Raw genomic sequence first — 144,179 nt, 5'->3', positions numbered from 1 at the left:
GAGTAGATTAAGTAGTTTTTTTTGAAAATTTGAAGAGTATTTATTTCAATCACACTCTTTCCAAAGACCAAGAAGAAAATTATTAGGTTGCAAATGTCCTTTAAAACATTATGCAGATAGAACCATGCTGCCTAGGAAATACAAGGAGGAGATCCGCACAAACAGGGAGCTTCTTCTCCTAGGATTGACTTTGGAACTGCAAGTGTAAGTGTCTGATTCTATTGTCACTTGGACAGTGTCCTATGAAGAGCCTTCAAGTGATCAAAAAATGGCTTGGCTTGTAGACAATGGTTTGAAATCAACTGACATCTTGGGGATTCCAAGATATCTGCAAAGTAGATAGAAGCTGTATCTGCTTCCTCCTGACCCCAAATTGGATTTACAGCTGAATTGCAGACCAATCAACCTGAAGAACCAGCTGAAACCTATTGAGAGGAAATATTATAAAAAAGGAGTTCAGAAGATGCTACATAGAGACTGGGGAGAAGGGTTGAGACATGGAGGGGGAAAGCCCCTGCGTGAAGGTGTGGCAGCAGCTGAGAAACCAGACAGAAAATGTGGCTGTGGAACTCCCTCCCCCTATGAGCAAGGGGTCTTAATCCCACACAATGATCCCCAATCCACAGCGACAGAGACAGGAAGAGAAGTGTGTGCAGCACCTGGTGGTGGGAATCGGTGGGGATTCACCCTGCCTGAGAGACTAAGAGTGCAGCCTCCTGGGGTAGAGCACTCCTATTGTTACACCACCAGCCTGGAGAGTTCAGGGTATGGGCTCTGACTGCTGGAAAGGTCCCACTGCCATACTCAGGTCCTGCAGAGAGATCTGCTGGCTATACCCAACAGTGACTTTATGGGGCCTCCTATTTTCTGGAAAGGCTTCAGGTGAAAATGTGGACAGCAGCTTAACTGAGTGGCTTGAGAAAGAGGGCCAGTCTCCTTCATCTGAAGTGCACAGTCGGTCCCCCTCTCCCCCACTTGTTGAGCCACTCATGCTGCTGAGTTTGAAGGTGGTACTTTTGGCTCCAACCTGCTAGGTTAGGAGCCCCTGCAGAGCAGGGGCTTTCAGCCCTGCCCTGTGAGACCAGCCACATGAAGAGATTGGAGGCAGGGCAGAGCTAGGATTTTTGGCCCTGTCCTGCTTGGTTTGGTGACAAGTTGGGGAGCCTCATAGAGCAGAGATTTTCAGACTGTGTCTCCTGGGGAGGCTTTCAGATTGTACCTGGGGAGGTTTCTGCCTGGGAACTGAACTGATGAGTGCTGGGCTGCTTGGCTACATAGCAGGGAGGCAAATCCTGTCTCCCCTGTGAGTTCAGCCTGCAATAACCCGAGAAAGGGAAGAAGTGTCTGCCCCCCTCCTACAGGTTTGTGGGCACCACCCCCAAACATGAAACTGTTAAGGTCAGCCCTGGCAAGCCCTGGATACCACCACCGGGTGCGTTTCCACAAGGGGAAAGAAGAGCAGCTCAGAACAGGGACTTACAAAGTGTGAGACCCTTGGAGGCTGTTGTCTGAGAAAAAGCCAGAGAGCTTAGCCTCATCCTGTGGGCTGGGCCAGCATCATCCCCAAAGGGAGACTCTTTTCTTCTGTCCCCTTGAATCAGAGCAGTTGAGCTTGCTCCTGCAAAGGGAACAGCTGGGTGTACCGACCTGAATCTGCAGTCAGCCCCCCCCTAGGGGGCTCTGGCTGAGACTGAGGGGTTTGGCTTTGACGCAGGGGCTACTTTCCCTTCACTGAGCAACTGACTCACTATGTGACCTCCAAGTAGGGGATCCACAGCCCTGTTTCAGCTAGCTTGGGCTCATCCTTCAGTCTTTCATTGAAAAGCTCTGGAGGAAGACCAGGTAACCTCAGGGAGGGGCAGAGTAGCTGAAAGGTAGAGGCAGACTTCTGGGAGGCTCAGGCCCTTTGCAGATCTGCCTGCAGATCTGCCTGCAGCTCTAAGAATGAAGGAGCTGACTCTTTTACCCAAATTGGCCCCTCACATGCACTTGCAGGTCCAGTGGACACAGACATAAACAGTGAATAGTGTGGCAGCTACAGCAGATAGCCCAAAGCCAACTACTCACATTTGACAATGACCTGTATCTGAACCCCACCCAAGAGGATCCAGAACCAACAAAACCAGTGGTGGGCTTCAGACCACACCAGAGCTCAACCCAACAAGTTGCACAACTAGTACACACAAAGTGGGATTCCTGCAGGCACCAAACCCTGCTGGGAGCAATGCTGCCTCAAGGGGCAGGCCCTGCACAGTGTCTCACACACAGTGGTTGAGGTTTACCCTTACAGTCTCCCAGCCTTAAGGGTTAACTACCTATGAAAGGGCCAATCGTATTCAAGACTCAACTACACTAGTGGGTGCATATAACCCACAGGAAACAGTCCTGGAGCACGGAGCTCAGATGATCTGGAAGATTGTGTTACTGAGCTGAAAAGACAGCTTCATCATAAAACCATCAAAACAAGCTTGGGAGACATAGCACATCTACCTAACACACAGAGACCAAATGGGGAGACAAAGAAAAATGTCACAAACAAAAGAACAAGAGAAATCATCAGAAAAAGAATTAAAAGAAATAGATGAAATGGAAGAAACCCAAATACCAGATGCAAAGTTTAAAATAATGGTTATAAGGAAGCTCAAGGACCTTAGGGGAAGAATGAATAATATCAGTGAGGACTTAAACAAAGAGATAATAAGCATTAAAAAGGACATAGAAACCATAATAAAAAAAAAAAGAACCAGTCAGAGGTTAAGAATACAATATCTGAAATGAATACACTAGAAGGAATCAATGGCATGTTAGATGAAGCAGATGATCAAATAAGCAAATTAGAGGACAAGATAACAGTATCCACCCAAAGAGAAAATGAAAAAGAAAAAAGACTTAAGAGAAACAAGGAAAGTCTAAGAGACTTCTGGAACATCAAGTATAACAACACCGTATCATAAGAGTACCAGAAGAAGAGAGTGAGCAAGGGAGAGAGAACCTGTTTGAAGAAATAATGGCAGAAAACTTCCCTAACCTGGTGAAGGGAAAAGTCACACAAGTTCAGGAAGCAAAGAGAGTTCCAAACAAGATGAACTCAAAGAGGCCCACACCAAGACACATCATAATTAAAATGGCAAAGTGTAAAGACAAAGGGAGAATCTTTTTTTTTCTTTTTTTAAATTTATTTACTTTTTAAATACATTTGTCTCTGCCTCCCCCCACCTCTTTCCCTTGCCCCCTCTCTCCTTCCCTCCCTCAGCTCTTCCCCTTTGGTTTTGTCCATGAGTCCTTGCTATATGTTCCTTGACTTTCCTCTTCCCTTCCCTTTCCCTGCCCCCACCCTTCCCTCTTGTCTCTGTTGATTTCTTTTCCTTTCAGTGTTGCTGGTCTTATTTTCCTTGCATCTTTGCATTGCTGGTTAGGTTCCACTTATAGGTGAGATCATATGGTATTTCTCTTTCGCCCCCTGGCTTATTTTGCTTAGCATGATGCTCTCCAGTTCCATCCATGCGGTCGCGAAGTTTAGTAGTTCTTTTTCTCTTTCTGCTGCGTAGTATTCCATTGTGTATATGTACCATAATTTTTTGATCCAATCATCTACTGATGGGCATTTAGGTTGCTTCCAACACTTGGCTATTGTAAATTGTGCTGCTATGAACATTGGGGTGCATAGGTTCTTTTGTATTGGCGTTTTGGTGTTCTCAGGGTATAGTCCCAGCAGGGGAATCACTGGATCAAAAGGCAGTTCCATTTTCAGCTTTCTAAGGAAATTCCACACTGCTTTCCATAGTACCTGCACGTCTGCATTCCCACCAACAGTGTACTAGGGTTCCCTTTTCTCCACAGCCTCGCCAGCACCTGTTGTTTGTGGATCTGTTTATGATGGCCATTCTGACAGGTGTGAGGTGGTACCTCATGGTGGTTTTGGTCTGCATTTCTCTGATGGCTAGTGATGCTGAGCATCCTTTCAAATGCCTCTGGGCCCTCTGTATCTCCTCCTTAGAAAAGCATCTGCCCAGGTCCTTTGCCCATTTTTTGATTGGATCATTTGTCTTCTTGGAGTGGAGTCATGTGAGTTCTTTATATATTTTGGAGATCAAACCTTTATCTGATGTATCATTAGCAAATATATTTTCCCATAGGGTTGGCTCCCTTTTCATTTTGCTGATGTTTTCTTTAGCCGTGCAGAAGCTTCTTATTTTGATGAGGTCCCACTTGTTTATTCTTTCTTTTATGTCCCTTGCTTTAGGAGACATATCAGTGAAAAAATTGCTGTGTGGGATATCTGAGAGTTTCCTGCCAATGTGCTCCTCTAGGACTTTGATGGTGTTGCAACTTATATTTAAGTCTTTTATCCATCTTGAGTTTATTTTTGTGTATGGTGTCAGCTGATGATCCAATTTCAATGTTTTGCATGTAGCCGTCCAGCTCTCCCAACACCATTTGTTGAAGAGGCTGTTATTGCTCCATTTTATGCTTCTGCCCCCTTTGTCAAATATTAGATGTCCATAGAGACCTGGGCTTATTTCTGGGCTTTCTATTCTGTTCCACTGGTCTATGGGTCTGTTCTTGTGCCAGTACCAGATTGTTTTGAGTATGGTGGCTTTGTAGTATAGTTTGATGTCCGGTATTGTGATCCCTCCTACTTTGTGTTTCTTTCTCAAAATTGCTGCTGCTATTCGGGGTCGTTTATGGTTCCATATAAATTTTTGAAATGTCTGTTCTATTTCTGTGAAATATGTCATTGGTATCTTAATAGGGATTGCGTTGAATCTATAAATTGCTTTGGGTAGTATGGACATTTTGAGGATATTAATTCTTCCAATCCATGAGCACGGTATATGCTTCCATTTATTTGTGTCTTCGTTAATTTCTTTTTTCAATGTTGTATAGTTTTCTGCATACAGGTCTTTTGTGTCTTTGGTTATATTTATGCTTAGGTACTTTATCTTTTTTTCTTGCTATATCGAATGGTATTTTTTTTTTCTGATTTCTTCTTCTTCTATTGCATTGCTGGTGTACAAAAACGCCTTTGATTTCTGAATGTTGACTTTGTATCCTGCTGTTTTGCCAAATTCACTTATTAGGTTGAGGAGTTTTTTGGTAGAGTCTACAGGGTTCTCTATGTACACTATCATGTCATCTGCAAACAATGATAGTTTTACTTACTCAAAGGGAGAATCTTAAAGGAGGCAAAAGAGAGAAAATTAGTTACCTATAAGAGAGTCCCTATAAGGCTGTCAGCTGATTTCTCAACAGAAACACTTTAAGCCAGAAGGAACTGACATGAAGTAAAGTGATGAAAAATAAGGACATGTAACCAAGACTACTCTAACCAGCAAGGCTATCATTTAAAATGGAAGATGAAATAAAAAACTTCCTAGAAAAAGGAAGCTAAAAGAGTTTTTTGCCACCAAATCAGCATTGCAAGAAATGTTACAGGGATTGCTTTAAGGGGAAGAAATAGAGGAACACAGGTAAAAGAAAAATGGCAATCAATAAGTACCTATCTATAATAACCTTAAACATAAATGGATTAAATGCTCCAATCAAAAGACATAGGGTAGCTGAGTGGATGAGAAAAATGACACTTATATATATTGTCTACAAGAGGGCCACCTCAAAACAAAACCGAAAACAAGCTGAAAATAAAGGGACGGAGGCAAATATTACATGCAAATGAAAATAAAAATAAAAGATGGGGTAGCAATATTTACATCTGACAAAACAGACATCAAAACAAAGGCCACAACAAGAGACAAAGAAGGTCACTACATAATACTAAAGAGATCCAACAAGAGGACATAACCCTAGTAAACATATATGCACCCAATATAAGAGCAGCTAAACATATAAAGAATCTTGGTGAATTTTAAGGAAGAGGTTGACAGCAATACAGTCATAGTAGGGGATTTTAACAGCCATCAATGGAAAAGTCTTCCAGACAAAAAATCAACAAGGAAACAGCAACCTTAAATGACACACTAGATCAAATGTATTTAATTGATATTTACGTAACATTTCATCCCAAAGCAGCAGAATATACAGTCTTTTCAAGTGCACTAGGAACATTCTCAAAGAGAGAGCACATCTTAGGACACAGAATAAATCTTAACAAATTCAAGAAGATGAAATCTTATCTAGCTCTTTTCTCAGGTCACAATGGCATGAAACTAGAAATCAACTAAAAAAATGCTCAAAAACATTTAAATACATGGATGCTAAATAGCATGTTATTAAATAATGAATGGGTTATCAATGAGATCAAGGAAGAAATAAAATATTACTTGGAAACAAATGAAAACGAACACACAACCACCCCAAATCCACGGGGCATAGCAGAAGTTCTGAAAGTTCATAGCATTATGGGCCTACATCAAGAAGCAAGAAAAAACCTCAAACAATCTAACCGTATACTGAAAATTACTAGAAAACAACAACAAACAATGCCCAGAGTAAGTAAAAGGAAGGAAATAATCAAGATCAGATGGAAATAAATGACATAGAGACAAAAAAAATCAATGAAACCAAGAGCTAGTTCTTTGAAAAGATAAACAAGACTGATGAACCTTTAACCAGACTCATCAAGAAAAAAAGAGAGAGGACCCAAATAAATAAAATCAGAAATGAAAGAGAAGAAGTAACATCTGATATTGCAGAATTATAAAGGATTGTAAGAAAATACTATGAACAACTAAATACCGAGTTCTGGACAGCCTGGGCAAAACAGATAAATTTCTTGAAACATACAATCTTCCAAAATTGAATCATGAAGAATTAGAAAACCTGAATGCACTCATAACAACTAATGAAATTGAAGCAGTAATCAAAAAACTCCCAATAAACAAGTCTTGCACTGGATGGCTTCACAGGTGAATTTTACCAAACATTCAAAGCAGAACTAATACCTATCCTCAAACTATTCTGAAAATTAAAGAGGAGGGAGACTTCCAAGATCTTTTTTTATGAGGCCAACATTACCTTAATTCCAAAACCACATAAAGACACTACAAAAAAAAAAAAAAAGAAAGAAAGAAAGAAAAAATATAGGCCAATATCCCTGATAAACATAGATGCTAAAATCTTAAAACAAAATATTAGTGAACTAGATCCAGCAATACATTAAAAAGATCATATACCGTGACCAAGTGGGATTTGTTACAGAGATGCAAGGTTGGTACAATATTCGCAAACCAATAAATGTGATACCTCACATAAACAAAATGAAAGATAAAAATCACACAATCACATCAATAGATGCAGAAAAAGCATTTGTGATAAAATCCAGCACTCATTTATGATAAAAACTTTCAGCAAAGAGGGATTAAAGGGATCATAACTCAACATAATAAAGACCATATATGAAAAAACTACAGCCAATATCATACTCAATGGTCAAAAACTAAAAGTGTTCATTCCCCTTAAGATCGGGAACAAGACAGGGATGTCTGCTTTCACCACTCTTATTCAACAAAGTACTGGAAGTCCTACCCACAGCAATCAGACAAGAAGAAGAAATAAAAGGTAGAATTAAAACTGTCATTATTTGCTGATGACATGATGCTCTATAGAGAGAACCCCATTGACTCCACCAAAAGACTACTAGACCTAATAAAAGAATATGGCAAAGTAGCAGGATAAAAAATTAATATTCAGAATTGGATGGCATTTTTATATATCAATAATGAACTATCAGAGAAATTAAGAAAACAATCCCATTTACTATTGTAACAACAACAACAACAGCAACAACAACAACAAAGGTACTGAGGAATAACTTTAACTGAGGAAGTAAAAGACCTATACTTGGAAAACTCTAGGACACGAAAGAAAGAAATTGAGGAAGATACAAATAAGTGGAAGCATATACTGGGTTCATGGATTGGAAGAATTAGCATCATCAAAATGTCCATACTACCCAAAGCACTCTACAGATTCAATGCAATTCTTATTAAAATACCAATGGCATATTTCACAGATCTAAAACAAATATTCCAAAACTGTATATGGAACCAAGAGACCCCGAATAGCTTCAGCAATCTTGAGAAAGAAGAGCAAAGTTGGAGGTATCACAATACCTAATATCAAACAGTACTATGAGGCCTCTTAATCAAAACAGCCTGATACTGGCGTAAGAACTGGCATATAGATCAATGGAACAGAACAGAGAGACCAAAAAATAAACCCACGTGTTTTTGGCAAATTAATATTGACAAAGAAGGTAAGTAAAGACTGTCTCTTCAATAAATGGTGCTGGGAAAATTGAACAGGCACATGCAAAAAACAAAGAAAAGAAAAAAACAACAACACTAGACCACCAGCTTATACCATAAACAAGAATAAACTCAAAATGGATAAAAGACTTAAATGTAGGCTGGGAAACCATAAAAATCCTAGAAGAATACATGTTGCAAGATAAAAATATTTTTGCCCATATATCTCTTAGGCCAGGGAAACAATGGAAACAATAAACAAATGGGACTACATCAAATTAAAAAGCTTCTGACAGCTAAAGAAACCATTGTCAAAATAAAAAGGGAACCCACTGTATGGGAGAACATGTTTGCCAATGAGAAATCTGATAAGGGTTTAATTTCCAAAATACATAAAGAACTTATACAGCTCAACACAAGGAAGACATGCAAGCAAATTTAAAAAATGGGGAAAGAAATTGAATAGCCACTTCTCCAAGGAGGACATACAGATGGCCCATAGACATATGAAAAGATGCTCATCATCGCTAATCATCAGTGGGATGCAAATTAAAACCACAATGAGATATCACCTAACACCTGCCAGAATGGCTACCATCAATAAATCAACAAACAACAAGTGCTGGTGAGGATGTAGTACATTGTTGATGGAAATGCAGAATACTGCAGCCCCTGTGGAAAACAGTATGAAGTTTTCCCCCAAAATTAAAAATGGAGCTGCCTTTTGATCCAGCAACCCCACTCCTGGAAATATGTCATAAGAATCTCAAAATACCAATTCAAAAGAATGTGAGGGGGGTCTCCCCAAACCAGAATTTATTCTTAAAAAATTATGTATTTATTCTTACATGCTTAAACTTCAGTTACCTTCAAAGTACTCTCCATTTGACACAATAAACCTATTGAAACATTTTTTCCACTGCTCAAAACAGTTTTTCAACTTGTCCATTTTGATGCCTTTTAGTGCCTCTGCCATTTTTTGTTTCACCTCTTCCACATCTGCAAAACATTTCCCTTTCAGGACTTTTTCATCCAGGGAAACAAAAAGAAAAGTTGCTTGTGGTGAGATAGGGTGAATAGGGAGGGTGGGCATGGGGGTCATGTCGTTTTTTGGTCAAAAACCGATGAACACTAAGTGCAGTGTGGGCAGTTGTGCTTGTAAATCACCCATAATGAAAGGGGCAAACATGTTGAATCTTCAAAAAAATTCTCTGAAGCTGAACTTAGCCTCTCACAATGATGCCAGCTGGTACACTGATACAGATAGGTTCCTAGAACACTCATCTAGCCTAGTCTGTATTACCAGGAGCCAGCCCTCCACAAGATAATTTTGGTTTTTTGGGGGGTCCCCATTCATATGCACCCCTATGTTCATAGCAACATCATTTAAAATGGCCAAGATCTGGAAGCAGCCCAAGCGCCTACCAGTAGGTAAATGGATAAAAAACCTGTGGTAACATTTACACAATGAAATATTACACAGCAGTGAAAAAAGAAGGAACCTTTTGCTACATGATAGATGGACCTGGAGAGTATTATGCTAAGCAAAATAAGCCAGTCAGTGAAAAATACCATGTGATCTCACTTACATGTGGAATCTAATGAATGAAATAAACTAATGAACAAAATAGAAACAGAGGCATAGATAAATAGAACAGATTGACAGATGCTGGAGAAGATGGGAGAGGAAGGACTGGAAGAGAGAGGGTGAAAGGATTAGCCAAAGAATGTATGAATAGATACATTCATAGACAACACAACATAATGTACTTACGCAATCTTTCTAATTTTTCTCAGTGTGCTTCTTGAGGACAAGGTGTGCATGTTTAAATTTTCTTTTTTTTCTGCATTGAATGTCTTGTTGATTCGTCATTATGAAATAAATAATAAGTGCAGAGAACTTACATATATATTCTAGAGAATAATGACGTGAACATGCACATGCTCACCATGCAGCTTGACAAAAGCATTACTGTGTCCTGTGCATTCCTTTGCCGGGCTCCCAACAAAAGCGCTAATCACTATCCTGAATTTTGCAACAATTCCTTGCTTTCTTTAGTTTTACTTCAAACATTTTATCATTTTAAACACTGTATTTAGCTTTGCAGGTCTTTAAGCTTTCTATAAAAATTACATTGTGTACCCTTTCTCACAACTGGTTTTAATTTTTGCTCAATAAACTGTTTTTGAGACATATCCAGGTTGATACATGTAGTTGTAGTGCTTTCTGTCCCTTGCTATATGGTATGCTACTGTATGAGTAAATCACAATTTATTCATTCATTTTGCTGTTGATGAATGTTACTTATAATATTTTTTGCTCTCCCAAATAATGCCTTTGTACACAATTATTTTCATGCGCATGTGCTAGAGCTTCTGTGAGGTCTTTCTCAGAGTGCAATTGCTGGCTAAAGGGCATATACCTCTTTGGTAAAAATATATAATTTTTTAAAATTTACATTTTCAGTTAGTTGAATTATCAATCTTTCCCTTCATGTTACCATTTTCTGTATCTTGTTTAGGAAATCTATCCTTACCCCCAAGGCCTTAAAGTTACTTTTCTTTATTGTCTTCTAAGTTTTATACTTTTTTAAATAAAAGTTTTATAGTTTTATGTTTAAGTCAATCCATCTGAAACTGTTTAATGGTGTAGAGGGCCAGTGTTCTTTCTTCTCACTTGGAAAACTGGGCGTCCCATGACCACTTACCTTTTACTGCAGACATGCACCGCTAGCTGCCATAAATCAAATATCCAGGTAAGGGTGTTTCTGGGCTGCTGTCTCATTCTTAGTTTGCTTATTCCCTGGGCCTATACAATGTCATCCAGGGCAGCACCAGTATCTGCTCAAATGCCTTCTCTATTTTCAAATCACTGTTTTTGGCCTCGGGGAATTTCCCTTATTCTTATGAGTTCAGTTATGCCTTTACAATGATGTTAGAGTTTATCCAGCATTTCTCTATCTGCAGTGAAAGATGTTTCAGACTGTCTAGTTACCCATGTGCCAGTGATGGAAAGAGAAATTGTTTAACTGATTCCTAAAACAATCTCACCTTGAGGACATGGGTGAGAAAAAAAACACCAGCACAAAGTGTTTGTATGTGGGGGATATCACAGGAGCAGAAGTGAAAATGAAACTTTAAATAGTAATAATGTTTCAGTAGGTTTTGGTTAAAACTTCACATTAAAAATTGCTTTGGGTAGATGATTGCAACCTGGCCAGAGTATTTAGGTTTCCAAAAGAAAACAAAGCAATCAATCATTAGACCCTCATACCTGTCTGTAGGGTAAGTGGAGGCAGTCTGGCTTCCTTGCCCAGGTGCCTGGGTAACTAGGGGGAGCAGCTTCTCACAATCTTGAAGGAGTCTGATAAAGCGGTGTTCTCGTAGCCTTGAGTCTGGGTGTGATAAACTGCTCCTTAGCATTGAATAGGCTCGCATGCGCAGCTCATGCTAGGTTACCTCACCATTTGGCTTGTATAGCTGGCTTTGTTCCTTCTAGAATTTAAGGAGGTAGGGGCTTCTTAGGGTGCGCCGCCATAGACACAGGTTTGTGGCCTGTGTGACTCCCCTGAATAAAGGCATGTCAAGCATCCCCATGGCTCCATGCATTTTCTTCTGTCTACCTGAGCCTTGAGTGGACCTGCCCAGCCTAGGGAGGTTGCAACACACTCTCACAGGAGAAATAAAGCCACTGAGCCATGAAAGCTCTTGACTCCCATGAAATAGCCTTGGGCAGGAAGAGATCTGGGAGAAATGTGTCCATTTTGATAGACACCATTTTGATAGTGACAAAGCACTATAAGCATAAACATCATGGACATAAACTAGAAAATGTGTCCAATGAGAGTAAAGAGAATTAAATGAGTTAATTTTTGTAAAGAACTCACAACAAGCTGTGGTGCATTGACACAATGGAATACTACCTGGCCATGAAACAAGAAAATATTACCCTTTGTGGCAGCATGGGTGGACCTTGGGAGTATCATGCTAAGTGAAACAAGCCAGTCAGAAATAGACAAATGACATATGATTTCACTTATATGTGGAACCTAATGAACAAAATAAACAACAAAAGAAAAACAGATTCACAGATGCAGAAAACAGACTGACAGCTATCACAGGGAAGAGGAGTTGGGGGGCTGGGCAAAAAAAGTGAAGGGATTAAGCAAAAACCAACACAGCTTCTGGCCAAGATGGAGGTGTAGGTAGACACGCTTTGCCTCTTCACACAGCCAAAAGAAGGACAACAAAAAATTAAAAAACAAAAAACAACTGCCAGAAAATCAAGCTGTATGCAAGTCCAGCAACCAAGGAGTTAAAGAAGGAACACTCATCCAGACTGCACCACAACACAGCGATGTGAGTTGCCCAACCCTGGCGAATACCTACAGCTCTGCCCCTTACAACATAATACAAGGTGGACAAGACATAGAAATATGGCCCAAATGAAAGAACCGATCAAAATTCCAGAAAAAGACCTAAGTGACAAGGAGATAGCCAATCTATCAGATGCAAAGTTCAAAACACTGGTAACCAAAAAGGTCACAGAAATGGTTAAGTATGGTTGCAAAATAGAGGAAAAAGGGAAGGTTATGCAAAGTGAAATAAAGAAAAATTTACAGGGAACCAACAGCGAAGGGAAGGGAACTGGGGACTCAAATCAATGATTTGGAGCAGAAAGAAGGGATAAGCACTCAACCAGAACAGAATGAAGAAACAAGAATTCAAAAAAAAAAAAAAAAAATGAAGAGAGACTTAGAAACCTCCAGGAAAGCTTTAAACGATCCAACATCTGAATCATAGGGGTGCCAGAAAGAGGAAGAGCAAGAAATTGAAAACTTATTTGAAAAAATAATGGAGAACTTCGCCAATCTGGCAAAGGAAATAGACTTCCAGCAAGTTCAGGAAGCTGAGAGTCCCAAAGAAGTTAGACCCAAGGAAGCACACACCAAGGAACATCATAATTATATTACCTAAGATTAAAGATAAGGAGAGACTCTTAAATGCAGCAAGAGAAAAAGACAGTCACCTACAAAGGAGTTCCCATGAGACTATCAGCTGTTCTCTCAAAAGAAACCTTGCAGGCAAGGACGCGCTGAAAAGTATTCAAAGTCATGAAAGGCAAGAACCTACATCCAATAATACTCTATGCAACAAAGGCATCATTTAGAATGGAAGGGCAGATGAAGTGCTTCCCAGATAAGGTAAAGTTAAAGGAGTTCATCATCACCAAGCCCTTGTTGCATGAAATGTTAAAGGGATTTACCTAAGAAAAAGAAAATCAGAATTATCAACAGTAAAATGACAACAAACTCAGAACTATCAACTCAACCTAAAAAAACAAAAACTAAGCAAACAACTAGAACAGGAACAGGATCACAGAAATGGAAATCACATGGAGGGTTATCAGCAGGGAGAGGGAGGGAAGAGAATAGGGGAAAATGTCCCAGGAACAAGAGGCATAAATCATAGGTATAAAATAGGCAGGGGGAGGTTAAAAATAGTATAAGAAATGGAGAAACTAAAGAACTTGTATGTATGACTCATGGACATGAACTAAGAACGGGGGATGGGGAGAATGTTGGTGAGGGGGCTGCAGGGCAGAGGGGACTAGAGAGGGGTAAAAATGGGACAACTGTAATAGCTTAATCAATAAAATATAATTTAAATAAACAAAACCCCCCCAACACTCACAGATATAATATGGGGATTACTAGAGGAAGAGTAGATACTGGCAGACTGAAGAGAGGGTAAAAGAGGGATAAATGATGATGGAAAGAGGCTTGACTTTGGATGGTGAATACACAGATGACATATTATAGCACTGTACACTTGAAACCTATATAATTTTATTAACCAATGTCACCTCAGTAAATTCCATAAAAATTAAAAACAACTCAAAACAGTGTTTGGCAGCTATGTGAGTACTAGTAAAAATAAGGAGTGGAATTATAACCATATCATTTAGATGATGTGTTCCTATTCCTTGTAGATAAGAAACATGGGATCCACACAGCTGAGCTATGGTGCAGAAAAGAGTTATTAACATTATATCTATTTATAGCTAAATCCAGCCAGAGGTGTATAATATCCTGTCTTCAAATCAGAGGTGGAAACTGAGGTATCACCCACTTCTTTTGTTTACTAATACACAAAATAGTTCTCATTTCTTTTTTACAAGATCTGGCATGTGTGCTACACTTACTAGAGAAGGTTTTAATAAGGATTTTTATTTATTTTCAGACAGGAAGGGAAGAAGAGAGGGTGAGAAACATTGATTGGCTGTCTCTTGCACCTGGCGACCTTTCACTTTGCAGGATGACACACAACCAATTGAGCCACAGCAGTCAGGCCTTACTAGAGATTTCAATAAGTTACTCCAGAAACCAATAGAAACATGTCCACATTAAATTCATTGACTGTAAGGGACACATACTTTTCATTTTTCATATAACATGTAAGAATGGGCTCAACTATTTGGTAGTATGACCTCTTTTAAGCCAAATCCATATCTTGTTCATTTCTGGTACCTGGAAAAAAAATGTTCAATCAGGGATGAAAAGTAGGGGAATGACATCTTTAGAAGGTTTCACAGGGTTATACTATGTTGCATAACAACAAATTCCTTGGGGGCGTGGGTGGAGGTGGGAAAAGGTACAAGGGGGATAAATGGTAACAGGAAAAAATACAACAAAAAATTCCTATTTTCCTGGAAGTCCCCCAGTTTTATTAACCAGGGTGTGAATACAGTTTCAGGGGCTCTGCATGTAGTATTTATTCATTGTCTATGTAGTGTCTTCCCATCACTATAATTTTCAACAAGGGACAAAGAGACCAGGAAATTGACTTCTATACCAAATGAGAGATTAGACTACAGGCACTCCTTGATTTATGATGGGGTTTTGTCCTGATAAATACAATGTAAATTGAAAACATTAAGTCAAAATGCTTTTAATACACTTACCCTACTTAACATCATAGCTTAGCCTAGCTTACCTTAAACACGCTTAGAACATTGAAAATAGCCTACAGTTGGGCAAAATCATCTAACACCATGAATGCAATGGAGTATTAGTTGTTTACCCTTGCGACTGCATGACTGATTTGGAGCTGTGCTTGCTGCCACCACCCAGCATTACAAGGGAGTATTATACTGCTTATCACTAGCATGCGAGAAATCTTAAGTATGGTTTCTACTGAATGCATTTTGTTATCACACCATCAGAAAGTCAAATAGCATGTTGAACCATCGTAAGTTAAGTTGGGGACCATCTCTAGATGATTTGTCTCCCCCTTCCTCTCAATATCTGGTATTTGCAAATATCTGCAAGTTAACCCAGCTCAAGTGTGTATTGAAGTCTTAAGAAAAGGCAAGCTGTGGAAACAATGATGAAAAAGATAGGGATCCCAGCCCTGCTTCCTGAAGAACAAGTTTAGTAGGGAAGACACACACAGAGTTTCACAGCACTAAATCCCACTTGTAATTTTAATTATTTCAGTTTAATATCTGCCTTTTCACACAACACAGTAATGAGGACAATAACTGAGTCTACTTTAATTATATATATTATATATATATGTATATATGTGTGTGTGTATGTGTGTATATTACATATAACAGTGTCTGTCACTGCACTCAACATTGGTCCAAAAAGGTAGATCAAAGAGATAATTTCAATATAGTATGAGTACCAAGAGGTACATGGAAGATGCTAAACCATGTACCCAGAATATCAAGGATTTACAATGGGTTCACTGCAGTACGGTATCATAATGTGAACATCCTGCCCTTCTTGTGTGTTGTATGAATGTCATATTGAGACATATCTTCAGTGGGAGTGGATCTGACTGTCAAAAGTTGTGGGTTTCTTTTTTTTCCTCTCAAGTGCTAAAATTTTGTTTAGTAAGCCTTCTGCTTGGGAAGCGCCCTTGCTTCTGGATAGCTAAGCAGGACCAGGATGTGACAGGAAACAAGTATTTGGTTTTCATTCTAAGTTTTAAAGAGGAGGGGTATAGAGAGCCATGGAATTCCATGGTTCCAAGGAAATTAGCAGAGTGGAATACATATTGCACATTCCGTCCTGGAAAACGCCCTACAGTCTTCATGTCAGAGTAAGTGATGTACAGCACCAGGAGGCCACAGGAATTTGGTTCCCGACAAAAACCAGTGAGGTGGCCTTGTAAGGTCTTTGTATCTCTTAACATTCTGATTCTGCTCTTTCCTTTGCCCTGGCTTCAGAGCACTACAACCACCAATGGTTTGGATCCTATTATAGCTGCTTCTTTTCCAAACTGATTTTACCATCTCCTTTGAACTTTTCCTTCCTTTGCAAAATTCAACCTCTCTCCCCCATTTTCAAAATTAATATTAAAAAAAGAGAGATAAAGCTCTGAAATAATGACTTTTTATACTTATTAATAGCTCTTGCTTTCAAAAATATAACTTCATTACAGGCATTAAGCACATTATTTTCATGGGTCATTTAGATAAAACTTCCTCTGTAGGAAGGGATCATTTTTATGTTCCTTTTCTTACTTTAAATACCCTAGCACAATATAATAAGCACTCATATATTTGAGGGAACATGTTATATGAATAAATGTAACACTCTGGACAAGTTACAGAGTATCATCTCAGGCTTATGTGGAATTATGACGCTTTCAACAATTACTAAAATCTTTTCAAAGACAATCTTTGCACTAATGTATGTCTGTCTGTGTAACAGACTAAAGAGAGCCACAAATCTGGTATTCTCAAAACAGCACATAACTACTAATGTAATGCCATAAATCAACTTATTTCCTTTAAAACTTCACTAAATAATTCCAAGAAGTACAACAAAACATTAAAAGCTCCCAGCCTTCACACTAAGAATTAGGAAGTCTTCTTTGATTTTTTCTTCTCTGTTTCTTCCTTTTCCTTTTCTATTGCAGTGACTTGTAATTCAATTTCTTTGGCACTGAACATCTGAAAAAAAACCAAATTGGCAATTATACCAATAAATTTCTAAATTTTTACAATATGAAATTAACCTATTATACCTTATAAAACCTGTTTTCTATTTATAGCTTCAAATATATAATGAAATGTCCCAAAAGGTTCAACAGCAACATATTTGTAACAGAACTCTTAGACATTTCCACCATCATTGTGCTAAAAAAGAAATCAGGGTAAAATGTGATATTAAATTATATATCCTGTATAAAATATAACTCTAAAGCTATTTTAATGTAAGACTTACTCTATTCATGAGCAAATAACTCATTACTAAACTCCCTCTAGCCTCACCCTGTGCGATTCCCTGATAGGGTTTTACTATTTTATCAGCTCACAGAATAGCCATGAAAGATAGGGAAAAGATGATTTATACTGCTTTATTTACAACTCCTTCACTAAACACAAAATAAAGTTTTTATTTAAATCATTTTTATTGAGTTGGCCATTAAGACCATTATGTTTTTTCCATACAGTGGCTCCAGTAGTGCTTAGTTGTCTTTAACCTCATTTGAAACAATTTTGTTAAGATTGTATTTTGACAGCTGTCATAACAGCATGCATTTTTAAAAAACCATCAAAACTGGTGAATTTTTGTGCAGCCATTTTAATGCATATCATGCTTTATTATTTCAAGAAAGGCAAAACTACAACCGAAATGCAACAAAAGATTTGTGGAGTGTGTGGAGAAGGTGCTATGACTGACTTAATGTGTCAAAAGTGGATTGTGAAGTTTCTTGGTACTATTGACATTTTGGCCTAATGATTCTTTGCTGCGGGACTGTCTTACGCATTGGAAGATGTTTAGCAGCACCCCTGGCCTCTACCCACTAGAAGCCAATAGCAGGAGATAGCCAACATACTCAAGATAACGAAATCAATCAAGTTATTGGTGAAAATGAAAAATGTGTCTTCTTATTTTACGGAAAAAAACATAATAGATTTTTGGCCAACCCAATATTTTACCTAAAATAAAAAACGGGAGCAAACTGCTCAAGGTCATATGGTTAAATAAACTGATCTGCTAGAACTAAAATCCAGATCTATCCAAATCCAAAGCATGCACTCTATTTGCCACACAGCCTCTTCTGAAATAACGTGTGGAAGGATAGCATAACTTCACTGTCAGGATGCACACCATCCTACCACTAATAAGCAGAAAAAACATGTACATCACTGGGTGTGTGTGCGTATGTCTGTCTGGGTGTGTATATATGTGATGGGACTGGAGAGGTCACTCTGGTCTCAGTGGTTCTTTGTTCCTGCGGTGTTGGCACATGTATGCCCGGGCCCTTGGCAACAGGCATGATAACCTCACATAGTTCCAATCTCCACATTCTGTGTTCAGCACCCTGATTATTTTTGAGGAGCTGTGTATTGGAAGATCCCATCACTCTGTCCATATTTCTCTAATTCACCGAAACTTTGCTGCTGTCCTATCCTCGCATTCCTATCCATCAGTTAACTAATAAAATATGGGAATATGGTGTCATAACAACAAGTTCCTCCTCCATAACAAAAACCAAAATCCCACTGCTCCACGCAGCACTGATTTATTTCAATACTACGTCCTTTTGAAATATTTCCCCAAAACAAAAGGCGTATGTAAAATAACTTTTTAGCGCACTTTTCATATAGTTTCCCATGCTTTGAGTGCTTTTGTACACTCAACTACAGAGAGTTAGTTGGGAAACGACACTGTAAAGTTCTACCTAATGAACTATAGTGAACCATGTTTCAAGTGTTCTTTAGCCAATGAGTCTTCTATCATAAAATTCAAAACAATTTATCACATTGTTCTAAACAATTTATTTTGTGGTCCAGCAGTTTTAACCCATAATGGCTATAAAAGGTAACAAATTATAGTATTAGACTTGCCGCAAGGAAATGTGGGAGGGTTATGATACTAGCTGTTAAAATTTAAGTCTTAACAGTGGATCAAGGCACTTTTAAGTGAAAAGTGGAGAAAACAGACAAAAAACAAGAATGGGTGGAGGTTTTTTGACATAATGAAAGATAATACTATGATAGAAGCCTGGAGGGCCAGCAGTCATATAAACGGCAATTGAATGACACTAGCTGGAAGTATATTTTGACTTCAGAAGATCTAAAAATACAGGAAGAGTAACTGCTCTCTATATGGTGCAAGGAATGAATCTCCATGGGGAATATGCTATACTGATCCCAGGAAGGAGAGACTCAGCAGGGGTTCCTACTTATAAGAATATATACTAAATTGGGTAGGCCTATATATCGACCTCAGCACCTCTAGGTGTTCACAATGGGCTAGGGATGGGTAACTGCTTGCAATAAACACATACAAATTAGTATTGGTCTACAAAAACAAAAGAGAAGTTGTCATAGTGTCAATGAATGTTAAGGGATGTTTAAGGCTTATAATGAAGGTTCACAGGTTTCAATATTTTAACTTTTTTCAAAATACACTACAGATAGTCCTTCCTATTTGGTTAATGACTTACTTTCAAAGGTTGGTTTCTTCTTATTATAGCAAGTTCAATGTTTTTGCCACCAGACTGGACAACCTAATGTAGAACAAGTGCAATATTAGAATTCAGGAAATTCTGTGTTTTAATAAACAATTGAATGAGGGGAAAACCCATGCTTTTCTGAATATGTTTTATTGGCTCACTTACTTCTAATAAAGCTCTTATTGCTAATTTGATAGCTTCACTGTCGTTTGCTATAGCATCTTCTGTGTAATTCTTTTCTAGAAATTCTCGGACAGTTTTAGCACTTCGGCCTATTGCATTTGCCTTGAAAAACAGAAGATAACTGTTAACATCACTGTAATATAAAGGAAATTATGGTCACTAAGTTTAAAGGTTTACAGTTTACTCCAGCATTTCTTAGTGTAATTGTCAAATAAAGCTGTAGGTTTGAAAACTTAGCCAACGTGTCAGCAGCTCGTTCGGTTCCATATGAATAATTTGTAGTGATGGCACGAGTAATTTTTCAATGACACCAATGCTTTATACTGGCCAGTGTTTTCTATTGCTTTAATGGCTCCCAAGTTCTTGATAGTCAGAAGAGATGGAAGGAGTTGAAGCTCCAACAGATGTGGGGAGGAAAGAAGGTATGACTTTGCAATATGGTGCAAAAAGATGACATACAAGAGGAAAAAAAAAATCAACGTGAAGAAGAAAGCTGTTTATGTGAATAGGACTGTACAACATTTTCTTCGAACTTAAAGTATACTAATTATTAATTCATTATCTTCTTTGACTCTGTAAGTAAGAAGGCTTCTTCTGTTCCATTCTGCATTTTTCTATATTCTTCAGAGTTTTTCATCAAATGAAGGAAAACGCAAACAAACTTCCCTGGCTGCATGGCTACAGGCAGTAGTCTAAATTCTGGACTAGTACTAGTGATGATAACGGTGATGATAACAGTGATTTACATTAACAGAGCACTTATGTGCCAGGTAGTGTATTATGTATTTTACATGAATTATCTCACCTAACCTAACCATCCCCAACACAGTTAAATAGGTAATATTACAAACCCCAATTCATGGGTGAAGAAATGAAGGGCTGGAAAGGTTAAAATGACTTTTCTTAACCTCAACACTATTGACCTTTGGGCCCGAAAATTCTTCTCTGGGGCCAGGTGGGGTAGTGGTGTTCCTGTGCATTGTGGGATGTTTAGCACTCTCTATCCACTAGATGTCAGTAAAACCACCTACCCTAGATGTGACAACCAGACATGTTTTATTATTGCCACATGTCCCTTAGGGGGACAAAATCACCACTATTTGTGAACCATTGGACTAAGTAATCATGCCCAAGATCATATAGGGGGTAAACAGAAGAGCTGAGCTTTGAAACCAAACAGACTGAGTAGACAAGCCAAGCTTTGAACTCTGTATGCTGTGTCGCCACATATTCCTTTGCTATGATGAATCTAGAATGGAGAGAATCAGCAGAAATGGCCTGCCTCTCACTGAAGGATCCTGGCATTAAATGGGAATGTCTCAGTCCCAGGTGGTCAGTACAATGATCATCAGGAAGATTCTCAAAGAAGATGTTTAGGAAGTGAGCACATCTTCTGTACTACATGACAGCATTACTGTTCTGCCACTTCAAAGAATTTTTCCTCCTCCTTTATATTTCAGGGGGTTAAAATAAATAGCTGTAAAATTTTAAATGAATTTTGTGGCCTTGAAATTTCACTAAGATCAAAGGTAAAACCTTCAGAATGGTATGACTTTGGAGTTTATTAACTAATAGTTTTTTGGGGATAAGAGGGTATCTAATGGGTTGCTCCCCAAAGAGGAAATATGTAAGGTGTGGTTTACCCCAAGAAATCTCACTGGGCCCTTAGAGGGCACCTTGTAAATTCCTGGTGACCTTCCTGTCCGCTTCTTCCAATTGCAGATGTCAAAATTCTTGAACTCTTACCTGCCTGACTGGCTTCTTAAAATCTGGCTGCCTCTTGCCCCACTGAAATCCCCACTCTCCCTCCAACTCCATCACTCGCCCCAGCCCACTTCAAAAGACTGATGGTTTTTGAATGTTTTTTCTTCCCACCTATCTAGATTAATGACGATTTTCTTTGGCAAAGAATATTAATTGCCACCCCCAACAGCCTTATTCCTTTGTGACAGGACTCTAGATGATGTTATTTCCTAGCCCCTATTATCAAAAGGAATATGCAAGCAGAAGCAACTGGGTGAAACTTCTTGGAATCTTTACTGCCTGGAATGCAGACATGTTGACTGGAGGTCTGGTAGCCACAAAGAGCATGGGAAAAGAGTAAGATGATAACAGAGACAAACACCAGCAAGTGCCTACCTTCAATCTCTCATTGTGTGAGAAAAATAAATCCCTACGTGTTAAGAATCATCACCTTTCTGCTGGTACGAATCAAAAACATCATACATCTCTGGATGGATCTTGTGACACACTGTCCCACTCCCCTTCAGAAATGAACACCTTATTCCTTTAGCTGCTGAAAGCACCAATGGCAGAGCCCTCTCAGATCTTAACTTTCTTGGAGAGGTGCCTTGGTTAACAAGAACTGCCTCACTTAAGGACATGCAATGTCTTCCAGAGGTGGCCTATATCCAATGACTGACTGATTAAGTGCTATTAATGTCCAGCCCTCTCATTTCAACTTGGAACAACTTTGAACAGTCACCCCATATCCAGAGCTTCCCGAGGGGTTGATTGATGAGGCCTTTATTGAGTCTCACTTTTCCACCTGACTAATCCTGTTCCCCTCCCTTCAACAAATGTTGATCCCAAAAGCACTTCCTTATATGAAGGGGACTCCCTCAAAAAAAACCCCCAAAATCAGAATTTTCTTCCAGATGGTGGGTTCCTTGTTGTACAGACTTTCCCTGCTAGATGAGTGTTCTAGAAACCCATCTATATTAGTGTATCAGCTAGCGTTGTTGAGAGAGGCTATATTTTGGCTTCAGTGAATTTTTTTGAAGACTCTAACACATTTGCCCATTTCATGATGGGTGACTATTTATAAGTACCTCTATCCACGCAACGCTGAGTGTTCAGCAGATTTTGACCAAAAAATGGTGTGACCCCATTCTCCACCCTCCCTAGTCACCCAGCCTCACTCCAAACAACTTTTTTCCCCACCCCTCCCAGGTGAAAAAGACCTCAAAGGGGAATGTTTTCCTGTTTTGGAAGAGGTGAAACAAAAAAAAGGCAGAAGCACTAAAAGCCATCAAAATTGAAAAGGTCAAAAATTGTTTTGAGCAGTGGAAAAAACGTCTTGACAGATGTCTTGTATCAAATGGAGAGTACTTTGAAGGTGACTGAAGTTTAAACACGTAAGAATAAATACACAATTTTTGTAAATAAATTCCGGGTTTCTTTTTGTCCTCATACACTTCGTAAACATGGTGGTTAAACATCCTTTAAAACTCTTTATAGTCCTGAGGTTCTATGTCTTTTTTTTAAATTATTTTTTTATTGTTCAAATACTTTAGTCTCCATTTTCCTGCCACCACTTTCCCCTGCCCCACCCAACGCTATTCCCCACACTCAATCCTTCCCCACTTTGGCTTTGTCCATGGGTCCTTTATGCATGTTCCTTGATTTGACACTTCTTTTCCCTGTTACCCTCCTCCCACCTTCCCTCTTGTTACTGTCGGTTTGTTTTTTCTTTCAATGTTGCTGGTTATATTTTCCTTGCTTGTTTTTTTTTTGTTGATTAGGTTCCACTTTTAGGTGAGATCATTATGGTATTTGTCTTTCACCCCCTCGCTTATTTCACTTAGCATAATGCTCTCTAGTTCCATCCATGCCGTTGCGAAGGGCAACAGCTCTTTTTTTCTTTCTGATGCGTAGTATTCCACTGTGTGAATGTACCATAGTTTTTTGATTCATTCATTTACTGATGGGCACTTAGGTTGCTTCCAGCACTTGGCTATTCTAAATTGTGCTGCTATGAACATTGGGGTGCACAGGTTCTTTTGAATTGGTGTTTTGGGACTGAGGTTCTATGTCTTTATGGCAGTTATTTTCCAAAGAACACCAGAATGGAGAAAGGGTTCTAAATTGAAATAATCTTGGGGGTTACTACTTTAATTGCTTCTAGAAGATGTACAATACTTTTTAGAAGATCGAGAACTTAACAAAACTTATTAAATTTCTTTAAACAAACATCTTCCAAAATTAGCTTATTTACTTTACACCTATTAACATCAAAAGAAATACACTCTGGAAAACACTGCCTGAAGTATACAATATGTTATTAATTTTGTTCCTGTTTTGAAGCATTACTGAGAAGAACAAAACATGCCTCCAAAAGCGTTAACACTGTTAGTTTTGTAATATCAAGCTTTGGTCATCTGAAAAATACTGTTTCACTGCTATTCCAAATACTGACTCATTTGATTTCTAAAACAGCAAATAATTATGCTCATTAATTTCATGTCCAATCTCATCAGAGAAGTCTTTATTGAGGAACTGTCAAGCTCACTGTGGCAAATGTGTTTTCCAAAATTTTAATTTTTGTTTTAAAGCTTGAATTTTATCATTGGCAACAGATACTGTCAGTTGTTTCCTTAAAGTAAAACACTTGGATAATTCATTCTTTTTTTTTTAAAAAATTATTTATTTATTTAATTTTAGAAAGAGAAGAGGAGACATTGATTTTTGTTGTTCTACCCACTAATGCATTCATTGGTTGCCTCTTGTACATGCCCTGAGTGAGGATCAAACCAGCAACCTTAGTTTATTGGGACAATGCTCTCATCTACTTAACTACCCAGCGAGGGTGCATCACTCTCTCTTGAGAAGATGCCCTGCCACATTTCCAAGTTTGAATAACCACAGTTATTCTACCTATTGTTCTATCAAGGAAAATGAAGTTCCATAAAAAGTGGGATAGTTCAGCTTGCAATTGAAACAACTGCATAACTGTTCTTCTTCGAAACAGTCACTATACTTGCAGCAGATGTGCTTTAATAAGCATATTTCCAGTACATAATATGGAATGTTAAAAGGTGCATACTTAAGAATGAAATTTTTAAATAATATTTAAAAGAATTGAGATATAACTAACACATAACATATTAGTTAGGGGTATACAACGTGGCTCGATATTTGTATATATTGTGAAATGATCACCATGATTAAGTCTAGTTAACATTCATCATCACATAGAGTTAAATTTTCTTCTTGTGATGAGAAAATGATTGAGATTTAATAAAATTAATAATTTATACTGTTTCATCAAAAACAACTTATGTGAAAGTTGAATTTACTTACTACAAATGCATTATGGTAAAGAATACAATGAATATTAATATAGTTGGGTGGTAGGGTACCAGGAATTTTAACCACTATTGCTCTTACATCGTCTGTATAAATGTCCACACAGAGAAAAAGGAAAGTATTAGTTTTATTATGACAATAGTTTTTACCTCATGGACCAGGGATCTGAAGACTACATTTTGAGATCTGCTGCTTTATATTATATTTTTTATTTGGCTACACCCTGTAAGCTTTTTAGGTCAAGAAACTCCTATACAATATAGATTCCACATAAACTTACCTGAAAGTTTCTAACATTGTATCTTTTTCAATTAAAATGGTAGGTTCCAAATATGGCAAATCAACAAAGTCATCTGGGAAAAATCCCTGTTCCAATATAGTCTGGGATTATGACTGGTTCTCTACTTTTCATTGTTTCAGCTTAAACGTCACTTCCTTAGAGATATGTTCCCTCTGTACACAATCTAAATCAGCTCCCTCTTGTGCTCCAGGGAGTGGTCCAGCAGTTTGGTTTCATCATTACACTTACCTCTACTTAATGTCAAACTAAACAAAGAAAATTGTAAGTTGTACAATATACTATAATACTAATTATATAATTATATACCAATATATAATATAACACTAATGATATAAAATTTTAAAATATGCAAAACAGTCCCTATTATTTATGGATACTTTCATGTGCAATGAAAGTATAAAGTTATGCATAGAAAATATAAACATCAAGTCAATATTTAGAAATCAAAGGCATTTTTGTACAGCAGCAATGAAATAGAAGAAGTAATCAGAAAAAAAATACCATTTGATATAGCAACAAGAAAAATAAAGTACCTAGGCATAAATTTAACTAAGGAGGTGAAAGACCTGTACGCAGAAAACTATACAACATGGAAGAAGGAAATTAAGGAAGACATAAATATATGGAAGCATATACCATGTACATGGATTGGAAGAATTAGTATCATCACATTGTCCATACTACCCAAAGCAATTTATAGATTCCATGCAATCCCTATTAAAATACCAATGACGTACTTCACAGAAATAGAACAGCATTTCAAAAATTTATATGGAACCATAAATGACCCCGAAGAGCTGCAGAAATTTTGAGAAAGAAAAACAATGTAGGAGGGATCACAATAACGGACATCAAACTATACTACAAAGCCACTATACTCAAAACAATCTGGTACTGGCACAAGAACAGACCCATAGACCAGTGGAACAGAACAGAAAGCTCAGAAGTAAGCCCATGTCTATATGGGCAACTAACATTTGACAAAGGGGGCAGAGGCATAAAGTGGAGTAAAAATAGCCTCTTCAACAAATGCTATTGGGTGAGCTGGACGGCTACATGAAAAAATTGAAATTGGATCATCAGCTGACACCATACACAAAAATAAACTCAAGATGGATAAAAGACTTAAATATAAGTCACAACACCATAAAAGTCCTAGAGGAGAACATTGGCAGGAAACTCTCAGGTATCCCACACAGCAATATTTTCACTGATATGTCTCCTAAAGCAAGGGACATAAAAGAAAGAATAAACAAGTGGGACCTCATCAAAATAAGAAGCTTCTGCACGGCGAAAGAAAACGTCAGCAAAATGAAAAGGGAGCCAACCCTATGGGAAAATATATTTGCTAATGATACATCAGATAAAGGTTTGATCTCCAAAATATATAAAGAACTCCCATGACTCCACTCCAAGAAGACAAACGATCCAATCAAAAAATGGGCAAATGACCTGGGCAGACACTTTTCCAAGGAAGAGATACAGAGGGCCCAGAGGCATTTGAAAGGATGCTCAGCATCACTAGCCATCAGAGAAATGCAGATCAAAACCACAATGAGATACCACCTCACACTGGTCAGAAATGGCCATCATAAACAGATCAACAAACAACAGGTGCTGGAGAGGCTGTGGAGAAAAGGGAACCCTAGTCCACTGTTGGTGGGAATGCAGACTGGTGCAGCCATTGTAGAAAAGTGTGGAATTTCCTCAAAAAGCTAAAAATGGAACTGCCTTATGATCCAGTGATTCCCCTGCTGGGACTATACCCTAAGAATCCCAAAATGCCAATTCAAAAGAACCTATGCACCCCAATGTTCATAGCAGCACAATTTACAATAGCCAAGTGCTGGAAGCAACCTAAGTGCCCATCAGTAGATGACTGGATCAAAAATACAATGGTACATTTACACAATGGAATGCTACACAGCAGAAAGAAAAAAAGAACTACTACACTTCACAACAGCACGGATGGAACTAGAGAGCATTATGCTAAGCGAAATAAGCCAGGGGGCGAAAGACAAATACAGTATGATCTCACCTATAAGTGGAACCTAACCAACAAAACAAAGATGCAAGGAAAATAAGACCAGCAACACTGAAAGAAAATAGAAACCAACAAAGACAAGAGAGAAGGAAGGAGGGGTGGTCAGGGAAAAGGAAGGGAAGGGTCAAGTCAAGGAACATATATCAAGGACTCATGGACAAAGCCAAAGTGGGGAAGGATTGAGGGAGGGAGAGGGGGAAGGGGGGCAAGGGAGTAGGGGGGTAGGTGGAGACAAATATATTTGAAAAAAAATAAATGAAAATAAAAAGAAAATATAAACATCAAATTTAGGAAAGTGGTTTCCTGGAGCAGGTAGGAGATGTAGTAGGAGGGGAATGAGATTAGAAGGATACACAGTAAGCTTCAATAACATCCAAGCTCGCTGGTGGTTACATGAGTGTTTTAAACATTATTTTCATTAGTCTGTAATATTTCACTTGAAAAAGGATTTGAAGCAAATAAGGTAAAGTATTAATACCTATTTAAACTTGGTGAATACGTGCATGCATTTTTTAATTTTGTATTCTTAGGTATATGTTTGAAATGTTCTATTAAGAACAATGATTTCTCTGAAAGCTAAAACTTGAAACTGTCCATGCTTCTCCCTAACTACTTTCACATTGAGTTCCATGCACTTGTACCTATTTAAGGTCTTTGCTCTTATAAAACGTTTCCACTTTCCTCTACATTATCAAAATTTCACTCTTTACTATATCATTTTCATAAATCTATACATGTTCCACAACATTTCAGTCATTCTTACTCCTCTCTTTCACTCCTTAGATCCACTAAGAAAGCCTCACACCATTCCTAATTTTGTTAAATGAAACCAAAATATAACCACTTCTCACCATTTCTGGCATTACCACCTGGCTCAAATCACCTGGACTTTTATAATATTACCTGCATCCATCCTTGCCCTCTCTCCATGCATTTTTTCCCATGGTAGACCGAAGGGTCCTTTAAAAAAAGTTACTTAATGTTTCTGTTTTGCTAACACTGACTTCCGTTCCTGCTCAGGTAAAATTCACAATCTTACAAAAAAGTCTGGCATTTGCAGCAGGTAAATTCATAGCTTCTGATTATCAATTAGATTGTCTAGGTATCTTAAAAGATATGCAGCTAACACAGGTATTCAGAGCTTTGTGGTAAGCATATAATACACTATTTTTACTGGCTTGGTTAATTGGTTTATAAAACTGAATGAGTATCGTCAGCTCAAATCAAATACTTCGGTTAATACAGGCTTAAAAATGAAGGCAATATTTCCCAATTAATTTATCTGGGTGTTAATAATAATAAAATAAACTCTTCATAAAATTATTTTAAGGTCTAAGTATTTAAACTTTTACTAGAGTCAAAATCATTTATATTAGATTCTGTATTGTAGTCTTATTCTTATATATGAGAATATTAAAAAAAATTTACTTCTGAAAACTGCTGCTAGTTTCGCTAGGTCCTAGATTTTTGTGTACCATTAAACAAAGTTAGTAGTTGGGTACTGAAACAAGAATATCAACTTAACCAAGAAACAAACTGTATCTCAGGAATTACGTGGAGATAATTGCAATGTATTGACACATAAGAATAAATTCATAGTTTGGAGTTCTTTGATTCTCCCAGAGTAGAGGATGCATTGAAGATTTCAGTATGGAGCCCTGGCTGGTGTGGTTCAGGGGATTGAGTGCCAGCCTGTGAACCAAAGGGTCATTGGTATGATTCCCAGTCAGGGCACATGCCTGGGTTGCAGGGCAGGTCCCCAGTTGGGGGCACATGAGAGGCAACCACACATTGATGTTTATTTCCTTCTCTTTCTCCCTACCTTCCTCTCTCTCTAAACATAAAGAAATAAAATCTTTAAAAAAAGAAAATAAAAAGATTTCAGGATGAAGTTTGTAAGCTCACTTAATTCTTTGTTAAAAGCCAAAAGATTAAATACTTCTACTCAAAGCAAGCACCCATATGATATAGTCATAATTTTGAAGGATGAACGATGAACAAGGAACTGGATATTTCTCTTATTTGGCCTGTCGTATACACTTAGGTTTGTCACGTCTTTTCAAACATAAGGAGAAGGCCCTGTGATTAATAAGCCAAAATAGTAAATATTTCTCTATCCATCAAAAACCATCATGACGGCTGACAAGCTAAATGGTTACATAAAGTTTCTACCATTAATATTTTAATTTAACCATTTTTTGTCAAGTCCTTAAAAGCAGTAAAGCATTTATGGTGAATACATTTATTCAACTTTTAAAAACACATTAAAAAATTAATGATTCACCTTCCAAGCATGATAAGTACCAGAGGGGTCAGTCTGATATAATCTTGGGATACCATCATCATCAAAACCTACAATTAAGGCAGAAATACCAAAAGGTCTTCGTCCATTGCTCTGAGTGTATTTCTGAAAAATAAAATGTTTTCATCATTACTTTCTGTATAGGCCATACAAAGGCCACTTTATTACTTGTCAAGTAACAAATTCTAAGAGTAAAGTATTCTTGCTAAAATGATCTTCTTTACTTATTTTTATTCTGAGTATCATTAAGATTCTCTTCCCTGACTTTCTAAACTAACCTCAAATCCATGATGAAATTACAAAAATTAAGGTACACAGTCTATAAAATAAAATCCTAAATTTAATTATATATGCTCTTAAAGTTCTTGTTACTTTATGTGGATCTTGGCAACATAAACAGATTGCAATCTGTTTAATACAGAACTATATTAATAGAGAACTATATGTCACACCATTTTGGTTCCCAGTAAAGCTGATTTTAGCTAGCTGTGCTTTGAAACCACTCCTTGGTTTACTCTGGGAGATACTACAGTTATTATTATCAAGTATTCTTATCTAATACTATTATTAGCAAGTATATTTTGTCCACCATATACTAAGTTATCTCTACATAAAACCCAACTAAGACATTTCTTTCAGTTTCAAAACAGGGAAATCTCTGTTTCTCTCGAAGAAAAAGCATGTTTTTCCCTCACAGACAACAGGGCACTTGAAACCAATTGTATTTTTCACTTCAGTGCCAGGAACTTCCTGGATTTGTGCTTCAGGGAGTGGAATTCACACTGATTCTGAGACTGCTGCTCCTAGAAGTTGTGCAGAGGCAATCCTGGCAGAAAGCTCAAGACCACATTTATAGCCAGCTTTAGAGATTATATACATATAACTTTGTGGCTCAGAATAGCTTTACACTAAGTTTCCTTCCTGGACTTGTCCATGTATTATATCCTTTTTATTTTTACATTATATATATATTTTAATAAGCTACTTCAAATTATAGATGCAAATAACTGGGTTACACAAACATAAATACACTTAAAAATTAAGAGTTTATGTTTTAATTTCTCTAAATGTCCTAATGTTCCTAAATCACACTGAAATATGAAGTTACTTTGTAAATATACTTCAGAGGACAGACCCTTTTACTTTATTTGCTTAATCAACCATTTTTAAAAATAAAAAGTAATATATGCACTTGGCTAAAGTAATTTAAAAGTACCAAAAGTGTATCTAAATCATGTTACTCTTTTGCCCAGAACGCAGGACCCTTCCCAGTGGTAACTTCACTGTTACCGATTTAAAATGTCTATTTGTATAAATGTTCTATGCATAAACTTTATATTGTTAGAGGAAAACCTAAAAATTACTAAAAAGTACAATCACCATGTTCTACACCTTATTTTTTGGTGGATAGCTTTATAACCTCTGGGAAAATCAAAGCAAATTTAAAAAAGCAGAAAAATATAAAAAATGTTGGACTTTCCTGCAACATAAATTAAAGAATAGACCAATTTTAAATAAGTATGTAATTTAAAACTTTAATATATAGAATATATGGTCTATAAAAAAATCTCTACATGGACAAATGGTAAAATCCATGCCAGAAAGTGTCCTAAATGTTTAAAATGTATTAAATCATTTAATCCAACTCAACAGAGTAGGTATTACTGTAACGTTCATTTTAAAATAAGAAAATAGGCAAAATAGGCTGAATAGTTTGCCCAAAGAAGTAACTAGGGAGCAGCAAAGCCAGGGTTCAAATCCCAAAATTCTAGCTCCTGAGGACACATTCTTAATCACTGGAGTGCTTGTCTAAAGGAAAAATAATTTACGTGAAGAGAAATGAAAATAAGGAACCAACATGTGAAAAAAAATTTCACTACTAATTATAAAATATAATTTAAAACAACTATACAGCTCTATGTTATGATTATTTGCAAAATAAAATAAAAATAAAAAAAAAAACAATGCTGATGATCCTCAGGGATATGTTTATGCATTGTTGGTTGCACAATAAAAACTGGTTCATTCTTTTTAGAAAGTAATTTAGCTATATAAAACAAGAGTCTTAAAACCAATTACTCTAATCTAGTAATCCCACACTGAAAAGTAATTTAACAATATAATTCAAAAAAGAAAAATAAAGGCTGTTTGAAAGATAGAATAATGTTATCAAAGTAGCAATTTGAGAGCCTGTGAGTGAGAGAGGGAATAAGAAAACGAAAGAAATTGGAAACAACCTAAAGAATTACTGATAGCAACTAAAAACAATATTATAGTCATACCTTTGAGATATTGCAGGTTGGGTTCCAGACCACCACGATAAAGAGAATATATCATAATAAAGCAAGTCATAACCTTTTTGCTGGTGGAGGGTCTTACTTTTAATTTATAATAAATGCCACATCCATGAAGTGCAATAAAGTGAAGCACAATAAAAGGAATTCTACCTGTGTAGTTATATAAGGACTATGTTGGCATATATAAAAAACACTTAACATAATAAGTGAAAAAAATACTTGCATACATCACAATTATACTAAATGTTAACATACTTACTCATGAATTCAGAAGTCATACCTGAACCTGATTAGTTGCGTTTAGGTTTGTTGGTGAAAGAATCATGGGTACTGTTTTGGTCAAGTCTAAAAGTGGTTCTCAGTACTCTTATCTCCAGAAGTGAAGAGATACCATTAAAAGATTAGATTTCTTGATCTTTTAAATTTTAATATGATTCTCAGAAGTGCTATGATTGGGATTCCTAGTGATCAAGTCAATTCATTCCATTGGAGTATGAATGTGAGAAAGAATAAGGAATTTAGTAGATTTAATAGACTAAATGACTGAAGTATTTCTATGATTAGACCCACAATGATAGAGGAGAAAACTTAAAGCAATTTTTTGCTATACTGGCTTACCTGTTTTAAGGTTGCTATGAAGCGAGTTATATATTCTACAGTGACTGGGTCCTCAACTGTAAGCTTATGGCTCTGGCACTCCACACGGGCTCTGTTTATTACTACTCTAGCATCAGCAGTCAGTCCTATAGAAGTAGTTGATACATTACAAAAAAGAATGACTTCTTTCATTGTCAAAAGGGTTTTAGCAACCATAAAATCTTTCTTATAATGTCCTTTTTTAAAATCTATGTCCATTATAAAGACTTTGTAAAATTCTTTGTGAATCACTCATTTGACATTCTGGTTTATTTTATTTAGGACTTAATTTGATGCATTGTTATTTATTTTTTTAAAGAAAATGGTTTTAAAGAACAATGGTTAAACACTAATGTTAAGTAAACTATTTCCCAAAGATTAAAATGGTTTCATTCACAGTAGTTAGGCTGGTTATCAGGGATTATTAAGTATTTAAAAAAAAATCTCTAGTCATATTTTTAAAAACTTTTTTTGGGGAAGATATCAATGGAAGACTGTTCAAAGATTGATGGTCTATCCTGATTCCAAAACTAATGTATTTATTACCTAAACCATGGAGTAAGCTGGATTTCTTATTATGAAAACAATGCATACTATACTTCATTATCAAACACATATCAATTGCATTCAAACTTCATTCAATATAGCTGTGAAATATCTCAGCTTTTTGTCTAAGATTTTGATTTTGAAAATCAAAAATGTTAAAACAGAAAAAAGAAAACACATTGTCTTACTTTTGTCATACCAAAAACATCATGTAATTATTCCTAACACTCCTGTAAGGAAATAAAATGCTTTCGTTAAAACAAATAGCAAACTGACCAAAAAGTTAAATAGATGCAGTGGTTGTAAACACTTCTATTATATTAAAGACTTCTTTGCTATTTGACCTTTCCATTGCCATTTTGTTTCTTTTTCCTCCCTATTAAAACCACATTGCCCCCCAAATTCATTTACAGTCTTAGAAACATTCATTTCTCATATAACCATCAGTATTTTGCAGTTACAAACTCTTTTTCCCCTTCCACATCATTTCAAATCATGTTTCTAGAAACCTGAAAGAACTGCTAGTCCCTGAAGATGGTTAACAACATTCAACAATGAAGAAGCTGTCAGAATATGCCACTGTTAAGAATGACAGTCAGGTAGTGAAGGGAAGAGAAACTGATTCTTTTCTTTTTGCACATGTTATCTGAGATAAGAAACGGAATGAGATTGATTTAGCTTATCCTATGAATTAAAAGCTTCAGTCATTTAGAAAATATGATCAGAAAGGAGATTTCTAAGTATTTTCCATTTATAATGTAAATGTGATCCAAAAGTATAGAAGCATAAATGTACCATACTTAGAAAGTAATATTGTAATTGATTCAAAGAAAAAATTAGCGATAAATTTGCCAAACCATACAAACAACATAGTTGTGTGTGCGCGCATCTGTTTTAACATAAGTAGCAATTATACTTATCAATACTAAATGGCTAGGAAAAAGAGAACAAATTCTATTTAAAGATAGCATTGAATATTGTAATTTAACTGTTTATAAATATGCAATTACAGAAGAAATGAGTCCTCAAGTCTAGTACCTTTAAATTTATCACAGCTTTACCTGATATTATCATAATGTAAAATTTCTGTTAAATGGAATTCCACATGCTACATAAAATAATTTTTCAAATTCTTTGATTTTTTCCCTCTAAAGGCTGTTTTCTGAACACTAAAAGCACAATGTAACAATACTGGCAAAAGAATAATATTTTTTTCAAAATGGAACTCTATTTTCCTTCTGATATGTGTTCATTGTAAATTATTCCAACAGAATAAGAGGTACCATAAATTTCACAATGTATAAATAGAACTGTATCACACTTATTTTTGTAACCTACTATTTTAAATATATATTATGCATACTTTCTCATGCCAGTACATACAAATCCTACCACCTCCTTACCTCCTTTTTAAACTGCCACTAAACAATAACAATAATAACAATGATGTAGAAGTAGTACTAATAGTAGTGGTAGTAGTAATATTTGCCAAACATTCACATATGCCAGACATTATTCTAAATGCTTCTTATGTATTAATCCTTGTAACCAATCAACAAGGTAGATACTATCAGATGACTAAACTGGGACAAGGAACAGTTATATACCTTGTCCACTGTCACAGGTATAGTGGACAATGGAGTCTGGTGTAGAACTCAGTTGGTATGATTCTAAAACCTGTACTTTTAAGCAATTACTTAGATATACCATGATTTGTTACACTGATTCTCCAATAATAAATATTTAGGTATTTTCCAATTTCAAAAATCAATTGACAGACATGTAAGGAGAATATTAGTAAATTCTTATTTTACTCTGCCAAAAAGTTATATACGTGTTAAAATTATTTTTATATTAAAGTCAGAACAGTATGTGTACCAGAGTTTTATCATCCCATCATTTATAGTAAGACAGTTCCTTTAAAAATATTTTTCTTTTATTGTAGTAAATATATATAAAATTTACATTTTAACCATTTTTAAGGGTACAGGTTGACGGAATTAAGTATTTTTACACTGCTGAGCAATGATCACCATCCATCTCTAGGACTTAATCTTCCCAAACTGAAACTCTGCATTCTATTTTCTGTATCTATGAATCTGGCTCTAGGTATCTCTACGTATATAATTGGATTCATATAGCAATTGTCCCATTATGAGTGTTTATTTCACTTAGTATAATGTCTTAAAAGTGGGCATCCTTGACTTATTCCTGATCTTAGAGTAAAAGCTTTTAGTGTTTCATCATGGAGCATGATGTTCACTGTGGGTTTTTCCTAAGTGGCCTTTATTATGTTGAGGTAATTTTCTTCTACTCCTAGTTTATTAAGTGTTTCTATTATGAAAGGTGTTGAATTTTGTCAAATATGTTTCTCTCCATCAATTGAGATGATCATGTAGTTTTTTCTTTCATTCTGTTAATGTAGTATATTATGTTGATTGATTTTCATATGTTGAGTAACTCTTGCACTCCAGGAATAAATGCTTCTTAGTGATAGTGTATTAATCCTTTTAACAGTTGCTAAATTTGGTCTGCTAGTGTTTTGTTGAGGATATTTATATCAAAGTTTGCAAAGATATTTGGCTATAGCTTTCTTTTCTTACAGTGTCTTTCACTGGTTTTGGTATCAGGATAATGCTGGCCTCGCACAATGAGATTCAAAGTGTTCCTTCCTTTTTGATTTTTCAGGAGAGTTTTTGAAGGATTAATATTAATTATTTAAATATTTGGTAGAATTCACCAGTGAAAAACATCTAATTCTGGACTTTTCTTATTGAGAGGTTTTTGATTACTGATTTACTCTTTACTTATTAAACATCTGTTGAGATTTTCTATTTCTTCTTGATCAACTTGAAGTAATTTGTATGTTTCAAGGAATTTGCCCATTTCTTCTAGGTTATCTTATTTGTTGGCATATGATTGTTCATAGTACTCTTATAATCTTTTTTTATTTCTGTGAAATTATTAGTAGCATCTCCTTTTTCATTTCTGATTTTAGTTGAGTCTTTTATTTTTAGTCCATCTGACTAAAGGTTTGTCAATTTTGTTAATCTTTTCAAAGAACCACCTCTTGGGTTTGCTGTTTTTTCCTACTGTTTTTCTATTCTCTATTTTATGGATCTCTGCTCCAATCTTTATTATCTCTGTCCTTCTTTTGGGTTGTTTGCTCTTTTTCTATTTCTTAAGATGTACACAATGGAATACTATGCAACAAAAAGAAAGAAGGAACTCCTTCCTTTCACGACAGCAGAGATGGAACTGAAGAGTATGATGCTAAGTGAAATAAGCCAGATGGGGAAAGACAATTACTATATAATCTCACCTATAACAGGCACCTAATGAACAAAACAAAAAGATGAGCAAAATAGAACCAGAGGCATGGAAACAAGGAACAAACTGACAGGGACCAGAGGGTGGTGGGAGGAGGAAAAGGGAGGAAAAAAGGGGAAGGGTCTAGTTAAAGAACAAGACCCATGGACATGGACAACAGGGTGGAGATTGACTGTGGGGTCAGGGGCTGGGCAGGGCAGGGAGAGCAATGGGGAAATACTGGGACAGCTGTAACAGAACAATAAAAAAAAGATGTAAAGTTAGGTTGTTGAAGTCTTTCTTTTTAATGTAAGCATTTATAGCTATAAAATTGCCTCTTAACAATGCTTTTGCTGTATCCCATATGTTGTGTTATCACTTTTATTTATCTCAAGATATTTGACTCATGGGTTTTTAAGGAGTATTGTTTAATTTCCATGTATTTGTAGATTTTTCAGTTTTCCTTCTGCTGTTCATTTCTAGTTTTACTCCCTTTTGACAGAAATGATACTTTGTATAATTTTAGTCACTTTTTCATCTTCCCACAATGCCAGGTTTATTAAGGGGAGATCTCTCCAATAAGCCAATAGTGTCAAATGCAGGTCACACACAGAGATCTGAGAGCTTACGGGATAGAAGCAAGGAGAGCAAGCATCCAGGTGAAGTCTGGATCACTGATGATGTCTGAAGATGAAGAGGTGAGCGTGGGTCTCAAAGTCAGGAGCCTACAGTGGCATTACAGTTCTGGTGGAATGGAAGTCCCACAGGGCTCCTAGTGTGAACCTTGGTACAGTCAAGTTTGAGCAATGGGTGGTGGGAGCTCTGAGTTTATTAACACTTATTTTAAACTTTATTAAGACTTGTTTTAGCCCTGGCTAGGATGGTTGAGTAGATTAAGTGCTGGCCTGTGAACTAAAGGGTCACTGATTTCAATTCTCAGTCAGGGCACATGCCTGGGTTGCAGGCCAGGTCCCCAATAGGGGGCATGTGAGAGGCAACCATACATTGCTGTTTCTCTCTCTCTCTTTCTCCCCCCTACAAAATAAAATAAATAAAATCTTTAAAAAAAAACCTGTTTTGTGGCAAGATAATTTCTTTTTTAAAACAGTAAAATAAAGATTTTTTATTCAATAATGTCTTTAAACTTCAACATAAAATTGTGACTTGAAAAAAATAATTAAAAATGAGAAAAAAAAAAAGCACCCTCTTCCCTGAGAGCATGCCTGGGCCTTTCCCTTTCCCCTTTTCTTCCGTCTCAGGCACCCATCTCCTAAACCCTAAGGGACCTGGAGACTAGCAACCAGGGGAACAATGGGCAGTGGTAGCTTATCTGGGCAAAGCCCCTGAACCTGTCTCCAAGGTCCCCTTTTCTTTGACTTCTCAGTGAGCCAAGGCAGCCCTGCCTAAGCTCATTTCTTCCCTATCACATTTCTAGGCAGCCAAAGTAGCCCTGCCTAGGCTCTGCTATGGCTACGTCTATCCTAAGTCCTTCTTTGTTTCACTGTCCCCAGCTTTAATAAATATACTCTCAAAAAAAAAAAAAAAAAGGAAAAAGAAAAACCCCAACATGAAACATGTCCTATTTTCTATACAGATGCAAATAAGCATGTGAAAATATGTTCAACATCATTAGCCATGAGGCAAATGCAAATTAAACCCACAATGAGATATCACTACACACCTATATAAATGTCTAAAATAAAAAATAGTAACAACACCAAATGCTGCTGAGGATGCAAAGAAAAATGAATCACTCATACACAGCTTGGGGGAATGTAAAATAGTACAGCCACTCTGGAAAACAATATGGCAGTTTTTCAGATAACAAAGTATGTATTATCATATGACCCAGCAATTTTACTCTTGAGCATTTTTCCCAGAATAATGAAAACCTGTGTTCAGGCTTTTTCTTTACACAAAAGCCTACACCAACTTTATCTGTAGTAGGCAAAAGCCCGAAACCTGTCATTTATCTCATTATAAACGTGTGGTACGTCCATACCATGGCATACTATTCAGCAATAAACAGCAATATGCTATTGCTATATGTAACAAGTTGGATGAATTGCAATGGAATTACACTAATGATAAAGGCCAATATTAAAAGGTTATATACTATGTGATTCTATTCATATAGCAAAATTATAGAAACGAAGAGATTACTGGTTGCCAGACGTTAGAAATATAGAGGAGGAATAGCATGGGTAGCCTTGTGGCAATGTAAGTTGTGTATCTTGACTGGGGTGATGGCTCCATGAATCTAATAAAGCTATATACACATGCAAATGAGTGCATGTAGAACTGGTGAAATCTCAAAAAAAATTTGTGGTATAACAATGTCAATTTACTGGTGGTTGAAGAAGTTACCACTGGAATAAACTGAGTAAAAGATAAAGAGTACTACTTTGCATATGTTTTTTAAAATAATTTCCTGATCTAAAATTATTTCAAAATTAAAAAGGAAACAGCTACCTAAAATTACAATTAAGATAATATAATATATACCTCCTGCCATTTATGTCTATCAGAAGTCCTGGTTTATAGAGTTGTGATTTTCCAGAAAAGATGGGGTATACTGTTTGTGTTTATTAAGAAATAGAGTATAACTTCATATGTTGTACTAATATAGCACCACAAAAACTATAGTGGGGCCCGATGTGTTACCCTATTACACCAAGATACTCTGAATCATTATTGTATTTTTAGGTCTGATCGTACCTGCAAAAGCCATGCAGACATGGTCATCAAGGGCACAAATTTTCCTCACAGTTCTTTCGTCTTGAAGCTTGGCAACAGATTTTTTTTCCACCCCGAGTACAACTATATTGGTACCACGAATTCCAACCTGTCAAGTCATTTTAAAAAATGAGTAATGCGTGGTCAGCTTTAACATTAAGTCAATTTGTTCTAAAACATGACTTATAGGAAAATGCTTTTCCTTAAACATTCAGTGAAAGTGAAAAAGTAGACTTCTAAGAAAACTCAAGGAAGACAAAGGTAGAAACTGGAAGGATATACCACAAATTCTGAAACTATGAGTGACTTATTCTCATACAACATACTTGAAGATTTGTTATCTAAACACAGAACAATTTTAACTGAAATGAAAGATGCTGGAAACCCATGTGGAGTCCATATAAAAAAGGGCAGTACCGGTACTGGTGGTAGTAGAAACAGTATAGGTTAAGTAGGTTCATTCTGAAACCTCTCCCATGTACCTCATAATTTAAAGGGATAGGGATTAGAGGTCATAAGCAGTCAAGAAAAAGACCAAATGCCCTCACCCTAGACCACTGATAAACCAAGCATCAATTCAAACAAGAATATAACAAAAAGAATCACTACTGCTCCTCCCTCCACCCCTTCTCTTGGGAAGGAAGTGGAAAAAAGTCTAAAGAATAATGTACAATAGTAGTAGTTCTTGAACAGGGACTTCTGGGGAAACATGGTCTGATTCACAGGGGTTCAAGAGTAATCTATAAGAATTTTAATTCGGATTATAATGGTAATTAAATATTTTGATGGTGGCATTTGTGTTTGTGATTGCTCTGTGGTCAAATGTGGCCATATTATACTGCTTTATACAACATAACTAGGCAAAGAGGTATATTCTGAATTAGTACTCTTGAAGTAAAAATACAGAACAGATCAAACATAGAACTAGACATGAGATTACATCTTTCAATTAAATAAAACTGAGGCAATTTTCCCTGGCTGGTGTGGCTCAGTGGATTGAGTGCCAGCCTGTGAACTGAACAGTCGCCGGTTCGATTCCCAGTCGGGACACATGCCGGGGTTGCAGGCCAAGTCTCCAGTAGGGGGCGTGCAAGAGGCAACCACACACTGATGTTTCTCTCCCTCTCTTTCTCCCTCTCTTCCCCTTTCACTAAAAATAAATGAATAAATTTTATTTTAAAAAAACAGGCAATTTATCAAAGCTTTTGCTCCCTCACTGCATTCTGTCAGTTTATCCAAGAGGCCTTCCCTAACCATCCTATCCAATAGACATGTTGAATTTCATGTCCTACAGGGAACATGCCTTCTTATCAAGTCACGGGACATTATAACAATTTCACACATATTAGGACTCAAAGAAAATCTCAATATATTCCCCAAACTGAAATAAATTAATTTAAATTCATTAATCGCAAGACAATACAATAATTTTTATAACTCTCACCTAAACAATTTTCAACCTGATAAAATTACAACTGCCAACAGGTTGGGTCACAAGGTTGGGTACCTCTTCAAGCCGGTACCGCCACTGCATGTACAGGGCTGACTTTTGGAGGGCTGAGTTAGCGGCAGTCCATCTCATCCCAGAGATGGCAGGAAAGGGAGGGAGGAGAGAAGAGGGGAAGGAAAAAGCAGGAAGAGAGGTATAGATTTACTTGACTGACTAGCCTCAGAGAGATGCACAGAAAGGCAAATTAAACATGCATGCAGTGAAAGGCCTTGGGGCCTGACTACTCCCACCTCAACCCCTGCCCCATCACCTGCTGTCCCATGGGCTACCCTCTTCCTCTTCATCTGCCCCACCCCATTATCTACACAGCTAACCCAAATCCAAAGCATTTTATATACGGGGTTCGGCAAAAATAAAACCTCTCTTTTTATTACAAAATCATACGCATGTAATTCTGTAACATAACAATATCACACTCAAGCACACGATATGACATTTTAGGTGAAATGTTCAAATTAAAACTATAAACTATTACACCCCTATAATTACTCTACCAACCACACTCAAGCAGGCATTACTTCTGCCGGACCTTGTATGCAATTTTTTTCTTTTTAAAGAACGAAAGAAAACAAAGCTGCTAACACATACTATATAGAAAGTTATAGCCCTAAGTTAATAAATTTGAAAATCTGACTGAAATAACAGACCAGAAAAATTTAAAACTGCCCATATTCACTCAAGAAAAAAAAGAAAAACTCAGTCTCACTAACAAACATAGAATAATTTCAGAAAAGAACTATCCCACAAAAACAAGTGTCAGGCCTCGAAGGTTCATGAATGAATTCTTTCCAATCTTCTGTTACGGGTAATTCCCATGCTACTTAAATAATTCTATGGTACAGATGAAAATGCAAATGTTTCTAACTCTTTTTAGAAAAGCTACGTAACAATGTTAAAAGCTGGCAAACATTATATTCTCTAACAAAGAAAAATACCAATGATTTTCACTTAGGGAAGCTGATGCTAAGAATTCAAAACAAAATATTTACAGGCAGAATCCAGAATTACAGAAAAATAATATACCACAAACAAGTATGGCTCATTCCAGGAATTTTAGGAACATTAATAAAAGTAAGTACTTTAATATAAATGTCACAGGGGATAATGGAAAGCTGTTATTTTTGACCTGATTACACCACTTTAATTTTTTTTTTGAGAATTACTGAGTCTTTAGGTGGTGCTGTAATGTATAACCCAGTCTAGACAAAATGTAAATCCTTAAAGTTTTACTGGACGTGTCTGGAAGATAGGATAATTCTCTTTGCTGTAACAGAGCTGAGATCCTGGAGCCTAGGGCTATTTAGGGAATCAACAGGTAAGGAGGTCTTGAGAGTGAAACAGGGAGAGAAAGCAAGATGTGGAGACGGATAGGGGGAAAAAAGGAGAAAGAGACATGCAGAGCGACATACCAGCTCTGTTGACATCATTTAAGACCCAACTAGCTATACAACTGAATCTAAAAACAAGGTTTACTCCAGCTCCCTTTGGCGCTTTATTCAATAGATTCACTTTTTTGCTTAAATTATAGTGAGTTGGATTTTTGAGGCTTGCAACATAAATGTCCCTAACTAAAACAATTCTATAGTAAAAATTAAAAGTAAATGATAAAAGCTACAAAGGCATTTGATAAAATTCGAAATCCACATATAAATTTAAAACACTGGAAGAGTAAGAAGACAACTATTTTACAACTTGTTAAAAGTATTATACACTTGCAGTTAAAATCATGTCAGAAAATGAATCACCATCCACTCTGTTTAAGCCAAAAACCCAGTTGTTATCCTTTATAGCTCCCTTTCCCATACCATCCACTGTCAATCAATTACCAAATTTCTGTACATTTTACATGCGAAAGCTATCTACATCTTGCTATCAGCACTCTAGTACAAGCAACCATCATTTTCTTACCTGTGCAACCTAGTAAAGATTTCCAGTTTCTAATCCCGCCCGCCACCTTTCCACCTCCCAACCTCTGACTCCCCGTACTGCACTGTCATCTGGTCTCCACAAAGCAGTCATGGTGAGCACTTAAAAATATCAATAGGTTCAGATTACTCTCCAGTTTAATATCCTTCCATGGTATTCTACCTTACTTAGAAAAATGTTTTCAGGCTTCTTAGCCTTACTTATAAAGCTGGGCATAATCTGGTCCCTGCCTACTCTTCAATAGTATGTCATTGTTAAGCAAGCACCAGCCATGCTACCTACCTTCTTTCAAGGCTTTCTCACAATTCTGTTTCCCTCCTCTGAGCATTCACACGTGATTTGTTCTCTGCCAGGAACAGTTCTCTTATTTCAGGTCTCAATTTAAATCTCACTTCAAGGAGTCCTTCTCTATTATTCTATAAGCAACCTGTTAGTTATGTTCTTGCAATCAGTACATTTATTATTACCTATTTATTCATTGTGGTTATCTCACTATATAGTACATTCTATGAGGGCAAGGAAATAATTGGACAAATCTAGGAAGTGGGACACTCTACCCTATTAACCCTGTTTCTTCAAGACATTAAAAGCAGGAAAAAAAAAGAGGGGATGCTATTCAAGAACACAATAAGGATACCAAACAGCTAAGTGCAAGGCATGGACTTCAGATTCAGACTTAAATAAATTAACTATAAAAATATATTGTGTGAGCAATAAGGAAAAATAGAAACATAGACTCTTACAAAGTATTAAGGAATTCTGTTAATTTCATTAGGAATGATAATAGTTTTAAAAATTATTCTTATTTTTAGAGATGTATAATGAAATATTTACAGATAAAATATGTTATCTGGATATAAAAATAAATGAAATATCACATTATCTGGATGTAAAATAAATGGGAGTAAAGTATTCCACTGAAAAATGAATTTTGACATAAACCTTACCAAAATTAACTCAAATTGGATCATGGACTTAAGTGTTAAACTATAAACTTTTAGGGAAAAAAAACAGGAGAGAAATATTAGGATCTAGGCAAAGAGTTCTTAGACTTGGCATCAAAAGCATGAACTCTAAGAGGAAGAACTGTTAAATTGGACCTCATCAATACTACAAACTTTTGATCTGTGAAAGTCCATGTGTATAGGATAAAATGACAAGCTATAGATTGGGAGAAAATGTGTGCAAACCACGTATCTGACAAAGGGCTAGAACCTAGACTACATAAAGAACTGTCAAAACTTAACAGTAAAAAAACCAATTCAATTAGAAAATAGACAAAACACATGAAAGACACTGCACAGAAGTAGATAAACAACAGCACATAGCACATGAAAATACGATCAACATCATGAACTACTAATGGTTAGTTTTATTAAAACCATGAGGTACCACTTCACAATGATCAAAATGACTGAAATGAAAAACAGTACCACCAAATGCTAGAAAGAATGTGTAGAAAATGGGTAATTCATACACTGCTGGTGAAAATGTATAATGGTACAGCCACTCTGAGCAACAGTTTGGCAATTTCTTATAAAACTAAACATGCAATTACCATATGACCCAGTAATTGCACACTTGAAGATTTATACCAGAGAAATAAAAACTTATGTTCACATAAACACCTGCTATAAATGTTGAGAGTGTCTCTATTCATAATAGCTCCAAACTGGAAACAATCCAAATTCTCTTCAACAAGTGTACAGTTAAACATGATGATATATCCATACCATGGAATACTGCGCAGCAATAAAACATTGATACATGCAACTACCACGATGAATCTCAAGGGGAAAAAAGCAAATCCAAGAAGGGTTTATTCAGTATGATACCATTTATATAACATTTTGAAATTACAAAATATTAGAAATGGAGGACAGATGAATGCTGTCAGAGATTAGAGCTATGGACACTGAGTGTGTATGGGGGGGGAGTAAACAATTGCATGTGTGGTTATATAAGAGCAACATGAGGGATTCTTTTGGAGTTGGAAACTGTTCAGTATCTTGACTGTGGATAGAGGAATATATACAGGCAATAAAATATGACAGAATTTAATATGCACACAAACACACCCTGGCTGGTGTTACTCAGTGGATTGAGTGCTGGCCTGTGAACCAAAGGGTGGCCAGTTCTATTCCCAGTCAGGGCACGTGCCTGGGTTACCAGCCAAGTCCCCAGGAGCTGGCACATGAGAGACAACCACACATTGATGTTTCTCTCTCTCTTTCTCCCTCCTTTCCCTTCTTTAAAAATGAAATAAAATAAATAAACTCTTTTAAAAAACTTTAAAAATATATATACAAACAAGTAAAATGGAGAAATTTGAATAAATTAGGTGGTTTTTATCAATATCAATATCCTGATTGTTAAATTAATGTCAGGATATTATATCACTATCCTGCTTGAAACATAGTTTTGCAAAATGTTACTATTGGCAGATAACGGGCAAAGCATACAAATTTCTTATAACTGCATGTAAACCTACAATTATCTCAATAAAAATTTCAATTAAAAGCATTACATAGGAAAAGGGTAAAAGTTGGAAAAGATGAAAAAAATACTAGTAAAATGCTATTAACTGCTGGAAGTGGGTAACTGGTATAGGGAGGTTCATTTTACCATTCCCTTTATATACATTTTTTTGTTTAAAATATTCTATAATAAGACTTCTGGCCAAGATGGAGGCATAGATAGATACACTTTGCCTCCTCGCACACCAAAAGAAGTACAATAACAAATTTAAAAACAAAAAATAACCAGAACTGCCAGATAATCAAACTGTATGGAAGTCCAACAACCAAGGAGCTAAAGAAGAAACATTTATCTGGACCAGTAGGAGGGGTGGAGACAGGCAGCAGAGGTGGAGAGGCTGCGCAGCAAGGCGTCACCTGGAGGACAGGGTGGAACAGCGGGGGAGCAAGACAGACCATGCAATCCAGGATTCTGGTGAGGGAAAATAAAGCCTCAAAATCTCTGGCCGTAAAAATCTGTGGGGGTTGCAGTGGTGGGAGAAACCCCCAGCCTCACAGGAGAGTCCGTTGGAGAGACCCACAGGGTTCTGGAATGTACACAAACCCACCTGTCTGGGGAATCAGCACTAAGGGCCCAGTTTGCTTGTGGGTAGCAGGGGAAGTGAATGAAAACTGGTGGGGAGCAAAGCAAACGGACTTGTTCCCTCTGGGACCCCTTACCCACATACAGCGTCACAACACAGTGACCTGGTTACCTTGCTATGGTGAATACCTAAGGCTTTGCCCCTTCCAATGTAACAGGTATGCTGAAACAAAGAAATATGGCCCAGATGAAAGAACAGATTGAAGCTCCAAAAATAGAACCAAGCACTGAACAGATAGCCAACCTATAAGAGGCACAGTTCAAAATGCTGATAATCAGGATGCTCACAGAACTGGTTGAGTATGGTCGCAAAATAGAGGGAAAAGCGAAGGCTATGCAAAGTGAAATAAAGAAAAGTTTACTGGGAACAAACAGTGAAGGGAAGGGAACTGGGACTCAAATCAATGATTTGGAGCAGAAAGAAGAGATAAACACTCAATAAGAAAGAATGAAGAAACAAGAATGCAAAAAAAAAAAGTAAGAAGAGGCTTAGGAACCCCTGGGCAACTTTAAATGACCCAACATCTGAATCATAGGTGTGCCAGAAGGAGAAGAGGAAGAGTAAAAAATTGAAAAATTATTTGAAAAAATAACAAAGGAGAAAATTCCCCAATCTGGCCAAGGAAATAGACTTCTAGGAGATCCAGGAAGCTCAGAGAGTGCCAAAGAGGATGGACCCAAGGAAGCACACACCAAGACACTTCATAATTACATTACCCAAGGTTAAGATAAGGAGAGACTCTTAAAAGCAGCAAGAGAAAAGGAGACAGTTATCTCCAAAGGAGTTCCCATAAGACTCTCAGATGTTCTCCCAAAAGAAACCTTGCAGGTAAGAAGAGGCTGGAAAGACATATTCAAAGTCATGAAAGACAAGGACCTACACCCGAGATTACTCTATCCAGCACAGCTAGCATTTAGAATGGAAGGGCAGATAAAGTGCTTCCCAGATAAGGTAAAGTTAAAGGACTTTATTATCACCAAGTCCTTATTATATGAAATGTTAAAGGGACTTCTCTAAGATGAAGATCAGAAATTAAGAACAATAAAATGACAGAAAACTCACAACTATCAACAACTAAACCTAAAAACAAAAACAAACTAAGCAAACAACTAGACCAGGAACAGAATCACAGAAATGTAGATCAGAGAGGAGGAGGTGGTGGGAGAATGGGGGAAAAGGTACAGGGAACAAGAAGCATAAATAGTAGGTACAAAATAGACAAGGGAAGGTTAATAGTATAGGAAATGGAGAAGCCAAAGAACTTATGTGTACTACCCATGGACATGGACTAAGCGGAGGGCGGGGGGTGCTGATGGTACAGATGGTGCTGGGCAAAGGGGAATAAAGGGGAGAAAAAAATGGGACAACTGAAATAGTACAATCAATAAAATATATATTAAAATATTCTATAATAAAAAGTTAAAAATAAATCAAATCAACCTAAAAACAAATAAACCTCAACTTTATCTACTGGCTTTTTCTCACCAACATTGAAACGTATGCTAAAGTCTCTCTTAGCTTAAAATCTTAAAGGCCACTTCACTTCAATCCTACCTCTTTCAGTCCTTTAAAAGCCAAATATTATCATCATCCCTCAGCTCACAGCAACATGTTTTTTACCCCTACTCCTCCCAGAGTTTAGCCAAAGTAGACTACACATTAGTCACTAAGGTCCCTCAAGGTTAGGCTATTCTCTACATAGTCTATATAGTCTATGGCCTATATTTTGTCTTCTTGAGTGAAGAAGAGTAACCAAGAATACCCATTTACTTGATTGTCAATATAGGTTTTAAGAAGAGGGGAGAAAGGACACACTTCAAAATTACTGTCTCCAGCCCAGATCAATCTCCTAAATTCTCAGCATGCATATTCCATTGCCTCAGTCTCTGTGGGTCAGGAATCTGTATATATAAACCAAGCCCTATGGATCAGAGTCTCTCACAAGGCTGCAATCAAGTTGTTCCCTTTGGCTGCATTCAAATTAAGGCTCATGGGGGAGGATGCGTTTCCAAACTACCATGGTTGTTAGCAAGATTCAATTTCTTGTGGACTGTTGGACTACAAACAGTTTCATTATAAGTTTTGAACAGAAGCTTACCGCAGTTCCTTGCCACATAGGCCCTTCCACGGGGCAACTCGCAACATGGCAGCTGGGTTCCACCAGCGTGAGCAAGTAAGAGCCAGGATAGGCAAGATATAAGTCACCATCTCTGTGTAACCTAACCTCTGAAGCGACATCCCATCACTTCTGCCTGTCTTATCCCTTAGAAGTAAGTCAATAGTTTTTGCCCACACCCAAGGGGAGAGAATTACACAAAGGCATGTACAGCAGAAGGTGGAGGTCACTGGAGGTCATTTTAGAGGCTGCCTACTACAGCTCCCATAAGCATCACAATCTCAGCAAGTCCAAACTTCAGCTAGCTCCACCTCAAAGTTAGTGTTTCATATTCCTTAAGAAAATAGTGTCATTTAGAAAGAGGTGAAATCCAGAAACAGATGCACTACCTTTGATTCCTCCCTCTTCAATGACCTCTTTCTCTCCTTCCCCTGCCCCTAATATCATCCAAATAATCATTAAATTGTACCAACTCTATTGCTAAAAGTTGCTCTGTAATCTGCCTTATTTCCATTTCTGTTCAACCCTAGTAAAAATGACTAGCATTTTTCATCTGGACGACTTCCCTAGACTCATATGTAGTCTCCCTGCTTCCCATCTCGATTTCATCCAATCCACTCACTGACCATATGGTTGTCTGAGAAATCTTTGAAAAAGTAAAAATGTGAAAAAGAGAAAATCTGAATGCGGCATTCCTCTACTTAAAACTTGTATTAGTAAGGACCACTTTTCACTAGGAAAATTAAGGAAGCATAAAGCTGGCTTGGAAACAAAAGGATCTAGGGATTATAATTTTACCCTTAATGCAGAGGGGCTTTCGCTACACAGAAGAAAAGATGGCCACTGGCAGCCTGGACTCATATCCTAACAGTCTCCCAGGGAAAAAAGCTACCATTATCTCTAGTTAGAAAAGTCCTAAGAATGGATTTATATTGGCTAGATTTGAGTCACATGCTCATTACTGCGGCCAGGAGGATGGAAACTGATTCTATCTGGATCATGGGAGTACTTCTGTGGTTTGACAAACGCAGTCTGTTACTAGAAGGACAGAATAGCAATAATCTGGAGAATGACAATAACCATGTCAAAGCTCTTCAAGGCCTATTATTCCCTTAAAGGCATTCCATGACACAGCTCGTTGCTAGATTCATCTTGTCCCATTTTTACATTGCTTCGGCAATCTAGAATGCCTTCCAGTTCATAGAACATAGTTATCTTTTGCTGCTTGGTCTTCCCACATACCATTTCCTTTGTCTAAAATACATTTCCCTCTTTTCCCTTCCACTTCTTTCACGTGGTTATCTTTCATCTCTCAGATGCCTACTTAAACAGTACTTCTTCAGGGGGACCTCCCTAAACACCTAGAGTTCCCATAATGCTCCATACTTTCCTCACTGTAATACTAATTTGGGCTTTGTTAGGCCTATTTATTTGATCATTTAATATTCCTGCTAGATAATAAGAGCTCCAAGGACATGAATGGAGTCTCTCTTGCTTATTGTGTAAGCGTTCAGCAAAAATTTCTTGAAATAAAAAGTGAATATGCTGGGAGAACTATAGACAGAATTGAAGGAAAAAGAGAAAAAGTGATAGTAAGTAATAATAGCTACCATTTATTGTAATAATAGCTATCACTTATTAAATACTTGCTGTGAACCAGTCACTGTGCAAGATACTTAACACACATTATTACTTCATTCAAATGCCACATGAACCCCATGAAGCAGGTGCTATTTTGATGCCTATTTTACTGTTAAAGAAGCTGAAGCTGCCCTGACCAGTGTGAATCAGTGGGTTGGGTATAGTCCTGCAAACCAATAGGTCGCTGGTTCAATTCCTGGTCAGGACACATGCTTGGGTTGCAGGCCAGGTCCCCGGTTGGGGGTGTACCAAAGGCAACCAATTAATGTTTCTTTCACACAACAATGTTTCTCTTTCTCCCTCTCTTGCCCTCTCTCTAAAAATAAATAAATAAAATCTTTAAAAAAACAAGCTTAAAGAAGTTAATGGCCTTATATGATACATATCTGGGTTTCACATTCATGATAATGATAAATATACAAATATTTATTGAACAAACTTCGTGACACTGCAAAGAGCAGAAGCTTTGGAACTAAAAAATTTAAGTGTGAATATAGTCTCCATCACTTTTTAGCTGGGTACATCTAGTAAACTTTGAAAGCTCTGAATTACAGATTCCACATATCAAAAAAGGGGATTAAACACTGTACTTAACATTACATAATGTACATAAAATACTTGAATAAAATAAATATTACTTAAATATTTGTTTACCTCCTTTCTAGCTCCTCCACTGCATACCATGCAGTGAAAATACAAAAGGAATTATACCACCTAGATTCTCTAAGATCTTACTATCCAGTTGGTGTGAAGACTATTGAAGAGAATATGAGGCCAAATTGTAAATACTGTATAATGCTCTGTGTTACAGATTATAAATTCAGAGGAAAAAAATTATCCTTGATGATTGGAGTGGATCAGAGATGGCTTTATGGAGGAGGAATGTATGATCTTGGAGGAAAAGTAAAGATAGAGAGTAGCAGAAAGAAAGGTAATTTCTCTTCTCCCTTCTTACAAGGGCATAGGCATATATTAAAGAAACTATGAAGCTGCCCCCTTAATTAAAGAGGGTGGATAAGAATTATGAAAGACTTTGATGGCCAGACCGTGGAGTTGAGATTTGATAAAGCAGGAAATATGGAGCTAATAACAATTTAGGGTCAAGGAAAGGACAGAATGAGGAATGATAATAAATCTTATCTTTTTCATGAGGATATCACGGAGGATTCATATTTTTCCCAAGAAGAAAGGTATTACCTCTCCAAAATGTTACCCGAAGATATTTTTCATTTACAGAAAAGAAAACTAACAAAAAGAAAACAGGCCTCTTTTCTCACTTTATGCTGTAAAATAATCAAGAGGGAGGTAAAACCCAAAGCCTCTAACTGTGGCCCACATAACTTTTTGAATTACTAAATAGAACCATATTCTCATATTGGTCAAAACTGGTCAACCTTGGCTTATTTAAAACTCATCATATCAAATATCATTTATAGACTGATTATTTTGTGACATATTTTAATATGCAGTGCCACTATAAACGTTACTCCATGAAAAGGTCATACATAGCACACTCATGGAAACACAATCAATAACTCCATACAAAGATGCAAATTATAATTTCACAATCCTGAGACAAAACTGTTTTATCCTTCTAATGTATCTTTAAAAATGCCCACTATAGATATTTTTATATCCTTACCCTTTTACAGCTCATTACAAAGGAACTATCAATCAATTCTATAGCGTTCTAAAACATTTTAAATGAGCCAATGCGGTTTCTTATTATACCCCAGTCTTCTCCCATTACTCCCTTTATTTTAGGCTCTAAAACTAGGGCATTATTTTCTAACCATATGCTTCATGACAAGCTGGGATTATATACCTTTTTGTTTTTATCAAAATGGCACCCTTTTGGTTTAAGCTACCTCAGGCTTTTCTTAAATTTACAATTCTAAAAAAATTACTTGCAAAACAGAAGCAAAACTGGTGGGTCCCATTAAATAGAACAATACTTTAAAAATGGTAAGATTCTTTCCAGTGTTTTTTTGTTTTTTACTCCTTTACATTTGGCAGATTTATAATAAAAGTGAACTACTATTTCCTTCCATAGGTAAGTTACTATTGAAAGTGAGAGAAAATACAGTCAGTGCTCCACTTAGAAATGAACTGTGTATCTCACAACTGGTGTCTAAAATTTCACAACAAACTGGTTCATGAAATTTGAGAGGTTAAAAAATTATATGAATATGTATCAAAGGCTATTATTTGGTCATTTTTAATTTTTATGAACCATAAAATTATTCAACATAACTAAAACTTGGCAGTAGTAACATGGCTACCCTGAGTATTTAAAAGTTTTTCAGAAATGTGGCTAGGTGAACTGAAAGTAGGATATACTCCCTCAAAGAATTTCAGTATTATTTAAAAATCAAATTAAAAAAAAAAATGGCCAAAGAGAGGAAGTGCTTGGGGCTTAGAGCTCCTAAAATGTTGCCAACTATTCGGGTGCAAATAATAGTACAATAATTTTTAACAAGTGAAAGAATTTGATAAGTGGTTTAGCTGTTTTAACTGTATCCTCACCAATAAGGATTTAATTTTACATTGACCTAGTCTGTATTTCATGGACAAACATGACCAATTTTTAATTTTTATAATTATGATTAAACAACATCCCCCCACGTGAAGAAATTGTTTCTTTTCCATGCATATGTGAACTCCTGATTAAGTGGACCATGTGCATTCAGGTGTGCAGTTAGAGGCTGAAAGCAATCTTTTTCCCCCTTTACTATCAAAAACAGCATTAATATCTACTGTCACGGCCCCTGCGCGCGCAAGCACGCACACACATTCTGCGCCTGGGGCTTTCGTTAAACAATGGCAGTTGGAGAACAGATGCCTATGAAATCTACCAAATTTTACTCCATTACTTCCAGCCAAAATTTTAGTTATCTCCCTCAATAAGAGGAACTCGAAGCAATGTTCACGAGTGGGAGACTCCCCTTTCGTGTCCACCTACTCAGACTGGTGGGCTGGGACAGCGGGGTACGGAAGGCCTGACATGGGGCAGGGGGCGGTGGTCAAGAAGTTGCTGGCTCACCGCGGTGGAGCCTTTCTTCACCGCTTCTTGAGCATATTCCACTTGGAAGAGGTGTCCATCTGGGGAGAACACAGTGATTGCCCGGTCATACCGCGACGCCATCTACAGCGATTTTCACTGTGTGTCGAATTCTATAAGGGGAGGCCTAGCGAGGATCCACTCCTGCGGCTTCGCGCTACCCGGAAGTGGCTGGTCAGGCGCCCCGAGATGCCGCCCCGAGATGCCGCCCGCCGGAAGTGCCCGTCACGCTCTTCCCCAAGGCGTGCCGACGTCGTCGTCGAGCGGGCGGCTCCAGCTGAGACTGAGTCCTCGAGCCCGTTTACCGGTACGAGGCTCTTCTTGCAGGTTGGCAGAATTTCTCTGCTACCCTTAGTTCCTGATGGCGACTGTTCCAGCTTTCCCACCAGCGTTGCCCCAGGGGTGGTGTCAGATCACTCTGGTTATAAAAATGATATCTAAGATTAGGGCTTAACGATGAGAGTTTCAAAGAGCAGATATTTTTGCTTTCACAAACCTGTGGTAAGCTAAATTCCTTTGGCTTTAAATTCTTCATTTTCTTCTCTCTCTTGTTAGGCTATGTTGTTTCAACTCAATGGAAAGACATTTTCAAATAGTGATCTTCAGTTTTGTGTCTTGTGATAAAAATACAGCAAATGAAAATTGTTTTTTAATAACAGGAATTAAGATAACACTATGTTAAGCAAAGAAATGTTTTAAAAGCCCAAAATAAACTATTTCAAAGATATCTGCAAATTTAACTATAGTGGAAAGCTAACCTGGTGCAATTATTATTACATATGAAACAACTCTTGTCTCTTTGTCCTCATCAGTAAAGTAGGAATATTTAAAAATTAGTATCGAAGTGTTGCTCTGATTCTTAAATGTTTTTATAGGTGTGAATAATTCAAAATGGTGACAAATGGATAGTAATAGACAGTTAAGTTGAACTACTATTATTTACATGCATTGTTTAATATATATTATTTTCCACTGCAGAGGATCTTACTGTTGGTGAAACCAATCTTAACTAGAAAAGAAAAAAGAATAATTTCCTCCAAAAGGGGAAAAATCCATTCCCTATATTACAAAATACTTAATTTAGGATTTTAGTTGACTATTGAAAGCAATTTGTATATATATATATATATACATCACATCTTTTTTTTTAGTATTAGAAACTTTTTAAAAGTTTGGCTCTACTGAGTAAAACAATTCCTAATCAAAATAATTCACTTAGAGGTTATTGTACAATATTATAATAAACCAACATTTGTAAGAAGCTGTTGTTATTTAAGAAGTGTTTCAGTGTTCTCGTTAAGTGATTATAATTTCTTCTTTATTTTGAAATAATTACAGGTCACAGGAAGTTCCAAATATAGCACAGAAAAGTTCCCTGTACCCTTCACCCAGTTTCTGCCAATGGTAATTTCTTATATAACTGTAGTACAGTAACAAAACCACAAAATGACATTGGTAAAATCCACAAAGCTTATTCAGATTTTACTAGTTTTACATGTACTCATTTGTGTGTGTATATATACTTCTTGGGCAACTTACTACGTATAAATTGGCAAAACTACACTGCCACAATCAAGACCACAAAGATCCCTTGTACTGCCCACTTATAGTCATACCAGTCTCTCCCTACCACACATTCCCTGGAAACCACTAACCTGCTCTCCATATCTATAATTTCATTAAAAAATTTTTATATATCTTAAAATTTCTATCAGGAAAAAAATTTGTTACTATGTATGGTGATGGCTGTAGACTAGACTTACTGTGGTGATCATTTCCCAATATATAAGTATCCAATCATAATGTTGTATACCTGAAACTAATATGTTATTTGTCAATTATATCTCAATACAAAAGTTTAGTAAATGGAACTTCTTGTTACTTTTTATTTTAAAATAATTATATAAACACAGGATGTTACAATGATAGTACAGAGTGGTCCCTTGTACCCTTGTTAGTTTACCCAATTTGTTACATCTTATATAACTATAGTATAGTTTCAATACCAGGAAGTTGACATCAATATAAAATTGAGTATAGATTTGATTGAAAGGCATTTTGAAAGTGTTATGATACTTTGTAACCTATTTCAGATATATGATAGCATTAAAATGAATATTGACAAGAATTAATACACTCAGGATTCATATTGACAATACAACCTAAGAGTGTGGCTTTTGGTAGGTATATTTCACTTCATTAAAACTTTGTTTCCTGACATGTGAAAAGAGGGTAAGGATACCTACTTCACAGGATGTTGTGAAGAATAAATGAAATAATGTATTAGTGTATCTAGGGCAGTGCCTGGCACTTGAAAAATGAGCACTTGAAAAATGTTAGCTGTTATTATCAATAATTTAGCTAACTAAAAAGTTAAGATGATTCTATAAAAGAAATTAGGAAGTAAAAATATCATGAATCCATTGATATATTTTGAAAATGTATATATGTAGAAATATGTATTTCTAAATCTATAGAGAAAAGAGTAAAAGGATATACACCAACTTGACAAAAGTGGTTTTCTTTGTAGGAGGACAGGGAAAGTGAATGGTGAGACATGGTAAGGAGAGAGAAGTTATAGTTTTAAATTTTATATGTATATCAGTATTATTTTAAAAATTTTACAAGCATAGTTTGTCTTTATAAATAGTAAAAACAACATCAAGAAATAATGTAATGTCTTGAGGCTTCCAGAAATGGCAGTCTTGATGGTTTGAGCCAAATCTCCTATTGAGAACAACTAGAAATACTGGACAAAAAAATTTTTAAATATATATGGTGAGTTGAAAAAGGAAAAAGGATTTGTGGTATCAAGATTCAGTAGAGAAGAAAAACCCATAGGGGTAAGCCTAGTATTTTCCTGTTGAGGTATTTAAAGCCTATTTCCAATGCCTAGATGAAGCAGCTTTTTGATAGACAAAGATTGGAACTCAAAGCCTGTATAGGAGTCACAAGAGACACCTACGCTTTTGTTTGGGATCCACAGGACCATAGTCCTAAAGTAAAAGTGAATCAGAAATAGGGACTAAGGTCAAGTTTTGAATCATCTCAATCCATGATTGGGGAAAAGCAGTGTTTCTCAAATTGTGGCCAACAGATCTTTGGAGGTATCCAAAAACCTCTCAAAGGATATACAATGTCACAACTATAGTGATAATATTAAAACAGTATTGTCATTTCACTGTGTGAGTATTTACATTGACAGTGCAAAAGAAATGGGTAAAACTGCTGGAATCTCACCATAAATCAAGGTGGCAGTAGTACCAAACTGCACTAGTACACTTTACATTATTTACCACACTAAGTAAGCACTGATGAAAAAAATGCCAATTTCATTTTAAAATGTCATTGAATATGCAGTAAATTATCAATTTTATTAAATCTTAACTCTTGAGTATCTATCTTTATGATATTCAGAATAACAAAATAGGAAGTACACATAAGGCACATCTGCTGCCTTCCAAGTAAAATGGTTAGCGTAGAAAGAGCACGTTAGTAAATTTTTCAGTTGCTGGATAAACCAGCCCCTTTTTCTCATGGAACACCATTTATACTTGAAAGAATGACTGATGCAGTGGTGATATTCGGGCAGATATTTCTTGAAAATGAACACAATTAACTTGCTGCTTTATTCAAGAAAAGCAACAGGCATTATGTGTTTCAAAAGATAAAATTAAAGCTTTTAAACAAAAATTAGAATTTTGGAAGGCTTGTATCCATCACCATGAACTTGACACTTCTCCATAATTAGACTTTACTGATAAGATTGGTGTTGATATTCAAGTGTGATTTTTTTAATATAGTGCTACATTTGGAAGATATGCACACTCAGTGACCAGTATTTTCCAATGACCAAGCATGATATACAATCATGCATAAATAAAAGAGACATTAAAATTGCTACATAGACCAATGGAATTTAATGTAGCACAGAACTAAAGTTCATTCATATGATTTTAGATTACAACTTTTAACTTTAAGAAAGTACCACCTTTTGAGTACTGGTTTAGTATCAAAGAAGATGTGATGATTGAAATTACTGAATGATTGATCTGAAGTTATCTCAAAAAGGCTGTAAAAATACTCTTCTATATTCCAATACATACCTTTGTAAGTTTTTTCCCTATACTTCAACCAAAATAACATACTACAACAATTGAATGTATGAGAATCCAGCTGTATTCTCTATTAAGGCAGACATTGAAAAGTTTTACAATCTCATTCTTCTAATTATTTTAAAACTTGGAAAGTGTAGTTTTTAAAATAGAAATATATGAAATGTGTCAATATGTAATGAGTTAAATATTTCTAATATGCATTAATTACTAAAACATTTTACTTTTAATTTCTAATATGGTAAATATTGATAGCTATAAGTCACATAAACAAAAGCTTTTTGAGGTCTTCAATAGTTTTTAAGAGGTTAAAGTGTTTCTAAGGCCAAAAAGTTGGGAAGTACTGGGATAAAGTATTGCTAGTGCCCCTAGTTAATTAGCTGCTTGGTTGAAGCAAAAGCAAATCCTCTGTAGAGGAAGATAAATATCATGCAGATCCTCAAATAATTTTTCATGTGCAATAATATCTTGTGATCAATCAAAAATTAAATATTTATACACAAAAAAATGGTGTGAGCAAAGAAGAAGAGAAACAACAGGCATTAGAAACAAGCTAAGACCTAGATAATGGAGTTATCAGGTGTGGATTTTCAAAGCAGATAATTATATTCAAGGGATTAAAGACAAGCTCAAGATTTTCCAGCAGGGACGTTATCAATAAAGCACCTATTGAAAATCATAGAAATGAAAACCACAGTAGCTGAGATTGGGAGCTCAGTAAATGGATAAATTCATTGTTATCAGCACTACCCTCTGATCAAATGCATTAACTGGCCACTCTAAAACCCCTTATTATCAGACTAAACTTAGTTGAAGAAAAAAGTGGGGAACTAGAAGGTAGTATTAAAGATTTATGTAAATATATCCCTGGCTGATGTGGCTCGGTAGACTAAGTGCTGGGCCTGTGAACGAAAAGTTCACTGGTTTGATTCCCAGTCTAGGGTGCATGCCTGGGGTGAGAGCTAGGTCCCCAGTAGGGGGCGCACGAGAGGCAACCACACATTGATGTTTCCCTTTCTCCCTCTCTAAGAACAAGTAAATAAAATCTTTAAAAAAAAACTTTATATATATATATATATATATACACATACACATTGTGTATATAAATGTATATACACACACATTCTGTGTTGTCATTCTTTAAGCCATTTCAGTGAGTATGAAGTGGTTATTCAATGTAGCTTTAATTTACATTTCTGTGATGATTAATGACAAAGCAACCGTTTATGTATTTATTGGCTACTGGTATATCATTTTGAAGTGTCTAAATCTTTTGTCCATTTTTGTTAATAGGGTTGTTTATCTCATTGGATTGTAAGACTTTGTTTTTAAACAAAGGTCATGTTTTCTCCTAGACTATGTCTGACATTTCTTTTTCTTATGATGTCTTTGAAGAGCAGTTTTTCATTTTAATGAAATCCAATTTGTCAATTTTTCTTTTATGCTGCTTGCATTTTGTGTCATAGCTAAGAAACCTTTGCTTAACTCAAGGTCGTGAAGATTTCTATTTGCTTTTTTGCAGAAATTTTAAAGTTTTTTTAAAAAAGATTTTGTTTATTTATTTTTAGAGAGAGGGGAAGGGAGAGAGGGAGAGAAACATCAGTGTGGTTGCCTCTTGAGCGCCCCCAACTGGGGACCTGGCCTGCAACCCAGGCATGTGCCCTGAGTGGAAATCGAATGGCAACCCTTCAGTTTGTAGGCTGGCACTCAAGCCACTGAGCTGTGCCAGCCAGGGGTAAAGTTTTACTTTTTAAACTGAGGTCTACAATCTATTTCAACTGAACTTTTGTGTATATTTGAGAAAAAGGTCAAGGTTCATTTTTAAAAACATGGATATCTAGTTGTTTCAAAACAATCCTTTCTTCATTGAATTATATTGGCCTCTGTATTAGTATCCTATGGCTGCTGTAATAAATTACTACAAATGTGGTAGTTTAAAATAACAGCCATTTATTTTCTCACATTTCTGAAGGCAACAAAGCTGAAATCATGGTTTCTATAGGACTGCAATATAATGGTAAGTTATTTTTCTTTTAAAGAAATTTATAATAAATATGATTGTTAGGTTAGTTTAATATATTAGGGCAATAGTTCGTAACATATTGTTTATAACTTAATATTTTAGTGCATATTGCCTAATTGCATTAATATTAATTGCACTTAATTAAGTAATATAATTAATATTAATAATAATTATTAATATAATAATCGCACTAATTGAACCATAAATATTAGATAGGAAAAAACCCATTGTGTTAGTTTCCTATTGCTGCTTTGAGAAATTATCACAAACTTAATGGCTTAAAATAACACAAATTTATTATCTTATATTTTGGAGGTCAGATGTCTGAAGTGGGCCTCACTGGCTACAATTAAGTTTTCAGCAGGATGGTATTCCTTTCAGAGGCTCTGGGGGGAAACTCTATCTCCTTGACTTTTCCAGCTTCTAGAGGCTACCCACATTCTGTGGCTCATGATCTCTTCCATTTTCAAAGCCAGTCAAATATTTTTCAAGATGCCATCTCTCTGATTATGACTTCAACAACTGTTCCTCATTTAAGGATATTTGTGATTGTTTTGGGCTCATTCAGATAATCCATGTTAATCTTCATATGTTAAGGTCAACTGATTTACCTCAATTCTATCTGGAATCTTAATTCCACTATGCATGTAACCTATCATATTCACAGGTTATTGAAGTGGGAGTTGGTTATCTTTGTGAGGAAGAAATTATTCTGCCTACTATACCCATTACATAGGAAAATTGGCTAATTCATAACAATTCTAAGGGAAATTAATGTTTTATAACCCTTTCTATAAATTGTGAAGCAGTTCAAGGACAGTTACTATATTCTTTTACTAAAGGTATAGTAAGAGCACATCATACACAAAGGTCAGAGAACTTTATAAACTGGAAAAATATCACTTTATCTATAAATTATAGCCAGAAAATTTCCCAAGGGTAGATTGCATTATCAAGTACTTAGAACCTTTGCTAACCTTCAAGTATATATATATATTTTCCTAATTATATTATTAAGAACAGACCTTATCTTTGTTTAGTAATTTACAGTATCCCATGTGTTTATGTACTTTAACTGTTAACATGTGGGAGAATCTTAAAGAATCTAATGTAAGATAATCACTTGGTACATTGGCTGTACATAATAAATACTAAATAAATAAACACCTTATTTCTAATAGCCCTTTAGATAGGGTAGCTATTTTTCAGTAAGGCAAATGAAATGCAGAAATGACCTGTCCAGTATCATGCCATACATGGACAAACCGGCAACTTCAAACCTTTGCATCTGTCACAATTAGTTAAGTAAGGTTGCCTAGGACCTAACTTATGCAATGTTATGCTTTTTTAAAGCAATACTTTCCTATAATATCCCCCAAATATAATTGCTTCAGCTCTTCCTTAGTTTTTTCAGTGTTTGATACTGTGAGAAGAGGTGGAAATGCCCTAAATAAGCTTTGTTATTGTTTACTTTGAATGAAGCCTTCTGGAGTATTGAAAATATTTTATGGAGAATTAGGAAGGGTGATTTGGTCTTGTCTAGAATATGATTATAAATATAGATGTATGCTGTTCTCCTTATAGTCTTGGAAGCTGTGGAAGCCACAACTCAAAATGACTCATCAAATGCCCTGGAGACAGTTAGCAGAAATATTTTGAAAGATATTACCTGAGGGGTTTCGCTATGAGCCCAATTATGAGCCGACAGGCTTGGTCTATGCCTTCCCAATGTGTTCTAAGGATTTATGGCAGCAAAGGGACTTAAAATATCAGCAAATTTGATAGTTGTATAGTACATTATTATTAAACAGTAAGTATTAAATGCTTGTATCAATATCTGCATGATATGGTCTTTTGTGGATTAAGATTTTAATGCCATCATATAGTTTCACTAAATACTGAGCATCATTCTGGAGCACTTCATCTGTTCGGTGAAATGCACTTAAAGAATACAAACAAATTCAAATTTGAAAATATAACATAGGTAAATTTCCTAATACCTTTTTTGGGGTTAAATGTGTCAACATTCATTGGTGTAAATAATCAAGAATTAATTGTTAATGCAGATGTTTTACTTAGTCTGAGCCATTGTATATATTCTTCCATTAGGATTATTCTAAAAAACCTTTCACCTCTTCCTGATGTGACTTTAATTCCTTCTTTAGATGTCTCCATCCAGAGCAGTCTAAATAATGGGACTGATTTTTCTGGTTGGGGGAGATGGTTGCCTGGGTAGCTCATTTTAAAGTTCCAAGAGTAATTTCTCAGACTTGGCCAACTTCCCATCTTTATTCTCCATTTTCTCCTTTATTAAATGCTGGGGTTTCTTTATTCTTCTTTTCCTTCCAGCTAGCTGTACTGCCACTCAGTCTGTACCTTGGGATTCCTTTTTCTTCAAAACCAATGGTGAAGTGAGGCAGGGTAATGGTGCCTCTAACTAATGGGTTGGCCAAAAAGTTCATTTGGTTTTTTCCTTAAGTCTCTAGTAGCAGTTTTCTTTAACTTCATTCAAAACAATTTTGTTAGATTGTATTGTGGCAGCTGTCATGTCAGCATGCATTAAAAAAAAAACTTATCAAAACTGGTTAATTTTTGTGTAGCTATTTTAATATTAAAAATGGAAGAAAATAAGTGACATTTTTGGCATATTATACTTTATTATTTAAAGAAAGGTAAAAATGCAACTGAAACACACAAAAAAGATTTGTGTATGGAGTAGGTGCTGTGACTGATTGAATGTGTCAAAAGCGGTTTGCGAAGTTTGATGCCGGAGATTGCTCCACTGTTGGGGTAGACCAGATGAAGTCGGTAACAATCAAGTCCAGACATTAATTGAGAACAATCAACATTATACCATAGCTAACATACTCAAAATATCCAAATCACTAAAGTTATTGGTGAAAATGAAAAAATATGTCTTTTATGGAAAAAACCATATGGACTTTTTGGCCAACCCAGTATTTTCCTTAACTCAGGGCTCTGACAGTAACGATGGCTCCAAAATGCTAAGAAAGTTCCTTTAGGCTGCAATCTTCCCTCTCACTCTTTGAATTTTCTACTTTTTCAAGTTAAGCATGAGAGGAAGATAGGGTCCTTTTATATTGTCTTTTCTCAGGGGGATGATTTGTATTTCTGGCTGGACCTTACTCCAGTACTTCCCAACAATTCATGTGATAGCCACATAGAAAATAATGGCATTTTTATGGCACATGTGATATCACAGAAAAGACTGTGGTTATCCATGCTACGCTGAAGGAATAGACACCATGGGCTGACCTGGTACCTGTTTTCAGTTGATTTTCTTACCTGTTGTTGTGGAGCAGTACTTTAAACAGAGAAGGCACTTCCTTGGAATGTAAGTCCCCCCCCACCCTTTTTTTTAAGCTGGGATATAGAAATTCAGACTATTCCTACTAGTACATGTTGCTGTTTAAGATTTCGTTGCTATCTGCCAAGCAGAACCAGAGCAGTAAGACTATTTTTCATTTTTCTGACTGAAATATTATTCTTAACTACTCAGATACTTTTCTGTACCTAGATGATAAATAAGAGAATCATAAAAGCCAGGTGTTGGACATACAGTGTTAGTGGTGGACAAGACTTAGTTTCTGTTCTGAGTTCAGCAGAAGTTTTTCCAATTTGATGTCATTACATTAAATCCAGATATACTAGTGTTTTTTTCAAAGCTTAGGATAGTGAAAGACAACTAAATTCATAATAACTACTATTAGTAGGAGCATAAATCGTCTTCCCTTTATTCTTAGGATGGCTTGAGCTTTTTCATCCTTTAGGCCCCAGTTTAAATATAACAAAGACTTCCCATCCTAATCTATGTAAGGGCCCCTGTCATTTTCAGACCCTTGTTTGTTAGCCTTTCTGAGAATTTTACATATATACGTATGTTTCTGATCTGTCAGCCCGAGCAGAATGTAAGTTCCTTGAGAGTTGTTGAGCTGTATCGTAGGTTACCTAGCATAAAGCCCAGCACATAGAATACACTCAAATTTGCTCAATGAAACTCATGACTTTTTATTTTGTTGCAAAAATTATTTAAAACAAAACTATAAAATATTTTTCCAGCTTATTTTATATATAAACTGATAAACTGATGTTAAGCCTCATTATATAAACTTTCCCTTTGAGTTATATATAAATTACATTTACAGGAAAAAAACCCCCACACTAACACATTACCCACATTTTCCCATGCTGCTTAAGTTGAAAACTTTGTTTTTTTTTCCTCACCCTGACTCGAAGCCTGACAGCTTAGGCCGAACTTACAAGGCACCACATGTGTAATTGAAAAAGAAGAGAGAGCCTTGTTTCAAAACTTAATTCCAAGGAGCCAAGTCAGACGCCATCGACCCCACGTTTCTCCTAAGGGTTTGTTCCAAAAGGCGAACTCCTCTCCTCTGGCTCTCCCGCCAAGCTGGCCGACTGCCAATGAGTACAGGGCACAGTCTTCCTTCCCCGATTTTGGGTCAAGCTTACTTCCCAATTGCTAGGCACGACCGTCTGCGTGCGAGACCGCGGACTTTGAAGGGCGCTTTTGGGGCGTAGCCGAGCGGTTTAAACCAGCGAATCCGCGTTTACCTAGTCCTTCCACCTCTTCCTCATCGCGGCAGATGCTCCACGGGTTGGCACCAATTCCCCGGTCCTGACCTTCTTCCTCCTTTCTCCCGCGTCCTGGGACAAGTTTGGGCAGCCACTTCTTCCCAGGAGGGGTGAGCATCAAGTTGGAAAACTGAACTAGATCCAGAGCAGAGCGCTGAAACACAGTTCGAGGGACACATCGGCGCGCAGGGGAGGGAAACATGTTGCACCCGCGTGAAAGGGGCGGGCCGGCTCTGGCCGCGCGCATTTCCTGTGACAGGGGCAGCCCTAGCCTCTCCCTCTCCCGGGGCGGCGGGACCATTTCCTGAATCGCTGAAGCGGAGGGAGGACTGGGGAGCGGCCCTACCATTAGTTCAAAAGGGCGGGGGAGGCGGAAAAGTAAAGCTTAAGGGTCTACAGGTCCACCAAACACAGGAAAGTTCCTTGGGGACTCTAGTTTTCAAGGCAGATGCCGAAAGAAGACGTCTATCGGCTAGAATTGCTCCGTTAGGCTAGGGAGGCAGCCTGTTTGTTTGGCGCTGGAGCATCCCCCCTCCCCGCTTTCCTGAGGTGGTTCAGTCCGAGAGGCCGGCGTCTTTCCCCCAGTTTGCTGTTCACCCGGAGCGCTCGGGACTTGCTGATAGTAGTGACGGCGGCAACATGTCTGTGGCGTTCGCAGCCCCGAGACAGCGAGGCAAGGGGGAGATCACTCCCGCAGCGATTCAGAAGGTGAAACCTCACGGGGACGGGGATGCCAGGCCTATCCCGCCTTTGGGAGATCCCGGGGGCTGGGCTGGGAGGCAGTCTGGGAGTCAGTCGGGCCGGGGGCGGAGATGGGCCTGCTGGGAGGCGGTGGTGTGGGACTCCGGAGCCGCGGGCAGTGCCTGAGTGGGTGGTGGAAGAAGGCGAACTGGTCCTCTCGCAGAGACCTTCACGCATCAAAGCTCTTTACTCCAGGCACAAAAGCCCAAGTAACCGCCGCCGGATTTCTCTAGGGATGGGGTGGTGTTCGGGCGGCGTGGCGCGTGCGCCCGATGGTGGGGCCGCGCAGTAAAGGGCTGTTTATACGAGCCGGCGCCCCCAGCCGCTCCGCGTTGCTCCCGAGTTACTTTGGCGTTGCCCCGCCCATCGCGCCGTAGCTGCTTCGTGTAGAACAGACCTGAGGTCGCGGGAGGCCGAGGGGAAGTCGCTGCCCTCCGCCGCGCTGCAAACTCTGGCAGAGTTAGGGAGCTCTCAGGAGAACTTGGGGGACGCTGCAGGGAGCCTTAGTAGAGTCAGAGGGGCGGGCGAAGGAGAGCCCGTTGGACTTCGCAGTTACCTCCGAGTCTCCTCCATTCCGGATTCACCCCATATCCTTTTACATCATTGAGCGCCAAGTCTAGACTCTTGAGGCTTCGTTGGTGAGCCACGGTCCTTACCTTCAGGGAGCTTACAGTCAGGTGGTGAAGACCATCTGGTAATTGTGACCAATTGCAGAAGGCGTCACACACAGGAAGCTGCGTTCCTTTTAGAGAGTGGTGTGCTGCCTCTTGTTGCTGTGTTACTGCCAGTGACGGACACAAAGGTTCTTTATTGTCTTTACCTCTTGTTGCCAATGAGCAAGGCAGCATTATGAATTTTATTCAGCCAGACTTTGAAAAGTTACTTGCTCAGTTTCAATTTTTGTTTTATGCACTGAAGCAGGGATGAAAATCGAAGAAAAGTCAACTTTAGTAATAAGGGCGCCATACTATGCCCAATAGATTTTTAGAATTTTTAAATTTAATTCATTGGGGTGACATTGGTTAATAGTTATATAGCTTTCAAGTGTACAATTCTATAATACATCATCTGTATATTGTATTGTTTTCACCACCCAAAGTCAAGTCTCCTTCCATCATTATTTATCTCCCCTTTACCCTCTTCTACCCGCCCCCCCTTCCTCTGGTAATCACCATACTGGTGTCTGTGTCTATGAGTGAGTTTGTTTTGCTTAGTCCCTCCAGCTTTTTATCCAGCCCCTCACCCCCACTCTCACCTTCTCTCCTCTGACAGCTGTCAGTCTGTTCTCAGCTCTGTTTCCTGTAAGATTCTTTGTAGTGTGGCATTTGACATTTGCCTGTTGCTTTATTTTATAAACTGACTGGCTTGGCAATGCCTGGATATGCAGTGTGTTCATATAGTGCATTGGGCTAAGTCTGCAGCCTGGCTAAAAGCTCAAAGTACATACGGAAACATATTTCCCGTGGGGGTGGGCGGCAGTTAACTTTTTATTTTTGGACTGTTGGAAAGTCCTTAGACTTTCTGTTTTTTTCTCCAGTTATTCTTACACCTTAAGGTGTTTCTCATGGGTGATTAATTCAGGAGATGCCTGCTGATCAATTAGTTTAATCCTCAGATGAGAAGGGAAAATGGATTTCAAATTAAGTGCCTCATTCTACAGTGTGAGGGATTGATTTTAGATATGAGACAGATAATCCTAACGATGAAGTTTGTTAGTTTGAGGACTCTACTGAGAAGATATGTGTGAAATCGTTAGACTGGACTAATGCATTTTAAGGACAAATTTTTTGGCATTCAGTGGTTCTAATTTAAGAAATAACTGCACTTTCTAGAGGGGCATGTTAATATATTTTTTTCTGGCACATGAAGATGATGATTCATGTGCAGGAAAAAAATCATAGTTAATGTTAAATGCATCTTTTTTAATTAAAAGACTTGCATTAACTAAATTATTGAGGTGGAGTGATTATGGTATTCTACCTCATGCTTTCATGGAAGGAAGGGTAGGGCAGGTACATGAGAAACAGTTACTTCTGTCCTTTTATCTAACAGATAAATCTGAGACCATGAAATCTTAAGTGGTTTGCACAGGACAGCAAGGTTGGCACTAAAATTGACTGGCCTTTTACTACATTTCTATTCTTTTTTTTTTCCTCAATACCACTTTGCTTAGATCAATTATTTAACCCTTAAAGCCAGTATTGCCTTAAATTGTTAAAAGATGATAGAATGATATGTTAATATGTTTTTTGGTTTTAATCTTTTGGGACAACTTAATTATAAGGTAAGCTCATAAAATCCTCAATAAATATTATACATACCTAGAAAATACTGTATTCGATTCCATATTTGGAGAATCACAAAACCATACTGTGTAAACTTGGAAAGTAGCCAGCTATCCCCTGAAGCCTCCTGAGCTGAAGTTTTCATGTATTTTCTTCATTCTGGATAAGGAAAACTTTTCTTTACAACTAAAAAGTATTAGAATGATACAAAGCCAACTTGGACACAAATTTTAGTCTTAACTGGCTAAAGCTTCTGTTACATATAGCAGAGGTAATTAAGTGTTTGAATGGAAAAGAAACTCCATACTTTCCCTTCTGGGTTTCAGGTAATAACTCAGAGGGAAAATAATTGGAATAGAGTTATTAAAAAATTGTTGATTATACATGCCATTATTCTCAATGTATAAAATAAGAGTTAAAAGACCTGGGTGGATTCAGTTTCTCTATAGTTAAAACACTTAAAAAACTGAGGAATTAAAAAAAAACTTTTTACTTGATTTATTAGATTTATAATAAACTTTTTCTAATTTTATTTCAGATGTTGGATGAAAATAACCATCTCATTCAGTGTATAATGGACTATCAGAATAAAGGAAAGACTTCAGAGTGTTCTCAGTAAGCTTGACATGAAATTTTTAAAAAATGTTCATTTTTCTCTGTCATGTAACTTTTCACTTTTCTTTTTAATAACAGCTTTGTTGAGCTATAATTCACATTACCATACAATTCACACACTTTGAAGTGTATAATTCAAGGTTTTTAGAATGTTCATACAGTTGTACTACTATCACTTTAATTAATTTTGGAACATTTTCATTATCCCCAAAAGAACCCCTATACATATTAGCAGTCACTCCCCTTTTTCAAGGCCTAATTCCTCACCCCCGACAACCACTAATTTTTCTGTCTGTGTAGATTTGTCTGTTGTAGACACTTCATATAAATGGAGTCATACAATATGTGGTCTTTTTTGATTGAGTTCTTTCGCTTATCATATTTTCTAGATTCATCCATGTTGAATGAATTAGTACTTCCTTTTTACTGCTGAATAATTTCATTGTCTAGCTATGCCACATTTTATTTATCCATGAGTGATAGATATTCGGATTGTTTTCACTTCTTGGCTATTATTAGTAATGCTACTATGAACAAGAGTGTACAAATTTTTGTGTGACTTCTCCTGATTTTTACATTGTTCTCTGGGATAGAATGGATATTAATTTTTTTCTTATATACTTCTTATCCTGCGTTATAAAATAATGTCTTCAAATTTGTGTATGGTCCAATTTGTGGAAAAGTTAAATCTTAATCTTCACATGTATAAAATATTTAGCTATATCCATGTATGTGATTGCGAAAGCAAGGGTCACATCTAATAGAGTTGGTCATTATTCCTAAGAATGCATTTTGTTAATTTGAAGTGTTATGTCTGAAGTAAACAGTATCCCTCAATAAAATTTGATGGAGAAGAACAAATTGGATATTTTATCAAGGCTCTAGAACAACACCATCCAGTAGAAATATATTGTGAGCCACATATGTAGTTTTACATTTGCTGGTAGACACACTAAACAAGTGAAAAGAAACGGGAGAAATTAATTTTAATAATAGATTTTATTTAATTTATTTCCAATATAATATCACTTTAATATATAATCAATATAAATGTATTGAGATAGTTTACATTCTTTTGTTACATTATTTTGTGCATCTTACTCTAGTAATACCATTCTTTTGGACTAGTCACATTTCATTGTGTTTAGTGGCTACTGTTTAAACAACACAGCTCTAGAATATTTTATTCTCACCATCATATTGGGGTACATCTGTCTTTTCTAGGGACCTCACTGATCTGCTCTCAAGTAGACCATATACTGCATTTAGTTTTCATGTGTCTTGAATATCCTTTTATCTGGAACTGATCTTCAGCCTTTCTGTTATCTTTCATAATACTGCTGATATTGTTGAAGATTACAAGCACTTATTTTGTGGAATGTCTCTTATTTGGATTTGAGAGGTATTCCCCCTTGAGTAGATTCACATTATGCACTTTCGGCAGGAGTATCACAGATGTCATTACATCTTCAGTCCTCAGTTCATCCTCAGGTAGCCCTATACGTTTCTCCCAGTATTTGTCCCAATATTTGTGATAACTTCAGTCACTAAGTTAAGGTGATACCTGACAGTTTCTCCACTGTGAAGTTACTGTTTTTGCTTTATAATTCTTATTTACCTTGTAGGGGAGATAACCTTGAGACACACAGATGCTGTTTCTTACCGTACTTTCTTACACATCAATGTTAGCATCCACGAATGATTCTTAACTGAAACAGTTATTTCTATGGTGGTTGCCAAATCGTGATGAAATCCACCACTCTTTCCACATTTATTTGGAATTCTACTGTTAAGGAAGAAATTTTCCATCCTTGTCCGCGTTCATTCATTCATTCATATCTGAATGGACTTAGGGATTCTTATTGTATTCCCTGAGTTATAGTCTCTTAGTCTATTATTTATTTTCTTTCTCAGATTGTTTCTGATGTTGGCCACTGGTAGCCCCTCAAGCTGGTTTTTTGATATGTCTCTGTTATTTTTTGACACTTTTCTTATTTTCTTACATTTTAAAAGTTTATCTTGTATTTTTTTCCTGCCCCAGTTTGGAATCATTCATTTCTTAAAGCCCTGGTTCTTTTTCTTTTGGAGAATTATGTTTAGAAACTTAGGGGTGAGTGCCAGGATATGTTACTTTCTAATCACAGCACATTTTGCATTTTATATTACCATTTTCATTTCTTTTATGCATATTGGTTCTTTGATAAATCTTGTCTGCTTATGTTTGAAAATATTCTTTAACATATATTTGAAAATTAGCTAGCTTATCTACTTTTTTAGTTTAACTATTGATAATCATCAGTGGTAGGGAGATTACTAACTCCGTGGTGTCAGCCATTAGATCATAAAAGTTGAGAGGTTCTCATTAGAATTATTTTCACCTATAGTTTTTAAAACCCTAGATAAGAGCCAAGGGGCTTTGTGGCACAGGACTGGTTCATAAGGGACCCAGCAGTATATGGCATGAATAGGAAATACTCATATCTAGAACCATCTTTTCCAACTTGGATGAACCAAAATTTTTACTATTTTATTCTTTATATTCTCAACCTTTTTTTTTTTTTTTTTTTTTTTAGTATATATGATCATTTCCCCCATTCTCTGCATATTGGAATAGACTTCATTTTTGCACATACTTGTACAGAAGGGGATTAAATTGATTTAGGTAGAATCTTAAATTATGCTTTCTGATGGATTTCACTTTATTTGTAGAGTTCTTTAGTTATTCTTAAGTTGTCAGGATTGGTTTGTGAATGAAGAGGAAAAAAATCCTCTCAATCTCAGTAAGTGTTTCATTATAGTAGGAGAAGTAAAAGGAAAGTAAAGAGGAATATCAGTAAATGACAGCCATCTGGGAATTTATAATTCAAAAAAAGTTTTTTTATTCTTACCCAAGGGGACATGCTTATTGTGGTTTTTTGTTGTTGATGTTTTTTCTTTTTCTTTTTTTTTTTAAGGTGGGGGGAGGGAGGGGGAGAGAGAGGGAGAGAAACAGCAGTGCGAAAGAGAAACATTGATCATGTGCCTCTCCCATGCACCCTGACCAGGGACCAAACCCACAAACTAAGCATGTGCCTGGATGAGGGATTGAACCTGCGACCTTTTGGTTTATAGACAATGCTCCAACCAACTGAGCCACACTGGCCAGGGTGAAAAATGTTGGTTTTTTTAATTGAAAATAGGTTATTTTTATGAAAGCAGTATATGTATTGTTGAAAATTAGAAGACACAGACACAAAAATGAGATAATGAACACTATATTCTTGCCACCCATACATTTTTTACTAGTGACATCTTTGTATATATTGCTGTATATATCCTTATCTACATACGCACATGCATACACTCACTGTTACACTCATGTGAGTCAGTGAATCATTTGTGGAGCTCATATGTACAGGTTGTCTTCCCTTTAAGTTCTGATAACATCGGAAAAATGAAGATTGCTTTTCCATGTTTGGTTTGAGCATTTTCTAAGTCAATCTATTTCTTTGCTTAAATATATAAATTTAATTTTTTCTGTTTTCAAGTATACTGTCAATTATCAAGCAAGAAATTTCTCTTTATCATAATGTTAAGGAATGCTTTTAAATCCCTACTCAGAAAAATGACTTTTATTTTATCAATTGTGTTTCTGTTGTCTTTAAAACATAATCATGTTTTATAGACATAACCCTGGCTTGTGTGACTCAGTGGATTGAGTGCCGGCCTGTGCCTGCGAACCAAGGGGTGGTGGGTTTGTTTCCCAGTCAGGGCACATGCCACTGGCCAAGGTCCCCAGTAAGAGGTGTGTGAGAGGCAACCACACATTGATGTTTCCCTCTCTTCTTCCCTTCCTCTCTCCCTAAAAATAAATAAATATCTTTATTTCCTTTCCTCTCTCTCTAAAAATAAATATCTTTAAAAAAATCATTATAGCTTCTAGGTAAAGCTTTTTCTTAATGAGATCTGATTTCATTAACATCAATAAATTTAATAGTGGTTATTTTACCTTATTCAAAGTAATTGATGTAGTTGCTCTGAGTTGACTCTTTGGGAAGTTTGGAAATCATAAAACATAAAATGTTGAATATGTTTTGTATTTGATCTTAGCTTATATATTCAACTTTATATTATTAATGTAGACTATTTTAGAAATAATATTCATTAAAAAAGTAAACAGTTTCAATGACAAATGTAATACTACTTATAGAATAAACAAAAAGTTTCTCAGGAAAATGTTTCTTTAATATTTGTAGGAGAATCTACTTATTATTATCGCTTCAGTAGTCTTGGCCAAAGCCAGATTTTTCTAGAATATTTGCAAATCTTTTTAGGTGACACGTAAACTTACAAAAGTATATGAGTATACAGTATTTTTATTAATGTTGTCTTTGAGCCTTTAATAGGCTTATTTGAATGCTGTTAAAATAACAGACTTACACAAAATAAAGCCCACTGAAGTTAAAAGTGATCATTTTTACCTACTGCCTTACTTTAGGTAAAAAGATTTGGTGCTTTTGCTTTTGGGACAATTGGAGAAATCTGAATGGGTTCTGTGGATTAGATCGTAAGGCTGTGTCAGTAGTGATTTCCTCTTTATAGTGGTTGTACAGTGGTTATATAGGGTATGTCCTTGTTTTTGAGATATTGACACTGAAGTATTAGTAGTAATGAGGTATTATGTCTGTAACTGACTTTCAAATGATTTTGGAAAAAAGCATGTGTGTGCTTGCATGCATGTGTATATTGGTGTATATGTTTAGGATGGAATAAGACATGTGGCAAAATACTAATGATTGTACAGTGCAGGAGAAAGATATTTGGGCTTATTTATATTTTTAAAACTGTAAGCTTAAATTTCAAACTTAAAAGTTAAAAAAGATGGTTGGGAAATGGCTCACAATTAAAGTACTCAATAAAAAATGCTGTATTTGTAAATGTTTAGAACCACAAGAGGCTTTGAGATCTACTTGAACCATTATTTTGCAAATGAGGCCTTAAGAGCATGGCAGATTAGATTTAACAGTATTTTAACTCTAGCTTACTAAGTACTAATCAGCATGACTAAATTTTTTTCTTAAAGGCTCATGAGTAAACCATAATCTCTTACTAGGTTTGGATTTTTAGTTTTGATAGAGTGGTCAACAAATCTCATATGTGAGTATAATGCAACCATACCAGTGTTTAGAGAAGAAACAGAAAACTTGAAGGAGTAGGTGTTTAAATGGGTTTTATGGCTTATTAAAAATGGCTGGCTGGTTCTTAAAAAATAGCTGGCTGGTTTCTAAAAAATGGCAACACTGTGGAACCCTGTATCTTAAAATTTATTTGCACCCTCTATAGAATAGTGAAATAGTTTCAGCAAGTGGTGCCTATTAGTGCTATTTGAAGAATTTTGACAGCATAATTAACTATTATGAGTAATTCAGTATAATGTAATAATTCTTGGTCTTTATATAAGGATCATCATAACAAACAATATGTTAGTTCTGATTGAGCAACAATATAGTGTATATGTGAGGAGGACCATTAAAAGAGTATAAACTTGTTTTTAAGTAATAAAAAACAAAAACCAAGGGAAACATGGAAACTTTGGGAAGTGTTGGATGTCTTTTATTGATATTTTGATTGTGGTGATGGCATCACAGGTATTTGCCTTCGGCCAAACTCATCAAATTGTATCCATTATGTGTGGTTCTTTGTATATCAGTTATACTGGAATCAATCGGGAAAAAATAAACAAAAAATTTTTAGTGAGGAGACTTTAAGATCAGTGAGATATTATTTTTTTCCCTCCAATAAGAAAGGTAGTGAAATCAGTTATTTCTAATTGGAAAAAAATGATGCAGCAAAGAATTTACTTGTGCTCTGGCTGGTTTGGCTTAGTGGATTGAGTGCCATCCTGCGAACTAAAAGGTTGCCAGTTTGATTCCCGGTCAGTGCACATGCCTGGGTTGTGGGCCAGGTCCCCAGTAGGGTGTGTAAGAGGCAACCAATTGATGAATCTCTCACACAGCGATGTTTCTTCTCCCCCTTTTCTTCCTCCCTTCTCCTCTCTCTAAAAAAATAAAATAAAATCTTTTAAGAAAAAATTTACTCATATTCTTTTTATGGTGTGTGCTTTAGAAAATTACTTCATCTGAGATCTATATGAGAATACTTTATTTAGCTGAATAATGTTCTTTTGGCTTTTATTACTTTAATTTGTATATAATATTTCTTAGTAAACAGAATTCTAAAACAGCCAAACAGTTTGATTTAGGATGTAAGTTTGTGTTTTGAGGGTTTACAAACTAGTAATTGGATCACTAATATTTTTAATGTAGTTTGGTCTTAGTTTTTAAAATTATGAAGAGGCCCTGGCCAGATAGCTCAGTTGTTTGGAGCATCATCTCTATGTGCTGAGGTTGCAGGTTCAATCTCTGACCAGGGCACATACAAGAATCACCAATGAATGCATCAGTAACTGGAATAACAAAGCAGTGTGTTTCTCTCTTTCTCTCTCTCTCTCTCTCACTCACTAATAAATTAAAAAACTAAAATAAAATTATGAAGAGAAGTTTAGCAAAGCTAATTCATAAGCAAGATCACTAAAGTGTATTTAACCATTTCTCTCCAGTAATGAGAATCTGCTTTATTTTTAAAAATTAATCCATAATGGTGTTGGTGTACTATTATTTCCTCCATCTCTGTGTTTTAGCATATTTTATATATGTATATGTAATTGGAAACACCCATTCATTGTCTTAGTAAATGGGTAGGAGAGATACAGCAGGCATAAATTTTTCGTCACTGCTGCAAGAGTGGGAAGATGAAAAAAAAGGATTCTCACCTCTTTTCTCCATTTTAGCAGAACATGTTGACTGCTCTTGGGATTGAGGTTTTTGTCAACATGAAAATGGCAGAGGGAAGGGAATAAGCATATCAGTTTCAGTGAATTCCTTCATTCTAGACCTCTTTTTAGAAAGCATATATACTATATGTGGAGTCAGCATATTTCAGTTAACTGAATTTGCTAAGCTGCGCAACCTGGTACAAGTTAGTAATCTTTCTAAACCTGTTTCATCATCTGTAAAATGGAGAAAATAAGAACTTTTACTTGATAATGAAGGTACTGGTTTGAGGATTAAAGGAGGTAACATAACTATAAAACTAACTATAACAATATTTAGCACATGGTAACACCTCTGTGATTATCATCTTTAAATGTATTAAGTGGAATTATTTTGCAGAGGAACTGGGAAAAAAGGAAATGGTGTTGATGTTCAGGTAACATAAATCTTTTATTAATCTTGAGAAATGATTGTAATACTGTTTGTATTTAAACAAATAGGAACAAAATTATTTTTCAATATTGATACTTGTTTTGTTTTAATAGGTATCAGCAGATGTTGCATACAAACTTGGTCTACCTTGCTACAATAGCAGATTCTAATCAAAATATGCAGTCTCTTTTACCAGCAGTAAGTACCTTTAAAAATACTGTGAAGTAGACAATCTTTATAGGGTTATGTATGGTATAACACATTTTCGTTCAGTGATTTTTGAGATTTGTTTAGTAAATCCTGACCCCCTCTGAGAACATGAAGCTGTTTACCTATATGATCTTAAAAGGTTTAATGTTTCGCCTTCATATTTAATCCGAATTCACCTAGAATTGATCCCCTCCCTGAGGAAGTCATATCCATCCACCCATTCACCTGTACACCTATCGATCTACCTGTTTAGTTATTTATTCTAGTCTGTAATTGCACAAATAATTTATGAATAAATCTGTAGTATTTCAAAGCAAATCCCAGATATCTTACAAATTTACCTATAAATACTCTGGTATGCATCTTCATCAGATAAGGACTATTATCCTACCCAACAAAATTAACCAAAATTTCTTAATATCTTGTAATACCCAGACTGTTTTCCATCTTTACCAATTATATGAAAAAACATAAATGTTTTAATGATCGTTTGCCACAGAATCCAAAGTCCTCATGTTGCATTGATTGATGTGTCTAAAGTCTCTTCCAATCTATCAGTTTATCTTTTCCGTTATCCATTTATTTGTTGAAAAAAACTGAGTTATACATTTTGTAGAATTTCTCACATTCTGGATTTGCTGATTTTATCCTCATTGTCCTTTAACATGTTCTATCCAACTCATCTCTTATTTCCTATAAACTAATAATTAGAGGCTTGGTGAGAGTTAGGTTAAGTTTTGTATTTCATTAGTGGTGCTATGTATTGCCTATTGTATCACATTAGGAGAGATGGAAAATCTAATCTAATACTGTTGTAGTTATTCTTTGATACTCAGGTTATCTCATCTTTGGTCAGTGGGAGCCTCTTCATTCCACTTGTGTCCTTCTGATATGATTCCAGTATTCTTGTGGAGCTTCTTTGCTTTCAGGATTTGAGAGACATACCAGGTTGATTATATTATTTGTCCCAGAACTGTTCTGCTGAAGCTATTTTTCCATGCAGTCCTTTTATAATGGGAATTGATATTTAGAGACCTCAATTTGTGTGTTTGGAGTGTCGCGGGGAGCACCCTATGGGACACTCCTAAATCTGAGTGTTACTGTCTGGAGCCAGCAGAGGTGGGAGCGGGGCTCTGAATCCGGTAGAGCCTGTCCCAGGGTTGTCACGAATGAGGGGAATAAACATGAGTAGTCGCAAGCACTTCTCTGTTTGCCAGGAGAGGGGGCATGGCTCTTTCCTCTAGTGGAGAAGGCACTGAGCTCCTCTGCCCCCCCATGTCCAAAGGCTTTTATTGAGAACTGTACACGCAGGTATATGGATGCATGGATGCAAAGCTCATCAATCAATGTCAAAAGGCTATGTTTACAGAAAACAGATCATGGATAACAATTGAAGGAACACAAGAGATCTGCCTCTGGTCAGGGTCTATGAATAATGTAAATCTCCTTCCCAATATGAGCCAGTTATCATAGCTCTTGAGGGAAGAACAAAGCATGCTTCGAGAAAGCATGCTTCCAGGCCTGATTGTCCCCTAGGACTGCCTGATGGAATTTGTGGCTAGACCTGCCTTTAGTATTTTTTTTAAGCCTGAGCCAGGTGGGGCAGAGCCACCAAGAGACAAGGAGACTTATTTCAGATAGAATGAGGACTCCATTTCAGATAGAATGAGGATAGAATGGGAGGTGAGGGTCGTTTGCCCTTTCTCCGTGTCCCTCAAGTCCTTGTCCTGCTGCCCATATCAGTTGTGGCTGGCTTAGGTTGTCCCTCATCTTGAGAGATCTTACTCGTGACTGACTACCAACCATCACAGGGCCAAGCAGGGTGATATGAGGGAGGCAGGGGCTGCACCCTTGCCTAGGGAACAGGTTTTGTCCCCTCGGTGGCCTGTTTTCCCAAGGCCTCCTAGATTATGTCCAGCCTTGGGCCTTCTCACCTGTCAGCAGGGCTACAGTCCCTGAAACCACACGGGGTGTTTCCCAACACCAGGGCATTCATTCTTACTGGGATTTTACTGTTTCTTAGGTGTTCTCAGTGGACAGTACTAGTAAACGCATTTTTTAGAAAAAGAAATAAAAATACTGGAATAGTGATATTTGCCCTTCAGGGAAGGTTTTTTTTTTTTTTTTTTAATACTTAGCTTTAATTTGATGTAGTATCTCTTCTCTGACAACCTTGGTGCCTTAATGATATTATAGTTGTTTATTTTCTATATACTATTATATATAAAAATAATTTCAATATAATACTACCAAGTTTACCACTAACAATAGAATGCTTCTTAAGATATATCCTTCTAAGGATATATAATTAATAAATTTAGTTCTGAATCCAAAATAGTTTTTTGTGTGATTATTGACATGAACTTAGTTATCAGCTAAGTAGAATTTTTTTTTTGGTTAATAACGTGAAGAATAGGTCCAATTTATTTGTTAACATATAGATAGTTCTCTGTTCCAGCAATAGCTATTAGAAAAACAAAAGTCTCATTTCTCTATTTTGTCATGCCATCTATATCAAATATCAGGTGTTCATATATGTCTCTGATATATTTGCTTCCATTGGTTTGTTTTTATAAATTCCACTATACTATCACACTTGTTGTAGTCTAATAAATCTTTGTGTATATTAGAGAAGTTCATTTTCATTACTTATTCCTTATTTTTTTCAGGTTTACTTGGCTATTGGTGCTTTGTGTGTCCATATACACTTAAATTTCAGCATGTTTAACATAATCCCATTGTGATTCTCATTAAGATTACCTTAACTCTAAGTCAGTTTGGGGAGAATTGGTCTTTTTACAATATTGAGTCTGTCTCTGTCTGTCTGTCTGTCTGTCTCTCTCTCTCTCTCTCTCTCTCGATGGTAGCTCAGGTGGTTAGAACATTGTCCCCATAGGTCAAGGTGGCAGGTTCAATTCTCAGTCAGGGCACATACAAGAATCAGCCAATGAATGCATAAATAAGCAGAACAACAAATCCATGTTGCTGTCTCTCTAAAAAAGTCAATTAATAAAATAGTAAAAAAAAAATTGAGTATCTCAAATCCTTATTGTCTATATTTTCATTTATTTAGTCCTTTAATATCCACTAATGGAGTTTTATGATTTTCCCTACAGAAGATTTACGCATTTCTCATTGGACTAATTGCTAGGTACTTTATGTTTTTTGAGGCAATTAAATGGAGTCTTATGGTTTAAGTTTTACTTTCTCTGATGTTTACATGGAAATGCAGTTGATTTTGAATTTCACAGACTTGTTCAACTCTTATTTCTAATAATTTTTCTGTACTTTCAGTTTTCTCTATTCACGAACATATCATTTGTGAATAATTGGTATTGTTTCTTTCTTGCCAGTCCTTAACACTTTTTCTATCTCTTGTCTTACTTCTCTGGCTAGGATCTCCAGTACATTCCTGAGTAGAAGTGATAGAGGACATTCTTATCTTGTTGACCACAAAGGGAAAACTTTCACTGTTTGACCATGAAGTATGATGTTAGCTGTAGTGTTTTGTAGATAACCTTTTATCAGATTAAGGAAGTTCCCTTTTGTTTCTGTTGTGTTAAGAGTTTATGTCTTGGGAATGAATGTTACATTTTATTAAATACTTCCCTTGCATCTAATGAGATGATCATAAGTTTTTCTTCTTTAATCTGTTAATGTGGTGAACTACATTAATTTCTTTTTAATGTTCAATCAATTTTGCATTCTTGTAATTAACATACTTTTTCATGACCCACTTCGTATTGATCTTTTTTTTCCTGGACATGATCTTTTAAAATATTGCTGTATTCAATTTGCTAAAATTTTGATCAAGATTTTTATGTCTTTTTCATTAGTGTAATTGACCTTTAATTTTTCTTTCTTAATTGAGCCGTTGTCTGCTCTTTATTATGAGGTTATGCTAACTTCATAAAAGGAGCTAGAGAATTTTCCTACATTTTCTTAATCTGTAACATTTGCTTACTAGAGCTGCTATTTCTTAAATGATTGGTACAACTTAGAGAAGCTGTCTGGATCTTGAGTTTTCTTTGTGAAAAACTTTTTACTTAATCTCTTTAATTGTTAGAGGATAATTTATGTATTTTTTTTGTTTTATGAATTGCCTATTTTTGTAAATTGTGCTTTTCAGCATTTTATCTAAATTTTCAAATTTGTTGGTATAAAGTTCATGAAATAATCTTACATTTCTAATGGCCTCAGTATATATAGTGATTTTTTCTTTTTAACATAGTTTATTTGTGTCTTTTAAAATATTTTTTGATATTCTTGCCAGGTGTTTATCATATATTTTTTCAAGTCTTTGAAAAGACTCTGTTTTTTGTTTTTGATCTTTCTCTATGGGGGTATTTCACAAAACTTTTTGTTTCCAGTATTCCTTACATTTAAAAATTAGTGTGGACTCCACAGAGCTTTAAATAGGCTATCTAGATTGAGATATTTGTAAATATTTCTCCATTTTTAAATTAAAACACTAAAATAAAAATACTTATTTAAAATGAACAGTAATAAACCCATTGTGGGTTAACATAAAATTCTTTAAAGGAAAACTATCTTTTTGAGAACAAATTTAGTGAGATATGAATGACATTGTTCAGTAATTTTGTAAATATTCTTTAAATGTTGGGCTTAATAGAAAAAAGCTGTATTTCCATATCCACTTCTGGATTTAACCTAGGATAGTATGTTTTGGTTGAAGTAGAATAAAATCTAGTCTCACACAGATTTGGAGTTGGAAAAGGATCAGATATTTTAATAGCCTTTTCAGATTGTTGTGCATATTCTTTGCTAGTACAGCAGTCCTCAACAAGTTTTTTCTTTGTTTTTTTTTTTTAAAGGTTAATTGCAGTACGAAATCTGAAATCATATCAGTACGTTTTTCTTACTCTGGTACATTTAAGTTCATTGGTCTCTCTTGCATTTTGAATAGATCTTTTTTTACTCATGCATAATTTTGTAACATTATGCTTTGGTCATTTGGAAAATACAACTTTACTGAGTTATGTACTTCTAAATATTGACATTTTATTTTATAACATTACAAGGACCATATTTGGTAAATAACCAAATTACCACTAGTTTCATCAAAAATGTCTCTTAAGTAGTAGATGCTTGAAGCTCAATACTGTAGATAATAAATTTGCCAAATTCCCAGTGCTTGCCTGGTTTTGTGGCCTATGTTCATTTTTGAGGAAATGTTTGCCAAGTCCCCAAGGCTGGGTAAGTAGTTTGTCTAGCAGTTGTTCTTTGAAGTAAAAATTGTGTTTCATGAAAACAGTACCTAGAATAACAAGCTACTCAGTCACAGTGTTCTTTTATCTTACTTTGATTTGCAATGTATATATTATTTTCTTACTTATCACAGAATATTTAATTGACATGTAGCACTTAATAAAAGTGATTTTCACTGGTTCATTAAGGACATTCTTAAGTGAAAATGACTTTTTCTCTTTTTAAACTGCCAGTCTGTGTCAGTCAAAAATAAATGATACACAGTAGAGTTTGGTGCCTTGACTCTGTTGCTTCAACAGTTATATCCACTTTTTTGTTTTTTGCACCATAATTGTAAATATCAACATAGCATAAAAGGCAAATATTAGTTACTATTCTTACGGCAATGGTTTTGACCATTTGGACCCCCTAAAAGAGTCTTGAGAACCACACTTTGTGAACCATTCCTCTTTTGTATATTTTTGGTTATGATTAATTTCTTATCTTATTTCCATTTACTTTCTTTTGGTATATTTTGATGTTCTTTTTTTGAATTTTGAGATGACTACCTGCTTCATCAGTTTTCATCCTTCCATACTAATATATACTTAAGGGCATAAATTTCCGTCTAACCATAGTTCTGATATGTAGTATATTTATATTGTTTCAGATGTTTTCTAATTGATAATTATATTTTATTTCCAGACTTTTGGAAGTTGTGTCATTTCATTTTTCTTAATGATTTCTGGCTTCCTTGCACTGTGGTTAGATAATATTTTGTATGATTTCAGTTCTTTGGAATTCTTTTGAGATTTGTTTTATGGTACAGCATATGGTCAGTCGTCACAAATGTTCCATGGACACTTAAAAGAAATGGATATTTAGCCTATGAGTGCAGAGTCTTACATAGTTTATTAGGTAAAATGTGGTAATCTTGTATGATTTTTTTAAAACTTTTCTGGTGTTTCGTTCTGTCAGCTGCTGAGAGACATGTTTAAAATGTATAATTCTGGATTGACTTTTTTCCTTATAACTCTTTCAAGGTTTTATTTAATTCATTTTTATGCACTACTAGGTACATTGCATATATTGATATATTTAGAAATGTTATATGGCTTTCTGGTTCTTTGTACATTTGTCACTTACTGTCCCTTTGTTTACTTGTCTGATATACAGTGTAGCTCCATTAGCTTTCTTTAGTATTTTGAATGGTATACACACCGTTTCATTTCCTTCGTTAGAGGTATTTGTCTTGTGAACAGTATGTAGATTAAAAAAAAACCAATAACCAAAAAACCCAGTCTAACAGTCTTGTTCTCTTAACTGGAACATTAAATCACTTATACTATCTGAGTTAAACCTATGATCACATAATGCACTTTTTATTTGTCTCATCTGTATTCCTTTTTTTCTGTTCTTTTTGCCTTTATAATTATTTTTATTGTTTCTGTTTCTTCTTTGCTAGTGTGAAATTATACACTTTTAATTATAAACTTAACTATTTATTAAATACCTTTATTTCACCATTATTCTTTCTTTTAATTGAATTTATTGGTGTGACCTTGGTTAATAAGATTACATAGGTTTCAGATACGCAATTTTAGAATTCATTATCTGTATTATGGATTTATCAGCCCTGTACCCTCTTTTACGTACCTCCACCCCTCTTTCCCTCTGACAATCAACATACTGTTGTCTGTGTCTATGAGGTGTTTTTTTCTTAATCCTTTTACCTTTTTCATCCAGTCCTGCAACTCCCCCCCTCTCTGAGAGCCATCAGCCTGTTCTTTATTTGAGTCTATTTCTATTTTGCATGTTAGTTCAGTTTTTCCATTAGATTCCATATATGAGTGAAATCATATGGTACTTGTCTTTCACCCCCGGGCTTATTTCACTTAGCATAATGCTCTCCAGTTCCACCCATGCTGTTGCAAAAGGCAAGATTTCCTTATTTTTTATAGTTAAATAGTATTCCATTGTGTAAATGTACCACAGCTTTTTATCCACTCAACTACTAATGGACACTTGGGCTGCTTCCAGGTCTTGGCTATTGTAAATAACTCTGAAATGAACACAGGGGTGCATATGTGCTTTCAAATTAGTGTTTTGGGTTCATTTGGATATATTTCCAGAAGTGAAATTGCTGGGACATAAGGCAGTTAGTTCCATTTTTAATTTTTTGAGGTAACTCCATACTGCTTTCCACAGTAGCTTCACCAGTTTGTACTCCTACCAACAATGCGTGATGGGGATTCCCTTTTCTCCACGTCCTCATCAACACTTGTTATTTGTTGATTCAGTGATGATGGCCATTCTGACAGGTGGAAAGTCATATCTCATTGTGATTTTAATTTGCATTTCTCTTATGATTAGATGCTGAGTGTCTTTCCGTATGTCTGTTGGAGATCTGAATGTCCTAGCTGAAGTGTCTATTCAGGTCCTTTGCCATTTTTTAATTGGATTGTTTGTTTTTCTGGTGTTGAGTTTTATAAGTTCTTTACAAGTTTTATCATACATGAAGTTTTAGGCACCACTGGTTTAGGAAAGAATCATGAGAACTGTTTAAATCACAAAAACTTTATTTGTTAATTTTCCTTTGGGAAAAACTTGAGAAAATAGTCTTATTGTAGTTCTATTTAAGACATACAGTTTGGAAATACTTATATAGAATTAGAAATTTTAGAGCTGGAAAGAACCTGGATTGTTACATAGCCTAGTCATTCTCTACCTTGACTACACATTTTAAAAGCTTCTGAGGTGATTCTACCATGCAACTAGGAATTAAGGAGTTTATTCGTGCATTATTATTTATTATTGTATTATTTTCCATACAAATAACTAAACCTACTTCTTTCCCATCCTGTAGTATAAATTAAATTAAGGCATCAGTTATTTGTCTGATTTTTGAGGTGAGGAAGTTTTTGTTGAGAAAAAGGAAAAAATTAAAGATGTTGATTTAATTCTATAAAAAATGTAAAATCTTTAATATGCCTATAAGTTCTATAATTGAAATTAAAGACAAGAGATGGTATGATACCTGCCATTTTAGGTAATGTATGTAAGTACACTTGAAACAGTAGAAAAAGTGATTAATTCTGCTAATTGTTAGGGAAAGTTTCTCAAGGGAAGTAACCCTATATTTTGTAGAGAATTGATTTATGGGGGCACATATCTCTGGACTAATACAATATTATAGGTAGCATTTTGCCAGTATTGTTGCCTATCTTGTTCTTTCAGAGTCCTATAAAAAATAATGTTAAGTATTTGATGGACGGTATATATTATATAAAATTCAGAACAGTGTCTAGAGTCCAGATGTGAAAAGAGATTGGATACATCCTTCTGTGAGGAATAAAAATGTTAGTGTGTGTGTTTGTATGTATGTATGTATGTGTGTGAGTATCTGACTCACACTGTACTGTATTAAATTAGTGAAAGTAGCTTTTTAATGTACTAAGGAACCTAAGGATTCTCCCTGTGTCATTAATTGGAAATAATGTATCTCGCTCACCTTTGCAAGGAGCAGAATTTTTGCTGTATGGATAAGAAAAAAAAGGAACCTAAATGTTGGATATTATGTAATTCATTCTTATTTGCATAGAATTAAATACAGAAGTATTTTACAAGGCTGTTAATTTAAGCATTATTTATATTAGAAGAAGACAAACTAGGAACAAGTGTCAGTTTTGAGGATGGGTAAAAACTGTTAAGACTTATGCTGTTGAAGTCTACATTTTTGAATGAGGTTGAATTATATACTGATAAAGAATAATGCCGACAGTAGAATAAAAGAAATCACAGAATAGTATAACCCTATTTTCAAAAAATAAATATGCACACACAAATTTTGAAAAACTTTCCAAGGTATGCATATGAAGCTTTTAGCATTGGTTCCCATTTTCATTTTTTCTGTTTTTATAATGATTATACATTACTTTGGTAATGTAGCCAGATTGGTATAGATGTAAATACATTCAAGATTAAGCCAATGTATCATCCTGTTTTTTAACAGGCTTAAAGTTTATCTCCCTCATGTTTCAGAGTGGATTAGGTTTTTTGTTTTGGAAGTGTGTTCCAGAGAATTCTCCTGGTCTGGGAAGACGGCATTTAATTTTTTTTTTTTTCTTTAAACTTCACCAGAGAATAAGGATGTTGATTGATTTTAGGGAGGAAGTGGGAGGGCGGGAGAGAGGGAACAGAGGGAAAGTGAAGCATCAGTGTGTGAGAGAAACATTGATTGATGGTCTCCCTTAGACGCCCTGACTGGGGATCGAACCAACAACTCTTTGGTGTATGGGGACCCCTGAACCAAATCAGCTGGCCAGGGCAGAAGACATTTACTTTTTGTTCTTTATGATTATGGATCTGGAGTGCCTGTTTGGTGATTAACATCATTATAGTATTTCAGAGCTGAGGTAATTTAATGTTAGACTTAATGCTGGGAGTGTTTGTTATTTCATAAAGGAAAGGCTGGATTTAATTGGGAACCTGTTCCTAAAAGTGGGGAGAATAATGTTAGTAGGTGAATCATTTGGGGTACTAATTTGTTAGGAAATTTGGAGAATCATCAGGATGTGAAAACAAGTGGGAAAGTTATTAGTTATGAAAGTTTAGCTCATCAGGTTTTATAGTAGGGTTGAATTCTGTGTTAGCTAATTGTGCGGGGCCTGACAAAAAGACTTGACAATTGATGAGATTATTAAATTGAGGGAACCAGTTGGTAAGGTTGACAGCCTAAATAAATTCAGAGCTACCTACCCATGATGGTACCCTGAAATTTCTTGTGGGTATGAGTCAGGAGTCAAGGAGATCTTCCTAAACTGTTCCAGATACGTATAGAACTCATTTTTGGGAGACTGACGTAAGACTAGGAAGTAAGACAAATATGATATCGATGGGGCTTTTGGAGCTAATTAGGGCTCTTTCGTTTGTGTATATAGAAGTCATCTCTTTTTCAGCTTTTGGTAGCATTATATATGTATCTTCTATTTTGAATTATTTTCTTTTTTAGTTTCTTACAGCTGTGGGTCATTTTAGTGCCTCTTTGTTGGGGAACTTTATCAATAACAGCTCTATTAACAATAGTTATAGAGATAACAATTATTAAACTAAAAATTATATTTACCATTGATATTTTTATATTTTAAAGAAACATGGAAGATAATTTTATTGTCAGAATTATCTTTAGTTTTACAGTAAGTCAAATTGAGAGTTTATTAATTTAGTTACTACAAAGTAAGTATCTACTATGTGACAGGCAATAAGTACTTTTGGACAACATCATTAAACAAAACAAATATTTCTCCTTTCTTTGGTTTTATATTCTAGCAAGTAAGGCACGCATAATAAATAATTTAATTTTAATACATCTTGTTAGAAGATGGTAAGAGTTATGGAAAAGGAAAAAATAGAGCAAGGAGCGGTGTATTGGGAATGGTGGAGGTAGGGATGAAATTTGCAACATGAAATAGAGTGGTCAGGGCAGATCTCATTGAGAAGGTGACATTTGAGCAAAGAATTGAGGAAGAGTGTTTGAGGCAGAGGAAACAAGTAATAGAAAGGTCCTGAAGACCAACTGTGCCTGCTAATTAAGGAACTTGAAGGTTTTTGTGATTGGAGCAAATAAGGTAAGGAAGTTTTGTGGATAGGTCCTATCTAGTAAGATTTTTTTTTTTTAAACCTTGTAAGGACTTTGGTTTTTACTCTGAAATTGGAAACCTGGAGGATTTTGAACAGAAGAGCCAAATATATATGCACCTGCCTTCACGAAGGGCCACAGGTCTTGTTTTTCCTTAAAATTTTAAAATATGTTTACTGATTTGAGGGGGTGGAGGGGGAGAGAAAAACATTGATGTGAGAGAGAAACATTTCTTGGTTGCCTCCCATACATGCTCTGACTGGGAATTGAACCCCCAGCCTTTTGGTGTAGAGGACAATGCTCCAGCTGACTTGAGTCACACCAGCCAGGGCTGAGTTGATATATTTTAACCAGTTTATTGTGATTGCTATTTGGAGAATTTACTGTAGAGGAGATGGATTGAATAGGTAGTCTAGTTGGGAGACTTGCAATAATTAACATGAGAGATGTATGGTGACTCATGCCCCGGGGTAGTCACAAAGGAGGTGGCGTGGTGATAGGAGTGGTTAAATTTAACACTTGCTGAAAAATGCAAAAACACTTGTAACAATTTAACTTCACTTGTCTTACAGTTTTTTTTTTGTTAGTCTTGTTAATATATTTATACTTACATATATGTTTAAATGATACAAATCATTGTTACTGTTATTTTAAATATCAATATTTTTATTTATCTACGTACTCCTTTCTAAACAATTCCTCTAATTCTATCCTCCCATTTGGAGTCATTTTCTTTTAGCTTGATGAATTCCCTTTACTTGTAACGAGTTCTCTCAGCTTTTGTTTTTCTGAAACTATTATTTCATATTCATGTTTGGAGGATATTTTTTCAGTGTAAAACTTGAGGTAGGTTGGTTTATTTTCTTATTTTTTTTAAAGATGTCATGTTGTTGTATTCTGTTTCCATTGTTTACAATAAAAAATTGATTGCTAGCCTTATTGCTGTTGCCCTGAAGACAATGTGTATTACTTTCCCTGGCTACTTTTCAGATTTTCTCTTAGACTTTGGTTTTTAGGACTTTGACTCTGATGTTTCTAGATATCATGCTGAGGTTTGTAGAGCTTCTTATGTTTGCTAGAGACTTATGTCTTGTTAGCTTTGGGAAATTATTTACCAGTATTCTTCAGATACTATGTATATTTAGTTTTCTCTTCTCTGCTTTTATAACTCCAGTTAGATGTGTATTAGATCTTTTCACCATGTTGGACATGTCTTTACCCTTTTATTTTCCTGTATTTTTTTCCTTCTTTATTTTCTCTCGGTGTGTCATATTTTCTATACTTTTTTTTTTTCAGTTCACCAATTCTCTCTTTTGCTCTTTCTAACTAAAATGCTGAGTTCTTGATATCAGTGATGAATTCTTATTTTTCAGTTTTGGAATTTTCATTTGGCCCTTAAGAATTCTATGATTTTGCTGAAATTCTCCATCTGTCTAGTGTTTTTCTTCTTTGACATTTCAATCACAATTATTTTAGTCTCTCAGATAACTCCAAGATGTGAATGGCCCATTTGTCTTTTTCTAATTTGAATTTCTCTTGGTAGTCTGTTTACTCTCTTTTTAAAATATTGAGATGAAATCTACCATTTTAACTTCTTAAAGTGTACAATTCAGTGGTTTTTGGTATATTCACAGTCCTGTGAAACTGTCCAGAATTCCAAAACATTTCTGTTACCCCTGAGGTTAAGACTGGGATTGACGGTCAGTCTTCCCTAAGTTCTCCCCTCTGCTCATCCCCCAGCAATGAATCTTCAACCTGTTTTTTGTCTCTGTACTTAACCTATTCTGGACATTTCATGTAAATGGAATTACACGATGTAGTCTTTTCAATTTGAGTTCTTTCACTTAGCATAGTGTGTTCAAGGTTTATCAGTGCTGTGATATGTATCAGTACTTCATTCAATTTTTGTGGTTGAATAATACTCCATTGTATGGATGTGCAATATAGATAGCACATTTTGTTATTCATCATCAGTTGATGGACATTCATTTGAGTTTTCCCAAACTTTTTGGCCATTATGAATGCTGTTATGAACATTTGTGAACAAATTTTGTGTGAATCTATGTCTTTAATTTTCTTAGATCTATAGGAGTAGAATTGCTAGGGCATGTAGTAACTCTTTAACATTTTGAGGAACTGTCAAATTGTTTTTCCACAGCGGCTGTTCTTACAATCCCAACAGCATTTATGAAAGTTTCATTTTCTCTGCATTCTTGCCAATATTTGTTATTTCCTGTAGTTTTTAAAAATTGTTATAATCATCTTAATTGGTGTTGGCCATTTACTCTTATTTTTTAGAATGCCTTGTAATTTTTAATAGAATGCCGGATGTTATAAGTGAACAGTTGTAAGGACTCTACTTGCTGTTATTTTCCTCAAAAGAGTTAAGTTTTACTTTGGTAGGAGAAGTACTAGGGGATCACCTTGAACCTTTTGAGGGTTGATTACAAAGTGTTTTAGGGTTGATCTTATTTCAATTTTGACCTTAATCTATGGAGAGGCTTTTTTCAAGTTTAAATAGAGAGCTTGACTTGCTTGTGAAGGTCCTTCTCTTTTGGTGGGACCTAAACTCTAATCTCTGTATCCCTAGCACTGGGCAGAAACTAAAATCTCTGCTTAGCTCTTCATCTTCCTAACGGCTTTTTTCTTGAATTTCCCCCACTTTGTGGATGTTTAGTTTCCAGCTCTCTGGTAGCCCAAAACTGTCTATCTTCTACACAGTCCAATAGAACTGCCACTTCTTGCTCGGGCTATTTTCCTGTTAAACAGGAAAGTCAAGGAAAAAGCCAAAGTGATTGTGGAGCTGATCTACACTTCCTTTCTTTTAAGAGTTGTAGCCCTTCCTGTTTCTGTGTGCATTCTTCTTTAGTGTTTTCAAAGAGTTTTTACATTTGTCTAGATAACATCTATTAGGAGGAGGGTTAGTTCCATGTAGGCTACTCTTGTTATGATGATAATGAAAACTGATTTTTATGAATTGAATCACAGGAAATGAAAAACTGATACCTGTTGAGAGTGAGAACATTAATTTTCAATAGAAAATTTGGGCACAGATATATGAGGAAAGATTTTTATTTTCAAACCAGGGTCAAGGTCAGCTATGTTTGAAGGATGATAAAAGATAAATTTATCCATTCATCTACTTGGGCTATTTTTGTATCTTGGTGATTGTAAATAACACAGCAGTGAACATAAGGGTGCTTATGTTCTTTTGAATTAGTTTGTCGGGTTTCTTCAGATAAATTCCCAGAAGTGGAATCACTGGGTCATAAGGCAGTTCCATTTTTAACTTTTTGAGGTATTTCCATGTTGCTTTCCACGGTGGTTGCACCAGTCTGCATTCCCACCAACAGTGCACAAGGGTTCCCCTTTCTCCACATCTTTTCCAGCACTTGTTGTTTATTGATTTATTGCTGATAGCCATTCTGACCAGTGTGAGGTGATATCTCATTGTGGTTTTAATTTGTATTTCTTTTATGATTAATGACATTGAACATCTTTCATATGTCTGTTGGTTACCTGTATTGTCTTAGTTGGACAAGTGTCTATTCAGGTCCTTTGCCCATTATTTAATTGGATATTTTTGTGTATGTGTTGAGTTTTATAAATTATTTATAAATTTTGGATATTAACACCTTATCAGATGTATCTGTGAATATGTTCTCCCATTCAGTGGGTTGTTTTTTTATTTTGTTGATGGTTCCCTTTGCTCTCCAAAAACTTTTTATGTCAATGTATTCCCAGTTCTTTCTTTCTTTATTTTTTTTCGTCTCCTTTGCCGGAGGAAATAGACAGAAAAAACACTGCTACAAGCAGTAACTGAGATTTTACTGCCTATGTTTTTTCCTAGGATTTTTATGGTTTTGGGTCTAACATTTAAGTCTTTAATTCATTTTGAATTTATTCTTTTGTGTGGTGTAAGAAGATGGTCTGGTCTTTTTTCTGCACTTATCTGTTCAATTTTCCCAACACCATTTATTGAATAAACTTTCTTTAGTCCATTGTATGTGCTTGCTTCCTGGTCAAATATTAATGGATTATAAAAGTGGACATTTATACAATGGAATATTATTTGGTCATGAGAAGAAAATTGTACCCTTTGTAATAGCATAGATGGACCTGGAGAACATTATGCTAAGTGAAATAAGCCATTCAGAGAAAAATACATGCATGTGATTTCATTCACATGTGGAATTGCACAAACTGAACTAGCAGGCAAAATAGAGACAGAATCATAGAGAGAGAGCAGGCTGACAGCTCTGAGAGTAGGGTTAAGGGTGGAGGAACCGAGCAAAAACGAAAAAGGACTCACAGACGTGGACAACAGTGTGGTGGTTACAAGGGGAGGGAGTATGGGGGGGTAGGGATAAATGGTAATGAAAAAAACACAATAAAAAATTAAAAAAGATAATTTAAAACTAAGATATATGAACATTGAGTTGATGTTTGATAATTTTTTTGAAAATTGAATAAGATCATTAAGCGTTAAAGACTGCAAATTGAATAAAGAATTTAAGATGAGAATTAAAGAGAAAAGAATAATAAAGAACAATTAATATTTGGATTTAGTAGGAAGAAATTTAAAGATTATTATAAATTTTAAATGAGTGCTATTAGAGGAGTACTTGGTTATTTTTGTAAATGTTAGTGATGATTAAATGGTTATAAATTTGAGGGTTTACATGCGATAGCTAAAGAACTATGTATATTTGTTAACTGTGCCAGAGCGGTTTGTGTTTAGAGTATCTGGATGGTACAAAGTCACTAACTAGCCACCTAACAATGTGGGAGAAATAGAATAACTGAAGCTATAGTAGTACGCATTATATTTAGATCATAAAGAAATAGAGAACGAAGGCAGAAATAAATCTGTAAAGAATAATACTGTACTATCCTCCTGCAGGCTTAAAAATTGGGGTTTGGAAAGAAACTAACAATTTGCTTTCTCCATCAAACTATCCCCAAGAAGGGAGCCAGGTGTTGCAGACCACCTTGTATCTGTGTTTTTCCTCTCGCCCTTTTGTGAACTCTCAAGGTTAGTCAGTGATTTTCTTCACACTTTCATTAGGAAATTTGCCAAAGGCATCCTTTTGAGGCAGCTGTCTCTGTACCCTTGGAGGCCATCAGTAATGTTTCCTATCTATAGGAGCAGTCGGCACAAAAACGTTGGGCTGAACTGAGTCTTGGTGATTTAAAACATTATCCGTCAAAACTACTCCTTCCCCCACCTTCAACCAGTATAACCTATATCAGATTTTGGGACTTCTAGTTCTTTAATAATTTTTTATTGTATTTTTTTTTCAGGTGAAATCTATCAATAATAGTAAATAACACCCAAACAAAATAATAATGAGAGGAGACTTAATTTTTAAAACGTAATTTAAATAACAACAATAATGGGCACATTAGAAATCCTTATACATAAATAAATGAAAATTCTTTTCATATAGAATGTTAAAATTTTTATTTTCATCATTGAGATTTTATAAACTAAAATCAACTTTTATTGTGTTGTTTTTGTATAAGGTGGTCAGGTGATAATTCATGCTAACAATTTTGTAAACTTTTGAGGGCATATAAAATGCGATGTTAATAAGCCCATGATTAAAATGCATCAAAGTAAATTTCGTTTCTATTTAATTTAATCATATAGGCAACTGTTTTACCATATGCATCTTTAATATATTGTCTAACTGCTTCTGTTATTTTACTAAACTGTCTTCTTTCAGCCACCCACACAGAATATGCCTATGGGTCCTGGAGGGATGAATCAGAGCGGCCCTCCCCCACCTCCGCGCTCCCACAGCATGCCTTCAGATGGAATGGTAGGTGGGGGTCCTCCTGCACCACACATGCAGAACCAGATGAACGGCCAGATGCCTGGTAAGTTTTTCTCCTCTAAGACATTAACACCAGAGTTGCTTAGCAACTGAAACGACATGGGGGCTCAAGGGATACTAGATTGTTGATGACAAAACTGCTTTGAATGCCCCCGAGTACAAGCTCTCTTAGAGTTTGTTAGCTACAGAGCTACGTGACCTGTATTCAGTGTTTATCAGGCTGCCCTTGGGCTTTGATGTAGCTGACACACAGCATTCCTCTGATGAACAGAACCAGCTAAATTTAGTCTGTCTGAAACTATGCGATACAGCTGGTTTTGGAAGCTTTTTGGAAAAAAAAAAAAGGCATTGTGCCCTGGCTTAAGAATTAAAATCTCTTTATAAAAAGGTATTATAACATTTCCCTGCGTTTTGTATGAAAAAATTTTACTGGTTTCAGAAGCAGTAATCCTGGACAAACACATATGGAAAAGAAACAAAACAATCTCTAAAGTGCTAATGTATTTTAGTATTTTTCTCATTGATACCATTAAAGCTGATTATAGATTTGTGTTCATAACATAATATAAATATGGAAATTGGTATTAAAGCAAAATTAAAAACTGAAAAATAATTTCAGCTTTCTTATATAATGAGCCATTTCCTTTACTGTTTATCCATAAGTTTAGAGCCACCTAGGATATATTTCAGACTATTGGAGGCTTATTTAGTTACCTTTGCTGGTTTGAATTTTTAATCTGAAAAGTATATTTAAACTATTTTGTTCTTGTTACAGGCACAGCCCATACCCATAATTTTTATTGGGGTGTTTTCTACATTTAATATGAGAATATTTTCACTTTCTAATGACAATGGTTATTTGCATTAATAAAAAGAAAAATATTATATAAATAACAATAATGAAAGTAAATTAAAATAACAAAACAATTTTTTTTAAATTAATAATTAGCACCCTTAAGAGAGTGCCATCTTAGCTGATTGTGTTGGTTGGTAGCATTGGTGACCATGGATGATGGGTGTAGACAATGAAGTAAAAGAGCACAGAGCTCAGGAAGACAAGTAGCCTCGTTTATAGAAGATTGGTGTGTGACTGACTGCTCAGGTGGATGGGCGATGGGGTTTTGGTGGCTGTCTTCTATTTCTTGCTAAAGCTTGGCACAGTCAGTGGGCCCACATGGCACACAGTGATTGGGAGTTAGGAATAAAGACATAATTACTTGTCAGGTTGTAGTCAGGAGGAATATTTTTGCTGAATCCACATTTGGCCCATTAGGACACAGTGTTTTTAAGACTGGAAAGGTGCTAATACAGGGAGCAAGTGAGAAGTATTGTGATTTGTTTTGTTTTGTTTTTATGGTGCTACCTTTAAAATTAGGATTTTCACTTGACTTCTCCATGTAACTCAAGCCTAAGGCCGAAGAACCAGTTCAGCAGCAATGTAATGATTGTTAACCTGACAGTCTGGTTTTGTGTAAGGCCACCTGGAGTTGTTATAATTTTTATAAGCCAGGGATTTTCAACTACTTAAGACCTAGGTTGTCCAGAATACTGTGGAGCTTCCAAAACAATTTATAGAGACTTAGGTAAAGGAGAAGTTAGAACTCCACTTAGTTATATTTTCTTTTAATAAGTTCCTCATAGCATTTAGCCAACTTTTAGGTGCACAAATTTAATCTAGGCTTTTTATTTACTATTTTAGTTTTATTTTTAATATTTTACAATCTAAGTTGTATAGCTGTTTATATGCTGCTGTTCTTGGTCAGAAAACCTCTAAATGTCAGGTTCCTTTTCAAAAAAAGTTAACTGATTTTTAAAAGAAGACTAGATAGCACATGCCTATGGTACCAAAATCAGAAGGTACAAAAAGGCACATATTCCTTGCCTCTCCAGATACTTTGTTCCAGAGCCATTGGTGTCCAGTTGTCTTTAAAGAGGTATTCTCTGCAGCCCTGACTGGTGTGGCTCAGTTGGTTGGGTGTTATCTCAGAAACTGAAGAGTTGTTGGTTTGATTCCGTATCAGGGCACATGCCTGGGTGGCAGGCCAGGTCCCATGCTGGGCACCTGGAAGAGGCAACTGTTTGATGTTTCTCTCACACATTTATTTCTCTTTCTCTTCCTCCCTTCCCTCTGTCTAAAAATAAATAAGTAAACTCTTTTAAAAAGTTATTAAAAAAAGATTGTATATAAAACATATGCATTTTTAATTCTTTTTAAAAAAAGTAGTAGCACATAGCATATATTAGATAGTATTAATATATCATTTTTTCCCCCTCTTAGAGGTATATCTTAGAGACTATGAGTATGTAAAGATATATTTTGGAGACCACACAGTGTATAAATAGTAGCCTCATTCTTTTTGGTGACTGCATTGCATTCTTTTTTATGGATGTCTTTAATTTACTTGAGCAGTTCCCTTCTGATAGAAAAATAGATTATTTCTAGTCTTGGTATTAAAAACTATACTGCTGAGAATGTCTGTAAAATAAAAGTAAACAAGTAAATAAATAAACACATACTATTTTGTATGTGTACACACATGCACACACACAAAACTTGTATATTTATAAGATAAATTCCTAGAACTGAAATTGCTGGGTTAAAATTATATGCATTTAAACATATACCTTCCCTGGACAGTGCATGAAGGTGTACTTCTTTCTTCATAATAGTTGGAGCACAACTTTTGATCTTTCCCAGTGTGAAAGATGAAAAATGGGCCTCATAGTTTCAATTTGCCTTTTTATATTGTAAGCTAAGCATACATTCTGATGTTTATGACCTCTTGTAGTTTTTTGTGTGAACTGGTCATTCATGTCCTTTGCCCTTTCTTTTCCTGCTGGTGGTGTTTTACGTTATATGTTAAGTAACTAGTATGGTCTATGATGTGATTTGTAAATAGTTTTTCCCAGTTTATTTTTTATTTTTTAATTGTTTTTTTCTTTGTGTCTTCAAAAAAATTTCTTTTAAGATTTTCTTTTTTTATTTTTAGAGAGAGATGAAGAGAGGGAGAAAGAGAGGGAGAGAAACATCAGTGTGTGGTTGCCTCTCACATGCCCCCTACTGGGGACATGGCCTGCAACCCAGCCATGTACCTTGACTGGGAATCGAACTGGCGACTCAGGTTTGCATGCTGGTATGCAATCCACTGAGCCACACCAGCCAGTGCTCTCTCTTCCTTTTTAGTGTTAAATTTTTTAGTCCTCTGGAATTAGTGTTTGTGGAAGTAAGGAAGAAGGGGTCCAACTTGGTTTTCTTTACCAGATGGCTGTTCAATTGTCAACACCATTTATTGAATTATTTTTGCCTACTGGTGCTTAGTGTCACCAGTGTAACTGTTATTGACCTACCCATTTGAGTTGGTTTTTAGAGTCTGCTTTGGGTTCATTGATCTGTTAGTTTATTTATGTGCTAATATTACACACTTTTAATTACACCAGCTTTATGTTTTGCTGTCTTACAAAACTAGTCCTCCCTCATTACTCTTTATTTTTCAGAGTGTTTTTGGCTTTTCAGAAGCATTAATTTCTTAGTAAAATGGGAATAACAATATTCACCTCTTAGTATCTGCTATTATTCATGTAAAGCATTTTCTTTGTATTGCTATTGATAGGGTACTGAAGTTATTGTTTGGTTATTGTTATTTTAATAATGTGGAAAAAAACCCTTTTAAGGTACTTTTGTACAGACCATCTGTTTAACTTTCATATTTTGGTTCTGATCACTTTTCTTCAAAGGGCCTAATCATATGCCTATGCAGGGACCTGGACCCAATCAAATCAATATGACAAACAATTCCATGAACATGCCTTCAAGTAGCCATGGATCCATGGGAGGTTATAACCATTCTGTGCCATCATCACAGAGCATGCCAGTACAGAACCAGATGACAATGAGTCAAGGGCAACCCATGGGAAACTATGGCCCCAGACCAAATATGAATATGCAGCCAAACCAAGGTAAATGAACTTTGTTATTCTTGATTAGAATGCTACATCAGCCTTTGAAAATAAATTTTTCAGGTTGCTAGTTGATGCATAAATGTGTAAGTTTTGAGGTGTGTAACAATTTGTGTGTGTGTTTGTGTGTATGGAATGGAATATTGAGTTTGTAACCAGCTTAGAATATTCTTGTTTTACATTGAGAAATTAAATTGCTTAATTTAGTTTTTTAAGTTTATTTATTTTTATGTCTTTTGGACAGTTTATTTGAGATTTTATATTTTTGGATTATTTTTAAAAAACAAGCTAATCAATGAATAACCAAACATTTGCTTTAGAGATAAAATATTGAGAAAATATAATTTTATTGTTGCAAGTACAGCCCCTTAGAAAACATCTTCTCTGTGGTTCATTTTACTTACTAAGGATGTATTAATTTATGTGAATATCCCTTGATTTATATGGAGGCTTTTTGATGTTGAGTTTGTATTTAGTGGAGATGCTGCTGTGTTCTTGTATTAGAGTGATGTAAAGTCTATTAAAGTTTATTACCAATCTCAGGGAATAAAATTGTTATCATGTTTCTGTTTTAAATATTCTTGTGAATAATAGCTGAAAACTGGTGAGACTGTTCTGCTAATTGTCTGTTGAAACATTTGGCATATTGCCAGCCTAAAGCTTTTTCATCTATGAAATGTGGTAAGGTTAAGAGTATAAGATTTAATATATTTGCAATAAAAATTGCTAGATTTTATTTATGAAAAACAAATCACTGCAGTGAATCCAGATAAGCGAAGTCAGTGCCAATCTGTTGATAATTATTTATGATGGAGTAATATATTCAAAATTTTAAATACTAATATAGATATTTGCAATTTTGATGATATACGCTGAAAACAAAGGAAGATAATAGAATAAATAGTCAGTGAATGTAGCTTCACAGAATTGGTGCTTGCTCCAATTTTTTTCTACATAGTTGTTTCGTGCTATTATTTTCTTTTCTTTTCTTTTTCTTTTTTTTTTTTTGTTTTAGGTCAATTAAAGATTCAAACCAATAGCAAGATACAGTCATTGCTAGATCAGAATGGAGTTGAGATGTCTCTCCACATAGTTGGTTTACAGGAGAGAGGGCAAGAAAATTGATAGCGATTCTTACAGTAACTACAGTAATGATGACACATTCTAGAAACTATAGTTAAGAAAAGTTAGGGTGTATGTACAAAAAAATGGATGTTGTGGCATAGTTTGATTTCAAGAAGAAAAAATATGCTTGAAGCAATGTGCATGTAGGAAAATAGTTACTGATTTTGGAGAAAGGAGCTGAATTGATAGAAATTTTTCATTTTAAATTAAGGATCAAGTTCTCTTTTAAAAAATGTCATCTTTTGTAACCTAGGTATGTGCCTTGACTGGGAATCAAATGTGCAACCTTTTGGTGCACAGGATGATGTTCCAACACACTGAGCCACCTGGCCAGGGCATCTACATATTTTACATTAAAAATTTTCTGTTTTGGTAAATAAGTAGAAGAAATTAGGGGAGATTACATTGTAAATATAGCCTTTAAAGAAAAGCTTGAAAATAGCAAAATTTTATAAAAGGGAAACACTTGACTTTTAGAAATTTCTTTTAACATTTATTGAGATTCCCTGGCTGGTGTGACTCTGTGGATTGAGCACCAGCTTACGAACCAAAGGATTGCTGGTTCGATTTCCAGCAGGGCGTATGCCTGGGTTGCAGGTCAGGTCCTCAGTTGGGGGCATGCAAGAGGCAACCACACACTGATGTTTCTTTCCCTCTCTTTCTCTCTCCTTTTCTCTCTGTCTAAAAAAATAGATAAAATCTTTAAAAAAAAAAACAAAAAACCTAAACATTTATTGAGATGTTATTAGCTGTTCTTGAGTTAAAGACAACTGTTGGAATCTTTTGGCTGGCTCCATATACATATCTCTGTCAAGAGATATTGAATAGTATTAAAGCTAATTATCATTTTTAATAATAGGGTTTATTAGTCAAGGAAAAATATTTGTGGGATTTCTTAGATTAAAACTCTGTCAATTGACCAAAAAATGGAAAAAAGACTAATTCTGAGAATTTTTTTTTAAGATGTGTTCTTTTTTTTTTTTAAGATTTTTATTTATTTTTTTATTTTTAAAGAGGGGAAGGGAGAGAGAAAGGGACGGAGAGAAACATTAGTGTGTGGTTGCATCTCACACACCCCCTACCAGGGACATGGCCTGCTACCCAGGCATGTTCCCTGCACTGGAAATCAAACGACAACCCTTTGGTTCGCAGGCTGGCGCTCAGTCCACTGAGGCACACCAGCCAGGGTAGAATTTTGTTTTAAAAAGGAACAATTAAATGGCAATTATTATTAATTATTTAAGTGGCATATTTGGGAACTTTTGGTAGTAGTTTCTAAACAGAACTACTGTTTAATTTTCTAAGCAGGTCAGTCTAGATAGATCTATTTTTGGTAGTTTTTGAGCTTACATTTTTACCTTCTCTTCCCTTCTTTTTCCCTCAGCTTTGAAAAGAAATGAAGGAGGGAAAAGTAGTTTGAAAATCTTGTCATTATAATTTAGAATCTTGTTGAAATTAATACAAGGGACAGGTATCATACATTTACAATTTATCATTTTGACTCTAAGAAAGTAAAAAGAAGTATTCTGCTAATTTATAGTACAAGTCGAATATAATAAGTCACATTGTATCAGTAAACTCATCTCTCTTCACTGTTAAGCTGGTAAATCACTACAATGTTGCTAGTATTACAGGTTTCTCTGTTACAGTTTTAGGGGTAGATAGCTACATTGTAGTTCATTTATACATATAATATTGCTACTTTGAATGAGTTTTTCAATGTTGTAATTTTTTCTTCAATGATGACATTTTTTGGTTATAAAAATTTAAAAATCTGGAAAATGTAGAAAAGCATAGAGAGGAAAATAAAAAAATCATCTATAATTTTGCTCTGTAAGTTTTAAATTACTCCATAGACAAAGTACAGTACATTTATATAAAGTTATATACCCTGTACTGAGACACTTTGTAGCAGCAGTTTGATTACTTGTTAATTACATAATTATTTGTAAATTTATGTTTAATTATTTTTCTCTAGGCTCTACATTTTATGAAGGCAGGAACTGTGTTTTATTTTTTCCATCACTACCTTATCCTATTTGTTGACTGATAGTTGAGTTAGATTTCCTTTTTATAACAAATTAGAAAGCTAGCATCGTCTTCTGTGGTATTGTCATCATCAGCTTTTATTCCAGGAATGAACCAAAAAAGGAACTGTCAGATAAAACAGATGATTGTCAGTTATACCAAAACCTTTTGGGTTTGGGAGACAAAATCCGGATATGTTTCTATTCAACAAATTACAAATTCATTTTTATTACAGTTCATTTTTTAAAACTTTGTATTTTAAAGTAATTGTAGGTTTACAGGAAGTTGCAGAGGTAATAATACAGAGATCCTAGGTGTCCTCCCCCAACCATCTCTAATCCCCAGCAGCCACTATTACTTTTCTCTCCATTTCTGTAATTATATCTTTTTTGGAATGTTGTATAAATGGAGTCATGCAGTATGTGACTTTGTCAGATTGGCTCTTTTTACTCAGTATAATTAATATTCAAGTTGTTGCATATATCAGTGGTTCATTCCTTATTATTGCTGAGTCATATTACGTAATACGGTTGTGTTGCAGTTTGCTTAATCGTCCACACATCGAGGAACATTTTGGTTGTTTCTAGTTGTAGGCTTTTTCAAATAAAGGTGCTATAAACCATCGTGAACATATTCCTGTTTTTGTTTGGGTGTAAGTTTTCATTTCTCTTGGTTAAATACCCAGGAGTGCAATTGCTGGGTCATAGGTAACTGTATGTTTAGTGATTTTTTTTTTTAGAGACTGCCAAACTGATTATTAAAGTGGCTCTACCATTTTACAATCTCACCAGCAATGTATGAAAGATCTAGTTCCTACAGATCCTTGCCAGCATTTGGTATTGTCAATATTTTTTTTATGGTAGCTCTTCTAAAAATGTATAGTGATATCTCCTTGTTGTCTTAATTTGCATTTCCCTAATGGCTACTGGCACGAACATCTTTCATGTGCTTATTTGTCAATATATATCATCTTCAGTGAAATGTCTCTTCATGTCTTTTGCCCTTTTTCTGGTTGGATTGTTTGCTTTTCACTGTTGAGTTTTGAGAAGTCTTCTATATATTTTTCTAGGATTAATTAAAATCTCCCAATATTTTATGTGACATTTCAAACATAGGGAAGAGTTGAAGGAATTTTACCTGCATATTGCCACCTGTATTCTACAGTTAATATTTTACTAAATTTGTTTACCATCCGTTAATTTACTTACACATCAATGAGTCTTATTTTCCAAAATGTATTTCAGAGTTATTTGCAGATATTTGTACACTTTACCTATAACACTTAAGCTGCATGTTATTAGAAGTCAACATTTTAAATATTTTTTTAAAAAAATGTTGGACAACGTTTACATAGAGTGAAATGCATAGGTATTAAGTGTATCATTCAATGAGTCTTGGCATTTTTGTAACATAAACTCTTTGGATTCATTTTTTAGCTGACGTCCGACCCTAAGTGCCCTGTGTGAGGCAGTCCTACTCCAATACTAAACATTTTATGTAGACCATAATCTATAGCTGCTTTTATGGCAAAAGGGGTTGACCGGTTATTCTCTCCTAGCAAACTATCTCAATGTGTAGTTCTAGGACTACTTGGATCAGAATCACCAGGAGTACTTGTCAAAATAAGATTGTCAGCCCCATCCTATGCTTGCTAAACCAGAATCTCTAGGGGGTAAATTTTACAAATTACACTGAACAAACATTCAGTGTTAGTGTTTTTATGTCCATCCCCTCAGAATTTTTCTGGGCTGGGTAATGTCTTCTGTGTCAGATGGTTCATCACTTTTCAGCCTTCATGCCAAGTGACACAGAACTATACATTCTAATGTGGCCCATCTCCATGGCTTTCTACTTGGGCAAGACAGGATCTTTACTTTCACAGCAGATTGTCACTTGTACTATATAACTCTAGAGCTTTTGGAGTTTGTTTTTGAATTAATATTACATAATATAGCTGAAACTATATAAAAGAGGCTGTTTAATCTTAAGCAACTCTGTTCTTTTATTGTGCTGGATTTATTAAGCCATAACATATTCCTCTTTCATTTTTTTAATCACCAGAAAGCTAAATACATAATTTAAGTCCCAGATTATTTGTAGAGGTCCCTATGATGTGCAGTTATGCCCTTGGAATCATGTATTTCTTAACTTGGCACTCTTGCCATTTAAGCTTAATAATTCTTTATTGTGAGGGTGTGTCCTGTGCACTGAGATATTTAGCAATATTTCTGTCCTGTACCCCCCAGGTGGCAGTAGCACCCCCCCCCCCCATGCCAGTTGTGACAACCAAAATCTCTTCAGTCTGCTAAATGTCCCTTGGGGGGCAAAACCTTGCCCACAGTTGTAAGTAACAGCTTTAAGACATAGTTAATGTAAGGAACTACATATAAAGATGGTCTGTTATTAAATAAGCAAATGAAAATAACAAAAATTATTGATACTGTTAGGTTTTAGTACTTTTTTCATACATTCATGAAAATTTTTTTCAAAATTTCATGTTACAAAGAATTTATCCCTTAATGAACTGTTAACTCTTTTTACTATCTAAAATCTATCATGGTGCTAACTCTGACTGGTGTGGCTCAGTTGATGGGACGTTGTCTCCCAAAGTGAAAGGTTGCTGGTTCGATTCCTGGTCAGGGAACATGCCTGGGTTGCCGGCCTGGTCCCTGGCTGGGGCATGTGCAAGAGGCAATCGATGTATGTTTCTCTGACACATTGATGTTTCTTTCCTTTAATGAACATCCCTCTCTAAAGAGAAATAAAATATTAAAAAATAAAAATAAATAAAATAGAATCTATTATGGTTTTAACTTTTCATTGGTTGCTTAGAAACTCCACTAAATTTGTACTAGTTGTAGTGACTTCATTAAGCTTTTTGGGCTCTCTTAGTTGCTTGGCTCTTGTTTTTTATCCTTGCTATTGTATTTATAAATTTTTTTATTATGACTTATTTAAAACTCTTGATGAGGACAGATGTATATTTTATGTAAAGAATCTCCCATTTTTTAATGGCTGTTTAATAGGTAGTGGGCTAGCTAATAAAGTTTGATGGAATACAGGGATATTTTTCTTGCAATAAACGTCCTTGTTAGTAATAACTTCAAATGAAAGCAGTACATGGTTACTTTGAGATTTAGTTTTTTTAAAGATTTTTAAAGAAAATTTTTATTTTTTAGAGAGAGGAAAAGGGAGGGAGAAAGAGAGGGGAGAGAAACATCAATGTACAAGAGATACATTAATTGGTTGCCTCTCGTGCTCCCTTAACTGGGGAACCTGGCCCACAACCCAGGCATGTGTGCTGAATGGGAATCAAACTGGCAACCTTTTGGTTTGTATACCAGAGCTAAATGAGTAGTAAAATGTGATCGGTCCATAATGAAATATGAATGAGAAAATAGGCATGGGATGGGTGTTGTCTAGCAAGTTTCATAGTCTAATTTTCATTATAACATAGATACAGGCGGGATGAAGAAATTTCTTGTATCATAGTGGTAATGTTCTATAGAATTGTTTTCCTGAGAGATACTACATGGGAGAAGTATGATTTGAAAGGAGGTATATGTAGTGGTGAAGAGCATGGCTTTATAGTTCTTGCCATTTACTGGTTATGCAACTTTAGGTAACATCCTTAATTCTTGCAGTGTTAAATTTCCTTAACCTGTAAAATGAAGTTGGTAATAATTATACCTGTTCCATAGGTTTTGCAGTAGATAAATAATAAACATAAAGCTCTTAACTTAGTAAGCCTGGCCCATAAGAAGTGCTCATTAACTCTTAGTTGTCATTGTTAAACTTCACTTAACATAATCTATAGATTAATGATACGACATACAGAGTTACAGCATATAGGTTTGCATGCGAAGATGTAAACATACATTTATGTATGTAGAATTTTAAAAAATTATATCATTCTGAATTATTCACAAATTAAAACAATGTTGTCTTTATAGTTGAGTCTTAAAAATTTGACCAGTAACTTGAAATACAGTTAAGTATTAACTGTCTCATCAGTACAAAATTCTAGTTATGTAAAGTATGGTCATTTGGGAATATTTAGCATGTGTTTAAGATACAGGATATTTCAATAGAATATCTGTTACAGTATAGAACTCAAAATGGAAAGAAATAATGTTAGTCATGAACATTTGTTATATGTCCTTTTAAAACACTTTTTCAAGAACATATTGTAGATAATGAAGATAGTAGTAGTATCTTTGTGTATGTAATATCACACTTTGTAGTGCACCCTAGCATCAAAATGATTTCATGTACAGATATTACTATATGTGATGTTATTGTTTGTAGAAAATGGTCTTACTTTATAATCTTACTTCACTCTGTAGTACAGATTTTTAGAACTTATTTGGGGCAATTTGAGATTTAGCTCTGTTATTTTTGTTAGTATTTCAAGGAATAATACTATTTACACATTTCCCAGAGTAGCATACTTCCTTATCATAGGAAAATAACATGCTTCCTAAACAATCAGAATTGAAGTCATAATTTTTTTAATAGAGCTTCAAAGGAAAACATAAAAAGCTTTATTTATAATACCCAAAATTTATAAAAAACTCAACACTAAAAAAACCCCAAAACAATCCAATTAAAAAATGGGCAAATCATCTGAAAAGACATTTCTCCAAATAGGATATACATATGACCAACAGACATATGAAAAGATGCTTAATGTTATTAATCATCAGAGAAATGCAAATTAAAACCACAATGAGACATCACCTCACACTGGTCAGAATGGTGATTATCAATAAATCTGTAAACAACAACTGCTGGGAGGATGTGGAGAGAAAGGAACCCTCGTGCACTGTTGGTGGGAAGGCAGACTGGTGCAGCCACTGTGGAAAAGCCACATGGAGATGCCTCAAAAAATTAAAAATGGAACTGCCTTATGACCTTGTGTTTCCGCTTCTGAGAATTTATCTGAAGAAACCTGAAACTCTAATTTGAAAGAATATATGCACCCCTGCGTTCATTGTAGTGTTATTTACAATAGCCAAGATTGCAAGCAGCTTAGTGCCCGTTAGTAGATGAGTGGGTAAAAAAGCTGTCATACATTTACACAATGGAATACTACTCAGCTGTAAAAAAAAGTTTATCTTACCTTTTGCAGCATGGATGGAACTGGAGAGCATTATGCTAAGTGACATAAACCAGTCAGAGAGAGGCAGTACCATATGATTTCACTTACAGGTGTAATCTAAGGAACAAAATAAACTAACAAAATAAAAACAGACTCGGATACAGAGAACAGACTGACAGCTATCAGAAGGGAGGGGGTTGTGGGGCTGAGTAAAACAGGTGAAGGGATTAGGCAAAAAAACCCCAAAACTCATTGACAGACAACAATATGGTGATTATCAGAGGGAAAGGGGGGTGAAGTAAGGTAGGTGAGGGTAAAAGGACAACTGGTGATGGATGGAGACTTCACTTGGGGTGGTAAAAATGCAATGCAATATACAGATGGTGTATTATAGAATTATATACCTGAAACCTATATAATTTTTTAACCAGTGTCACCTCAGTAAATTCAATTTTTAAGAAAAGATGAAGAACATTATGTTTTAGTGCTGCTATCCTCCTCCATTTTGTTCGATTTTAGGCGTAATCCTGAATGATATCGAGGCTCCTCAAAGGGAGGGAAATGAAGGAGAACAAAAGAAGGGTGGTATTTGAGCTCTTTGGGATAGGAACTACTGACAGTCCCAGAGATAAAACACAGGTGGCATGGTCTTTTCTTTCCAGAACTTAAGCTAGAAATACTTTTCTCCTTTAGAGCAAAGCTTAGAGTTTTTTTGGTCATTGTATCCTTTTAGATTTTCCCTCAGCCTTCTTCCTTTATTTTTAATTTTGACCCTATTGCATGTTAAATGCTTTAGTTTTATAGTTACATTTTGTTAAGACAAGAGGTCTTTAATCAGTGTTGGAGAAGAAAGACAAGGCACAACATTCATTTACTGAAAATGTGTTACACAAATGCCCAATCATGTTGCCTATTAAATTATGAATGCTAGTGTTCAATACTTTATTATATACAAAATATATTTTAAAAATTGTAACCTTAATTAAAGAACTGTTTGGGACTTTTGTTGCATAATTTGCTTCTGAACTACTAAATTTTCTATAGCTTGAAGACTCAGTGAAGGATACTGGAATAAACATGTGTTTTGAAATCATAAACATGTTTTGTCTGATTCCCATTTGATGATACCTGTTAGCTATATAATCTTGATCTTTGGATTCCTCGGTTAAAATCTTGAAAATTAGCATTATTACCTGTGGTAGTTGTTAATGGTTTATATGAAATGAATGTTGAAAGCATGTCTGGCAGTGTTAAGAGCATTCAGTGTTAAGTTCTCTTCTCCTCCACTTCCCAGTGAGCCATGTTATATCTACTGTTAAGAGTTTATTTCCTTGTTGAAAGAAAAATCCCATAGTAACCTTTGAAAGGCTTACATTGATGGTAAAATTAGAAGGAAAAAGGAGTGTGAAAAGTAGTAGAGAAACAAAAGAAATTGAATAGGAGAAAGAGCGCTGATAAAATACTTCTTTAGAAAATACAGTTCAAATGGAACACAGTTGAATTCTTTCTGCTTACATTGTTGCTGCTATTGTAGGTCAGTTAATATATTGGTGAACATGTTTTGGATTTTTCTTTAAGTAATTAAAATGAGCTTTTAGCTCATGAGGGTAATTTTGACTATAAAACTTTTCTAGGCTCTGAAGTCCTTCACCTTTCTAAATTGTCTCCTTTTACTAAAGGGAATATGTAGCTATTTAGGCACTATAATCTAGAGGATAGCTCATGTATACTTCTGAGACAGTAATGGTTATAATGGTAGAATGATGAGCTCCCCGTGCCTAATTTTGCCCAGTGAACATTTGAGGAGCTGCTTACATTGTTAGATAGTACACAGAACTTTGTGTTAATTATTTCATGTGATAAGTTTTTACTGTTGCCAGTGAGGTACTGTAGTTGTGGTAGTTTGGCTATCAGTATTGCTCACTTTTGGAAACTGCATAGTTCTGACTTCAGAGGCTGGCTTATTGCAGTTCTCTGCCTAGGTGTTTTGATTGTGTATGTGTTAGAACTTATTACTAAGGAACACCCTTTGATTATAAGAAGACTTTTTTTAGTTTATAAATTTTATAGTTGGAAGAGGGAAAGCTTACCCTTTCAAATTTCTGCTAAAAATGAAAGTTTATGAAGTTTCACCAATGTAAGTATATTTATTTATACATATTTGCATAGTTTTGCTATCTGTCATTATGCAGTGAGTGGCACTGAAAAAGGGGGAAAAAAATGGATATCCAGAAATTAGAGTTCTTCCTCTTGGTTTGACTGCTTATTTGCTGTGTGAATTTGTGAAGTTTACTTTGTTGTGGTTTATTTTCTTATGTAGCATAAGGATTCTATCTTTTCTAGAAGGGTTACATTCATAGTTATTATATAGTATGTAGTAAAAAATTCAGGATGTTCACATACTGTATCCACTTTATTTATTTATTTTTTAAATTACTAGACTAACCCTCCAGTGAATTTCAAATCAGCTACCATGGATTGGTTGTTTTCCCTTGTTTGTAGATTATTTAAGGCATGTGGACTTTAATTTAAAGATTTCCTTTGGTTAAAGTCAATTTTTATTATAATAAGTTATGTATTTGGGTGTTATGATAATGAAAGATTTTTGTATTTCTCTTGATATTAACATTATGTGTAAAAAGAACCATGTGCATAATGTTTTGTCTGTTTTCAGGTCCAATGATGCATCAGCAGCCTCCTTCTCAACAGTACAATATGCCACAGGGAGGTGGGCAGCATTACCAAGGCCAGCAGCCACCTATGGGCATGATGGGCCAAGTTAACCAAGGCAATCATATGATGGGTCAGAGACAGATTCCTCCCTACAGACCACCTCAACAGGGTAAAGCTCCATTTGGAAAATGTCCTGCTTAATATAAGTAACAGTAGTTGGAAGGCTTTCCATTTCAATGAACTTTTCATCGAGGTAAAAATCAGTGCTTTTGTTTTGTGATTTAAAATTAAAAAACAAAACAAAACTATATATATATTTTCCTAAAAGGTAGTGGATATAGTAGGTACCAAGGGTCATGAATTGGGTAGGAACTTCCTGGTATTCAGCTTTCTTTTTTCTTTTTCTAAGAAAAGATTTCACCGTAAAATTTTATATCAAAAGCTAATTTACAGCAGAAAATACTTATTTTTGAGAAGGTACTAAATATATGGTCAGAAACAAACCCTAATTTATTTCAAACTGCTCTAATATCAAAATAAAAGGGAAATTATTCTACTAGTTTAACCCTCTTGTTAAGAAGTTAGTGGGTTTTTTTTTTTTTGTTTTTTGTTTTTTTGTTTTTTTTTGACTCAGTATTGTTATTGCATGTGTGGTCTTAACATTAATCTTTGTGAAATATGTTTGGTGTTGGCTGTGTGTTTATGTATGTGTTTGTATAAGAATAGTTAAAAGTATTTGAAATGCCAAAGCATGAGAGAGGAGTCTAACAGCTGAGAAATAATCTCTTGTAACATCAGATAGAAGAAAACCTTTGATAACCTAGCGAACAAATTGTTTACATCTTCACTGGTTGTGGTTTTTCAGGCCCACCCCAGCAGTACTCAGGCCAGGAAGACTATTATGGGGACCAATACAGTCATGGTGGACAAGGTCCTCCAGAAGGCATGAACCAGCAATATTACCCTGATGGTAATCTCTCCTAATGTTAACTTTCCTATTTTCTGTCCCTGCCCAATATTCATGTAGATAGCTATTCAAAACATTTTATTGTGGATGAAGAAACTGACAATATGTTTCTTCTAAATTTAGAACACTTCCATAATCTAAAGCATAATGATAACATTAGTATATAATCTATTTCAAAGTATATTTTATTTAGATATTCCATATTAATACCATCAGGGATCATGTTCTGTCATTGGAATCCTTTCTCATATAAAAGAAGATGCTTTTATGTTTGGAATTGTTCATTTCTACCAAAGCCAGTGTTACTGATATACTTTTCTAAATAACAGCTTTATTGAGATAATTCACACACCATAAAGTTCACCTATTGGTTTACTTTTATGCATTGTATAAATACATAGAATTTCCCAAGTTTTTTTTGGTACGTTTTATTATATTAGTTAATGTGTACTTCTTAAAGAACTATGATTTGTATACATTAGCCTTTGCATTTGAGAAAAATTTTGGAGGCTAAATTATATTCATAATATAGTTGTATATAGAGTTAGTGGAATAGGAAAGGCATTTGGAAAACAGATTTCAATTTTAGTTATGTAGTTTAGTGGAATTTTTTTTTTTTAGTAGGAAGGTGGCGTGTGAAAAAGTGGTTAGTAAAGATGTGCTGCAACTTAGTAACAATCCATGCATTCAAGGAAGCTATCACTGTACAGGTCAGTTTTCTCAGGTTTTCTGTATGTTTGAAAACTTTATAATACACTGGTGAAGAAAAAAGAATTCAAACATATAAAACTGATAAATTAGAGGTGGTTAGTCACCTCACAAAATAATGTATCTTTTTTATGAAAGGATTTGCCAGAGTCTTCATTTATTTAGTAAGCTCCCTTGGTGTATTTAAGGGGAACTACTTAAAAAAGAGAAACAAGGGGAAACTAGGAATTTAAAGCTTAAGTGTTTGGAAGCTAATGTAAGCTAGAAAGAAGATATAACTTGGTGTATTTAAAAAGTCATTTTGCCTGCCATTTTTCATCAATGTATAAAGCATAAAGGTACATCAGTATAAGGACATTACTTTTATTGCTGAGGCTTTGCTTATATATAGGCAGAGCAAATATGTGTAGAATTATGCATATAATAAATGTTACTTATACTGATGATATGTATGGGTAATTCTGATTTGAAAGTGATTTACTATATTTTTTAATGTTAGGTTTTCTTGCTCTAAATTATTAAGTGTTGTGTTCTTTTTTTCATATGTAGACATTGTATTAAGTTTATAAACTATATTTTTAAAAGATGAAATTTAGGTGGTTAAATTTTATTAGGAGGTCAGCTGAATATAGATGCATGGTTTAATTTTTAGTATACATTTCAAGTAATGGAGTTAAATTTGATACTGTTATTTTGGTTCTGAGTATTCCCTGAAATGTAAAATTTGTATTTTTATAAGTAGGATCTTTCTATTCAAAATAGATGTTATTTTTGTAAATGTCAGAACTTTAAGGTTCTAAAAATAATTCATCTTTACTACATTGGGATTTAAAAATCTAAATGGTATCATTTTGCATAGGTGTATATTAATGTATTTGTCTAACATTTACATAGAGTAGTTATTTCATTTATAACAATTAATTTTCTTAGACAGCACTGGATATGTTCTTACTATGTTTAGGTGTTTATGCCAGTAAATATGTAGATTAGAAGTTGGCAGACTTTTTTTCTGGAGAGAGCCAGAGAATGAATATTTTAGTTTTTGTGTGCCATATGGTCTTGATCTCAATTGCTGAACTCTTGTAGCATGAAAACAGCTATAGAAAATATAAGTGGACACAACTGTGTTTCACTAAAACTTTATTGACAAAAACAGGCCACTGGTCATATTTAGACTGCAGGCCATATTTTGCTAACCCTTAATGTAGATATGTATGAGATGGTTTGGGAACATTGGAATACTAGAGCACTGAGTATAACATTTATTTATAACTATTCCTTCCTCCTTAGACATTCTACTAAAATGTAGTTCCGATTTTAGCTAACTGAAAGGTTATTTGTTGCATTTTCTTTGTGCAATTCAATTAAAAGGACTAGTGTATTGATTTTCACTAAAGTCCAGTCATCTTGCAGGTGAAATTTATTGTGTCTGAAAAGTAAAGGTGTACTCTATCACTTAATACAATATTAATTTTATGAAGATGTATGTCCATGTTACCCTAGAGATATTTTCTAAGGCTTCTAGAATGGCAGCACTAAGCAATATATTTTCGTGTCTAAAAATATTTTGAGATACATACATTTTATTCAAGTAAATAGAATGTGAAAAATTTGTTGCAGTTTTTTTCAGGGGAAAAAAACTTATGGAGCTCTTTTATATTTTGTATTGTTTAGCATATGCTGTGGAATTGGCGACCAGCAGAACAGGTGTTTGACAAAATATGATAATTGCTTCCTTTGTTCATTCTAATTTAATTCAAGTGATTTACATGTGAAAGGCCTAAATGCTTTCATTCTCTTAAAAAATTGAAGATAAAGTTTTTTTTCCCCCCTCAATGAGGATTATCAGAGTTAAGACTAAGTGTAATGTTTCTAAAACTACTGTTTTTTGCTTTTAAAAAAAATTGCACGTTATCTCGATATGAAAACAATCACATTGGTAAATATTTGGCTAATGCAATTGAAATTATTTTTCATGTATTTCCATTTCTTTCTCTTTTTTTTCAGTTTTATCTGAAAGTTTAAATATATTTAGGGTTTTCACTCAGTGGCCATTAACGTTTCTTCCTGTCTCTTGTCGAATTGATGTAGGTCATAATGATTACGGTTATCAGCAACCGTCGTATCCTGAACAAGGCTACGATAGGCCTTATGAGGATTCCTCACAACATTACTACGAAGGAGGTATCTATATACCTTCACACACATACACATATATATCCCCTTCTACAGGAACGAAAATTCTTGCATAAGACAACTTCTACCCGTGCAAAGCTCTTGTAGAATAGTAGTTGCTGGCTGTCTTGAAAGTTGTAGGGAGCCCAGAACAATCAAAATAATTTCCTTACAAATATTTAAAATGTATAACCATGACTTGCCATTTCTAACAACAATAAAAAGACTAAAACATTTAAAAATAATTTTTTCCTCAGTGGAAATTTTCTATTTGAACATAATTCCATCAATCCAATTTTTTTTGTGTGTGTTTACATAAGTATAATTTCACATACAAGTATAGTGCCTTTAGGAAACAGCTTGCTGATCTTGTGTAGCTAGTGTGTGCTCTTGTAGCTGTCTTTAATTTTGTCTTTTTTATTTTATTTAGCATAGTCATGATCTTATGACTGTGATGTTCCAGTAAATGTAATGCTCGTATGGCAGAGACGCTGAAAATGCTGCAGTTCAACCTTGCAAAATTGGCTTTAACTGCAGTTTGTTTGGCCGAAATCCTTCTGTTTGGTTTGAGTTTTTTCTTTGTTTTGTTAACTTTTAAAAATCAATATGGCATTTTATTTCGTTCTTGTGTTGTTGGCTATGCATCTTAGAGGAAAAAGTTAGTTAAGCAAACTTCTCAATTTTTTTTTTTTTTTTTACTCCAATTATCCTGTAGGAAATTCACAGTATGGTCAACAGCAAGATGCTTACCAAGGACCCCCTCCTCAGCAGGGATACCCACCCCAGCAGCAGCAGTATCCCGGGCAGCAGGGCTACCCAGGACAGCAGCAGGGCTACGGTAATAGCATACTGCGTTTTATTTTTGTCCTCCCCAAACGAAGTGATTAATGTTTTGAAATGTGGAAGTGGATATGTATCATTTTTGAAAATTCACAGTTTTACCTCAGTGTCTTATTAGTGTTTATTTAAAATGTTCTTAGATAAACTGTTAATCTATTTTAAAAGAAACAGAAACTAGAGATGGTTCATTGACCAAAGATATGCCCTGTAGCCATATAAAGGACAAGAAATAGGAATTCTTAAACCTATTTGGCATTTATGACCAGCCACTAGTTTTGTATGTTCTTGGAAAACTGATGAATTTAATTGATTGTTTATTAACCTTATCTACATAATCTGAGTAGCAAATTTGTTTCTAAAACTAATGACTATTGCTATGAAAGATAATGTTGATTTTTAAAGTACAAGTGTGATTTATTCAGAATGCATGAAGAAAATGTTGTTGTCATGCTCTAGATAGCATACACATCTACGGAGTTACATCTTTTGTGATTGTGTATCTTAACAGACTTTGGAGGAATTTTAGCCATATTTCCCTATTATATACTCAGTAAACTATCTTCTAGCTGCATATCTGACTTTAAATAACTTTATTAGATAAGGAGTGGGGTTTAAGGACCTGATGTCTCCGTCTTAAGTTTCATGCTACTATAGCTATTTTAGAAATAGGAAAATACGGTTTTAATGAAAGGGAATTAGCTGTTTATTAATCTGACGTCATCTCTTCCTAACATGGTCTCTTTCTTATATCAGTAATGTCCTATTACTTCATTGATTTAAGCTCTACTGTTACTTTGACACCTCCCTCTCCTGTAATAGCAAATCTAAGAACCAAGACCAGGTTGAAAATTCTCTTGTGCCTTCTTGAAATTCAGTCAGGTATTAGGGGTTAGGCAATTTCCCCAAAATGCTAGGTTCTGGTCTACTAATTTCAGATACGACTTTAGAAATATTCCATGGATTTCTTGTTTTTACAGAGAGTCTTTCTTCTTCTTCTCAAATGGAAACATTTAATGACCATTGAATATTTGTACTTTGAATAAATAGAGTATTCTGGTTTTATTGTATTTGCATGGAAACAAATATGTGGCTAAATCAGATAAACTTACTGATTTAAGAGAAATAATTATTTTAGGTAGGAAGAAAGAATAAAGGAAGTTAAATATTTTTTATTTAAGTAGCTAAATGCTGTTCTGTTAGACATCAGGAATTCTAAAGAAGTTCCCATTTTGCTTATACATAGACTTCAGCTACCACATTTTCTTCTAATAGAAACTCAGAATTTTAATAATTGAATGTATAATTAAATAACTAAAATAATAGACTGATGGAATTTAAGCTTAAAAAATTATTGTTCTCTTTTGGCACTTTCTTCTGCAATCAATATTTTTTATGATGGGTTTTGAATAACTGACAGACATTTATAAGTATCAAAACTTTTTAGCTTCTGCTTTATAGAGCATGTTTTATAATAGACAACGTAGAGTTTTTGAAGTAGACATATTTGTTTGGTAAGCCAAATTAGTCTCTTGCCATCTTTGAAATTTGACGACATTCAGTTTTATGGGATAAGTATTAAAGGTGATTGGTACACAGCCTGTAATCTTGGAATCAAGCCTTCCCCATGCAACTTGTAGCTTATCAAGTTATCTCTATTTCCTGTTTGAAAATACTGTGATGTTTGTCAGTGCTGATCATAAATGAATTTTTTGGTGATTGCAAATATAAATCTAGAATTTACATGTAAAATCATTTTTGATTCTGTTGGTGATTGTAATACAGATCTAGAGTCATACAGTTATAAATATTATTGATTCCAAAGTTTATTCCCAAATTGGTTCAGTATTTTAGTTTGAATCTGCTTCTTACCTGTTCGTTTATTTTTACCTCTTGCTTATACTGGTTAATTTTCTGATAGAGGTATAGATGACTTTTCTTAATATGGAGTTAACCTGCCTTACAACTTTTGAATCTCTTTTACTAATTTTGACATAAATTTTTAGTGGTTAATGCAAAGCACAGTAGTTATACTGAATCAGAGCATCTGGTGCATAGTGATATTTTTACGTTATTTTCACTCTCACAACCTTTGGGATTTATTTCGAGCATTTGAGAAAATCAAGATACCACACTGTCCTTTTTTGTTTAGATATAAAAATAAAACATCTGGTTTTAAACCCTTCCTAGAGTTTTAGGAAGTTATATTTTTATCTGGACTCTTATTTATGTTAATTATTTTGCAGGTCCTTCACAAGGTGGTCCAGGTCCTCAGTATCCTAACTACCCACAGGGACAAGGTCAGCAGTATGGGGGGTATAGGCCAACACAGCCTGGACCACCACAGCCACCACAGCAGAGGCCTTATGGATACGACCAGGTAAGTTACTTGGCCAACTGTGTGATCGCTACATTCTGCATTCTTGATTTATTTAAATATTTTTACTTGAAGGCCTATTTTCCCCTTTTCCCCATTCATAATCCACGAGTTAACCAACAAAAACCTATTTACTTTTACCTCTTTTTCATAAAATGCTAGCACAGAGGATCATAATTACGCTATTACGTAAAACATGTCTTAGCATTCATATTCTCTCATTCTCATGATCTTTCTCTTTTCTACCACACTGCACTTCCTTCACATCCATGAGATTCTTTTTAAATTCATACTTAGTATCTGTCTCTGTTGCCTCTTCCATGAACATATATGTGATCTCATCTTTTTTTTTTAAGATTTTATTTATTTTTAGAGAGAGAGGAAGGTAGGGAAAAAGAGAGGGAGAGGAACATCAATCAGTGTGTGGTTGCCTCTCGTGCACTACCTACTGGGGACCTGGCCTGTAGCCCAGGCATGTGCCCTGATTAGGGATTGAACCGGCAACCCTTTGCTTCACAGTCCGACACGCAGGCCACTGAGCCACACCAGGCAGGGTGTATTACCTCAAGTCTGAATAATCTTTTCCTCTGTTACCTTTCCTTCTACTTTAAAATATGTAGAGGTGTGTATCTCTAAGACAACTGTATTCTCTTGAACCTAGTGTTTATTTAGGTCCTTTTTCAACAGTGATCTTCTCAGACTTAATAATCTGTGCCACAGTCATACTTTTGTGAATCTTCTCATAAATGCTTTGAATAATAATGGAAATGATTTATTACATTGGCAATTTCTTTAGATTGAGTTCAGGTTTGCTAATGACTTTCAGGTGAGGATAACCTGGACCATTCATCACTTAAGCTACCTAAAGTAGGTTATTTATTTTTTTTAAGTTAGGGTTTTAGGGCCAGATGATCTGGTTTGAGGAACAACTCATATGTGGTGTTGATTAGAAATTGAGGCACGAGCAATTCTTTTACAAATGCTGTTTCAAGCCTACAACGTCTTTTTACTGACACTTTCTATTTAAGTGATAAAGATAAAAGAGACATAAGAGACTTAAACTAAAAGGCTAAGGACAGCTGACTAATACTGAAAGAAATACACTGGAACTAAATCAAAGGATTAGGCAGAGGATTTATTAAATTTTTAAAGTACAATAAGTCTTGGCTAGTGAATATTTAAGGGCAAGATTCTCGAGCAGTTAACATTTAGGCTCATTCTAATTCACAAGTTAACTTTTTAAAAAGTGAGATTCTGGTCATTTATTCCCTCATTCAACAAATATTTTATTAATTTTCTATGTGTGTTGAACACTGTATTAGTTCCTAGATAAGTAAAAGAGACATTGTCCCTATAGTAAGTGGAGCTGCTGCTATCTTGATCTTTTTGACCTTATTTTGGCATTTAACACATGTTCCTATTTTCATTCTATCAGTCCTTGACTCAGTGTTTTTCTTAGTTTCTATGTTTACCCTGTCTTATAAGAGGGGGTGCCCCCCAAAAAGTGGAGTTATTTTCTGAAGGGTGGGCTCCTTGTAGTACAGGCTTCCCCCGCTAGGTGAGTGTCCTAGGAACCCATCTGTGTTAGTGTTCCAGCTGGCGTTGTTGTGTGGGGCTGTGTTCAGCTTCAGTGAGTGTTTTTGAAGACTCTTTCCAACATGTTTACCCATTTTGTGATGGGTGATATATGAGCGTACCTGCCCAAACTGCCCTTAGTGTTCAGCAGTTTCTGACCAAAAATGGCATGACCCTCCCTAATCACTCGTTCTCACCCAGAGCAACATTTCATTGTTTCCCCGGGTGAAAAAAGACCTCAAAGGAGAATGTTTTACTGACGTGGAAGAGCTGAAACAAAAAATAGCAGAAGCACTAAAAGGCATCAAAATCGACAAGTTCAAAACTGTTTTGAGCAATGGAAAAAATGTTATGATAGGTGTATTGCATCAAATGGAGAGTACTTTGAAGGTGACTGAAGTTTAAACATGTAAAAATAAATACACAATTTTTTATAAATAAATTTTGTTTCTTGGGGGGCCTTCCCTTTGTATTTTCAGTATCCTTAGCTCACCCTTTTCAGCCCAGCTTCAGCTCCATTTTTCCACCTTTGTACAGAGCATCTCTCTTTTGATGTCTTGCCATTTTCCTCAACTTTACCAGGTCATGGACTAAACTAACCATTTTCTCTCTTAAATTAATGTTTTTCTAAATACCCTAAACTTAACATCATTAAGTAAATGTTTCTCGATCAACATTTCTATGCCAAGTACCTAACATTGCAGTATATTGGGAACTAAGATAGACATGGATTCTGCCTTTGTAAAGTTAAGTCTAGATGGGGTTCAGAACTAAGCAGATGACATAATGATATAGTATGGGAAGTATTGGGATGAAGAAAGGCAAGATTTTTGTGGAAGGAAGCTTCTAACCCAGATACAGAAAAAAGTGTTCCTTGGGAAGGTTATATAAGTGTGAGGGAATTGTTATATAAGTATGAGGGCCCAAGGATGAGTAGGTATTAGCAAGATAGACATAGGGGCGGGAATGGTATTCTAGTCAGAAAATACTGTATTGACAAAGGACTATGTTGAGCTCTGTGGTTCAGTAAAGCAGAAGAATAGGAAAGAATAGGCAAGACGGGAGAGAGAAATTGGGGCTAGATTAGGAAGACTCTTCCAAGTGTATTAGGACACTTGGTAAACATTATATATGATACCATGTTTGGCATATTATAGATATATGATATAGAGCTGACCCATGGACAACATGGATTTGAACTTCATGGTCCCAGTTAAAAGTGGAATGTTTTTCCAATTGACTGCAGTTCCGTTGAGCCACACAGTTGAAACCTGCCTTGAACTTCATAGTTGGGAATCTGCTATGCAGAAGGCTAACTAGTTATACGTGGATTTTCGACTGTGCTAGAGAGTAGTACCCCTAAACCCCATAGTGTTCAAGGTTTAACTGTACTTCTTTTATCATCGTAATTATTGTACCCCTAATGTTCTTAAGGAACTTGTGGCTATTTTGTAGATAAAGACCTATGATGTTTGGGTAATGCCAGCTACATCTGCTTTGCTTTAGTTACTCGGTCAGTTGTGGCTCCGCACTGGTTTTGTGTTTGATCTCATCTGTACCCCCCAACCCAAACACCTGTTGGTCACCTTATTTTAAGGGAAGTAGTTTACCTCTTCAAGATGGTTAATACAATGGAAAACCAATACAGATTCTAAAATACAACAGTAACATAATTAATGTAATGGTTTAGGCAAATGAATTTTGTAGTAATGTGCATGATGAAGTAAAAATGCGAGAATATTAAGAGAGAAAGCCAGGGCTGCTATTTCTCCATCAATCTCTCTCATCTCAGTGAACAGCAGATCTGTTCTTCCAGTTCTTCAGGCTAAAAACCTGAGTAACCCTTGACTCCGTTCTTTTTTTATAAATCAGACATCTTGTCAAGCAGCAGTCTCCTCATCTCTACTTTCAAAATATAGACAGTATTACCCTGGCAGTGTGGTTCAGTTGGTTAGCGTGTTATCCTGTAAACTGAAAGGTCGTGGGTTCAATTCCCAGTCAGGGCACATGCTTAAGTTGCAGGTTTGTTCCTGGGTTGGGGCATGTACAAGAGGCAACTGACCAATGTTTCTCTCTTGCATCAGTGTTCCTCTTCCTCTCTCTTTTCCTTTCTCTAAAATTAATAAGCATGTCCTCTGGTAAGGATAAAATAAATATCTAGTATCTAGACATTTTTTAAAATTTTATTTTTCAGTTACAGTGTACATTCAGTAGTAGTTTCAGATTTACAGTGGAGTCGTTAAGACTGCTATCCTATATAGGTATTTCAAGTGCTCACCTGACACATACGTAGTCCTTACGATATTTCCTATGTTGTACTTTATATCTCTGACTATTTTGTAACTACCAATTTGTAACTTCTTAATTCCTTCACCTTTTTTATAACCTCCTCTTCTCACCCAAGTCAAAGTCACAGCTATCACTCACCTGGCCTATTACAACAGTATCTTCATGTCTTTATCCTGGCTCCTCTGCAGGATATACCCTCTACAGGACCTGGAGCGCTCTTTTAAAGACATTGGTCAGATTATGCCACCCCTCTGCTGGAAAACCCTGTGGTGACTTTTGTCTCACTCAGAGTAAAATCCAGACCTTGTAACAGCCAATAAGGTCCTCCCTGACTTGTGTCCTCACCTCCTAGCCCACTGCCTTATCTCTGTATTTATACCCCTTATTATTCCATTATTATATGGATATACCACAATTTCTTTATCTTTTGAACTATAGATAGAAGTTTGGGATTCCATTTTTGGGCTTTTACGAATTTAGTGCTATAAACATGTGTGTATAAATCCTTGTGTGGATATATGCTTTCATTTTACTTGGATAAATACCTGGTAGTGGAGTGGTGGGATCATGTGATAGGTCTGTGTTGAGTTTGTTAAGCTGCCAAACTTTTTCAACATTCCCACCAACAGTATGTGAGAATTTCAGTTCTCACCATCCTTAGCAACACTTTGTATGGTCAGTCGTTTTAATTTTACCTATTCTAATACATATATGTATAATGATATATCGTTGTGCTTTTATTTTGCATGTTTCTAAGGACTGATGATGTTGACCATCTTCTTATGGGCTTATTTTCCAGTCTGTGTAGCATCTTCTCTAAAATGACTGTTCACATCTTTTGCTCATTTTGAAACTTGGTTGTTTTTCTTTACTATTTAATATTGAGATCATGTATTATAGATAAAAGTTCTTTATCAGATATAATTTGCATTTTTTTTTTTCAAATCAAGTCTGTATCTTGCTTTTTAATTCTCTTGGCAGTGTCTTTCAAAGAGAAGAACTTTAAAAGTTTGTTGAACTACAGTTTGTCAAGTTTTTCTTTTATGGCATGTGCTTTTAGTATCAGATGTAAGAAATCTTTGCCTAACCCAAGGTCACAGAGATTTACATTTAAGTCTGTGATCCATCTTGAGTTAATTTTTTGTATATAGTGAAGTATGAATTGAAGTTTGTAATGTTTTATTTTCTTTTAAACGAATAGCAAATTTTCTCAGCATCATTTGTTGAGAAGATAATCTTTCTCTACTGAATTGTGTTTGAACTTTTGCCAAAAATCAGTTATCTATAAAAATGTCAATTTCTGGAGTCCATGCTGTTACACTAATCATATTATCTATATTCACGTTGTCTTTATTACTACAGTTTTATAGTAAGCCTTCAAATCACTATTGTCTTTCAAGTTCATTCTTTTTCAGAATTGTTTTGGCATTTTAGGTCCTTTGCATTTCCATATGAATGTTAGAATCAGCTTATAGGCTTCTACAAAAAAGCCAGCTGGGGTTTTGATTGGGATTGCTGTGAGTCTGTAGATCAGTTTAGGGAGAAATGGTATTTTTCCAGAAGTATTATGTAGTTTTCAGTGTTCAGGTGTTAAAAAGACAGCTTTTGTCAGATTTATCCCAAAGCCTTGTATTTTTTGATACTATTGTAGGATTTAAAAAAAAACTTTAATTTCCATTTGTTAGTTACTAGTTATATACAAATATTTATTTTTGTATAATGATTTAAACTGTAACATTACTAATCTCATTTATTATTTTTAGTAGCTTTTTTATAGATTCTGTCAGAATTTCTACATAAAAATCATGTTGTTTGTGAATAAAGACAGTCTTCTTCCTTTCCAATTTGAATGCTTCCCCACCTCTATCCCTGCTAACCCTCCACCTTCACTAGACTCTCCAATCAAATGTTGAATGGAAATAGTGAGAGTAGATAGGTGTGCAGGAGTGGATGATTATCTTGTTCCTGATCTAAGAGGGAAAGCCATCAGCATTGCATAAGATGTAGGATTTTCGTAGATGTCCTTTATGGGGCAGAGGTTGTTGCGTGTATTGCTAGTTTGCTGAGAATTTTTGTCCAAATGAACATTGAATTTTGTCAAGTGATTTCCTTTCTTAGCTATTGTTAAGAATCATAATTTTCCTTTTTTAATTTGTTAGTATGTTAAATTACATTGAATAATTTTCATATTTTAAATCAATCTTGCATACATAGGATAAACTCCAATTGGTCATGATGTATTTATGCTTTTTAGATACCATTGGATATGATCAGTTAATACTTTGTAAAGAACTTTTTCTTCTGTTTTTTTTCAGGGATATTGGACTCTAGTTCTCGTTTCTTTTAATGTCTTTGGTTTTGTTATCAGAATAGCACTGGCTTTATAAAGTGAATCTTCAATTTTCTGGAAGGATATGGTGTAAAGTTGGTATTATTCTTTTTAAAACGTTTAGTGCACTTTACCAGTGATGCCATCTGGGCCTAGAGTTTTATTTGTGGGAAGGATTTTAATTACAAATTTATTTTAATACACATGGAGTATTCATGTTACCTATTTCTTTGGATAAGCATTTATATTTTTCAGGGGATTTATCCATTTCATCTGTGTTGTTGAATAATTTCTCTGTAGTTCTTGTAATATCTGTGAAATCATTAGTGATATCATCACCTTCATTTCTGATACTGGTAATTTGTGTCTTCTCTTTTCCTTCCTGATTAAAATGGTTACAGGTTTTTATCTACTTTATTGATCTTCTCAAAAAGCCAACTTTTGGTTTCACTGATTTCCCCCTACACCCTGCCCCTGTTTGTTTTTCTATTTTCTGTTTCATTGATTTCTATGCTGGTCGATCATTATTCTTCTGCTTGCTTTGAGTTTCATTTGCTTTTCTTTTCCCAGTTTCTTAAGGTAAAAGCTGAAATCCCTTTGGTTAGAGAATTGTCTTACTTCCTAATATAGGTGTTTTTTGCTGCTATAAATTGTCTTCTAAGTACTTCTTAAGTTGCATCCCACAAATTTGTATATATTGTTTTTATTTTCAGCCACTTCAAAGTACTTTATAATTTTGTTTTTGATTTCTTCTTTGACCCAAGAATTTTCTAGAAGTGTGTTACTTAGTTATTTTTCTGTTACTGATTTCTAACTTAGTTTCATCATTATACTGCATATTTGGTATGTCTTAAATTCTTCAACATTTATTGAGACTTTTTTTTTTTTGCCCCAGAATATGGTCTATAAGGGTGTTCTATAAGTGTCAATTAGAGCAATTTGGTTGCTAGTGTTGTTCAAGTTTCCTATATCTTAGTGTTTTTTTTTCCCTATTCTATTAATGGTATTAAATCTGACTATACTTGTGCATTTGTCTATTTCTTGTAGTTTTATCCATATTTGTTCCATGCATTTTAATTTTATATATTTTTAAGGTTTATATGCTTTTAGGATATTTATGTCTTGATGAATTGACTCCTTTACCATTTTGAATTAGCCTTCTTTATCCCTGGTAGTAGTATTTGCTCTGAAATCTGTGTGATATTGATATAGCCACTAGCTTTGTTTTGGTTAGTGCTAGAATGATAAATCTTTTTTACCTTTTTATTTTTTAACATTCATGTTTTTATGTTTAAATTGTATTTCATGTCTGCAGCATATAGTTAGGTGTTGTTTTGTTCAACAATCTGACAATCTCTTCCTTTAATAAGGTGTTTTGAGTATTATGTTTAATGTGATTATAGACATGGTTAAGGCCATTTTTTTAAGTCTATCACCTTGCTATGTTTTTCTGTTTGTCCCACCTGTTCTTCATTCTCCTTCCCTTTTTTTCTGTTATTTTGAATTATTTCTTTTCTGTTTCTGAAAAGTCATCTTTATGGAGATATAATTCACATAGCATTTAACTCTCCTTTCTAAAGTGTACCATTCAGTGGGATTTTTTAAAAAGTGTATTTCTTTCCCAATACCCAGCCCTTGGAAACAGCTAGTTTCTCTCTTTATGGATTTTTCTATTCTGGTTATTTAAGATAAATGAAATCATGCAGTGTGTGGTGTTTTGTGACTGGATTCTTTCACTTAGTTTAATGTTTTCAGGATTTATCTGTGTTACAGATTGTATCAAGTCCCTTCAGTAATATTTTGCCACTTTATATATAGTATAATAGTTTACTTTCATTTCCTTCTCTTGACCTTTGTGTTATGTTATCACACATGCATACTTCTACATATTTATAAACCTAACCTCATAATATATGGGATTTGTTTTGTTAAAAAAAAACCCAATTATACTTTAAAGATATTTTAAATAATAAAAAAAATTTACTCATGTCATTACTATCTCAAGTGCTCTTCATTTCTATGTATAGATTCATATTTCCACGTGGTATTATTTTCCTTTGTGTGAAGGATGTCATTTAACGTTTCTCATAATGCATATCTCGTAGTCATAAATTCTGTCAGCTTTTATATATCCTAAAAAATGTTTATTTCTCTTATTTTCGAAAGCTATTTTCCCTGGATATAGAATTTTAGATGGACAGTTTTTTTTCCCTTTCAGTATGTTAAAGATGTAGCTCCACTGTTTTCCTACCTACATTATTTCCAAGAAAACCTTTTTCTTTCTTCTATGGTAGTTAATATATTTTTCCCTTCTGGCTTCTTTTAAGACTTTGTCATATTTTTTTGACGGAAAACAAATTTCTCTTGTTCAGATTGTGTTCAGCAATTTGATTAAACATGCCTTGGTATAGATTATTTTTGTTTCTTTTGTTTGGCATTTGTGTAGTTTCTTGGATTTGTGGCTTTATCATTTTCATCAAATTTGGAAAAATTCTGACCCAGTATTTTTCCTACCTTTATCCCTATAGTGTCTCCTCTCCAGACTGCAATTACATGTATATTTCTCTGCTTAAAGTTGTGCCATAGTTCAATGATCCTCTGTTCACTTTTTAAAAACTTATTGTTTCATTTTTCATAGTTTCTGTTGCTATGTCTTAAAGTTCACTAATCGATTTTGTTCATTGTCTAAATTGCTTTTAATAAATTCCCAGGTAGTTTTTATCTCAGACTTTTTTTTTTTTAATCTTTAGAATCTTTAGATTTAGGTCTTTTTTATATCTTCCATGTCTCTGCCTAAGTTCTGAACATATGGGTTACAAATATGGTAACTTTTGATGTCCTTTTTGTTAATTCTAACACCTGGGTCAGTTTTGATTTTTTTTTTCTTTTTATTGTTGGTCATATTTTCCCCATCTTTTGTATGCATGATAATCTTTGATTGGTGTGACTATTCTACTTTGTCAGGTAATGCATCTAATTTGCATTTTTAGAAATGTTCTTGAGTTTTGTTTTGGGATTCAGTTAAGTATTTTAGAAACAGCTTGCTATATTGGGGATTGCTTTTAAGATTTGTTAGGCAGGGCCAGAGCATTGTTTACTATTGGGCTATATATTCTCATTACAAAAGTTAGACTCCTCACAATGCCCTAGAATTAGGAAGTTTTTTATTACTCTGGGTGGTGGGAATAAATACTATTTCTGTTCCTATGTAAGTGCCAGGTTTGCTTCCTCTAGTCCTTTTGGCTGTTTCTTCCTTCATGCTTGGATGTTTTCCTTGCATGTATTTGCATGTACTTACTATGCTGAAGAAAATAGTTTAATAACGCTAAAAATATTAATTCTCCCTGTTTATTTCTCTCTTTACCTAATCCCTGGAAATCACTGATCTTTTTACTGTCTCCATATTTTTGCTTTTTTCCAGAATGTCGTGTACTTGGAATCATATAGTATATAGCCTTTTCAGGTCAGCATTTCACTTAATATGCATTTGCAGTCTTTTTTATGGCTTGATAGTGGATTTCTTTTTACCATTGAGTAATATTCCATTGACTAGATGTATCACAGTTTGTTTATCCATTAAGTTACTGAAAGATATCTTTGTTACTTCCAAGTTCTGACAATTATGAATAAAGCTGCTATAAACTTTTGTGTGCAGGTTTTTGAGTGGGCATAAATTTTCAACTCATTTGGATAAATTTCAAGAAGCACCATTGCTGGGTTATATGCTAAGAGGATGTTTGGTTTTGTGAGAAACTGCCAAAATGGTCTTTCATAGTTGGCTGTACCGTTTTGCATTCTCTCCAGTAATATGTGATAGTTCAGTCACTCCACATCCTCATCAGCATTTGATGTTGTCAGTGTTCAGGATTTTAGTCATTCTAATAGGTTTGCAGTGGTACCTCATTTTAATTTGCATTTCCCTAATGATACATGATGTGGACATCTTTTCATATGCTTATTTACCATCTTTCTGTCTTGTTTGGTGAGGCGTCAAGGTCTTTGGTCCATTTTTTTATTGGGTTGTTTGTTTTCTTACATTTGAATTTTAAGTGTTTCTTGTATATTTTGGGTAACAGTCCATTTTCAGATGTGTCTTTTAAAAATACTGTGTTGTTTTCTGCCTTGTCTTCTCATTCTCCTGACAGCATCCTTTGCAGAGAAGAGAATTTTAATTTTAATCAAGTTTAGCTTATCCATAATTTCTTTCAGTGATCATGCCTTTGGTCTTGTATCCAAAAAGCCATCACCAAACTCAAGGTCACCTAGATTTACAACTGTGTTATATTCCTGGAGCTTTGTAAGTTTGTATTTTAGGTCTACAATACATGTTGAGTTAATTTTTATTAAAGGTATAAGGTGTCTCTCTAGATACATTTTTTTGCAGATGTTTTGTTGTAGCACCATTTGTTAAAAAAGACTATCTTTGCTTCATCATGCTACCTTTGCTTATTTGTTGAAGATCAGTTGATTATATTTATGTGGGTCTGTTTCTTGGCCCTCTGTTTTGTTCCACTGCTCTATTTGTCTGTTCTTTCACCAGTATTACACTGTCTTGATTAATGTAGTTTTATAGTAAGTCTTGAAGTTGGATAGTGTCAGTCCTCCAACTTTGTTCTTCTCTAAGGTATTGTATGACCATTCTAGGTGTTCCCTCTCTCCATATAAACTTTAGAATGATTTTGTCAATATCCACAAGGTAACTTGCTGGGATTTTGATTGGGATTGTGTTGATGTTTTTAGATCAAGTTGGGAAGAACTGATATCTTGATAGTATTGGTTTTCTTATACATGAATGTGGACTATATCTTCATTTATTTAGTTTTTTATTTCTTTCATCAGTTTTTTACAGTTTTTTCTCATATAGATCTTATACATACTTTGTTAGATTTGTACTGAGGTACTTAATTTTGGGGGTGTTCTAACATAAATTATATTGTTTTAAATTTCACATTCTACTTGTTTACTACTGGTGTGTAGGAAAGTTATTGACTTTCTATGTTAATCTTTATCCTGTAGCCTTGCTTATTAGTTTCAGGAGTTTTTTTGTTATTCTTTGGGATTTTCTTCCTAGATGATTATGTCGGCTGTGAACAAAGACAGTTTTATTTTTTCCTTCCCAATCCGTGTACTTTTATTTCCTTTACTTACTGCGTGTGCTAGGAATTAAGTGCAGTGTTGAAAAGGAGTGGTGAGAGGGTGCATCCTTGCCTTTTTCCTGATCAGTTTTCATTAAGTATGCTGTAGAGGCTTTGATTTTTTTAGCACAGCATTTGTTTCCATATGACAGTTTATATAGTTATTTTTTGTTGTCATACTGTCTTCCTCTAGAATGTCAGTTCTTTAAAAACATCACCATGTCTCTTTTTATCATTGTTGAGTCCCATCACTTAGTAGAGCATATCAAACTGTCAATAAGTAAGGTGTAAATAAGTGAATAAATAAGGACTTTACTTCCTAGATTTGAACGGTGATCATAAGAATGGAGAGAGAAGTAAACCCCTAAAAAGTGACAATAATTTTAAGACTTTTATATGATTAGATGAATGAAAGAGAAATGTAAAGGTTTGTATTGCTCAGGTTTCTAGTCTAGGGAATCTTCTCATTCAGTGCACTTTAAACAATCTGTGTACTCACATGGTTTCATTTCCCCATGCTATTGGCTGTCATTTCTCTATTTCTAGTTCAGTCCCCTCTTCTGAAAAGCAGATGCATGCTGAACATCTCTACTTGGCATCTAACATAACCAAACTCAAAATTTTCCCACCCTGACTATTCCTTTTTTCTAAGTAGTCTCTAACAAAGAGAGGTGTACAGTCACATAGCTGGAATGCCCAGTGCCATATTTGATATTTACATTTTTCTCCCTCTTCCTCTCTCCACCTAATAAATGACAGGATCTTGTTAATCATTCTTCCTGAAATAACCCACCTACTTCTCTTTAACTGCGGCGTTCTCTTAGTTTAGACCACATTTAGCTTCATCACGGCAGGATCCTTTCATACTGTTTTTTTTTTTACTTCTTTCCCATTCATTCTTTATACTCTAGTCAGAGGAATTTTATATTTAAAAAAAAAATCCAAGAATGGGGGGGGGGGCAGAGAGAGAGAGAGAGAGAGAGAGAGAGAGAGAGAGAGAGACTGGGGTTTAGAGAGTTGGAATAATTTACCTGAGATGGTAGAGCTAAGAAGTGGTGGAACTGGATGGCAAATTTTGAGAGATTAGAGCCTCCAGCAACTGGAGCCTTTACTGTACCATGCTGCCTCCAGTATATCATGATTGCTTGAGTAGTTTGCAGAGCATTTTCATGATTTTCTTCTTGAGTAACTTTTTGAGGCAGTGATTATAATTACCCTCACTAGTCAGGTAAGAAAATTGAGAAAGGAAGGGTTAGTTAACTTGCTCAAGGACAAGAAACTGTTAAGTGATGGAGTTACAGTTGTACATTGGTACTCATTGTTAATTCACTTAGTTGCTGAAACTTACAAATACCGAAAGGTGAAGCATTTTCTCTTGTGGGGCAGTATCATGGTTCAAACAAGTTCTGGAAAGTGCAGGGAGTCCCCAGCAAGCACCAAGCACTGAAACATTGTTTTTCTCATCAAAATGTTACAAGTACAGGGTTTGACAAGTTCTGAAGCTGACAAGTACTGAGGTATGACTGTGTTACTAGAAATTGTTAGCTGGCTCCAAAACCCGTACTTTTAACCCTGGAATTTGCTAATGATAACAGATATATAGCACATGTTTTTGGGTTTGCTCGTGATTTTATTTAGATCTAGCATTGTAATCAGGGGTGAGTCAAGTTATGTAAATTCTCAGTGCCTCAATTTCTGTTTAAAGCGGAGAAAAGATTGACTACATTGGGTATAGATGGACACAAAGCATGTACTGCAGTGTCTTAACACATGGTAAGGTCCTAGTTAATTACTAAGATATATTAAGAGTTATCTATTGTTAGTGTTAGCCAGACTTCTTCTTTCCATTACTTTCAAGCTCAGTGTCACCAAATAATTCTTCTACTCTTCATTATTGTATATTCTCTTTAATTTTCCACTTCCCTAAGCATTCTATGCTTATTTTTCTCCATGCCTTTGTTTAGCTATTCCTTTTATTTGAATTATCCCTTTTTCTTTTGTCTGCTATTTAAATTTTACTATTCTCTTAAGGCTTTCACAGTCTCTGAAATATTTTTCTAATTATTTTAGCTGCGTTAACCTTTTCCTTTCTGAACTTGTAGAATCTTTGTTCTTTAATTATACTTTAATTATTTATTTATAACTTTTACCTTCTTTGCTTTAGAAATTTATTATGGTGATTAGCATATAATATTTACTCAATAAATGCATATAATTGTTTTACTCTAATACAGGGTGGGGCAAAGGTAGGTTTATAGTTGTGAGTATGGAAAAGTTTTCTTTTTAAAAAGTATTGTATTATTTTCCATACAAATAACTGTTAATATACCTTTGCTCCACCCTGTATTTGGCGTACATTATTTGGAGAAGCCATGTACCAGGCATACTTGAGGCATAAGGATAGGTAAGACCTGCTCCATTATCATGTAATTCATAATGTAATAAGACACATTATAGTTTATATGTAGACAACACAGCTGTTTTTAACCTCCCTTCTGCTTCACATGATTCATAGTATATGCGATTTACTTTGATCATTAATATCTCATTATATACATTTATTGGGGGAGCATTATCCTTTAACATTGAGACTTTATAATTTTAAAAAGCCCATTTTCATGTCCTTTCTTATTTAATTTCTGAACTAACAGATGAGTTAGGAAATAATGTAGCCATGAATAGAAAGAAAATTGAGATCCAGAGATGGAGATGTTACAGTCCTTACCTTATAGGTGAAGAAACTGAATCTTGAAGAGTTTTTAGACTCAAGTAGAAAGATAATAATAGAGTTGGGACTTAAGTCATCTAACAATTGAATAATAAGCTCCTGTACGATAAGCATTGTCTTATGTTTCTTATTTTAAATTTTGTATTATAGGAATCTTTAAACAATACTAAAAAGCGGTGTATAACATGAATTTTCTGTGTACCTTCCAATCAACTTCAGTAATTATCAGCATTTTGCCAGTGTTATTTTATATACCTTCACACAAATTTTCTTCTTTTCAGAGTATCTTAAATCCTAGAGTTGATATTCTACCCACCAGTATTTTAAGATGAGCATTGACTTTAAATTATGCTGAATATAACTCTGTTAAAGTACATGAATATTTTTTAAAATACTTACTTCTATTTACGGTGCATTTTTCCATTAGATGTCTAGTTGCATTCAACAGATTTTCAAGTATATCTACTTCTTTGGAAATGTAAACATTTAGGGTACTGTTTCCTATGATACATTGTTGATATACAGTAATTAATGTGACTTGGAGGGGAGGAATGCAGCCAAAGGGAACAATTAGCTGATTATGTTCTTTCCAGTGAGTACTGTTTTTGTAAAATAGATGCTTTTATGAACATTTATTTTTAAAACATCTAAGAAATTTTTTATAAATAGATATTTTCTATTATAGTATGCTTCTCTTTTCTTTTATCTTTTTTCTTCCTTTGTAGAGGAAGGGATGTTTCTTCTCCAAAAGCTAAACTTGATAGTTGTATACTGGATATTATTTACCTACCTTGTAGAATTTTGCTACTTCATTTTCTTTTTGATATCTGTGCTCTCTTTTTTTTCCTGTCTGTCAGCCTACAGGCTTTCAAGTCTACTTTAAAAGCAACAAAAACAAAACAAACTTCCCTTGATTTTATGTAGCAATATTGTTGGCTTTAGAGAAAGGCCCAACTCTTTAGAAGGTTCTTTTTTGTTTATCTCCCAGATATCTTTTCATCCTTGCCACTTATCCCATATGCTTTTGATGTAAATTCATAATAGTTATTATAAGTTAAACAGCCACAAAGTTGTTACACTAGCATACAATTTATGTACTAATATATATACCGCACCAGAATTTAGAACCAGAACTTTCACTCATTCTTGCCCAAATCAGTTCAACAAAATTCACCAAACATTAAAATCTCTACTGTGTGACAGATACTATTCTATGCTCAAAGACTCTGAAATACATTTGCAAATTAATGCGGTATTGAAGAAATTACAGAGGTACTATGCACCTAAATATATAACATTTTTTGTTTATCAGTGAAATTGCTTCTATAGTATGGCAGTGTTAAAGTTTATTTATAATTTTCTGTGCCAGACTATTGTGATTGAACTATTATCTAATTATATTTTAAAATTTATTTTTTTAGGGACAGTACGGAAATTACCAGCAGTGAAAAAGTACTTACATTCCAATAGCCAGTATCTATTAGCAGCCATATTGTCACCTCAGCACTGTGGACACCTCCCTGTGAAGAGATCCTTCCATTCCATCTAGTTTTTGGAAAAACCTTGTGGCTAAGTGGCTGTTTCGTCAGTAAGCAGCCTTTGTGGCTTAGTTGTTTAAAAGGCTTTAGTAGCTCAAAAATACTCTTAATTTCACATTTCTACTCTAGATGGCAACATTGGACAGAAAATACGACATAACCAATTTGCAATGATTTTGGAACTGTGTTTCAAATGGACTGTTACTGACTGAAAGGTGTGAACAGCTTTGTATGTTTATGAAGGTTAAGGGAATGTAATACTTTTCCACAGATTCTTTTGTAAGGGGGAGAGGGAAATGTACACTTTTTACAGTAGCAATATTTTGTATATTATGTTTATTTCATGTGGTAAATATGCAAGGCGGTACACTACGTATTGGACAGAATCAGAAATCCTGTTAATGTGGATTGGAACATGGTGTATGCCTGTTTGTGTTGGTCTCAAAATGGTGTACTCTCAAGGTAAAGGTGAGGGAGAAGACAAAGCACACCATATGTCCACTGTTCATGTTCTTTACAGGAAATTCAGATCCCTTTTATCTCTTAGATAATCAGGGGCACTGTGATACAGTTTTCAGTAAAAGACATTTTTTTAAGGCTTTCCAGTTCTGTGGTTTAAAACCTTTTTATAAAGATCATTTATAATACAGTTTTAAAATGTGAGGCAATAAGAATTACTTCATGTTGGATCTGAAGAGTCTTGGTAACAGTTTCAAGTAAATGAAATGGTAATCCTCTCCTAAAATAGCAATAAGTGAAAATGGAAGTGTTAATTTTACCTTGTTTGAGCAATCAGGGAAGTTACTAAGTAATATCAGAACATGTTTTAAACGATATCAAAGAAGAGTCAACATTGACTCCGTTTTATTTTTAACATTAGAAGGTTAATTGGTTTATATAATAGAATAGTTCAGGAGACTTACAAACTTTTATTTCAGTTTTCTTAACTGGAAATAATACCATTGATAAAGGGATGCTTTTAAGTTTTTCCCTTTTTTATGTTGGTTAATATAACACAAAAGGATATTGAGGAAAATGCTTATTGATGAGGTTGATTATGATCTGTATTAAAAACATAGAGTTTGCATTCTAGATCACTTTGTTCATTAGCATCACATATTTAGTCATATTTGAGACTGTCCTGTGCCTGATTATTTTAACTCAATTCAGGGATATTGCATTAGACAGGAAATCATGCATTGAGAAGTTTGTAACCACAATTGTTTAAGCATAATCTGGAAACATCTAGCCAAGAGGTAAGTTGCTATTTTCAGAACAGTTGCCTATGCCCAGGGAATAAAATGTATACTCTATAATTGAATTGGTTTTTCCCACTTCTAACTGGAAATGAAACAGAGGGGGTGCCATTAATTTGAATAAGCAAAACATACTGTTCTCAACATTCTGTAATCAAAAAGAAGAATTTCAGTGTGTCTATGTGTACGTATGAAAGAGAGTATGTGTGTTTTAAAGGGCAGAATAGTTTGTTTCTTTGTTTTCCAACTTGGTCAGTAGAAAATGGACTTCAAGTTTGAACAGACAAAGCATGGACAGCCTTGTTGTGATTGAAATGCTTATAGGTTCTGTGCCAATTTTCCACCACTGTGTACTTCGTTGCTATTTAAAACTGTATCACCTCTAACAGAAGAATAAATTATTTGTGATTTTAATTTTCTCATTTGTTTCTTTAAATTAGATCTCTTTGACTGTCTTGTTTTGTTTGGAGACTATGCTGTGGGTATTTTATATAAGTTAGTCCAGTAAAAGCAGACTATATTTGTATTCTAGGACTTTATCAAAATTCTCTTGCTATGCCCAAGTTAATTAGAATTAACTGTTCAGTAATCAGCATGTTGTGTGGGCTGTTTGTTACAGAATTCTTTCTCTGAAAATGAAGTCCATGAGGCTATAATCAAGATGACTGAATTAGATAAATGAGTTGAGGAGACAAAATTGTACTAAACCCAACCTGGTCTAGATACGTTATCTCATTTGAAATAAGCTCAACTGACATTAAGAAATAATTTGTCTTGCCAACCCATCTTCTGTTGTCTTACTCTCCTTTTAATGGAAACTAAAATTGCAATTTTAATAAGCAGAATTTCCTCCAGGACTTTCTTCCTGGAGACTAGTGCATTTGCAAGGTTTAATTGTTTTATAACAGTCTTATTTCGTAAAAGTTTTTAATTGGTGGTGACAAAAATTACCTACTCCTTTGTTATCTAGGAAGAAGAATTTACCAGTAGCTTTCCAGCACATTTGTCATTCCCACATAGACTACATATTCTAAAAGTGAAATTTTTATTTTATAGAAATGTATATTATTATGAAAAAAATTATTATAACATCCCATAAAATTCCAGAAGCAATACGTTACTAAGACAAATATAGGGTGATTATTGATTAACATTAACAAATATTTAATTGTGCTAGTTTAGGTCTTTGAGAATATGTTGGCATTGTTTTGAAGAGTTGTGGTAACATACTGTTTTTGGTTTTGATTTTTAATGGAATTTTCAAACATACACCTAAGTGGAGAGAATGGTGTAATGACCCCATGTACCAGTAACTGACTTACTCACTTAGTATCTCACAGCCAACCTTGTGTTGTCTATACACTGACCCACAGATTGAAGAATATACTTTGTCCTTTAATTATTTCATAAAGTATCTTTAAAAGACATGTACTCTTTTAAAAAACACATTGGTACTGAAGGACTCTTCCTGTTACTGAAATTTTGTATATTCAGTGTTAACAGTGAATTAGAAATCATCTGAGAAATTGTATGAATTAATCAGTCTTTTATTTTAAATAGTCATTCATGTTAAATAGTTAAGACAGTAAAAACAGGTTATACTGAAAGCAAATATTCTCCATAATTTTATTTCTTAAAGGTAACAATTATTTAAAGGTTTGATGTATTCTAAATTTACACACAGAAGCCAACATACGAGGTCTGTCCAGAAGGTATCCAGCCATGTAATATGAAAAATAGTGATATTTATTGAAGAAGGTACAAGACACAAGAAACATTGTACATAGGACAGTGATGCCTCAGCTCCCTACAAAGTAGGCATCTTCGGACCTCACACAGCTCTCCCACTTGCTATTAGCTGCCCTGTCATATTTTCCTGAATCTCATTGATGGTCTGAAATCTCTTCCCTTTCAAGGGTGATTTTTAGTTTTGGAAAAACCCAGAAGTTGCAGGGCACCAAATCTGGGCTGTAGGGGTGCTGAGTCACCTAGGTGATTTGATGTTTCACCAAAAAATACTGCGTGAAATGTGATGCTTGAGTAGGTGTGTTGTGGTGATGAAGCTGCCAATCACCATTTGCCCATTGCTTTGGCCTCTGTAGCATCTAACTAGTTTGGGCAGAGGAATGTTCAAGCTTAATGCAAAATTTGATGCAGATTTATTGCTCTACTTGCTCATTTTGAGTGCAATGGCCACACAGTACATATGCTCACTCCGTGGCATCTACCACCCCTGACTGACTAGTACAGTGAAGTCATCATTGTTTACGTATGTGCATTCCAGTCCACTCTTCTTAGCTGCCAGGTATCATCAATTATCATGCAAACTGTTCTTGTTATATTAACAATGGCTGGATTTTTTTTGGACAGACCTTGCACATGGTCATTTGTCTCCTGTATATATTGCACATCTCTGCATCCTGTTCATTATTTTTTAACTTTGGCTATGATGTATTTCACTGTATTAAAGTTTAAAGATTTTATATAGTCGATTTCATAGCTTGTTGCAACTGCCCTATTTTCTAATTTATAAAAAATACTCCCATATTTGCTTATATTTTTAAGAAATTTGTACATGGTATGATTTAGATCTTTAATTTTTTTTCTATATGCATAGAGTTGTTTCATATCATTTATTGAATAAACCAATGATTTGAGATGTTATCTTATTCTGTTTATTTTGAACATTAATTATACTTAATGTATTTTGATTTATGCTATTTCGGAAACTAGTTGAATTTATATAAGTATCATTTAAGTATCATAAATGACAGTTCATTTAATTGTCATAAAGTTGTGAGGTTTTTCCCCGTAGCAAGGTATTTTTTCATTAGGTAATAGTTAACTGCAAAGGCTATAAACAGTGACTGGCTTCTTAATGTAGAAATACGGAAATGTAATTTTATATAGAATGACTAGAACATCTTGGAGGTTTTTGTTTGTTGAAAGTTTCAAGTTCTTTAATTTTTTTGAACGCTACTAATTATCTCCATACCAGCCCCAAAAATCTCAATTTGATTACTACCAAAAAATTAAGAAATCAGTAACAAATCATTTTATCATTTTAAACTCTTAAGTTTCAGAAATAGACGATGCAGCATACTTTGTATTAATTCAATAAAAAGCTATGAATAGGGTGATCCTGTAATTTATTGCTCTGCCTGGGAAACTTTTGAGAATCAAAGGTGGATATTATATACACACAAACATATATGTATATACATATACAAGCATGTATATGTGCATGTGTATGTTACATACTTGTGTATATATGTGGATAAATGTGTATGTACTTTTTAATTTTTTCCCCAACAGTAAGCCATAGTTACCTAAGAACTTAGATATGTGAGTGATGCATTTATATTTGCAAAAGCTCTAATCTTTTACTGTGATAACATACTGTGAAGTTTCTCATGAAACAGTACATTAAAAATAATTATTTAAAGCTAAAAAAGATGAATAAAACAATCCTGAATATCTTGAGAGGTTTTCTTTATTTTTGATCTCTGTTAGGGAGTACTGATTATTCCCCAGTACCACTCTCTTTTAAAAATAATCTCTAAGTTATGGTGGGCACATGGCTACCTACCTAGTGACTACATTTTTAGCTGCTTTTGCTGTAAAATATGTCGTGATGTGACTGTAAGTTCAGCCAGTGAGATGTGAGCTAGAGTGATGTGTGCAGCTACTAGATCACATCCTTAAAAGTATGCTTCATTTTCTGTTTACTAGGGGCTGGGACATGATATACTTGTGGTGAACTTTGGCCTTATAGATTGGAAAAATAATCTAGAGAATGCCATTGCAATCTCAAAATTCCCCTGAATTGCTTCATGAAGTCCACTCTTTTGCCTTTCAGCTTGGACTTCGGCATGAGAGAAATAGCACTTCTATATATGTTACAGCAGCAAAGCCCATACTCTTATGTTGTTAGGGTCATGTAGTGGAGGGCCAGTTCATACTACCATATGACATATTCCGTATGGAGTCGTAGTTTTTAGGAATGACAAGTTAGTGTATTGTATGTGTAATATTCAGTTCATATTCCCGACTAATGAAGTGGGACAAAATTGTTTTCCTGTAAGAGCACTTGGATGAATTGGATGCTGTATTTAGTAACAATATAGCTTATTTAAAATGTTGGTAAAAATATACTTAGTATTTATGATCTTTTTGTCATCTACTACTTTAATTTGTTCTTTGGAATTTTTTCTCATTTGCTTTCTTGCTGTTTCCTTAGTTTTCTGACTTTCACTATAAGAAGTTCATACTTCGATTCTAGTTTCCCTGCCAACTTTTTTTTGGGGGGAAAAAAGATGTACTAAAAGCATTTTGATTTTACATGTATAGTGGCTTTTATTTAGCTTAGGTCAATATAAAGAATTTTATATCTACAGGAAGTATATATTAGCTATGGAAGGGTATTTTGGAATAATGATTGTTATTCATATATTATTTAATACACATCAATTTTTAAAAAATTTTCAGAACTCCTGATATCAGTGGTTCAAAATACTATTTATAGCTATCACAGATTTTACATTCTATTAATATGACTGTACTAGGGAGTTATTTCTGTTAATGCTTAGCGTTAATAAACTAAGAGCAAGGAAGTGTGACCATGGCTTCTTTTCAGTACAGATATTAGTCTGTCCATGGAAATCCCATTTTCTGTTCAGCAATTTCAGTATTCCATTCTTTCCCAAGATTTTTCTTCACAGCAAGCTTTCATACTTCAAGCTCTACATGTTAGTGCTCAGTCCTCATTCCCACATAAACACAACCATTTTGAAAACATGAACTGATATTAATTACCCCCTTGGCACCAAAAAGTCAGGATTTCCTGATGCGGCACGCTAATGTAAAATGCATTAGTGCAAACGCTGGCTCCAAGGGGTAATACTCTCTAAATAAACACAGCAATGTTTTTCTTTATTCACGACTCTCAGGCTATTCTGAAAGTCATTCATCCTCCATACCCCCCAAAAAAAGCATTTTGAATTTTAATAAGTTATAACTGTATTTTCAAAGAAAAAATTGAATTCCAAGCTGCAAATCAATAACACTTAACTCTTTGGTTCTTTGAAATAAAATCTATCTATATTAAATGGCTTTGTTCCGTAATTTGCAATAGTCTGTTGGAAAATAGCAGTTTATGTTTAATTATTGGTATCACTAAAAGTGTCTCATTTTTGACTTGAAGTTTTCTTTGGAAATAGAAAATGGGCAAGGAGGCTGGTCACTTAAGGCCAGAAGGAATGTGTAATGGTTTTTTTGGTTTGTTTTGTGGTATGTGTTTGAACATCCCATGTAGGCTTCTGGGCAAGAAGGCATTATTTTATGTTTTGATGTACCCTCTCCAAACACAGACTACTGCTATTATATAAAACAAACGTGAACTAAACCAAAGATAGCCAGCCTCAAACAAGGTGAACTCTATGCAACGAAAATGGAGGAAAAAAATGTAAAGTGGTGAGTGAGGCTGAAATCATGGGCCTTCCAGGTTCTGAGTCTAGAAACTGGTAGTGGTACTTGAGAAATTGGCTTTTAAAAAGTAGTAGAATCTAAAAATATTACACAAGATTGGGTATTGGAGCCAGATTTACTGCTTGTAATCAGAGGCTAGAATATAACTCTCCCCTACTGTTCCCACTGAGACTTAAAAAAGCTTGTTTCTTCTGACCACTACTTTGGATCTTGTTTTGAAGAAGCTGAAGACCATGATGCTAGAAAATGCCTCTTGATCTGGAGCTGAACCAAGTTATTCTCAAGTTTGGTAATTACAGGTTTACAATATTTCTAAAATAACCATTGTAGGGGAGAAGTTTTCAAAGATTTGGTTCTGAACTTAAGGGTCCAGGGGTACAAGGGGAAGTACAGAAGGGAAAAGAAAAGGTGGGGAAGAGGAAAAAAAAAGACAAAACCTCCTAGTGTAAGCCCATGAACTAAAATTTCAAAATACGTCAGCACAATCACTGGACAGAACATTTATTTCCGCCACATAAAATTCTCTAGAATAATCTGATGTAAAATTGTGAATGTTTAGGATGCTCAAGGAAATTAATTCACATAGATCCTCAAATAGATATGAAATAACAAATACATGGAGAAGTAAAACAGGTATATAAAAATTACTGAAAAATCTTACAAGTGAAAAACAGCCATTGAAACAAGCTCAGCTGGCATAAACTAGGTTGGACACAGTTGAAAACTGAGTGAGATGGTAGGAAATTGTCCATATCGAAGTACAAAGGAACAAAAAGATTTTCAAAAAATATGAACATTTAAGGGATGCATAAGTGGATGCAGAGTTTTAATAAGGTAGCTCCAGAAGAAGGAAAAGGAGTTGGTAGAAAAGCAGTACATTAAAAAAAGAAGAAGAAAAAGAAAAGGAAATAGAAGCTTACAGTGTTTGACAATTGAATCTGTGAATACTCAGACTGTAAATTCATACTAAATCCAATCAGGGCAAAGCAAAAAGAATCCATATCCAGATACATTATGGTGGTATTCAGAAAGAAATCTGAAATTTACCTGAGAGAAAAGCTACATTACCTATAAAGAAATACATTTAGACAGGAGGATTTTCTGCAACAATTGAAAGAGAATTGAAGTACTGAGGGAAAATAAGTCAATCTAAATGTTACACCAGCTAAACTATATTTCTATAGTAAGGGCAAAATAAAGTTTTCAGATTTACAAAGACCAAGAGAATTTGTCATCCATAGATGCTATTTCGGCAAAAATAAATACCCAGAATAAGGTGTAGGATGCATAGAAGAATAGGGATTACATAAAATCTGTCACATAAAGTTCATAGTAAACTTATTTGGGTGCAAAAAAAAAAAAAAATTGACAGGTGGATTGCGTTCATGACCTCCATTCTTTACCTTTCCATGAGTTGATTTTGCAGTTTCACTGAAGAGAGAGTTAATTTTCCTGCCGCTTGATTCTCTGGGTTTGGCTATGTGACTTGCTTTGGCCAGTGGGATGTTAGCAGATGTCACTCTCATATGATAGAATCTTGTAAAAAACACCGGTGCAGTTTTGCTTCCACTGTGTACCTCTGCCTTCGCCATGGAAAACTGCCTAGGCTAATCTGCTGAAGGAATGTGAGGGACATGAGGCAAAAGCACATCAGCACAATTGACACCAGCTGACCAGTGGTAATCAGTAGAGCCACAGAGCCAACCAACCAGCTGACTGCAGATGTGTAGGCAAGTCTAACCTAGGTGAGCTAAACTGCAGGCTCTGAAGCTAAATACATGTTTGTTGTCATGTCACTGATTTTTGAGTTCTTTGTTATGCAGCATTAAGTAAGTAGCAGGTACAACAGGATACAAGTGAAAAAGTGTGGCAAACTGATAAAACATGCTAAGGGACTTCCATGGTCAGGAGAATAGAAAGATGCAGGCAGACATTTTTGGAGATTGAGGTGAAATAAGAGTAATATTAAGAGTATTAGTATAAAAAGTGTAAGAGTCAACATTAAAAAATAAAACAAATGCAATTCAGAAATTTAGAGCCAGAAAAGAGGGAGAGAGAGAGAAAAGGGAGAAACAGAAAATGTAAGAATCCAATGAAAATAAGGAAGGAAAAAGTGGCGTAAATCACAAAAAAGATGATGGAATTATATGTATGTCAGTTGCTGCAATAAATATAAACATTAAAATAATTTGGGAGGAAACAACTATATTACTATTATTAAGAGATACTACTGAAATTATAAGAAAGAAAATAGATGCAGGTATATTAGTATCAAAGTAGAATTTAAAGCAAAAGCAATAACAGGAATAAAGAAGAATCCTAAGTAATAAGTTGAAAAACCATTTAAGATATACTAACTTTGGAATATAGGGGCAAAAATTGAGAATTACAAGCAAAACTATAAAACTCCAAAGCAATAGTGAAAAAATTTCAAGGTACTTCTAGCAGAAACTCGGTTCAGAGTATAGAACTGTTTTATCTAATAAAAATGTCATGTCAACCCCATATTTGACTTAAAATTTATTAGTAACTACATTAAAATCAGAAATGGGAACTATTTTGATAATACATTTTACTTAACTCACTATATATAAAATGCTATGTCAATATTTAGAAAATTTGTGAGACAGTATATGTTCTTTATATAGTAAGTCTTAGAAATCTAATATCTAATACATTATTACAGTTATTCACTAGTCACATTTCAAGTGCTTGGCAGCCACATCTGGTCAGTGGCTACCATATTGGATAGAGTTGATGCAGAAAATCTAATAGGTAAAAACAATTTAAAAATTTTTCTGTACATGACAGTATATATTATTTCAAGTACATGTAATATTTATAAAAAGTTATACTAATTTGCAAAAGTCTGATCATAATTTAAAGAATCATTGTTATATAAACAACTTTCTCTGACAACAGTATATGTGCTAGGAACTTTGAAAATTTGTTAATAAATTACTTGAAGTTAAAGAGAAAAATCACAGTGGAAATTTAAAAAAAAATTGGAACTGAACTACAATAAAAGTTCTCAAATCAAAACTTGCGAGAAGCTGATATAATAGTTTTTAAAAGTAAATTGATAGCCTTAAATACTTTCATGTAAAAAGTGAAAAGATGGAAAATAAATTTAATTCAGGAATAGTGATGAGGAAGTCAATATGAAATGCAGATAGAAAATATTAGTAAGGATTTTGAAAGAGATAATAAGAGCATAAGTAAATGAAAGAAAGTAACAAAAAAGGATTACCAAAAACCAAATCTGTTTTTTGAATAAATAAAAGCTATAAGTTGACCAAAAATAAAATAAATAAAACACAAGTAAGCTGTTAGAGAAGACTATAAATATGCTATATATTCCAAATTTTAAAAGTGTACAATAAAAGAACTGTATAGCAAACTTCATTATGAACTTCTAACATTTTCCATTAATATCAAATAATATAAATAGCTGTGACATAAGATGTGGTCTCTGGCCCTTTTAGGAGCCATGACTAGGTTTAGGAATCAAACAGTTCTTTAATCACGCGCAGCTCATTTATGAGTTTCCTCATTGCCTAAAGGTAGTTATTGTCAGTTTCCTGAAGGCAGGATCTCTGTTTTTGTCTACTGCTGGCTGCTCAATGCCTAGAATAATACTCAATTTATAATGATACTTCTGTAAATTTTGGTTGGAAGAAATCATGTGGGGAATTGATTATAAATTAGAATGTATGCAGAAATTTAGGATTTATATATTATAAATGAAGTAATAGATGGATTAGTGACTTTAAACACAGGTCCACAATACCTTCTCCACAATTCTATAATCATGACCTATCCTGAGGTCATCGGGCTGCAAAGTCTGGCATGACCTATGATGAGGTTATTTATAGTGTGTCCTTATGTGACTCAGATTCCCTTGGAGGGTCATGCCACATACCATATATGCACACATCTGGTCCTAGGAGTTTCGTTGTGAACCTGTGTAAATGTATATACTTAATCCGTGTAATGGAAGAATATACTTCATATTTAAGTAAGCCAGGGGTAGTTTGGTCATAATGTTGATTTATTAAAGCATTGCAATGATTTTATAGTTAAAACTAGTAAACATAGCTAACTTTGTACTGTTTCCCCTTGTTAATAAGAAACAGTCTCCTTGGGGGAGAGAATTTTGTATGGGAATGCAGACAAAAGAATGATGACATTGATGACAACATTTCCCTATTTTGGTCACTGTTATCCTCTGTTCTGTGCCCAGAGCAGAACCATTAGGAAGCATTCTACAACTTGCTGGGAGAACATGTGCTATTTTGCTTCTCCTTCAGTATAGCCAACTGTATGATACATATAATGACCTCCCATCATGAACTTCCTTCGGCCTTCTTCACATCTCATAACCTTGGCTGCATGCCCATTCTACCGCACAATGCTCCTATTTCCCAGTGTTTCTTGTCCCTCCCTCTGTGCTACCCTCCCCAAACATTGTTACATTTCAAGTGGCTTTCCTTGCTGTGTAATATTCACTCAGCCATGTTCAATCAAGCTGCCAGTTAATCCTGTTTCCTTCATTAACATTTTAAGGCTTCTAAGCATCTCCAAGTTCCTCCAGTAGACTGTTTCTTTACATGAGGGGTGACGGGCCTCTGCCCTGGCATGTGTAATTGTTATTAATCATTTTTCTTCCTCTATGAAAAATAGATAAGTATGTGTGGGACCTGGATACTCACATTTGGGCTGATGCATCAATAAGTATGCTGCAGTGGAGCAAGAAAGATGTATGAAAATTCAGGCTGCAAAGGATAAGCCTTATAATATCACTTCCTCTTTGGAAACTCAGATCTAAAATTATCTTCAGAAAGAAATACCACCTCCCAGGTTAAACTAAATACACTATATTTCATCTCATCTAATTACATCACTTTAACTTTACTCTCTTTATGCCCTTACGGTTGTGCTGGGAAAAAATCTTAGCTGCTTCCTTAGCAAACCCTGTTTAGGTGGGTTAGCACCTTATTTGGAATGTGTTTTGAACCACAGACTGAAGTAAGGCTAAAATGTTCCACTTTAATACACTAGATTTCCAACCTCTCCAGAGTGCTCAGCAAAAATTAATTCTCCATAAGCGTTGAATGAATGAACCAATGATCTCTTAAATTGAATACATAATTTTCATTCTTTGTGATCACCACTTGGTGTCATGTCATACTGTTGACCACTCCCTCTTTCTTACATCACTCTTCTCCCTGGGTGCCCCTTAAGGTGCTCTGCAGCCTCTGTTTCTACTTCTTCACCGGCTTTTTCTCATCTTCTCCCCATCCTTGCTTTTTACTGCCTGCCCTTTAAATGTGGGTTTCCTCCAGGGTTTCATCCTCACCACCTTCTCTTACTACCTTATTAAATATATTCTTCCTGGGGGAATTTTACTTTTATCCCAGGTTTGACCACTACCTATACACTTTACGTCCCAGCCCAGACCTCTGCACTTCACGTTAGACCAATGGTGTGCTACAGCCAGCTTGTATCAGCTCATGATGGCCAACTGTTAAATTTGAAGAAATTTTGTGTGCCAGTTACTAAAGGTGCCATTATTAAAATTTTGTGCATTTACAATTAAATATATTAAAAATAAAAGTAATAAGTACTGAAAACCCATTATTTCCTAACAATTCTATGTTTTTCTAATTACCAATGCTCTTGAGACAGTGTATGTCTTTTATTTGTATGTTGGAAATACAGTTGACCCTTGAAAAACACAGGTTTGAACTGTGTGGGTCCACTTACAGGTATTTTTTTCAATAAATACTGTAAATGTATATTCTTCCATTTCTTATGATTTTCATAATACTTTCTCTAGCTTTATTGTAAGAATACAGTTTATACTATATACAATATATGAAATATGTTAATTACTTATGTTACTGAGTCAACAGTAACTATCCCCCACTACACCAGATCAACCCTTTCTTCCTAGAGATAACTGTTAACAATTTGATATATAGTTTGTCATACATGCATAAGCACATTTGCAATTTACATGTATGAGGTCTGTCTGGAAAAAGTCCAACCATTGTTAACATAATAAGAACAGTTTTCATGACATTGATGATACCTGGCAGCCAACGAGAGTAGACTGGAATACGCAGGTTTCAACAATGACAACTTCACTGTACTAGTCAGTGGGGGCAGTAGATGCCATTGAGTGAGCATGGGTACTACGTGGCCATCACATTCAAAATGACCGAGCTAGTAGAGCAACAAATCGGCATCAGATTTTGAGTGAACCTTGAACATTCCTCTGCGGAAACTATTCAGATCATTCAGAAGGCCAGCGCTGTGGGCAACTGGTGATTGGCAGCTTTATCACAGTAATGTACCCACTTATGCATCATGTCTCATACAGAGTTTTTTGGTGAAACATCAAATTACCAGGTGACTCAGTGCCCCTACAGTCCAGATTTGGTGCCCTGCAACTTCTGGGTTTCTCCAAAACTAAAATCACCTTTGAAAGGGAAGAGATTTCAGACCATCAATGATACTCAGAAAATACAACAGGGCAACTAATGGCAAGTGGGAGAGCTATGTGAGGTCCAAAGGTGCCTACTTTGTAGGGGGCTGAGGCATCATTGTCCTATGTACAATGTTTCTTGTGTCTTGTATCTTCTTCAATAAATGTCTCTATTTTTCATAGGAAATGGCTGAATACCTTCTGGACAGATCTCGTATTTTTTATATATATATATATATATATATATATATATATATATATATATATAACATTCTGGTATTTAACCTGCTACATTTCAGTCAATAATGTATCTTGAGTATTTTAGCATGATTAGTATTACCTTTTTTTATAGATACTTAATATTCCATGGTGTAGAAGCACCATTATTTATTGAACAAATTCCCCATTGAAGAGAATTTAAGTTGATTCAACATTTTTGTTATGAATGATGAAACACTCTATGTATACTTTATTTTGTACTTAGCTAATTATTTTTGATAAATTTCTAGAATTGCAATTACTAAGTTAAAAGATATGATATTTTCACATATCAGTTAACTAACTGATCACATTGTTAGTTAACTGATACACATTGCCAGATAGCTTTCCAAAAACTTGCATACATTTACTCCCCTGCCAACAGTGTAGAAGAATATTTATTTACCAACACAGGAGATTTATCAGTATTTCTATCTAATTAGTTAAAGTTATATTTTAAGAACTTATTAGTAATAATTCTGGTGACAAAAGATAAAAACTTACACCAAGACTGTTGATATTGCAGATGGAAAATATTCTCTTGAATAGTCAAGTTCAAAAGTATGTTTAGTATTTAACTTTTATGAGGGCCTATTATGAGTTTCTTGAGTTGATTGAGATGGTACAGAAATCCTGAGGCTGCTGCCTTCATTCCTCATTTAGTTTCACACTCTCCCAAAATCCTTGGAGGTGAAATTCACCCAGTTTACTCATATACTGGTAAAAATAAAAGCAAGATTAATTTTATTTTCCTCAAATTTCTATTTAATTGTAAATAAACTGCCTGTCCTTTTTAATTCCATGCTAGACTCATAACAATGAGGAATGGATACTAAAGTTCTTAATATGTTTTCTTTTTGTATTCAGTTTTCAGAATTCTTTTTATGTCATGCAGGTTTGAAAAATTAAAAATAACTGTATCTTTAGAGATGACTTCTTGAGCTGTATTCTTCCTGGGGATTTTCTAAGCTTATCCCACCCAAACTGGGTCATCATCCTTGCCTAATTTAAAAATCTCCCAGATCCAAAGCTCTACAAAAATCAATGAGATCTCTCCCACCAGATAATCCCAGCAGCCACATAGTATATTCTCTGGTCTGATTCTGCATGAATTTGATTTTATATACTCTATTGTAATAATTTATTAACTTGATAAAATCTGCTGACTCCTCATGGAAAATATTCTGTTTATATTTTATTTTCCTTTAGCTTTCTTTTTATAGCCTTTATTATTGAGTATTTACATGAGAATAGGGCCTTTGTTTTTTAAAAGTTCATCTGTGCCTGCTGTTTATTGTCTCCCCTGAAGTCACAGCTCTCTGTTTGTGACATACATCGTGCTTTTCATATTGAAAGCACTCAATGAATCCTGAATAATTAATCTTCTTATTGTGTCTGTGAGTTATATAGGTGAGTTGAATTAGCCCCATTTTTCTGACAGGGCAACCCTAAGAGATAAGAAAGGTCCAAGTTCAAGTGTAAAGCTTTTACTTCTTTTGTACTAGAATAGGCTCCTCTCCTTGGTTACAGTTAGTTCTACTGGCTTATTATCATGTATATTATATTGTGACTGCTTTTTTTATGCAACATTTCCAAAGGAAAGATATATCATTGAGAAGGGAAAGATGAACATTGGGCAATGAAAATTCCCAAATAAGTACTCGCTGCACATATTTCTCAGGGGAATTGTTGCTGGATCATCTCTTGGTAAAGTTGGGGCAGCAGCCATACATAACAATATATTTGTGTAGACTGAGGAGCAAATTCTGGTGTTAGCTCTCCTTACACGTTGTTTATTTCTGAACCATAACTTTAGGGTCAATCAACAAATAAGAGTGAATCATAGATAGAAAATCCAGTGTATTCACATTAGCCACTAAACTAGCTTGATTTATTCAGGTTCTTTTGATTGATACGCCCAGATAACATTAAGAATTTGCTTACTAATTAGTGATTAATAGCTGTGATGATTAAAACATTAAAAAATTTTAAAAATCTATGAGCAGTTTTTAATACTCAGTTTGGTTTCTCGGAAAAGGTTAGGGCATGCAGTCCTGTAGATCAATGATCAGGACCATGGGCAATGGGATGAGAGGGTCCCTTGC

General features: G+C 35.1%; 2 protein-coding genes across 7 annotated transcripts; one reads left to right on the top strand and one right to left on the bottom strand.

Moving 5' to 3' along the window:
- Nucleotides 1–17,035: 17,035 nt before the first annotated feature.
- Nucleotides 17,036–52,592, bottom strand: PSMA8 (proteasome 20S subunit alpha 8). 3 transcript variants are annotated; one of them, XM_054583842.1, is made up of 8 exons: nucleotides 52,491–52,592; nucleotides 39,116–39,242; nucleotides 34,638–34,655; nucleotides 32,525–32,649; nucleotides 29,592–29,714; nucleotides 19,857–19,976; nucleotides 19,683–19,745; nucleotides 17,036–17,175 (listed from the first exon to the last, which is right to left on the bottom strand). In XM_054583842.1, the coding sequence occupies exons 1-8, from the start codon at nucleotides 52,590–52,592 to the stop codon at nucleotides 17,083–17,085; spliced, it is 771 nt and encodes a 256-aa protein (XP_054439817.1). In that variant the 3' UTR covers nucleotides 17,036–17,082. The 3 variants fall into 3 exon arrangements, with proteins under 3 accessions (XP_054439817.1, XP_054439816.1, XP_054439818.1); XM_054583841.1 differs by lacking the exon at nucleotides 34,638–34,655; XM_054583843.1 differs by lacking the exon at nucleotides 34,638–34,655 and having other exon boundaries at nucleotides 39,230–39,242.
- Nucleotides 52,593–63,861: 11,269 nt separating this feature from the next.
- SS18 (SS18 subunit of BAF chromatin remodeling complex) lies at nucleotides 63,862–130,253 on the top strand. 4 transcript variants are annotated; one of them, XM_054583474.1, is made up of 11 exons: nucleotides 63,862–63,968; nucleotides 66,825–66,901; nucleotides 74,259–74,343; nucleotides 90,931–91,084; nucleotides 94,777–94,998; nucleotides 105,927–106,094; nucleotides 106,791–106,895; nucleotides 109,692–109,784; nucleotides 110,491–110,613; nucleotides 112,859–112,992; nucleotides 128,467–130,253. In XM_054583474.1, the coding sequence occupies exons 1-11, from the start codon at nucleotides 63,900–63,902 to the stop codon at nucleotides 128,491–128,493; spliced, it is 1,257 nt and encodes a 418-aa protein (XP_054439449.1). In that variant the 5' UTR covers nucleotides 63,862–63,899; the 3' UTR covers nucleotides 128,494–130,253. The 4 variants fall into 4 exon arrangements, with proteins under 4 accessions (XP_054439449.1, XP_054439450.1, XP_054439451.1 ...); XM_054583475.1 differs by lacking the exon at nucleotides 109,692–109,784; XM_054583476.1 differs by lacking the exons at nucleotides 106,791–106,895; nucleotides 109,692–109,784.
- Nucleotides 130,254–144,179: the final 13,926 nt, after the last annotated feature.

This window comes from Pteronotus mesoamericanus, unplaced genomic scaffold (genome assembly GCF_021234165.1).
Source record: "Pteronotus mesoamericanus isolate MK-2021 breed Mesoamerican mustached bat unplaced genomic scaffold, CSHL_Meso_final contig_74, whole genome shotgun sequence".
Lineage (NCBI taxonomy): Eukaryota > Metazoa > Chordata > Mammalia > Chiroptera > Mormoopidae > Pteronotus > Pteronotus mesoamericanus.
Note: the sequence above shows the minus strand (reverse complement) of the source record. Positions and strands in the feature narration are given on the sequence as shown.

Bases quoted from the DNA above. Each gene is read 5' to 3' on its own strand.
- PSMA8 (XM_054583842.1), bottom strand. From the start codon at position 52,592: ATGGCGTCGCGGTATGACCGGGCAATCACTGTGTTCTCCCCAGATGGA. The intron at 19,977-29,591 runs GTGAATCATTAA...CTGTTTTTCAAG, and splicing joins GTACTTATCATGCTTGGAAG to GCAAATGCAATAGGCCGAAG. The intron at 17,176-19,682 runs GTAAGTCATTAA...GTTTTTTTTCAG, and splicing joins GAAGAAACCAACCTTTGAAA to ATGTTCAGTGCCAAAGAAAT.
- SS18 (XM_054583474.1), top strand. From the start codon at position 63,900: ATGTCTGTGGCGTTCGCAGCCCCGAGACAGCGAGGCAAGGGGGAGATC. The intron at 106,896-109,691 runs GTAATCTCTCCT...GAATTGATGTAG, and splicing joins CCAGCAATATTACCCTGATG to GTCATAATGATTACGGTTAT. The intron at 112,993-128,466 runs GTAAGTTACTTG...TTATTTTTTTAG, and splicing joins GGCCTTATGGATACGACCAG to GGACAGTACGGAAATTACCA.